This window comes from Hemitrygon akajei, chromosome 3 (genome assembly GCF_048418815.1).
Source record: "Hemitrygon akajei chromosome 3, sHemAka1.3, whole genome shotgun sequence".
NCBI lineage: Eukaryota > Metazoa > Chordata > Chondrichthyes > Myliobatiformes > Dasyatidae > Hemitrygon > Hemitrygon akajei.
In genome coordinates this window covers 33,071,157-33,215,335 of record NC_133126.1, presented here as the reverse complement: position 1 = coordinate 33,215,335, position 144,179 = coordinate 33,071,157, and the positions used below count along the sequence as shown (strand labels likewise).

General features: G+C 40.3%; 2 protein-coding genes across 4 annotated transcripts; one reads left to right on the top strand and one right to left on the bottom strand.

Moving 5' to 3' along the window:
- The first annotated feature begins 27,009 nt into the window (after nucleotides 1-27,009).
- On the top strand, nucleotides 27,010-97,876 carry LOC140724841 (rho-related GTP-binding protein RhoJ-like). Of its 2 annotated transcripts, none has more exons than XM_073039512.1 (5): nucleotides 27,010-27,405; nucleotides 50,988-51,046; nucleotides 73,379-73,543; nucleotides 74,787-74,882; nucleotides 75,677-76,223. In XM_073039512.1, the coding sequence occupies exons 1-5, from the start codon at nucleotides 27,213-27,215 to the stop codon at nucleotides 75,701-75,703; spliced, it is 540 nt and encodes a 179-aa protein (XP_072895613.1). In that variant the 5' UTR covers nucleotides 27,010-27,212; the 3' UTR covers nucleotides 75,704-76,223. The 2 variants fall into 2 exon arrangements, with proteins under 2 accessions (XP_072895613.1, XP_072895612.1); XM_073039511.1 differs by lacking the exon at nucleotides 75,677-76,223 and adding an exon at nucleotides 84,919-97,876 and having other exon boundaries at nucleotides 27,011-27,405.
- An 18,567-nt stretch (nucleotides 97,877-116,443) lies between these two features.
- On the bottom strand, nucleotides 116,444-143,637 carry gphb5 (glycoprotein hormone subunit beta 5). 2 transcript variants are annotated; one of them, XM_073037812.1, is made up of 3 exons: nucleotides 126,769-126,907; nucleotides 121,597-121,801; nucleotides 116,444-117,423 (listed from the first exon to the last, which is right to left on the bottom strand). In XM_073037812.1, exons 1-3 carry the CDS (start codon nucleotides 126,780-126,782, stop codon nucleotides 117,235-117,237), a joined length of 408 nt encoding a protein of 135 aa, XP_072893913.1. In that variant the 5' UTR covers nucleotides 126,783-126,907; the 3' UTR covers nucleotides 116,444-117,234. The 2 variants fall into 2 exon arrangements, 1 of the variants encoding a protein (XP_072893913.1); XR_012097833.1 differs by lacking the exons at nucleotides 116,444-117,423; nucleotides 126,769-126,907 and adding exons at nucleotides 126,995-127,126; nucleotides 142,541-143,637 and having other exon boundaries at nucleotides 121,673-121,801.
- Between the last annotated feature and the right edge of the window lie 542 nt (nucleotides 143,638-144,179).

The following is a 144,179-nucleotide window of genomic DNA, read 5'->3' as shown; positions in this document are numbered from 1 at the left end:
TGTCACCATATTCTGCCTTAAAATTCATTTTCTTGTGAGCATTCACAGCAAGTACAAAGAAACACAACAAACATGGACAAACAGCCAATGCCAAAGGCAACAAACTGTGCAAAAACAAAAAAAAGGGAAAAAAAGAAAATAATAGTAATAAATCTTGATAACATGAGATTGTAGAGTTCTTGAAAGTTAGTCCATTGGTTGTGGAATCAATTCAGTTTTTGGGTGAGTGAAGTTATCCCCTCTGGTTCAAGAGCCTGATGGTTGAGAGGTAATACCTATTCCTGAACCTGGTGATGCAAGTTCTGAGGCTCCTGTACCTCCTTCCATTTGGCAGCAGGAAAAGTAGAATGTGGCTTGGATGGTGGGGGTCCTTGATGATAGATGCTGCTTTCCTGTAACTAAACTCTTTGTAGATGTGCTCAGTGGTGGGGAGGGCTTTACCTGTGATGGACAGCGATAACAGTTAATAGGCATCTAGACAAATACTTGAATGAACAAGGCATAGGGAGATATGTAATCAACACAGGCATGTGGCATTATGGTCTGCATAGACCTAGTGAGCCAACAGGCCTGTTTCTGTGCTGCACAGCTCTATCACTCCGATTCACCCTTCCCTCCCCTTGATCTACTGATCAAGCTTTTCACTGGCTGCACTCTGCATCATCTACAGCCAATCATTGCAAGGAATTCAAAAACACATCATACCCCTTCTCCCACCGCAAGACTTTTAGTAATAATAAGCATTAAGTTGATTCTCATCCTTGTCTTCAAATCTCTCCATGGCCTCATTCCTCTCAATCTCATCCCTACCCATCTCCTCTCTATGTCAGCTATCCTTTCTTCTCCACTTTTATTCTTTACATAGGGCTTCAAACAGAAACATTGACAATTCCTTTCCCCACAGACACTCAACAACCCATTGAGTTCCTCCAGAGTTTGTTTCTTTCCTCCCTATTGTTTGAATTTCCTCACAGGAACATTACGGGACCTAGAGCCTAAAGTTGAGGAGCTGATGTAAATCATTATTAGGAGGAAAACAGTGTAAGGAAAACTGTAGAATCCAACAGGAAGACTGGCAAATCCCCAATGCCCAATACCCAGCTTCCCAGAATACTTAAGGAAGAGGCCCTAGAAATAGCAGATTCAGTTGCAATCATTGTCCAGAATTCGTTGGACTTTGGATCAGTTATTACTGATTAAAGGGCAGCTAATATATGGAGAGAGAGAAAATGGTATAATGGACCAGTTAACCTGGTATCAATAATGAGGAAAATGCCTGTCCATTCTGAAATAATTTGTAAATCAGTGACAAGAACAGTCAAAAACAGCATTGATTAATTAAAAGGAAATAATTTTCATAAATTTACTGTAATTTTTTGAAAATGGAATGAATAAAGTGCAACTAGTGAATAGGGTGTATTTTAGAAAGCTTTCAGTGAGATTTCTTATAAGAGAGAAGAATGCAAAGACGAAAGGGCAATGGATTAGTGGTAAAGTACAGTTAAACACGAAGTTGGCAGCTTGAAACCAAGTGTAGGAGTAAACAGGTCTGTTTCTGATTAACAACAGCAGCCAGCAGCTTACCATAGGGGTCAGCATTTCAACCCCTCTAATCACATTTATATGAATGACTTAAATGAGGGAGAGATATAGTTTGCAGGTAATATAAGACTGGGTGGGAGAGTGACCTGTGAGGGGGATGCAGAGGCCATGGGCAGGTTGAGAGACTCCAGCATCTTGCCAGCCTTACACAAATCGAAGTGCTTCCTTTTAACTGTATGTATTGACATGTAGAAGATTCTGAGCTGGGCCAGGGAATATCTGTGAAGAGAGTTAACGTAATGCTTCCTGGACTTGAGGGCCCAAGTAAACAGGGAAATGTTGGAACAGGTGAGGAATTTATTCACATGAGCACAGGAGAATGAGTGGAGATCTCACATAGTTTTGCAAAATTATGAGAGGTATTGATGAGATGAATTCGTTAGGTAATTTTCCCCTCCATTTGAGTTAAAACTAGAACTAAAGTTCATAGGTTTAGAGTGAAAGTTGAAATATTTAAGGGGAATCTGAGGGAAATTTCATCACTCAGAGTGTGGTGCGAGTGTGGAACAAGCTGCCAGTGGAAATGCATGTTGAATTTTAACATTGAAGGGAAGTTGGATAGGTACATGGAAGACAGAGGTATGGAGGGCTATGGTATTCAGGTATATAGGACTATGCAGAAGACCTAGCTAGCACAGATTAGATGGGCCCAAGGACCCATTAATGTGCTGTAGTGCTCTATAACTCTATAATTGTTGGAACCGTATTCTTGCTTATTTATGGTCCTTGGTGATCTACCTTTCTGGATTTCCCTATCCTCAGAAAAAATTATGCTCTGTCTACTCTATCATTCAGACAGCCAGTGCTAAACACAAAGTACACTGCAGATGCTGTGGTCAAATCAACACGTACAAACAAGCTGGAGGAACTCAGCAGGTCGGGCAGCATCCGTGGAAACGAGCAGTCACCGTTTCGGACCAAGACCCTTCGTCAAGACAGAAGAAGGAGGGGGCAGGGGCCCTATAAAGAAGGTGGGGGGAGGGTGAAAAACCAATCAGAGGAAAGATCAAGGGGTGGGGGAGGGGAATCAGGGAGGGGATAGGCAGGAAAGGTGAAGAAGGAATGTAAGGGGGAAGCACTATGGGTAGTAGAAGAAGGCAGAATCACGAGAGAGGTGATAGGCAGCTGGAAGAGGAGGCAGAGTGAAACTGGGATGGGGGAAGGGAGGGGGGGGGGGGGGGAATTACCAGAAGATGGAGAATTCGATGTTCACGCCATGCTGTAGTGGCATCAGCACTGGACTTTGAGGCAAGCGGTCCTGAATTCAAATCCAGCCGGCTCCTCGCTCACTTTTTATCCATGCTGGTTGAGCGTCAAGCTAGCACTCAACCTCGTAAAAAAACAGACAAATGCTGAAAACACAGCAAGGTTGCCACCCGATGTGTCACAAGGTATGGAGAGGAACGATAACAACTCTATCAATTCCCATTATTATTTACAATTCCTAAATCAAAATGGCTGCTAAACTCACCATGTCCAAAAAATATCATTAAGAGCATGTAACCAAATGATTGCAAACTCCACTATGGACATATTATCCAAAATAAAATAAGAAAATGCAGGAAATACTCAGTGTGGGGAGAGAATTTGACTTAATGTATTAATTCAATTACTGTTTTTCTTTACATTATAAGCCACTGATGAAAAGATTTTTTAAAACACAAGTTCAACTAAAAAATGATTGGATCTAACGAACCAGATATATAAGTACTTGGTTAGACAGAGACTGATTAAGGTTAGTCAACATGGCTGTGTGTGTGGTAGTTCATGTCTAACCAGTCTTTTAGAGTTTTTCAAGGAGGTTACCAGGAAGATTGATGAAGGCAAGGCAGTGGATGTTGTCTATATGGACTTTAGCAAGGCATTTGACAATGTCCCACGTGGGAGGTTTATTCAAGAAGGTTCATTTGCTTGGCATTCAAGATGAGGTAGTAAATTGGATTAGACAATTGGTTCGTGGGAGAAGCCAGAGAGTGGTAGTAGATGGTTGCCTCCCTGACCTGGAGGCCAGTGACTAGTGGTGTACTGTAGGTATTGGTGCTGAGTCCAGTGATGTTTGTCTTCTATATCAACAATCTGGATGATGATGTGGCAAACTGGATCAGCAAATTTGCAGGTGACACCAAGATCTGGGGTGTAGTGTACAGTGATGAAGATTATCAAGCTTGCATCATATTCTGGACCAGCTGGGGAAAATGGGCTGAAAATGGCAGATGCAATTTAAGGCAGGCAAGCATGAGTTTTGCACTTTGGGAGGACAAACCAGGATAGAACTTACACGGTGAACGGTAGGACACTGAGGAGTGTAGTAGAACAGACGGATCTGGGAATACAGATCCATAATACCTTGAAAGTCGCATCACAGGTCGATAGGGTTATAAAGAAAAGCTTCGGCACGTTGGCCTTCATAAATCAAAACAGGAGTTGGGATGTTATGTTGAAGTTGTATAAGATATTGGTGAGACCTACTTTGGAGTACTGTGAACAAAAGAAAATCCACAGTTGCTGGAAATGTTTCGGGCCAAGTCCCTTCAGCAGGACTGGAGAAGAAAAGATGAGGAGTAGAGTTAAAAGGTGGGGTGGAGGGGAGGTTGAAGCACAAAAGGTGATAGGTAAACTGGGAGGGGGAGGGGTGAAGTAAAGAGCTGATAAGTTGAAAGAAATACAGGGCTGAAGAAGGGGGAATCTAATAGCAGAGGACAGAGGCCATGGAGAAAGAAAAAGGGGGAGGAGTACCAGAGGGAGGCGATGGGCAAGTAAGGAGATAAGGTGAGAGAGGGGAAAAGGGGATGATGAATGGTGAAGTGCAGGGACATTCAGGAAATCAATGTTCATGTCATCAGGTTGGAGGCCACCCAGATGGAATATAAGGTGTTGTTCCTCCAGCCATCACAACTGTAGAGGAGGCCATGGACAAACGTGGCGGAATGGGAATGGGAAGTGGAATTAAAATGGGTGGCCACTGGGAAAATCCCACTTTTTCTGGTGGAGTTTTTTTTTTTATTGAGCTTTCAAATGATTACAGAAAGAAAGAAAAAAAAATTATCAACCCTTCCCCCCTCCCCTTAACCCCTCCCCCCTAACATATCCCTATAGAAAGAAAGAAAAAGAAAGAGAAGAAGAAAGAAAGAAAGAAAGAAAGAAAGAAAGAATGCCTGGATATCGGAAGATCCCCACATGCTCCACGGAGTTCATAATAGCTTTAGTATATATATTTCTTTCTTTCCCCAAATAACCAATAATTTTATCTTCAGAGCACCTATATATTTAATCCTGTCTTTTGTAAATAAGGGTGCCAAATTTTCAGAAATGTTTCATATTTATCTCTTACATTATAAGTAATTTTTTCAAGTGGAATACAGCTGAAAATTTCGTTCTTCCAACCATCTATACTTAAGTATGAATCCGATTTCCAAGTAACTGCAATAGCCTTTTTAGCTACTGCCAATGCAATTTTTATGAATTCTTTCTGATATTTATTCAATTTGGGTTTTGGTTTTATCCCTTCAATATCACCTAATAAAAATAATATTGGGTTATGTGGAAGTTGTGTTCCAATAATTTGTTCCAGTAAAACTCTTAAATTTGTCCAAAAAGGTTGAATGTTAGAACAAGACCAAGTAGAATGTAAAAAAGTACCAATTTCTTGATTACATCGGAAACATTGATCAGATAAATTTGGGTTTAATTTATTTATTTTTTGTGGTGTAATATATAATTGATGTAAAAAATTATATTGTACTAATCTTAACCGAACATTTGTTGTATTTGTCATACTGTCAAGACATAGTCTTGAGCAACTTGTTTCTTCAATTTTAATATTCAAGTCAGTTTCCCATTTTTGTCTTGACTTATGAATTCCTTGTTTAATTGCCTGTTTTTGAATCAAACTATACATACAAGAAATAATTTTTTTAATTTTTCCTTTTTGAATTAAAATTTCTATTTCATTAGGTTTCGGCAATAAAGAAAGATGTTATATTTTAAAGCCAAAATGTTAACAATAGACATGAAGAATGTCTTTGTATTGGTTAGTTTGTTCATAGTTCAATGTGTACTATTCCTTGAGCTCTCTATATGTATGAAAATAAATGATAATGTCAGTATGAAGCTGAAAAAGAATTTCAGCATGTATACTGTATACATTTCTCTGACATTAAATGTACCTATTGAACTATTGATTTACAAGCCTCACAAAAGAATGAAAACTTTATTATTCAAATTTCAAAATTACCATATGTAGAGCATAGCAATTACTAATGGCTCAGATAACACTACCTGATGTTAAGCTTAGTGAACAGGTTTAATATCTAATTCTGAGGGTAAATCAGTCAATAAACAGTTCCATTCACCAGAAGGAGGAAAAGCTATTGGTCCACAGTGAGCAACCATGGCAAACAAAGAAGCCAAATTACTTCTTTTAAAGCTAACATGACCGAATCAGAAGTATCGTAAACACAAGAGATTCTGCAGATGCTGTCAGTCCAGAGCACTGTTTGCTTCGTCCAGCATTATTAGTCACCCGATCCAGGAAGAGTTTCAATGAGCAAATTATGGAGTAGCAGCGTCTATCCCCACCAAAAGTCTTCGACCAGAATCTTCCCTGTATGAGTGTGTGGTATGAGTTGCCAAGAGACCGTGTAAAGTGAGGTGAGATAGAACATTGCTGATTCTCCCAAGGTATTACTACTAGGCAAGTCAGGGAGAGCTATACCATGGAGAGGGAGCTACTGAGCAGCTATAAAGAGACCTGAAGACCTCTGTTGGCTGCAGAAAAATGCACACTTACTGAGCATCTTCTGGATGGATTTCACTAAAAGTTTGTTGAGCTTGGGAGGGCACATGCAACCAACAGGCTCATTAAAACATATGGATTCTACAACTTTATATATCCCTTCCTTTGAAGACCAAGGATAACATTAACCTATGACAGACTGACATACTCCCAGTTATTCTAGGCCAAATTCATATCCTGCATATCAGTGGCACTGTAAATAAATAAATGGGATTGCTTCTGTGACATGGCTCTGTTTTAAAGTCTCCACTAATTGGGCTGCATTGTAATTAAATGGACTAACGGGCAGTGTTCTTCTCAAGAATCTTTGAAGACATTCTGAATTCAATGCACTGTTGAGCTTTTTGAAGCTCATGTAACATCATATTGTTTAAGTTCTTTTACTGTTCGAATGAGTTGCCTATTTTAAAATAACTCATTGTTTGAAAGACAATAGATACCAAAAACACAACTTACTCTAATTTACTATCTTCATTGGTCTATGATTTTGTCTCAGTTGTGATCTGACTGATTTGCTGGCTTTATACAAAGATGAAATATCACTACACCACACTCACAATCCAATCCCTTTAGTGAGGTCATCCACTTTGGAAGGAAAAATGAAACCACTTTTATTTAAATGGTAAAAAATTGCAGCATGCTGCTGTGCAGAGGGACTTGGGAGTGCTTGTGCATGAATCACAAAAGGTTGGTTTGCAGGTGCAGCAGGCTATCAAGAAGGCAAATGGGATGTTGGCCATTGCTAGAGGGATTGAATTTAAGAGCAGGGACGTTATGCTGCAACTGTACAGGGTACTGGTGAGGTCACTCCTGGAGTACTGCGTGCAGTTCTGGTCTCCTTGAAGAAGGATATACTGGCTTTGGAGGTGGTGCAGAGTAGGTTCACCAAGTTGATTCCAGGGATGAGGGGGTTAGACCATGAGGAGAGATTGAGTTGTCTGGGACTGCATTCACTGGAATTCAGAAGAATGAGAAGAGATCTTATAGAAACATAAAATTATGGAAGGGATAAATAAGATGGAGGCAGGAAAGTTGTTTCCACCGGTAGGTGAGACTAGAACTGGAGAACATAACCTCAAGATTTGTGGGAGTAGATTTAGGACACAGATGAGGAGGAACTGCTTTTCCCAAAGGGTGGTAAATCTGTGGAATTCTCTGCCCAAGGAAGCAGTGGAGGCTACCTCAGTAAATATATTTAAGACAAGGTTGGATAGACTTTTGCATAGTAGGGGAATTAAGGGTTATGGGGAAAAGGCAAGTAGGTGGAGATGAGTTCATGGTCAGATATGCCATGATCTTACTGAATGGCAGAACAAACTCAATGGGCCAGAAGGCCTATTCCTGCTCCTATCTCTTATGTTCTTATGTGATATATTTGCACTAATTTCTCAGCCATAAGATCCACGTCAACCCAGACTCTAACACCAGCTCAATCTCCAACATTCACAAAAGCAAGAAAAATAACTTGTAATATCATTCAGTGATTGCCCAGCAATAATGATGAGAAGAACAACTGTATTTCACGACTCAGAATAAAGAATCAATACCGTTTTAAAAAATCTGTTTGGCGAGCAGTTCTACCACAAAGTAAACTTATTTCTTTTGCAAATCAAAAGAAGCTTGACTATCACAATCAACAGGCATATCATTTCTTCCCCTCCCCCTCCTTCTTACTCTGACTTCTCATCTTTTTTTCTCCAGTCCTGATGAAGAGTCTCGATCCGAAACGTCGACTGTTTACTCTTTTCCATAGATGCTGCCTGGCCTGCTGAGTTCCTTCAATCTTTTCTTAATCCGGGTTCCTTGAAAACAAAGTTGAATTTTGAAAACAAATTTAAAAATCTTCTAAATATTCCTGGATTATCATCTGTAGTTTATTTTCAAATTTTTTAAAACACTGATGACCAGTCACTAGTTATCAGGTGGTAATGGACATCTATCAAATCCATCTGGTCCTGCAGGGTCACTTGGTAACATATTTGAGGAGGTAGACACGGTTATGACACAACAAAACAAGAACATATCATCAAGGGGTGTGACATTGAAGGAAACTTCCAGATGGTAATATTCCCTTATGTCTGCTGCCTTTCTTCTTAAGTGGTAGAGATTGTAGGTTTTGGGAGATAATGTCAAAGAAGCTTTAGGTGAGTTGATTCAGTACGTTGTGTAGATGACATGCACTACTGCAAAAGGGGGGAGAGCAAGTTTTGAGAGGTGAACAGAGCGTATCCATTGTTAGAAATTACTATTCTAATTGCTAAGAGATTCTATCGCATTAACTGCCCCAACACTGCTTCCGGCATCTGTAACTGAAACCCTTATTCGTGACATTGTATTTCTAGAACAGGTCTTTCCAATGATATCTTCCACCCTCCTACCTCTGTAAATGTCATTTGTGCAGATTAGATTCTGCACTGCAGAATGACTTCAATGCTTTCTGAGCTTCATCACCATCTACTGTAGTTGCTCCAAGTACACCAAATGGAAACTCTCATCCTCATATTTAATTCCCTCGGTGGCTCTATCAGCCTTTGTTTCTGGGACTTCTTTAGCCCTACAACCTCTCCAACTTTATGTGCACTGTACTTTCTCTGTAGCCCTTACACTTTATTTTGCATTCTGTTATTGTTTTATCTTGTTCTAACTCAATGCACCGTGCAATGATATGATCTGTATGAACAGAATGAGAGACAAGTTTTTCACTGTATAGTATCTCCGTACATATAACAACAATGAACCAATTCTAATTCCAGCTTTGACTCTTCAACACAATATTATCAGCCACAGCATCAATTTTCTCTGGAAAACTTGATCAGTTTTCCAATTCTTCTTCCTTTAAACTTACTTTTTGACCCAGAATTTTGTCCTTTCTCCGAAAATATCTATCTTACCTCAGTGTCAACATTTAAATTATTATAACACTCTGATTAAAAAAATTGTATGTCAGCCGACCAGTTACATTTTCATCAAGAAACCTAAATACCCAAAATAAATGTCCTCCTGATCTCAGAGCAGACAACTGTCTAGGACAAAACAGCCTTCCATTCACTTCCTTCTTTGATTTTCATCTCACCTCTGCGCTATTTTACAGCTATTAATGAGGTGGTATTAAAACCAAAATAAAAATTATAAAACTTATAGAGTTTCTTCAGATAGCCATAACAAAGGGTGTCACTTGCTCAGATTAGCTCAATCATTTCACGGATCGATCCTTACTGTTGGCTGATGAAAGGAATCCGCCAGTCATTCAACCCTTTGTTTAGCCTGTCATAATTTGACTAAATCTGTAATTTTACCATTAATAGAGTCATAGAAAACTACAGCACAGAAACAGGCCCTTCAGCCCATCTAGTCCATGCTGAACCATTTAAACTGCCTAGTACCATCAACCTGCATCCGGACCACAGCTCTCCATACCCCTCCATCCACGTACCTATTGAAGCTCCTCTTAAACGTTAAAATCAAAATCACTTCTACCACTTTCACTGGCAGCTCAGCCCACACTCTCACCTCCCTCTGAGTGAAGCAGTTTCCCCTCACATTCCCCTAAACATTTCACCTTTCACCCTTAACCATGACCTCTAGTTCTAGTCTCACCCAACCTCAGTGGAAAAAGCCTGTTTGCATTCACCCTATCTATAGCCCTCATAATTTTGTATACCTCTATCAAATCTCCTCTCAATCTTCTACGTTCTGTAGAACACAGTCCTAACCTATTCAATCTGCCCTTTTAACTCAGTGGATGTAGTGCATATGAATTTCAAAAAGATATTTGTTAAGGTTCCCCACACAAGGCTCATTCAGAAAGTAATGAAGCATGGGATCCAAGGGAACCTTGCTTTGTGGATCCAGAATTGGCTTGCCCACAGAAGGCAAAGGGTGGTTGTGGATGCTTCATATTCTGCATGGAGGTCGGTGACCAGTGGTGTTCCACAGGGATCTGTTCTGGGACCCCTTCTCTTTGTGATTTTTATAAATGACCTGGATGAAGAAGTAGAAGGGTGGGTTAGTAAGTTTGCTGATGACACAAAGGTTGGGGGTGTTGTGGATAGCCTGGAGGATTGTTAGAGCTTACAACAGGATAGGATGCAGAACTGGGCTTAGAAGTGGCAGATGGAGTTCAACACATATAAGTGTGAGGTGGTTCATTTTGGTAGGTCAAATTTAAAGACAGAATATAATATTAATGGTAAGATTCCTGGCAGTGTGGAGGATCAGAGATCTGGGTCCATAGGATATTCAAAGCTGCTGCGTAGATTGACAGTGTTGTTAAGAAGGTGTATGGTGTTTTGGCATTCATCAACCATGGGATTGAGTTCAAGAGCTGTGAGGTAATGTTACAGCTATATAAGACCTTGGTCAGACCCCACTTGGAATACCGTGTTCAGTTCTGGTCACCTCACTACAGGAAGAATGTGGATGCTATAGAGAGAGTGCAGAGGGGATTTACAAGGATGTTGCCTGGATTGGAGAGTGTGGCTTATGAAAATAGGTTGAGTGAACCTGACCTTTTCTCCTTGGAGTGATGGAGGATGAGAGGTGACCTGATAGAGGTCCATAGATGATGAGAGGCATTGATCGTATGGATAGTCAGAGGCTTTTTCCCAGGGTTAAAATGACTAAAATGAGGGGGCATAGTTTTAAGGTGCTTGGAAGCAGGTACAGAGAGGATTTCAGGGTAAGTATTTCACAGAGTGGTGAGTGTGTGGAATGCACTGCCGGCGACGGTGGTGGAGATGGATACTGTAGGATCTTCTAAGAAACTCTTAAATAGGTACATGGAGCTTAGAAAAATAGAGGACTATGTGGTAGGGTGGTAATTCCAGGCAGTTTCGAGAATAGGTTACATGGTCGGCACAACATTGTGGGCCAAAGGGCCTGTAATGTGCTGTAGATTTCTGTGTTCTATGTTCTATGTCCTCCAGTCCCAGCAACACCCTTATAAACTTTCTCTGTACCTTTTCAATCTTATTTACATCTTTCTTATAGGAAGGTGAACAAAACTACACACAATACTCCAAATTAGGCCTCACCAACACCTTATACAACTTCACAAAATGCTGGAGGAACTCAGCAGGCCAGGCAGCATCTATGGAAAAGAGTAAACAGTCAACGTTTCGGCTGTGAGTCCTTGAAGGGTAACTGTTTATTCTTTTCTAGAGATGCTGCCAGAACTGCTGAGTTCCTCCAGAATTTTGTGTGTGTTGCTTTGGATTTCCAGCATCTGCAGACTTTCCTGTGTTTGTCGTCTTATGCAACTTCAGTTGCTTGATGCCAGATCAAACACGGTCATATCTTCTATTTCAGGATATACTGTACATCACAAGTTTGTAAAATGCATAAATTATTACCACTCGTATCTTTGCCAATGATCACTCCCAATTACTATCAAGAAGAAATTCAATCTCCCCCCACACCCCATTATGTCGTATTCATTGGTTGGTTGTCAGTCTTTGTTTATGTATATGTGTCATAATTCTACTATATTTCTTTATTTTGCTGTAATTGCATGAACGAAAATAAATCTTATAGTAGCAAGTAGAAACATATTCATATGTACTTTGATAATAAACTTTGTTTGACTTTGATTTTATTGTGCAGTAATCACTAATTAATCATTGTGAGAATTAAGCCGGGACAATATAATAAATGAATAATGCATATATAAACAAATAAATATTATATTTACACTTTTGAATACAGAAAAAAATCTTTGTTAATCTTCTATCTCCAATGTACCAGCAAAAAAAATACAGAATGTAACTTGGTCAAAACGGAATTTGATTCAATTCATACGAAAAAATCAAGGACCCTGATGTTAATCACAATGGGTGTGAATACACTGGGTAGCGTAACCACCCAGTACTGTTCTTAAACAGCTTTTACAATGGGAATGTAGCACTTGTTTTCATTTACTCATAGAATAACTATCAAAAGACAATACATTTGTGTGGAATCAGAGTCTCAGGTAGATCACACCAGTTAATAGTAACATTTTTCTCTCTGACAGATATAGGTGAAGCAGGTGGGTTTTTATAGCAGCTTTAATGATCATTTATAAAAGCTAAACAATCCCATAACTAACACATCATATCACAGTTCTATAGTCCTGCCACGAGACAAATAATTAGGATCAGAGGAGAAGCTGCAAGGACATCTCATCCTCAAAGATGATAGGGTCCATTATATGTCGGCAACCTCTCTGTAAAATTGGATCTTGCTCCTTTTCATGTTGTATGTTAAGGACCTGGATGATGGAATTGATGGCTTTGTGACCAAGTTTGCTGATAATAGGTGGAGGGGCATGAAATATTGTGGAAGCAGGGAATCTACAGAGGACTTGGACAGATTAACAGAATGGGCAAAGAACTGGCAGATGGAAAACAGTGTAGAGGAGTGTTTATTTAGTCATTGGTAGAAGGAATAAGGGTGTCGGCTATTTTCTAAACAGGGATCAAATTCAGAAATCGGAGGTGCAAAGGGACTTGAGCGTCCTGGTGCAGAATTCCATAAAGGTTAAGTTGCAGGTTGAGTTGGTAATAAGGAAGGAAAATGCAAAGCAATTTCAAGAGGACAGAAATATAAAAGCAACAATGTAATGCTGAGGCTTATAAGGCACTTATAGACAATATTTAGAGTCTAATTGTGAGCAGTTTGGGGGCCTATATCTAAGAAAGGATGTGTTGCCATTGGAGAGAGTCCAGAGGGAATTTACTAGAATGATCCCAGGAATGAAAGGGTTAGTTTTGAGGAGCGCTTGATGGTTCTGGGCCTGTAGTCACTGGAGTTTCGAAGAGTTGGGGGAGGTGCGGGGGGAGGATATCAGTGAAGTCCCTTAGGAACAGAGACAAGGAAGAATGTCTTAAGCCAGATATCTAGAGAATGGACAATCTGTGGAATTAATTGCCACAAACAGCTGTGAAGATCGAGTCATTGAGTTATATTTAAAGTGGAGGTTGATAGGTTTCTGAGTGTCAAAGGTTTTGGGGAGAAGACAGGAAACTGGGAAGGAAAATAAAAGACCATAGACCATTCGGCCCATCGAGTCTGCTCTGCCATTCAATTATGGACTGATCCAATTCTTCCAGTCATCCCCACTCCCCTGCCTTCACCCCATACCCTTTCATGCCGTGGCTAATCAAGAACCTATCTATCTCTGCCTTAAATATATCCAAATACTTGGCCTCCACAGCCACTCATGGCAGAAAATTCCACAGATTTACCACCTTCTGACTAAAGTCATTTCTCCGCATCTCAGTTCTAAATGAACATTCTTCAATCCTGAAGTTGTGCCCTCTTTTCCTAGAATCCCCTACCACGGGAAATAACTTTGCCATATCTAATCTGTTCAGGCCTTTTAACATTCAGAATATTTCTATGAAATCCCCCCTCATTTTCCTGAATTCCAGGTAATACAGCCCAAGAGCTGCCAGATGTTCCTCATATGGTAACTCTCATTCCTGGAATCATTCTTGTGAATCTTCTCTGAACTATTTCCAATGTCAGTATATTCTTTCTAAAATAAGGAGCACAAAACTGCACACAATACTCCAAGTGTGGTCTCATGAATGCCTTATAGAGCCACAACATCACATCCCTGCTCTGATATTCTATACCTCTAGAAATGAATGCCAACACCGCATTTGCCTTCTTCACCACCAACTCAACCTGCAGGATAACCTTTAGGGTATCCTGCACAAGGACTCCCAAGTCTCTTTACATCTCTGCATTTTGAATTCTCTCCCCATCTAAATAATAGTCTGCCTGTTTATTTCTTCCACCAAAGTGCATGACCTTACATTTTCCAACATTGTATTTCATTTGCCAATTCTTTGCCCATTCCCCTAAACTAAGTCTCTCTGCAGGCTCTCTGTTTACTCAACACTACCCGCTCCTCCACCTATCTTTGTATCATCAACAAATTTAGCCACAAATCCATTAATACCAAATCAATGACATACATCATAAAAAGCAGCGGTCCCAACATCGACCCCTGCGGAACTCCACTGGTAACCAGCTACCATCCAGAATAGGATCCTTTTATTCCCACTCTCTGTTTTCTGCCGACCAGCCAATGCTCCACCCATTCTAGTAACTCCCCTGTAATTCCATGGGCTCTTATCTTGCTAAGCAGCCTCATGTGCGGCACCTTGTCAAAGGCCTTCTGAAAATCCAAATACACCACGTCTACTGCGTCTCCTTTGTCTATCCTGCTCATAATTTCCTCAAAGAATTGCAATAGCTTAGTCAGGCAGGATTTTCCTTTCGGGAAACCGTGCTGGCTTTGGCCTATCTTGCCATGTGCCTCCAGGTACTCCATAATCTTATCCCTAACAATCGATTCCAACAACTTCTCAACCACCGATGTCAGGCTAACAGGTCTATAGTTTCCTTTCTGCTGCCTCCCACCCGTCTTAAATAGTAGAGTAACATATACGATGTTCCAGTCATCCGGTACAATGTCAGGTACAATCGATTCTTGAAAGATCATTGTTAATGCCTCCACAGTCTCTCCAGCTACTTCCTTCAGAACCCAAGGGTGCATTCCATCAGGTCCAGGAGATTTATCCACCCTCAGACCATTAAGTTTTCTGAGCACCTTCTCAGTCGTAACTGCACAAACAGCACTTCCCTGATACTCTTGAATGTCCAAAATACTGCAGACGTCTTCCACTGTGAAGACTGATGCAAAATATGCATTCAGTTCCTCTGCCATCTCTACATCTCTCATTACAATATTTCCAGTATCATTTTGTATTGGTCCTATATCTACCCTCAACTCTCTTTTACCCTTCATATACTTAAAAAAGCTTTTAGTATCTTCTTTGATATTAGTCACTAGCTTCCTTTCATAATTCATCTTTTCCTTCCTAATGACCTTCTTAGTTTCCTTCTGCAAGTTTTTAAAAACTTCCCAATCCTCTATCTTCCCACTAGCTCTGGCTTCCTTGTATGCCCTCTCTTATGCTTTTACTCTGGCTCTGACCTCACTTGTCAGCCATGGTAGTGTCCTTCTTCCCTTTGAAAATTTTTTCTTATTTGGAATATATCTGTCTTGTACTTCCCTCATTTTTCACAGAAACTCCAGCCATTGCTGCTCTGCTGTCCTTCCTGTAAATGTCCCTTCCCATTCAACTTCAGCCAGTTCCCCTCTCAAGCCAATGTAATTTCCTTTATTCCACTGAAATACCGACACATTGGATTTTATTTTTTCCCTCTCAAATTTCAATGTGAACTCAATCATATTGTGATCACTGTTCCCCAAGGGTTCCTTAACTTTAAGCTCACTTATCACCTCCGGATCATTGTATAACACCCAATCTAGCACAGTCAATCCCCTAGTGGGCTCAACAAGAAGCAGTTCTAAAAAACTATCCCTTAGACATTCTACAAATTCTCTCTTTTGAGGTCCAATAAAGACCTGGTTTTCCCAGTCCACTTTCATGTAAAAATCAATGATTATCAGACATTGCCTTTCCGACACACCGTTTCTATCTCCTGCTGTAATTTGTAATCCACATCCCGACTGCTGTTTGGAGGCCTGTATACAACTGCCATTAGGGTCCTTTTATCCTTGCCATTTCTTAACTCAACCCATAGAGACTCTACACCTTCCAATCCTATGTCAGCTCTTTCTAATAATTTAATATTATGTTTTATACACAGAGCCACACCACCCGCTCTGCCTACTGACCTATCTTTCCGATATACTGTATATCCTTGGATTTTCAGCTCCCAATGGCAGCCATCCTTTAGCTAAGTTTCAGAGATGGCCACAACGTCATATTTGCCAATCTGTAGCTGAATTTCAAGATCATCCATTTTAATCCTTATGCTGTGTGCATTCAAAAACAACACTCTCAGTCCAGTATTTGTTGTTTTCTGTTTTAACTGCACCACGCCTCTATTACCCTGTAACTCATGCCACTGGCTGTGACATAATTGTCACAAAACAGCCATAATTGAATGTTGGAGCAGATTCAATTGGCTGATTGGCCTAATTCTTTTCCTATATCTTATGGTATTCAGCCAATAATATCAAAAAAAAGAGCTGAAATTATTCAGTGTAATAAATGTGAAGAAACCAAAGAAATCTGTGTTGTAGCATTGAAGACATCTACTCTGGAACTAGCTATGCCTTTAGGCAAGCTGCTCCAGCACAATTACAGCATTGGCATCTTTCTGGTGTTGTAAACTAAATTGCCTAGAGCTGCCATGTTCATTATAACAGGGCAATTACAATACTTAAGTATCTTCCAATCATTAGCAAAGTGATGGAAGAGGTTAATATTCACACTTTAATAAGCTGCTTACCAATGCCCCTTTTAAGTTTTGAGAAACCTCAGAACATCCTTGATATAGATATAAGATAAAGAGCAGGATTCCAGAGCTGAGGTCAGGTGATCGCACTTGACATCAAGGGAGCATTTTACCAAATGTAGCACCGAGGAAGTGAAGTATGTCATTGGGCAACAGTGTAAACACTCCAGGGCATCAGTGTAAACACCTTAAACAAAAAAAAAGACACTTGAGGTTGTTGGAGGGCAATCATCCTTAAAACCAAAGCTTCGCCTCAGGAGCTCCTCAAGTCCATTGCCCCAGCTATTATCCTTAGCTGTTTCATCAATGATCTGAGATTAACTGTGACCAGTCACAATATCAATGACAGAAGACCATGATAACAGTACCATTGTTTAATTGGAAAATGTCATGAGCTGAAAACCAATCATAGAGAATGAACACAGTGCTTGAGCAACCTAATGAATTGTTGGCAATTCTATGAATTAAATGATTGAGAAATAACATCACATAATTTTTGGAACATGGAAAACAAAACAAACAATTCACTAGGTATACATGCTCATGTTTATTATTGTTAACATTTTAACATAGGATTCTCCTAGTGCATTATTCTGTATTTAAAATTGACGAATTCAAAGAATCACTGGTTTATCTTTCAGGTGTAGAAAAATAAATATTTTCTGAAATTGGATGTTCTCAAATGTGCTCTACTTAAATCAATGATAAATGTATAGATAAATTGTCATTGTTTCCAAGGCATTGTTTTAAAAAGTAAACTGTGTGAAAAGTTTTAAAAAATCACTCAGTGGTTACTTTATTAGGTATCTCCCGTACTTATTAAAGTGGCCACAGGGAGTATATTCATTGTTTTCTGCTACTATAGGCTATCCACTTCAAGGTTTGATGTATTGTGCATTCAGAGATGCTCTTCTGCTCATCGCTGTTGTAACATGTGGTCATCTGAGTTACTGTTGCCTTCTTGTCAGTTTGAACCGGTCTGGTAATTCTTCACTGACCTCGCTCATTAACGAGGTATTTTTACCCACAGAACTGCTGCTCACTGAATGTTTTTTGTTGTTCACTCAATTCTCTGTAAACTCTAGAGAATATTGCATGTGAAAATCTCAGGAGCTCAGCAGTTTCTGAGATACTCAAACCACCCCATCTAGCACTGACAATCATTCCACGGTCAAAGTCACTGAGATAACATTTGTTCCCCATTCTGGTGTTTGGCCTGAACAACAAGTGAACCCCTTGGCCATGCTTTTATGCACTGAGTTGCTGCCACATGACTGGCTGACTAGGTATTTACATTATCGAAGAGGTGTACCTAATAAAGTGGCCACTGAGTGTGTATATACTTGTCTGTTGGTTTGAATTTCAAGAATCTGGTTGAATTGGATTCCCTAATCAAGGCAGTAAAATTATAGGTACAGTTTTCTGAATTTTCATAATCTGCCGCCTAGCAGTAGAGAGCTCTGACATTTTGAGGAAAACAGGAACTAATGAAACATGCAGTGGAGTCCATGATTAGCTTGACACCATAGACTACTGGGCTAGTTATCCAGTGGCTTCTGTAAATGGTCTACAGACCTGTGCAAATCTGCCTGATCAGATCTGATTAGATATTAGCACTAACAGGCTGGTGTTCAGGTGCACCAAATAAAGTGGCCACTGAGTGTGCTAAATATATTGTTCCATTTTTAATTGTGGCATTACTATAACTTGAGGGGGCAGCAAAGTAGACAGTAAACTGTGTGTACGATAATTTATTATGTTTCCCAGGAAATGAGGGAGAACTCGTAACAGCTTATCATACTCTTGCTGCTGCAGTTAAAAGATTGACATCTTTAAGAACATAAGAACATTTGAAAAATTAATCTTCATGTACCTAAATCATTATTTCCTATTCTAAATCTTTCTACACCAGTGTAGATTCTATCTAGCTTATTTGAAGAATACCTCCACATAGTAGGTATTCTGTACATTCCAGTACCTGATGACTGTTGTGCTAAAGAACAGCTATGTTCAACATGAGTCATTGATGTAGAATAGCAGTATTTACACAGATTAAACAAGGGAGAAAAATGTAATCAGTTTGATCTTTTTGCCTTTTACCCAGTTTACAATGGTCAGAATTCACACCCAATCAGCAAAATTACGTTGTACAGTGAGAACTATTGCTAGTAGTTTTTTTATGATTCTATTAAGACTATTTTACTAGGTTCTGCTTTTTGACCCACCTGATGGCTCAATGATGAGGTGTGACTTCATCTGGTACATTGCATGGTTTTAATGTGTGTTGTCTTCTATTACGTATCTGAATGTCAGAATCAGAAACAGCTGTAGACCCCACAAGCCTGCAAGAGTGTATTGCCATTCAATGCCATTACTGAGCCACAAGTTTACATCCGATATGCCCCGATTGCTTGAGTTCCCAGCGTTTCATTCCTTGGTAAAGAATTTAGGATTTTGGACCTTCTCAAAGGAAAGAAATTTATCTTCATCCCAGTTCAAACAGGAGACTCTCCTGTTGAAGGAAGTTGCCTCACAATACCCAGACTACCAAGTTTTTAAGAACCTTCTCAATTCTTTTAATACAAAAATAATCTAACTGTAAAGCAACAAACACCAGATGCCAGAAACCTTCGATCAAAAATAAAAACTTTGAAAATATTTAGCTGGTTAGAGAGAGGAACAGGGTGTTTTGTATGTGGCCTATCAGCAGCCTCAACAGAGCTTTACCAAGAGGGATTTCTCACAGGTCAGCAGCAGTTATTTAAAAAGGGAGCCTTGTGACCGTTAGTCCATTGTACGTGGCCTATCAGTGGCTATAACCGGAGCAATCATGAGTTAAGTAGCATGGAAGGTTCAGGCATAAAAGGGAGACACTGCCTAGCGGAGCGGTCACCTAAGGAACGGTCATCGACAGAGTGAACTGAGACAGAGTGGTAGGGCTTTGGCTCATTCGGGCTTCGGCGATAACGGGGCGAGGCGAAGTAAGTTACCTGTGAGGAACAGAAACAGGAAATACGTCTGTGAGGCCGGTGTTCTATGCTGGGGGTCAGATGTGGGATGGCTGGGAGTGTCCCAGTCTCCTGGACGGCCACATCTGCACCAGTCACACCAGAGCCTCAGGAGACAGATAAATGAGTAACAGTCAGGAGAGGGAATGGCAGGAGTCCGAAACTACAGAGTACCCCTGTGGCTGTCCCCCTTACCAATAAGTACACCTCTTTGAGTACTGATGGGGGGGGGTATGACCTACCTGGGGGGAGCAACAGAGTCTGGCCCTGTGGCTCAGAAGGTTAGAGAAAGGAAGAAGGCAGCAGTGATAGGGAACTCTACAGTTAGGGGGTCAGGCACAGGAAAGAAATGCAGATGGTAGTTTGCCTCCCAGGTGCCAGGGTCCAGGACGGTTCTGATCGCGTCCATGACATCCCAAAGTGAGAAGGTGAACAGCCAGAGGTTGTGGTACATATTGGTACCAACGACATAGGTAGGATAAGGGAGGAGGTCCTGAAAACAGACTACAGGGAGTTAGGAAGGAAGTTGAGAAGCAGGACCACAAAGGTAGTAATCTCGGGATTACTGCCTGTGCCACATGACAGTGAATATAGGAATAGAGTGAGGTGGAGGATAAATGCGTGGCTGGGGGAGGGGCAGGGATTCACATTTCTGGATCTTTGGGACCTCTTTTGAGGAAGGCGTGACCTGTACAAAAAGGACGGGTTGCACTTGAATCCGAGGGGGACCAATATCCTGGTGGGGAGGTTTGCTAAGGCTATTGGGGAGAGTTTAAACTAGAATTGCTGGAGGTTGGGAACCAAACTGAAGAGATGGAGGAAGGGGCGGTTGGCTCACATTTAGAGAAAGCTTGGAGACAGTGCAAGAGGGAGGATAGGCAGTTGATAAAGAAGGGATACGCTCAGACTAATGGTTTGAGATGTGTCTATTTTAATGCAAGAAGCATCATCAACAAAGTGGATGAGCTTAGAGCATGGATCAGTACTTGGAACTATGATGTTGTTGCCATTACAGAGACTTGGATGGCTCAGGGGCAGGAATGGCTACTTAGAGTGCCAGGCTTTAGATGTTTCAGAAAGGACAGGGAGGGAGGCAAAAGAGGTGGGGGTGGAGCACGGCTGATCAGAGATAGTGTCATGGCTGCAGAAAAGGAGAAAGTCATGGAGGGATTGTCTACTGAGTCTCTGTGGGTGGAAGTTAGGAACAGGAAGGGGTCAATAACTCTTCTGGGTGTTTTTTATAGACCACCCAATAGTAACAGGGACATCGAGGAGCAGATAGGGAGACAGATTCCGGAAAGGTGTAATAATAACAGGGTTGTCATGGTGGGAGACTTTAATTTCCCAACTGTTGATTGATATCTCTCTAGAGCAAGGGGTTTAGATTGGGTGGAGTTTGTTAGTTGTGTTCAGGAGGGTTTCCTGACAAAATATGTAGATTAGAAGAAGAGAAGCTGCTCTTGATCTGGTTTGGGGAAATGAACCTGGTCAGGTGTCAGGTCTCTGAGTGGGAGAGCAGTTTGGAGATAGTGATCACAATTCTATCCCCTTTACCATAGCATTGGAGAGGGATAGGAACAGAGAAGTTAGGAAAGAGTTTTATTGGAGTAAGGGAAAATATGAAACTATCAGGCAGGAACATGGAAGCATAAATTGGGAACAAATGTTCTCAGCGAAAACAGCAGAAATGTGCCAAATATTCAGGGGATATTTGTGTGGCATTCTGCATAGGTACATTCCAATGAGAGGGAAAATATGACAGGGTACAGGAACCGTGGTGTACAAAGGCTATTGAAAATCTAGTCAAGAAGAAAAGAAAAGCTTATGAAAGGTTCAAAAAACTAGGTTATGATAGAGATCTAGAAGATTCTAAGGCTAGCAGGAAGGAGCTTAAGAACAAAATTAGGAGAGACAGAAGGGGCCATGAGAAGGCCTTGGCAAGAAGGATTAAAGAACACACCAAGGCGTTCTACATGAATGTGAAGAGCAAGAAGATAAGACGTGAGAGAATAGGACCAATCAAGTGTGACAGTGGAAAAATGTGTATGGAACTGGAGGAGGTAGCTGAGGTACTTAATGAATACTTTGCTTCAATGTTCACTATAGAAAAGGATCTTGGCGATTGTAGAGATGACTTACAGTGGATTGAAAAGCTTGAGAATATAGTCATTAAGAAAGAGGATGTGCTGGAGCTTTTGGAAAGCATCAAGTTGGATAAGTCTCCGGACCGGACGAGATGTACCCCAAGCTATTGTGGGAGGCAAGGGAGGAGATTGCTGAGCCTCTGGCAATGATCTTTGCATCATCAATGGGGATAGGGGAGGTTCTGGAGCATTGGAGGGTCACAGATGTTGTTCCCTTATTCAAGAAAGGGAGTAGATATAGCCCAGGAAATTATAGACCAGTGTGTCTTACTTCAGTGGTTGGTAAGTTGATGGAAAAGATACTGAGAGGCAGGATTTATGAACATTTGGAGAGGCATAATATGATTAGGAATAGTCAGCATGGCTTTGTCAAAAGCAGGTCATGCCTTACAAGCCTGATTGAATTCTTGAGGATATGCCTAAACATGTTGATAAAGGTAGAGCAGTAGATGTAGTGTATATGGATTTGAGCAAGCATTTGATAAGGTACCCCATCCAAGGCTTATTGAGAAAGTAAGGAGGCATGGGATCTAGGGGAACCTTGCCTTGTGGATCCAGAATTGGCTTGCCCACAGAAGGCAAAGAGTGGTTGTAGATGGGTCATATTCTGCATGGAGGTTGGTGGCCAGTGGTGTGCCTCAGGGATCTGTTCTGGGACCACTCTCTTCCTGGTTTTTATAAGTGACCTGGATGAGGAAGTGGAGGGCTGGGTTAGTGAATTTGCTGATAACACAACGCTTGAAGGTGTTGTGGATAGTGTGGAGGGCTGTCAGAGGTTACAGCAGGACATCGATAGGATGCAAAACTGGGCTGAGAAGTGGCAGATGGAGTTCAATGCAGATGTGTAAGGTGGTTCATTTTAGTAGGTCAAATATGATGGCAGAATATAGTATTAATGGTAGACTCTTGGCTGTGTGGAGGATCAGAGGGATCTTGGGGTCCAAGTCCATAGGACACTCAAAGCTGCTATGCAGGTTGACTGTGCGGTTAAGAAGGTATATGGTGCATTGGCCTTCATCAACCGTGGGATTGAGTTTAAGAGCCAAGAGGTTATGTTGCAGCTACATAAGACTCCCACTTGGAGAACTGTCCTCAGTTCTGGTCACCTCACTACAGGAAGGATGTGGAAACTATAGGAAGGGTGCAGAGGAGATTTACAAGAAGGTTGCCTGGATTGGGGAGCATGCCTTATGAGAATAGGTTGAGTGAACTTGGCCTTTTCTCCTTGGAGCAACGGAGGATGAGAGATGACCTGATAGAGGTGTATAAGATGATGAGAGGCATCGATGGCATGGATAGTCAGAGGCTTTTTCCCAGGGCTGAAATGGCTAGCACGAGGGGGCACAGTTTTAAGGTGCTTGGAAATAGGTTCAGAGGAGATGTCAGGGTAAGTATCTTACACAGAGAGTGATGAGTGCGTGGAACGGGCTGCTGGTGATGGTGGTGGAGGTGGAAATGATAGGGTCCTTTAAGAGACTCCTGGATAGCTACATAGAGCTTAGAAAAATAGAGGGCAATGGGTAACCCTAGGTAATTTCTAAAATAAGTACATGTTTGGCACAACATTGTGGGCCGAAGGGCCTGTATTATGCTGTAGCTTTTCTACGTTTCTATGTTTCAAGTCTCTGTACAAAGGTGGCTTGACCTGCTGAGTATTTCTAGCAATTCCTGGTTATATATCCAATTGCTCTGAAAATGTCTTTAACTTTGGGGCTTTAAAAACATATTCACTGCTCATGGTTAAAATACAAACTTTAGATTTAAAAAAATCAAACAGTAAAAACACAATTGATTTCAAAATGACAGTATAGATGGAAGACCATCCAGAAAACTATTTTCAAAACAAGTAGTGTTCAAAATACGAAGTTCACTAACTTAGTCATAGATTCATTCAGCACAGAAACAGGCTTTTCAGCCCAACACATCCATGCTATCCATCGTGCACCCATCAATACTAACTGAATTTTCAGTGCCTGGCCTGTACAGTGTCTTTGTAACCAGTCCCTCAGGACTGAGGTCAACTTCCTTCCACTCGTGGATTCTGAGGTGAGTGATGAGGCCAATATACCTCACAGGGCAAGCAGGGGACTGCTATGTCAGCCGAAGTGATCCTTCCTCTGTTTATGCAGGACTTCCATATCCTCCCAATGCTCAGACACAAGGCTGTTGATAGCTCCTAAGTATACCTTCTGTTCTTTGAGTGTGCCTGAACCAGAGATTCTCAGGAGTCAGTGTGGAAGTTGCTTTTTTTTTTCACAGATGCTTTGAGCACATCCTTGACTCTCTTCCTCTACCTGCCTGATAATCTTTTCTTGCCACTGAGCTCAGAATAGAGAGTAGTATAAACTGTGTCTTTCATGTTTGATATTCATATCAAAGTATTCTGAATAGCCCTTTTTCTATAAATATATGAATGCCTATAAACGTTACGCAAAGACATTCACGGTGCTTTTATTTTCCCAGCAAGCTATTTGCAAGTGCAAACATCACAATATATTACACTAGGAAGAACAATTCTCTTAAGTGTTTATTAAGTTTATTTCAGAGACATTGCCACTGTGTTTTTGAGGGATGATTTTCCTTTCCAGTAATATGTTGGATTACTGCCACCTGGAAGGTATTGCGTTGTGACATCATGCTTTCATTGGGTCAACAATTTCATAAACAGAATTGATATTACCTTTCCTATTTTTAGGAATAAATGTTCCTCCAGGAGTTCATATACTTAAAAAAAATGTTGATGTTAGCAGCCTTGTTCTCCATCCCCTTGAATGAAATAGCATTTTGCACTTTTTTTTAAAATCTCAGAATTTTTATTAAATGACCAGAAAGAGAAAGATTTTCTCTATAATTTCATGTCGCACCTTGTGGTAGGTCACTACCATTCACACAGCAGTTGTATCATAGACTCATACAGCAAAGAAACTGTCTCTCTGGCTCACCATATCCCTGCTGGCATCAAGTACTTCTTATACTCAAACCATTTTCCAGCATCTCTGTCCACTGCCTTCTATGCCATGGTGCGTCAGATGCTCACCCTTATAACATGATATAAACCGCCACTTACGGCCACCACTCTAACTGCATCCCAGATTTCAGCTATCCTCTTGGTGAAAGTATTATTCCTCAAGTCCCCCCTGATTCTCTTTCCCCTTAACTTAAACCTAGGCCTCTTGGTAAAAGGAAATGTTTCTTATTATCCACCTTATCTATCCCCATCATAAATTTGTATTCCTTAATCTTGTCCCCATTCAGCCTCCTCCAGTCCAACAAAAACAAATCTTGCCTGTTCAGTCTCTCCTCAGGATTGAAATACTCCAACTCCAGGAACTTCCTGGTGAATCTCCTCCACACTACAAACCTGTATAAGACAGTACGCCAACTCTTTCATCCATTTCTGTTGCAGTACAAACCCCCTGAAAACAAAATTTAATTGCCTGCAAATTTCAGTGAAAAGTTCAGTGCAATTCTGGTTTTGTTATTGGACGAGTAATCCAATGAGATAGAGCCAAATTCCACCAGTCAATTTTGGAATTTAAATTTACCTTATCTTATCAAACAAATTTTGGATCATAAGACTAATAAAAGTAATAATAAATATATACGGCTGAACTTTTGTTTAGAATCTAAAGTTCTTCAGAGGAAGTCTGTCTTTCTTACCTGGTCTATCCACTCTGAGACTCCATACTCAAGGTACTCTGAAATTGTCCAGTGAATCACCCAGTTGGAGAGGACTTAGGGGTGGCAAGTCCTGGACTTGCCAGTGATCACCACATTGAAAAGAGTACCGTTAATTGTGTAACCTGGAAGGTACCCAATGTATATACATTAATCATAACACAGGTGGGAAGGAGTCTCCTCCATTCACAAACTTTGGCTGAAATTCCTTTAGTGATTTAAAGATCCTTAAATGAATTTCCACCAATGGAATATCAGATATTACAATGACAAAAAAAGCAGAAGCTTGGCCAAGCTAAGCTTCGTGTTGGCACCGAAATATATTCTAGGATCCATACAACATAGAGGAGCCTATGTAAACTATTCAAATGCGTAATTACTTTCTACACTCTCTACCGTAGTTCTTCGGGTAGGAAGAAGGGTAATTAATTATCTACAACTTTTAAGGACAGTAGTTTGATTTAAACTCAGGGTAAATATTTACACATCAAGTTCCACTGCCAGTGAATATAGTATCACAGGAAACATCAGTCCGGAAAACAGACACCGGACAATGACAAGGTATTTTTTTAACTGGAAGAGATTAAATCTAACGACCTATGCATCAGATCAGACAGCGAAGCGGCTCGGAGATGGCAACTTGGGAGTTGAATAAAGAATTCGTTTTTAAAAATGATTTAATAACGTATTGTGAGGTAAAGAGAGTGAATCCCATGCATTTCACTGCCTAAAAATAAATGTAAAATAGATTTACAGTCCGTTCTGATTACTGTTTCTATTTATCTGCAATACGTATCGATGTATAGAAATTCCATTGACAATTAATGTTTCGGGATGTACAGCATTCTGTACCTAAAACTGCAATGGTCTCTATTCTATTTTATTAACAAAAGTTCAAAATGTATTATTTTCTAACCATAATGCTTGATATTTGGAGATTATAAGGTCCGCACGAGTAAATGATGTCCTGTCTATTTATAACGAAGTTTGATGCCCTGACGAGCACATTAACAATAATTTTAAAAGTTGGCATAACTTCTCGTACTCCAATTCAGAAATTGCAAGCTAATCTTTCTGATCGAATCAGATCAAAAAATGCCCTTGATTAAGTATTATCCATAATCTCACGGGAATCTAAATTATAAAATTGCAAATAGCTCTACAGTCTTTCCAAACTCTAAACTTTGTTTGCTCTCTCTCTCACACACACACACTCTCTCTGGTGTGCTCACGAACGATCAGATTACACCAGAACTAACTTTAAATAATGCAACGAAACCCGCATTCCGGCGTCAGCGAAGAAAATCTGAATTTAGGTCGCTCCCAAGGTTTAGATTTTTAGTGTTTAAAAAAAGAACAAGAGGCTGGATTGAATGCTGCGTTTGCAGTTTGTATTATATTATTGGGGGGGGGGGGGGAGAAAACATTGCAAGGAAACAGACGCTCTTGGGATTTACTAAAGCTCCTGGCGCAGTTCCGTGACACACACACAGAGCTCCCATTGTATGAGCTGCTGCTTTGCACATCTCCTAATTTGGATTTACCGGGAAACTCATTTCCTGAGGCTCGAGAGAGAGCGCGAGTTGGAGAGAGGCGACGGGATCCGGGCGAGTGGGTGACAGACGGAGGCACCGGCCGGGGTAGTGGTCGCCGGCGCCGACGACGATGCCCGCGGCTGGCAAGGAGCCCCAGCGGTCGCCGCCGCCCCTCCACCACCAGCAGCAACAGCCGCAGAGGGGCATGCTCAAGTGCGTGGTGGTCGGGGACGGAGCGGTGGGCAAGACCTGCCTGCTCATGAGTTACGCCAACGATGCCTTCCCCGAGGAGTATGTACCCACCGTCTTCGACCACTACGCAGGTGAAGGAAGGAAATGAATGTGAGGGAGGGAAGGAATGAGTAAGTGAAGGGAGGGAGGAGAAAGGGAGCGATTGCTTGAGTGAAGGAGGGAGGAAATGAGTGGAGGAAGGATGGAGAAAGGGGGTGAATGACTGGGGAAAGTGGAGAGGGAGTGAATGAAGGAGGGAGGGGAGCTGCCTCTGGCAGGTCGGGAGACCCAGGCTGCAGGGGTGACCCAGGTCTGTTTGTGGAGGGCCCGGCCTGCTGCCACTCTCTAGGCCGGGACCTCCCCTTCCCGGGTCTGAGCTCCTGGCGAGAGCGGGTGGTTTGTGGACTCATCAGGCGAGCGGGGTGCAGGCTTCACTCCGAGGGGCCGTGAGGCGGCCGCGACTGTGCCGAGCACCGCCAGGCTACTCCGATGGAAATGGGTGCAGCTTTTTTTTTGTCCTGTAAATAAAAGTGACCTCAGAGTTAAAGAATCCGAGGATGCAGTAAAACGAAACACTAGTTTCCGCAGCAAGAAGGAAGAAATAGCCCTCCCAAACTTGCTGGTGTGAGTCCTGAGTTGTAAACTGCCCCACTCGCTGAATCACGGCATGGGCTCTTCTCCTCCCTCCTCACCCGAGTTTCAACCCAGGAACTTGCTATAAAACAAGTTCTTCTACCGCAGCCATGCGCTCTGCAACTGCACATCAGCAAGTTTAACAGGACAGGATCCATTCTTAATCATTTGTTTGCCAGTATTTGGGACTGACACTGTACATTTGTATTGCGGAGTCCCGAGCTTTCTCAATGTCAGTTCAAGGCATTAATTAGTGCCTGCTGTTAAATTTGCTAATGAAGTCACCAGCTCATATTTCCTTTACAGATTTTTTAGTCTTTTCTGTTTGATCGGTTCATAGTGTACTAATTAAATCGATCTGATAAATATTTCTGTTACTAATTCTTTTGTCCTGTGCCGTTTAAATTGAAGTATTGGGTAATTAAAGTTAATCATTGCAAAAATACTTCATTCTTAAAATCTTGCAGCATAATTTCCCATGTGTTAAAGTAAATAATGTGTAGCTATTACCTCAATCTATCTGAAGTAGTTGTGAACATGGCTAAAAATTCTACTTATTTTAGCTTTTGTTTTATCCAATTATTTCTCAGTTTCCACTTCCATCCAAAAATAAGTGTACTTTAACCTTTCTTTATACATTGCTGATGCTGACACATCTACTAGATATTTCTAGTATTCCCCTTTTTATGGGGGGGGGAATATAACAATGGGCATAATCTCATATTAAGTTTATTCTCTGGGTAGGTTTTCCATTATCATGTCAACTGTGGTCAGTAATAAATACGACTTCCAAGTCCTACCATTAGTAATGGTAATCCTTAATGCGATTAATACTTGGATACATCTGTTCGTACCTTCAGGTCGCATGCCACAGTTTAAGCACAAACTCTTGGCCAGGGCGCAATTTTCTGAGGGAGTACCGAACCGTCAGAGGTGAACCATTCCAGCGGGAAGTTTGGCTGCCCTCTTAAACAGATGTAAAAATCATGACGCTGTTTGAAGCAGAGCAGGGAGTTTTCCTGCAATAGTGATCCCTCAATCAATGTTGGTTACGAGGATGAATTATTGAGTCTTTATCTCTGCAGTTTGTGGCACGTTGTTTCTCTCTAATTGATGAGTGTTACTTTACATTTTAATAAGTGTTTTGTTGTTAATGAGCAGGGATTTGTTATATCTGTGTAGCTTCCGAGACTAACAGAGGTGCTATAATCTGGTCAAGAATTTAAGGAGGAATACAGGCAACGTGACTTCAAATAACTTTTTTTTAGAAAAGTCAGTTTATAAAATTTCAACCTGTTTTTCTGTGAGCAGAGAGTAATAAGGGGTTCCCTTCCACTCATGTCAGAATGGTATTTCTCGGATTTCAGTTCAACATTCAGATCTTGGTGAACAAACTCCTACTCCTCTGTCCAAATACACCACTGGGCATTGGACTTCCTAACCAGCAGACCTCCAGATAGTCAGGATGCATAACTGCTGCTCAATTCCAGTGCCCCCCAGGGCTGAGTGTTGAGCCTATTGCTGTACACTCTGCTCACACAGCCAAACACCCGAGTAATCACACTGTCAACTTCACCGATGACTCAACGCTGCTGGAGTTCATCGCCAACGATGAGATAGCCTACAGAGAGGAGGTGGAAGAGGCCTTGTGCCGGGAAAATAACCCCTTTCTCAATGTCAACAAGACAAAGAAGATGGTTTTCAACTTCAGGAGAGTCACACCTGGCACTGCAGTGGAAACTGAGAACATTCACAAACTCCTGGGAGTGCACATCTCACACAGCTTCTCATGGTACCAGAACACACCACACACTCAGGGAAGCTCACCAATGCCTCTACGTTCTGAAGAGGCCGAAGGGAGCTGGACTTTGTACATCCATACTCACGTCATTCTCCAGATGATGCGCTGTAGAGAGCATCTTAACGGGCTGCATCACGGCTTGGTACAGTAACTGCACTGTGGCAGACAGGCAAGCTCTACAATGGGTAGTCAAAACTGCCCAAAGTATCACCACCATCAAGGACACAGAAAGGTGCTAGAAATGGGCCAGTAACCTCATGAAAAATCCCACCCGCCCTGCTCATGGACTGTTTGTCCCATTCCCATCAGGGAGGAGGCTACGTAGCATCCATGCCAGGACCACCAGACTCAAAAACTGTTACTTTCCTCAAGCAGTCAGGCTGATCAACACCTCCACCCACTAACCCAGTCCTTCACATCCCCAACCACCACTACTTGATCATTTCCTGTCTGTCTTGTACAGACAGTCCTGTGCCGAGCACCACTTTATAGACATAGAATCAATCTATTTGTATAAACTATCTTATGTATTTATGTTTATTGTGTTTTTATTGTTATTGTGTTTATTATTATCTTGTGCTTTTTTTGTGCTGCACCGTGTCCGGAGTAACAATGATCTTGTTCTCCTTTATACTTGTGTAGAGGAAATACATTAATCAATCTTGAATCCTGACTTTTTTAACATGAGAAAGGAGAATAATTCAGTAGACTGCTTATTCTAGTTGTTTGAGCCCTAATTCCATCACAAAGATCTACTTTCACTGGTTCGAAGGATTTTTTATGTTCTCATGGCATGAGAAATTTAATTTGATTCGCTGATTGACATTTTTGTGTGCCTATTTAATTGAATAGATTTTTAAACTTTGCTTGCAATTGTTTTTTAATGACATACATGAATTTTATTCTAAGCCTTCTCCTGTTAAAATGTTCATATCTTTGCTGGACGACTTCCCCAAAATGAAATACATTCATGTTCTTGAAACTGTATCCAAATGGCTGTTCTTCACGTACGGGTCTCAGTGGGTGTTCCACGGTGGACCATGCCATAGGAAAGCCTGGCATGAGTCTCTCAACATTCAGTTCCGCTTACGGCACTGTGAAAGAGAAGGTTAGAGCACAAACCCTGGGGTACGTAACTGTGAAGCTGTTACTTGAGTGAGACGTTTGCAATTAGTTCAACTAGCTCAGTTAGTTCAAATTTTAGTTTAGCCTCGTGATACAAATATCTAATTTGAGAGAGAGCAAAAGATACAGGATGTGCAGATCAAAAGTTGGGTTCAGAGCCAAACACAATAAGCTTTTGTTCTTAAAATTACATCATGCTTTATTGGGTGGAGTAGCCAATGTTGTAGTTTTTGATTTGACCTTGTTAGTTTTATTTTTAACTAGATTCAGTATAAACAAGTCATAAATCTTAAATGGAAAATAATAGCATAGTTTTTTTTCAACATAGAAAGAGATGAAGTTAGTTATATAATATAAAATTGCCTATATACAAAGGAAAATGGGTAAGATCATTTGTGTAATACTTTACACAAACTAGTAATTACATCAGTGGTTTGTCAGGTTTTATAACATTGTGATGGATTACTTGGAACATCTTAGAGAACATGTCATTTGCTGGTCGAGGTGTTTTGTGTTTTTCCTGATGGGAGTGTTATCAATGTTACCAAACAGCAATTTCCACTGTGTTATGTGATGGGGATGGAATTGGCTGATATTTTACTGATGGGATTCCATGTGAATTGCAAAAGCAGTGTTGCAAGACCTTTAGTCTTTTTGTTCTGTGTTGCATTTTAAAATTTACAAGTTGTAAACACTGAGCTGTGTGATCAAGTGTGTTTCCAACTTTGGTGCAGAAAATCTTTGTTCTTGTGTCTTCATTTTGCTTTACAGATGTTGAGTGTAAAACATATGAGAAATAGCTGGTGCCTTATTTTATTCCCTTTGGACCGTAAGCATTAGATTTGCATTCCATTAGTGTGAACCATGCTATCCATAGTATATTCCCAGTTGGTTAATATCCAACAACCATGATAATTAGCAATTTTACAAAACCTATTTCATTTGCACAATGTGTTTTGTATTTCTTTAGACTAGTGTTTAATATTTCTCATGTCAGTGTGTGAAAGAGCAAAGGAGTTAGTTCTAGTGCCGCTTCAAACGTTTATCCCGTAGTTAACATTAAAGTAATTGAGGCTCTTTTTTTTGTCACCGTGCTCTTTGTGGAATCATGTTATGTACAAATGGACCACTGTATTTCCTGAATTGCATCATTGGTTGTAAAGGGAATTTGGATGACCTGAGGTAATGACTAGAACTGCATTTTTTATCTTAATATTCATTCATGTGATGTGTATATTAATATCAGTATTCCATCCCCGATTAACTATGTGAGCTGCTGCCTTGAGTAGTTCAGTAGTCCATAAGACATAGGAGCAGAATTTGGCCACTCAGTCCATCCAGTCTGGTCTGGTTCATCATCCCTTTCAACTCCATTCTCCTGCTTCCTCCCTGTAGCCCTTCATGCCCTTACTAGTCAAGAACTTATCAACCTCCACTTAAAATAGTGACTTGGCCTCCAGCCTCCACTTAAAATAGTGACTTGGCCTCCAGCCTCCACTTAAAATAGTGACTTGGCCTCCATTCTACATTCCCACAGTAGGGATGTTGCAACCATTCAGATTATAGAAATTCATCTTTGCAGATTTCACAAATCACTACCCAGAAATTTGAGATGCAGAATTAGATTCACCCTCATGGAGTTTGCGTGGGGAGAAGTAAATCATTGCATCAATACAATTTTTGTTCAGGCGCAGTTGCAGATGACGGGGCATCACGTTCTGTAAAACTGATGTACAGACCATACTCTAGAAATGCAGCTGTCCCCACTCCTGCCATTCCCCTACAAAGTGGGCGGGGGGGGGTCACCTGTATTGCAATGCAGGGAGCTGTAGGACCTTAATCCATCAATGCCAAAAGAATAGTGATTAAATTTCCACATCCATCCAGCATGGGATTTGGTTGGGAACATGGAGATAGTACTCCTAGGCAGTTCTCAGGAGCCAGCTTGCTTCCACTTCATTTGGAGATCCCTTAATGTCACATGTAATTTGACTTTTTTTAAAACAGTAACCCACTGTACGGCTATTAAGAAAGTACTATTGTTAAATGTCTTTAGAAAATGGTTAGTCAATCAATTACTCATTCTTCTACTTTTCGAAGTCAAAGTAATAATGTCAAGACAAGGCAGCAGTTCAAATTCAACTGTTAATAAGCGCTAGTTAGTTTTGCACTGCAGCAGAAATACACTAACTCTATTGTGAACTTGCTCAGCTTCAATCGGCAACATGCTAGAAGCTCAGGATCAGCAACTCCATCCATTGCATAACTGAATGGCATGTCCAGATCTATCATCACTGTTCATTTAGCTGCGTATGGTGAAAGTAATAGTGTGTCGTCCCGGAGTAGAGGAAGGGATCTAAAAAGATGGGATTACTGTACTCTGGATTGTACATGCAAATGTCATGCGAGGATAAGATTAGCTTTGGATGTAAAGCTGCCAAAAGTGAGACTGCCTACTGACATTTGCAGTCCAAGCGTACACTTACATAGCTCCCACTGAGCCATGCAATGGAGTTGCCGCTAACTTTTAAGAGACTTATCTGGTGTGCAGAGGAAGGAAAAAAGTTTCCTGCAATATGAGTAATGCGTGTATTATATCACTTCCAGTTGTTTCTGGTTGAATTTATTATAGCTGGGAGTTGAATTTGAGACAAAGCTGCAAAGTTGTTGTGCTGCCATAATATAATTTGTATATGACCACAAGATGATCACGAAATTAATTCACAAACTGGAATTTATTTTCAGCATATGACCCACTGTAGTCAGATTTCTTTTCTGAATTTTCCTTACACAATAGTTTTTTTTTCCCTCCACTGGGAGATTTACTACTAATTATGGAGGAGAATTCTGGAATAATTTAAAAACATGCTTACCATTTCAAAAAAATCGTGCGAAACTTTTAATGTGGATTAAGTTGTTTTGTTGGCATCTTCAAGCTCATTCCAAGAGTTTGGCATATCATCCCAGCCGGGATTTAGTAAATATATATTCAGAGAAATAGTACAGTACATTCAATCTTATTTTTAGGGTGGTCTGCAATTAATTATTTCACAGGTTTACTGAATGTGAAAAGGAAGGGTAGAACCCTAGAATAAGTTGTGAGCACTCACGTGAATCCTTGGGATAACATTTAATTGGCCCCAAGCTAATTGCCGTTCACTGTGATGTATAATTACCGTTTGTAATGAATTACCCAAGCAGTGTGAGCAGAGAAGTTCTGCAGTTCCAGCTGAATAGGTCAGCACAGATGTGATGCTCATTTCAGAATGTCTACAGTAAATCAAGCCAATATTTTTCTTTCAGACTACAGCCTTTTCTGTCCTTTATTGATCAAATCAAGCTATTTGGCTGATGAAGTAAATATGATGATTTGCTTGCTGGAGTGCAAGCTAATTTAATAAACAAAAATGAAGCAAGAAAGATGATTTAAAAGCATACAATTGAACATATCACAGTGAAAATGGTGTTCACATTATGAATATCATTTCAAAGTGTTTAATAGTTACAGGGAAAAATGTTGAACATAGTGTAGTCACCATAGAAAATTTTACTGTCTGCAGTTTACTGAAATTGTGTTAATTTTGGTTATTTATTATCTACCAAAAATATACTACATTCTGTTAGCTGAGAAGGGTTATATTAGGCAGCAGCAGTTAAAAAGATCTATTTGTTCCAACTGAATATTAAACAAGTGGCCATAATTCTATTTTAGTTCAAATTTAAATTTAGTTAACTAGAATCAGCTTATCCTATTATTTGCCTTATAGCATTCACCTGACTTCAGAATGCAGTCATCAGCACATTTCTTAAAATTTAATAACCTGGAATATAATTTAACCAAATCTATAGGATTGACCATTTTCAAAGTTGTTAATATTTTTTGACTGAACTTCAAATTTTGTCAGAGTAATTGTAGGGATTTTAATTGAATTCAAAGACAAAATGAGTATATAGCTGGCAAACACAAGGAAATCTGCAGATGCTGGAAATTCAAGCAACACACAAAATGCTGGTGGAACGCAGCAGGTCAGGCAGCATCTTGAAACGAGGAAATCGGCAGATGCTGCCTGACCTGCTGTGTTCCACCAACATTTTGTATGTGTTGCATGAATATATAGCTGATGTTGGAATCAGTATTGGGCACGATGGTAGCATCGTGGTCTGCATGATGCTATTACATCTCGGCGTTTGGAATTAGGAGTTCAATTCCAGCACTGTTTGCAAGGAGTATGCACGTTCTGGTCTCCCTGTGGCTGCACGGGCTTCATCTGGGTGCTCCACTTTCCTTCCACAGTCCAAATACATACCAGATAGTAGATTGGTTGGTCATTGTAAATTGTCCTGTGCTTAGGCGAGTGTTACATAGGTTGTTGGTGGCTGGTGCTGCTTATAAATAAATATATATAAATAAATCAGACCACTGGCCTTCTGATTCAGGTTGGAGTTTCTTCTGGGGTTTGTTTTTAAAGCAAAAAGCAGGTATTTGCTGATGCTACTTCAGAGCATTAAAGCCAACAGCATATTATGTACATACTCCAGTCAGTTATGTTGTTTAGTATGCATGTTTTCTAGTGCATAATTAGGATAAAATATTTACTCATTGAAATTGCATTTTTATTTTTTCAAAGCAGTAATCTGTTTACTAATCTCGTGATCAGAATGTGATATCTTTTTTGTGCAGAAGTATTGTTATTTTGAGGAAAGTAGCTCTTCCTATCTGATATGCGCATTAAACGCATGTTTTTCCCACAGCTAAATGCTGACAAACGTACTAATATGAAAAGTACAAAAGTATGTTTTATATATCCATAACAGTTGTTAGTTAAAGGAAAAATCTTCAACCTGTGGCCTGCACACAGCAGAACCCAGTGTTCCCAGATCTCATTAGTTAAACCCCAGCGTCCAGATGATGCTTTCACTTCAATGCACTGGAAGGCCAAGCTCCAAGCTATCATTGACTTTCAACGAGGCATATAAGAGGATTGGCCTTGCATTCAATATAGAACCATAGAACATTACAGCACAGAAACAGGCCTTTTGGCCCTTCTTGGCTGTGCCGAACCATTTTTCTGCCTAGTCCCACTGACCTGCACCTGGACCATATCCCCCCCCCATACATCTCTCATCCATGTACCTGTCCAAGTTTTTCTTAAATGTTAATAGTGAGCCCACATTGACCACTTCATCTGGCAGCTCATTCCACACTCCCACCACTCTGTGTGAAGAAGCCCCCCCCCCCATGTTCCCTTTAAACTTTTCCCTCTTCACCCTTAACCCATGTCCTCTGGATTTTTTTCTCCCCTACCCTCAGTGGAAAAAGCCTGCTTGCATTCACTCTATACCCATCATAATTTTATATACAATATCAGAAAGGTTAAAGTTTCTCCCAACCTCTCCCCAATATACAACCTCTAACAATAAAAATACAGTCTACTTTGCAGATCTCTGGCACCATCTCTATTCAAAGACTTCTATTGTTGATGAATTTCACTGTCAGTATTGCCACATGTACCAAGATACACTGAAAGGCTTGTCTTGCATATTGTTCATACGGATCAATTTGTTAAACAGTACGTTGAGCTAGAACAAGGTAAAGCAATCCATGATCAGGGACTCCACCATCCAGACCATCCTGTCTTCTCACTGCTGCCATCCATAAAGAGGTACAGGAGCCACCTAGTTCAGGAACAGTTATTACCCCTCAACCACCCGGCTTTTAAACCCAACACTGAACTGCTCCCAAATTATGGACTCACTTTCAAGGACTTTTCATCTCAATATTTATTTTTTATTTATTGTTATTTGGTTCATATTTTTTTCTTTGTTGTATTTGCACAGTTTTTGTCTTTTGCACAGTAGTTGTTGGTCTGTCTTGTGTGTGGTTTTTCACTGATTCTGTGCGGTTTCTTTGTACTTACTGTGAATGCCCACAAGAAAATGGATCTCAAGGTAGCATATGGTGACATATATGCACTTTGATGATGATGCACCATCAATAACTCTCGGAGATGAGAGGCGAGATATAGGCTTTTATTGGCTGGAAGAAAGTACAAGCAGCAATTGACCACCACACTGCATCCTGGAGACTGAGGCCGGGGCGGTGTCTCCAATCGCCTTTATACTGGGGTCCGTGGGAGGAGCCACAGGAGCAGTCAGCGGGGGGGGGGCGTGTCCAGACAGGTATATGTAGTTCACCACAGATGATAAATTTACTTTGAACTTTGAATACAGAATAAGATGTAACGGCTACAGAGAAAGTGCAGTACAGGTAAATTTTAAAATGGATGGGAGGGAGGGTTCATTGACAGTGCTAATGGCCCTGCGTACGCAGTGCTCATGATAAGTACCTTTTATGGGTGGAATAGAGACCCCGAATGCATCAAGCCATGATGCTGTGGTGCCATCTGGAAAGTTGAACAAATGTACTCATAATGACAGATGCTAAGCTGCATCCAAGCCCAAAGCATTGCTGAGGATCCCTACCACCCATTCCACAATCTCTTTAACCCACTACCATCAGGAGGAGGTACAGGAGCATCAGGACTAAGATTGCCAGACTGGGTAACAGCTTCTACCCTCTGGCTGTGAGACTAACTAGTACCATGCCACCACAGAGATCTTGTCACTGGGACAGTGAGCTGTTTACCTCTGCTGCACTCTTCATATGTATTTTCAATTATATTTTATCATATTTAGATAGATAGATAGATACTTTATTCATCCCCATGGGGAAATTCAACTTTTTTTCCAATGTCCCATACACTTGTTGTAGCAAAACTAATTACATACAATACTTAACTCAGTAAAAAATATGATATGCATCTAAATCACTATCTCAAAAAGCATTAATAATAGCTCTTAAAAAGTTCTTAAGTCCTGGCGGTTGAATTGTAAAGCCTAATGGCATTGGGGAGTATTGACCTCTTCATCCTGTCTGAGGAGCATTGCATCGATAGTAACCTGTCGCTGAAACTGCTTCTCTGTCTCTGGATGGTGCTATGTAGAGGATGTTCAGAGTTTTCCATAATTGACCGTAGCCTACTCAGCGCCCTTCGCTCAGCTACCGATGTTAAACTCTCCAGTACTTTGCCCACGACAGAGCCCGCCTTCCTTACCAGCTTATTAAGACGTGAGGCGTCCCTCTTCTTAATGCTTCCTCCCCAACACGCCACCACAAAGAAGAGGGCGCTCTCCACAACTGACCTATAGAACATCTTCAGCATCTCACTACAGACATTGAATGACGCCAACCTTCTAAGGAAGTACAGTCGACTCTGTGCCTTCCTGCACAAGGCATCTGTGTTGGCAGTCCAGTCTAGCTTCTCGTCTAACTGTACTCCCAGATACTTGTAGGTCTTAACCTGCTCCACACATTCTCCATTAATGATCACTGGCTCCATATGAGGCCTAGATCTCCTAAAGTCCACCACCATCTCCTTGGTCTTGGTGATATTGAGACGCAGGTAGTTTGAGTTGCACCATATCACGAAGTCCTGTATCAGTTTCCTATACTCCTCCTCCTGTCCATTCCTGACACACCCCACTATGGCCGTGTCATCAGCGAACTTCTGCACATGGCAGGACTCCGAGTTATATTGGAAGTCTGATGTGTACAGGGTGAACAGGACCGGAGAGAGTACGGTTCCCTGCGGCGCTCCTGTGCTGCTGACCACCGTGTCAGACCTACAGTCTCCCAACCGCACATACTGAGGTCTATCTGTCAAGTAGTCCACTATCCAATCCACCATGTGAGAGTCTACTCCCATCTCCGTTAGTTTGTGCCTTAAGATCTTGGGCTGGATGGTGTTAAAGGCACTAGAGAAGTCAAGGAATGTAATCCTCACAGCACAACTGACCCCATCTAGGTGAGAGAGTGATTTGTGCAACAAATACGTGATAGCATCCTCCACTCCCACCTTCTCCTTATACGCAAACTGAAGAGGATCCTGGGCGTTCCTGGTTTGTGGCCTCAGATTCTGTATTATCAGCCGCTCCATGGTCTTCATCACGTGCGACGTCAAGGCAACAGGTCTGAAGTCATTCAACTCCTTTGGTTGTGGTTTCTTCGGTACCGGGACAATACAGGATGTTTTCCACTGTCCAGGCTCATGTTGAAGATGCGCTGTAGTGGTTCTCCCAGCTCAGTCGCACAGGCCCTCAGTAATCGTGGGGAAACTCCATCCGGTCCAGCCACCTTGCTGGTACAGATCTTCCTCAGTTGACCTTCCACCTGTGTGTGGGCAAGGGCGTGTAATGTTTTACTGTGCCTGCTGTGTTGTACATGTGTATTGTGAGTGCACATGTACACATGTCCAGATGAATGTTGTTTCGTTGGGCTGTAGATATATACAGTCAGCGGAAAATGAACCTGAAAAATAGGTAGAATTGCATAAAGTTTTTAGGTTGGAATTCAATAGCATCTAGCCTTGGCAGTTTTAGGTAGGGCCATCAATTATATCTGAATGGGACCAGATTGAATGACTGCTGATATGCGGAGAATTATAGAAAGGTGATCACAGAAATGAGAGGTGTGGTGAACTACATATACCAGAGTGGTTTGCTCCCAACAGACCCCTGCTGACTGCTCCTGTGGCTCCTCCCACAAACCCCTGTATAAAGGCGAATGAGGCCTGAGGCCGGCCCTCATTCTCCAGGATGTAGTGTTGTTCATTCTTCCAGTCAATAAAAGCCGATATCTCACTTCTTACGTCTCAGAGTGAGTTATTGATGGTGCATCAAGAGGAAAACAGAATGAAAATTGGTTATTGCCTTCAGTACACCAGTAGTCTTTTGTTGATTGAGGAAAAGGATGTTTGAAACTCAAGACCTCAAACCTTGTACAAAACTAACTATATATGAGGAAGCAGAGGCCCTTGTTCTTTTACAGACTTCTGAAACTCAGATTACCTGCTGTAGATACCTTTGAGGCATTGGGAAAATATGATCAACATTCTGGTGAACAGATCCAGCCCCCTTTCTCTTCACTAACTCCTAATCCTCCTAGGGTGCTGTGCTTTTGTTAGCAGCTACAAGAAAGTCTGCAGATGCTGGGGATTTGCTCTGTGTCTGTTGTGTTATCAACTGTAGAAAAAAAATTGGTACTTTCGTTATCCACTTAAATCACATCTATCATCTGCCTTCCAGGCTAAAAAACTTACCTCAATCCTGAGACGAACTTCCATCGTCTGCATTATCTTCATTGCAAAGACTGCTCCTTATACCAGCTTGGTATCAACAGCTTTTTCACCAAACTCAGTCATCTGCGATCAAAAACCTCAATAATTTTTGTTGATATGCTTGTAATTTTGTGTCTCCCATTCTCCATGTTCCATAAATCCTAGTTGTTTTAAAATTCTGCTTGTACCTTATTCATTTATCAACATTCCATCTTCATTTATGCACTTTGTTTCTTATTTACAAGCTGTTCTCAATTTAATTGATTTCCTGCATCACTGACTATATCCAAAGAACTGCTTATGGCCAGTAGGTAACGATCGTTCAGGGGAGGTTAGGAATTATAGCGGAAGGAATTCAGCCAATGTATTTATAACCAATTTATCTAACAGTTGAAGAAACTGCTTGAGGATAAAGCATTTTAACAATGCTTCTAGTGAAGTCTAGAAATGTATTAACTTGAATGTTATTTAGATTTCGTGGACAACACTTTTATTGGAAGTTCATTTTTTTTCAAGAGGCAGAACATGCAGTTGAAGTGTATATTTTTGTCACTGTTGTATTCAGTGGGAATCAGCAGATTTTTGTTCAGATTTTAGAACATAGAACAGTACAGCACAGGGACAGTTCAAAAGTGTTGTGCAAATCAAAAACACCCAAACACTAATCCCTCCTACCTTCACCGTCCATATCCCTCCATCTTCCTCACATCCATGTGCCTATCCAAACGCCTCTTGAAAGCCTCTAATGTATTTGCCTCTACCACCATACCAGGCAGCACAAACCAGACATCCGCAACTCTGAGTAAAAAAACTTGCCCCTCACATCCCCCTTGAACCTAACTCCTCTCACCTTCAATGCCTGCCCTCTGGTATTAGACATTTCAACCCTGGGAAACAGGTACTCTTACACACTTACTTTTGACAGGCAGTGTCTGGTAGCCTATAGGTTGTTACTAGATCAAACAAAAGGCGAGTTAGCTGACAGGTTGGAACTTGAATGACTATTATTAAATAGATCTACAACAATAATGCTGAACAGACTACTGCTAAAACCCTCTGACTCATGAAAAGGTGTAAATGATAGCAAGCTCAGAGGAAAGATAATGAGGGACAAGTTTAAGTAGAAAGAGGCAGACACTGCAGGCAGAGGGACAGACTGGGGAGACGGGCGAAAGAAGGGAAGGAGGAGATCATAGTGGGGTTGTGTAAGGAATGAGCTATGGAAGATGGGCACAAGACTGTACATGTTTATCTCTCTATGGTCAGCGTGTATGTGTGCACGTGCTTGTTATCTGTGTAGCATTGCCTAGTCTCCAGTTATCTTGGACTTGCCATTGGATCATGATCTTACTCTTGTCTTGCCATTTGAGGTACTTGGTACATTACCTTAAAAGTACTAACACTTGGGCATTTTTGACCTCTCAGAATTGGAGTAGAATCAAGTTAGCCTCAACTACAATGGACTTGGGGCTTGAGTTTGATTGTTAACAATCAGAGGGATTGAATTGGTAAAAGAATTAGCAACATGAATATTAGTAGTATTGATGCAAAGTAGAAATTTAATTATGAACCAAACAAGTTAACATTGTATAAAGGTCTAATGTTGCTTATTCATTATGATGCACGTGTTTATGATTACATTGACTTGTTGACTAATGTAGGACACCTGACATTGCAGTCAGAAGTACTTAAGGTCAAAAGTTAAAAAAGAACTAAATTAGCTTAAGTGGTAAGCTGGTTAACTTGAATCTGTAAACTCCTTCGTGACACAGCTGCCACAAAGAAGGCCTTAACTAGTACGTCAGAAGATACTGATCCAATCTTCAGAATTTTTATAACTAGAGATGTTAAGGGAAGGTTCTTTGTGCATTTCATATCAATAAATCATGCTATGCTTACCCATTTTGTATATATAATATGTCTCTGTACATTTGTGAACATGAAAAGCACAGGGTTAGCTAATAATAAACTCCACTTGGGTTGCACGCCTTTACCGAGATTGTACCCAGGTGGCAGTTTAATGGTACTGTCTGCTGAACGCAAAGAAAACACAGTGACATATTTCTAACTGATGTTGGTTGCACGAACATCTTGCATCAAATAATCATTGATGCCAAACAGCTAGTTGAGCTGTGGCTGGTGGACAGCTCCATTTTCATGGGTTAAATCCTGCATGTTTGACTTTGACCGTTGTGAGTTTCCTCTTTGATGATCCAGTTTCTTCATGCATCTCAAATATAGACAGGTTAGCTGGTCAGTGCAATTTGCTCCCAGTATTTAGGTGATTTATCTAATTTGGGGGTGGAGTACTGGGATGTGTTGATGAGAATAAAACTTGTGATTACTGTGGGATTAATGTAAAGTGATGGGTACTTGATGTTAGTAAAGGGTTGTTCAGTTGGAGGTTCTTTTTCTCTATAGTAAGGTTATGAGTACATAGCATTAAGAATTTTTACTTGTACGGTTATGAGTAAATTGCATTAAGAAATTTTTACTACCTGCAATTTTTAACTAACTTAAAAGTTTTACAAGGAGCATAATAATGTTTGGGGCATTGATCGAGTAGCAAATAAAAAAAAACTGAGGGTGTTGGAAGTCTGAAATAAAAACAGAAAATGGTGGAAACACTTTGCCAGTCAGGCAGCATCTGTGAAAAGACAAACAGGATTAACATCAGAACTGGAAAAGTGAAAAACCAAGTTATTGTACTTGCAAAGAGTTATTGTACTTGGAGAAAGGGTGGATGGAACAAAGGGGATATATTTGATAGAATGATGCCAGCATTGCCAAGGTTTTCCAGTTGTTTATAAAACTCTCTGGTCAACAACTTAACAAAAGCAGTTGGAGAAATAAGAGGATACATTAATGTTGTGCAGTATTGATGTCAAAACCTAAAACCAGAAGTGGAATGCCAGAAATACCCAGCTGATCAGGCAGTGTCCATGGAGAGAGGAAAACTGAGTTATTATCCAGGTGTATGACTTTCCAATAATATGATGCTTGTTTGTGTCAGAACTGGCTTGTTCGTATTAAAGGAGATGTAAAAGAAATTGCCTCATTGATTCTAATGCCAGTGAACCTATATATATTTAAAGGTTTGTTAATTAATATTGTGTTTTAAAGTAATTATGCTTCAGAATGCTTTTGAGTCCTATGAACTTAAAGTTTTTTCAAAATGAAAAAAATTCTAAATTCTTTCTGGCAGTTTTCAGACTTATTTAAAGATTTAAACATCAGAAAGTCCCAGTTAAACCTGCAAGTGTATCTTATCTGACCATCAGATTTCTTTCCTTCACTTCACTTCATGCGAAGTATTTTTTACTTTACATCTGTGTTTCACCTTAACTGTGTTTCTGGGACTGCTAGAGCCTGTGATTTACAGTTTGGAGATCGATTGAGCAATCCAGCGCTTTGCTGTCTCTGAGGAGATTCGGGGAAACGAGCACATACTCAGAACAGCCTCGATGCAAATAAACTTCAAGAAGGGCCGCGAGCCACTGTTAGACTCCATTCACTGATTAAAGTGTCAAGAAAGATTGCGACATCGAGGCAGATGTGGAAGGCGAGTGAAAGTTCGGCGCTGACTACCTGCCTTTTGATCACGGCTGAGACGGAGTCTGTGAGCGGCCAGTCCCTGTGTGCCTCACTGTGGCAGGCGGGTAGGCCTCTGCCTCATGTGGTGTTCCTCTCTTTCAATGAACGTCACTGATATCGGAGGATGGTGTCATTCTGCGTTTATGGATTGTGGACTTTTTTTAGACTTGTGGTTTTTATATTCTGTGTTTTTTATCATCTGTTCCTTTTCCGTTCTGTTGTGTGAGGGGAGAGGGTTTGGCGGGGTTGATGTTCTGTTAGGTTTTTTTTGTACGGGGGTTGTGGGTTTGATGTTTCTCTCTGAATGACTTTCATGTTCTTTGTTTCGTGGCTATCTGGAGAAGGCGGATTTCAGAGTTGAATACGGATACATGCTTTGATAATAAATAAACCTTTAAACCTTTTTGGGCATGGCTAGTGTAGGTTGCCACTCACAGTATCAAATGTTAAATGGGATCCCACAGTGAAGGATCTTCCCAATCTTTCACAAATTCCCAAAGGACTAATTATTGGAAATAGGATGGTACTGTTTTCAACCACTAAGATGGTAATAGGAGTAGACCTTTTAGGAGAGCATCTGGATGTGTTGGGCCCCCTGTTGAAGGATAGAGGCCTTAAATAAGCACGTGGCATTGTCTGGTCCTAAAACAGGAAATGCCAGAAAGGCTGCAAATCAGGCAGCTTCTGATGAAAAACACACACACAAAATGCTGATGGAACTCAGCAGATCAGACAGCATCTATGGAGAGTTGATGTTTCAGGGTGAGACCCTTCATCGGGGCAGGCAGCAAGGTAGTGTAATGGTCAGCACGGTGCTTTACAGTAGAGGTAACCCGGTTTCATTTCCCTCCGCTGCCTGTGAGGAGTTTGTATGTTCACTCCGTGACTGCGTGGGTTTCCTCTGGGTGCTCCGGTTTCCTCCCACAGTCCAAAGATGTACCAGTTGGTAGGTTAGTTGGTCATTGTAAAAAAAAATTGTCCCATGATTAGGCTAGGATTAAATCGGGGGTGACTGAAAGGGCCAGAAGGCCATATTCCATGCTGTATCTCAATAAATACATAAATAAATAAATCCAGACTGGAAAGGAAACAGGAAGAAGCCAGAGTAGGAGGTGATGGGGTACAGGGTGACAGGTGAGACCAGGTGAGGGGGAAGGTTGGTGGGTGGGGCAGGGGAGGATAAAGTGAGAAGCTGAGTGGTGACAGGTGGAAGAGATAAAGGACTGGAAAAAAAAGGATCCTGATAGGAGAGGAGAGCTGACGTGGAGGAAACGGAGGAGGAGGGGTACCAGAGGGCAGTGAAGAGAAGAGCAGGGTAAGAGGGGAGCCAGAATGGGGAATGGAAAAAGGGAGAAAGGAGAGGAGGGGATATTACCAGAAGATTGACTATGAGCCAACTGAATAGATGACCTGCGCCTCGTCACCTTGTTTGTTAGCATCCTCTCCCTGTTGAGATCTACTATTGCAGTTGAAGCCCATACATTTTCTGCAATATGTCAGGTTTGCAGGAGCAATGACAATTGTTATTGTGCACAGCTGGGAGTGTTACAGTGTTGAGTGTACACTGGTGACAGTAAATTAATTTTGTTTTCTGCACTTATCATACTCAAGTGTCAATCGCATTTTGTGATCAAATTTTTCACTTTAGTTCAGTCATGTAGCTTGTATTCTTTCAGAATATTCAGTGGAGTGCACTAAGGCCAAGTTATCGTGTTTTTTTTTCCTTTCTTATTCACTTGGATATCATTGTAATTCCTTCAATCTTGATTCTGGGTAATTTTGTTTTGAATGGTAGTTTTTATTGAGTGGTTTTGTATGGGAGGCCCAGGCAACAGAAGAGACGGCTGCCAATGCTGAGATAAGGTGGGAGGAGGGAAGGGATGGACGACTCCTATTCCAGCATACAAGCTGCTTCTTATCTTTGGTAAATTCATTTTCAATTTATATTCTCTATCTTGTTTTGACTCGAGTTGTTCAATTTTTCGATACCCCTTGACTGGTGTAGTGTGTCCATATAGTGCTACAGTTTTTATTTTAATGGCAAAGGCGTCTTTTCCAGCATTCAGCATGCAGATATACAATCAGTAACCACTTTATTAGATGCCTCCTGTACCTAATAAAGTGGCCACTGTGTGTATGTTGAGGGTCTTCTGCTGCTGTAGCCCACCCACTTCAACATTTGATGTCTTGTGCATTCCGAGACGCTCCTCTGTACACCTGTTGTAATGCGTAGTTACTTGAGTTACTGTTGCCTTCCTGTCAGCTTGAACCAGTCCAGCCATTCTCTTCCGACCTCTCACGTTAGCAAGGTGTTTTTGCCCAGGGAACTGCCGTTCACGGATTTTTTTGGGGTTTTTTTTTGCACATTCTCTGTAAACTCGAGAGACTTGTGCATGAAAATTGCAGGAGATCAGCAGTTTCTGAGATACTGAAGCCAGTGCATTTGGCACCAACAGCCATTCCACCGTTCCCATGTTTGGTCTGAACAGCACCTGATCATCTTGACCATGTCTGTACAATCGGCCCTCCTTATCCGCAAATTCCGCATGCGCAAATTCAACCAATCGCGAAAACCCGGAAGTGCTCTTCCAGCACTTGTTGTTCGAGCATGTACAGACTTTTTTTTCTTGTCATTATTCCCTAAACAATGCAGTATAACAACCACTTTACATAGCATTTACATTGTATTAGGTATTATAAGTAATCTAGAGATGATTTAAAGTATATAGGAGGATGTGTGTGGGTTATCGTGGATCAGGATCGAAAAAAATCGGAAGTACTCTTACTAAGTAAGTCGGAACAGGTACATATGGTATTATTTAGCATCAGTTAATCAAACGTTTGTCTTAATATATAGTATATTTTATCTTTCTATGCATATAAAACACTTAACCACATATGTTTCAGCTCTGGTTCAATCCAGTGACAGACTGCGCCCAAGCGCGCTCTCCACCGTGCCGGGTTGATATGGAGGATCAAAAACCCAAAACCCAATAATTAAACCACTGTGTTGCTTAGTAACAATTGTAGCTTTCATTGGGGCAGAGCCTTTCTCATTTTATCCTTTAAAATTGTTCTGATCGTTGACCAACCTAGCCTAATGCTTTTCCAGTGACCGACAGCATTTCACCTCTTACTGATCTCTTTACTATATCCACTTTATTTTCAATCGTGATCATGATTATTTTCGTGAACAGAAACACTGCGGATTCAGAGTTCTGCCGCCGAGTCCTAATGTCCACTGCACTGCACAGGTTAAATAAAGTCTGGGGTTCCGCTGGGTCCTAAGGTCCACCGCATTGAGACAGATTGAATTATGGACTTGAGCATCCGTGAATTTTGGTATCCATGAGGGGTCCCGGAACCAATCCCTCGTGGATAAGGAAGGCCGACTGTATGTGTTTATGCATTGAGATGCTGCCACATGATTGGCCAATTAGATATTTGCTTTAACAGCCATAACCTTATAACCATATAACAATCACAGCACGGAAACAGGCCATTCCGGCCCTCCCAGTCCGTGCCGAACTCTTAATCTCACCTAGTCCCACCTACCCGCACTCAGCCCATAACCCTCCACTCCTTTCCTGTCCATATACCTATCCAATTTTACCTTAAATGACTCAACTGAACTGACCTCTACTACTTCTACAGGAAGCTCATTCCACACAGCTATCACTCTCTGAGTAAAGAAATACCCCCTCGTGCTTCCATTAAACTTTTGCCCCCTAACTCTCAAATCATGTCCTCTCATTTGAATCTCCCCTACTCTCAATGGAAACAGCCTATTCACATCAACTCTATCTAACCCTCTCAACATTTTAAATACCTCGATCAAATCCCCCCTCAACCTTCTACGCTCCAATGAATAGAGACCTAACTTGTTCAACCTTTCTCTGTAACTTAAGTGCTGAAACCCAGGTAACATCCTAGTAAATCGTCTCTGCACTCTCTAATTTATTGATATCTTTCCTATAATTCGGTGACCAGAACTGTACACAATATTCCAAATTTGGCCTTACCAATGCCTTGTACAATTTTAACATTACATCCCAACTTCTGTAATCAATGCTCTGATTTATAAAGGCCAGCGTTCCAAAAGCCTTCTTCACCACCCTATCTACATGAGACTCCACCTTCAGGGAACTATGCACTGTTATTCCTAGATCTCTCTGTTCCACTGCATTCCTCAATGCCCTACCATTTACCCTATATGTTCTATTTGGATTATTCCTGCCAAAATGTAGAACCTCACACTTCTCAGCATTAAACTCCATCTGCCAACGTTCAGCCCATTCTTCTAACCGGCATAAATCTCCCTGCAAGCTTTGAAAACCCACCTCATTATCCACAACACCTCCTACCTTAGTATCATCAGCATACTTACTAATCCAATTTACCACCCCATCATCCAGATCATTTATGTATATTACAAACAACATTGGGCCCAAAACAGATCCCTGAGGCACCCCGCTAGTCACCGGCCTCCATCCCGATAAACAATTATCCACCACTACTCTCTGGCATCTCCCATCTAGCCACTGTTGAATCCATTTTATTACTCCAGCATTAATACCTAACGACTGAACCTTCTTAACTAACCTTCCATGTGGAACTTTGTCAAAGGCCTTGCTGAAGTCCATATAGACTACATCCACTGCCTTACCCTCGTCAACATTCATCGTAACTACTTCAAAAAATTCAATAAGGTTTGTCAAACATGACCTTCCATGTACAGATGTACCTAATAAAATGGCCACTGATATGCTATCGTTTTAGTCTTTTGGCTTGAATTCCAGGAATCCTCAAATCTCTAGATGGTTTTGAATCTTTTTGCGTAATTAAGACAGCGGAATTGTAGGTCCAATTTTCTGAATGCTCTTCATCTGCTGTTTTGGTACAATGGAACTCTGATATTTTGAGGAAAACATAAAGGTTATGGGCTAATGAAATATGCAGTGGATTTCATAATTAGCTTGATACCATTGACTACTGGGCCAGGTGTCCAGTGGCTTCTGTAAATGGTATATAGACTTATTCAAATTGTCCTCAGCAGTTGAGGATTTTAAATGTGGATTTAAAGACTACATAATTGTAAAAGCACACTTGGTTGATTAGAGGAAGATACTTGTTGTTTCTGCATTGGTGGCCTGTGTATAATTCATGAAAATGGATTCTCTACTGGCCTCTTAAAGCTGACGTGTGTGAACCATTCAACCAGGAATGGAAATAAATGCTCTCGTTGGCAAGGACATGAAGGTGTTTTTACAGCAATGTTGTGTTGGGTACCAGTGCTTCATGTAGTTGGACTTGATTTGTTGATTAAATTAATAAACTTGATAAGTAGTGTAAATGACAGGAACTAGGTTTAACCCCATGGCAATGCAAAAGGAGCTCAAGTCCTCATATCAAGTTTATGCTCCTTTGTTATCTTTTGCACCCTTGTTGAAATATAAGGGAAAACTGAGATCCAATAAGGATGGCTGTCTTTATTATCTTGATTTCTTTCATACTTCATATATTAATTTCTACCATTGTATAAAAGTATGAAAGGACAGATAAGGTCTTTTTTCCCCCAGGGTTGGGAAATAAAGTATTTGAGGGCATAAGTTTAAGTTAGGAAGGGAGAGATTTAATAGGAACCCCAGGGCCAACTTCTTCACCCAGACAATGGTCAGTATTTCAAATGAGCTACAAGAAGAAATGGTTGAGGCAGGTACATTAACAATATTTAAAAGACACTTGGACAGGTACATAGATAGGAAAAGTTTAGAGCAAGGGTTCCTAACTTTATTTATGCTATGGATCAATACCATTAAAGCAAGGGGTCCACAGACGCCAGGTTGGGAGCCCCTGGTTTAGGGGCATGTCAGCCTAATGCAGGCAGGTGGGAAGTTTGTCAGCATAAACCAGTTAGACCGAAGGGCTTGTTTCCATCCTGTATGACACTATGGCTGCGATTCCTGCTGTTTTTGAACATTGCTATATTGTTCTCCACTACACAAGGTGCCCCATCTTTGAAAGGGAATCCAGGAACTTGTCTGTGGCATCCAGTGGCAGGGTATTGCAGCAAAGATACCAGATTAGTATTGTGATGCTTGGATCCTTGATCTGGAGCATTGGAAGCTGAGGGGCGACCTGATAGAAGTACATAAGTTATGGAAAGTATTGTGAGATTCTACAGATGCTGGAAATCCAGGCTGTCGATAGAGTTGATAGTCTTTTTATCTGAGGGCAGTGACGTCAAGTACAAGAGAGCCTAGCTTTAAGGTGAGGGGGAAAGCTTAAATAAGGTATATGAGACAATATTTTTCTTTACATAGACTGTGAAACACTTCCAAAGAAGTGGTGCAAGCAGAGACAATAACAAAGTTGAAGAGGCATTTAGACAGGCACTTGAACGGGCAGAGAATAGAGGGATGTACAGGCAGATGGGATTAAAATAGGCATTTTTATTGGTACAGACAGTTGAAAACAAGGGTTAAAAAAGTATTAGAAACTTTATTGAGGATTGTCTGTCTCAACATACGGTAGTTAATGAAATTTCTGATATGTCTGCAAAGTTGCAAACAATTCTGCCAATCTGTTACTTTTGAAGAAGGGTCTTGGCCCAAAGCATTGAGTGTTTGTTTGTTTCCATGGGTGATGCTTGACATGCTGAATTCCTCCAGCATTTTATGCACGTTGCTGTTGTTTTTGAAGGCCATATTAAAAGATGGGCCTGTCTTCACTTTGTCTAATATCCTCATAGAGTAAGTCAACTTCAGCTATTTTTGAGGGGTTGTCCAATTCTGCCCTTTGGACAATATTCTGATTTAATACATTGTGATCATGTCTTCAAGGAAGTGTACCAGCTGTTCTAGAATGAAGAATTTCTACGAGCTTTTGTTTTCTTTTTGGACAGTATTAATCACATCAGCTTTCTCAGACAGCAAAATTAACTTGATGGATTGATTATTGTTTTTCTGGTATTTGAAAAATATGAAAGAATTATATGTAAGGGGCCTAAATTTTAACTTTTTGAAGTATTAGAATCATATTTGAATGTTATAAAATTATACCTGTATTTATTTCAGAAAATAAAAATGTAATTGGAAAATGATTTGCTTTAAAATGATCAAGTTAAAATCAAATAACTACAGATTAGACATTGTGGAGTCATAGAGAGAGTAAAAGTGAAAAAAACTCCACTTACATAAATGTTTATGTTCCAATAATAAACAATTCCCAGTTTCAAAGCTAATAACTTGTTTACCATTTATATTTCATGCCCCAAGTTATTACTTGCTATCCATGGGAAAATAATCCTGTGAGTAGCAATTAACTTAATTCTTTTACCTTGCAGTAACCATCACCGTCGGAGGAAAGCAGCATTTGCTTGGTCTATATGATACTGCAGGACAGGTATGGACAAAGCTGAACTAAATATTTTACTTTATATTGGGATTCTTGCATCTGTCAATCTTAGATATGTTTCTTATTTGTGGCAAATCCAGTTTTGTAATCAGAATAGAATCACTTAAATGGATGGTAATATTTTGACTGTATATTTATCACCCAGATAACTGAAACAGACAATTTTAGTTTTACAGTGGCAGAATCTTGGGGGTTTAGATGAACTGAAAGTTAAGGATAATCTACTGTAAATGAATTACCAAGTCTGCGTATGCAACAAATTACTTTGTCTTTAGTTCAAAGTCCTATTTTTACAATATCCAAGTAGTCAGACTTAATTCGCTATGTTCCTGTGTGTTTGGGTGTTTGAATATACTATATACCAAGCTATACTGTCAGATTTCAACTTGCCCATTACAGATGCATTTCACTGGTACAGCTGCAGAACATCACAGGGGAGGACTTTGGGCGTTAATGCCTGTTCTGGCTTTTTGGAAGTACTTTCCCACAATCAAGCTTTTTCTCCATGGGTCTCCTATTAAGTCTTCCTCATGTTAAGTTGCTGTATTAAACTTCCTTTGGTCTCTAATTACATCACACTTTCAGAAAGTGAATTGCAAATTTACGCAATCCTAAGAGAAGTCCACATTTTTCTTGGTGCTCCTTTGCCAGTTATCTCAAATACAGGTCCTTTGCTTGGTCTCTCATAACCTTCTGTAGAGGCAGATAAGTCGATAGATGGAGAGAAAAAGGAGAAAAGGGGGAGATAGTAATGGATAAATTTGTCTTTAATTTTCCACTTCGGTTTTCCACTTGCGTTCTCTCTCTATCTCCCCATTACTGTCTCCCTCCATCACGTTCTAAAACGTTCTGTCTGGACTTGACCAAAAGGCCATAGGACATAGGAGCAGAATTAGGCCATTTGGCACATCGAGTCTGCTCCGCCATTCTTTCATGGCTGACTTATTACCCCTCTCAACTCTCAACCCCATTCTCCTGCCTTCTCCCTGTAAACTTTGACACCCTGAATATTCAGTAACCTATCAACCTCCTCCTTAAATACACCCAATGACTCAGTGTGCACAGCCATCTGTGACAATGAATTCCACAAATTAACCATACTCTGGCTAAAGATATCAATGTTCTAAATGGATGTTCCTCTACTGTGAGGCTATGCCCTCTGGTCCTAGACCCCCACCTCCCACCACATCCGCTCTTTCTCGGCCTTTCAATATTTGATAGATTTCAGTGAGATACCCCCTCATTCTTCTAAATTCCAGCGAGTACAGTCCCAGAGCGATCAAGTGCTCCTCATATGTTAACCCTTTCATTCTAGGCACCATTCTCATGAACCTCTTCTGGAATTTCTCCAGAGCCAGCACACCTTTTCTTAGATAAGGGGCCTAAGACTGCTCACAATACTCCGAGTGCAGTCTGACTAAAGTCTCAGCATTACATCCTTGATTTTGTATCTTGGTCCTCTTGAAATGAATGCTAACATTGCATTTGCCTTCCTCACCACTGACTATTCCTGCAGATACTGGAAATTCAAGCAACACACACAAAATGCTGGTGGAACGCAGCAGGCCAGGCAGCATCTATAGGGAGAAGCGCTGTCAACGTTTCGGGCCGAGACCCTTCGTCAGGACTAACTGAAAAGGAAGATAGTAAGAGATTTGAAAGTAGGAGGGGGAGGGGAAAATGCGAAATGATAGGAGAAGACCAGAGGAGGTGGGGTGAAGCTCAGAGCCAGACAGGTGATTGGCAAAAGGGATACAGAGCTAGAGAAGGGAAAGGATCATGGGATGGGAGGTCTAGGGAAAAAGAAAGGGGGGAGGGGAGCACCAGAGGGAGATAGAGAACAGGCAGAGTGATGGGCAAAGAGAGAAAGAAAGAAAAGGGAGGGGGGAAAAAACAAAAAAAACCTAAATATATCAGGGATGGGGTAAGAAGGGGAGGAGGGGCATTAACGGAAGTTAGAGAAGTCAATGTTCATGCCATCAGGTTGGAGGCTACCCAACCGGTATATAAGGTGTTGTTCCTCCAACCTGAGTGTGGCTTCATCTTGACAGTAGAGGAGGCCATGGATAGACATATCAGAATGGGAATGGGACGTGGAATTAAAATGTGTGGCCACTGGGAGACCCTGCTTTCTCTGGTGGACAGAGCATAGGTGTTCAGCGAAACGGTCTCCCAGTCTGCATCGGGTCTCACCAATATATAAAAGATAATAAAATATTATTTATTTAATATCATAAAAGATAAAATATAATATATACAAGTGCTACACCTGCCCTTACACTTCCTCCCTCACCACCATTCAGGGCCCCAGACAGTCCTTCCAGGTGAGGCGACACTTCACCTTTGAGTCGGCTGGTGTGGTATACTGCGTCCGGTGCTCCTGGTGTGGCCTTTTATATATTGGTGAGACCTGATGCAGACTGGGAGACCGTTTCGCTGAACACCTACGCTCGGTCTGCCAGAGAAAGCAGGATCTCCCAGTGGCCACACATTTTAATTCCACGTCCCATTCCCATTCTGATATGTCTATCCATGGCCTCCTCTACTGTCAAGATGAAGCCACACTCAGGTTGGAGGAACAACACCTTATATACCGTCTGGGTAGCCTCCAACTTGATGGCATGATCTTTGACTTCTCCAATTTCTGTTAATGCCCCTCCTCCCCTTCTTACCCCATCCCTGATATATTTAGTTTTATTTTTGTTTTCCCCCCTTCCTTTTTTTCTCTCTCTCTCTGCCTATCATTCGGCCTGTTCTCCATCTCCCTCTAGTGCTCCCCTCCCCCTTTCTTTTTCCCTAGGCTTCCCATCCCATGATCCTTTCCCTTCTCTAGCTCTGTATCCCTTTTGCCAATCACCTTTCCAGCTCTTAGCTTCACCCCACCCCCTCTGGTCTTCTCCTATCATTTCGCATTTTACCCTCCCCCCACTACTTTCAAATCTCTTACTATCTTTCCTTTCAGTTAGTCCTGACGAAGGGTCTCGGCCCAAAACGTCGACAGTGCTTCTCCCTATGAGGACTCACAAATACCTTTGCACCTTTTTTTTAAAAAATTCTCTCCACATTTAGGAAATAAACCACACCTTTATTCCTTCTACCAAACTGCATTACCATGCAGTTCCCTACACTATATTCCATCTGCCACCTCTTTTGCCTATTCTCACAATCTGTCTAAATCCTTTATATTAATAATATTGCTAATAGGATATTAAGTCTTGGTATTATTGTATACAATATCAAGCAGAGACTTGCCATTATGTTTGTGAAGACCATTGCAAAGTTCTAATTGAGTACCTTATTCATGACTCCAGAAGACAACCTTCCATCTTTCTAAATGGTTACAAATTTTTCCGATCCTTTATACAGTTTTTCATTTTTGCAAGATGACTATTTATGCTAGTCACTAATCTTTCGTCATATTCTCTGCTTCCCTTTTGCATATCTGTTTAATTATCTCCTGCGCTCTGTTCTGATTGTTTTTAACCAATCAATTTTTGTGCCAGGTATTTGTTATAAATAGAAGTGTTTTGTAAAACATTGGTTTGTACTTGGAATTCTAATAGCATACTCTTGCTCATTTACCCAGCCAAACCTCTCTATAGGAATCCTAACACTCCATGATTTTTTTTATTTTGATTTTGTATCCATATCAGTATATATTAAAGTTGTTCCAGTCATCTAATTTTAGTTGCTTTATTGTATATCTCTGAGTTTTTAATGTGCTGTAGTAAATGCCCAGAGATATAAAAGTCCCTTTACTCTAACCAAAAATATTCAGCCCTTGGTCTTCTGATACAGCTTTCCCCTGAGAGATGTAATATTATTATCTGTCAACCTTTCTTTGTCACTCCTAAATGGGTTCTAGCCAAGAATGTTTAGTTCACCCTTCTGCCTGTGTTTAACCTGGGTCTCTAGTTTAGCCATGGTGTCAACCTTGTCAGGTCATTGACCATGAACAAATATATATTCCAGTATCATCTGTGCAATTTTTTTCCTCTATCTTATTCATTCTCTTTGTTCCTCATATGTAACCCATTCATTCCTGAAATCATTTTCGTGAACTTCCTTTGAACGCTCTGCAATGTCAGCACATCCTTTCTTCGATAAGTGGCTTAAAGCTGCTCACAGTGCTCCAAGTGAGACCTCACCAGTGCCGTAAGAAGCCTCAACATTACATCCTTGTTTTTGTATTCTAGCCCTCTCGAAATGAATGTCAACATTGCATTTGCCTTCCTCACCGGTGACTCAACCTGCAAGTTAACCTTAGGGAATCCTGCACAAGGACTTCCAAGTCCCTTTGCACCTCTGATTTCTGACAGTGTACACTTTTATTCCTTCTACCAAAGTGCACTGACTTCTCAATACTGTATTCCAGGGATTCCCAACCTTTTAGGACCTGTATTGTGCTGTAGGTTTTCTATGTATCTATACCCTTGGTCTTTTCTAAGGTAAGGACATGTTCGGCACAGATTTGTGGGCCAAAGGGCCTGTATTGTGCTGTATGTTTTCTATGTTTCTATGTTTTTTCATGCCATGGACCCCTACTTTAACCGAGGGGTCCGTGGATCCCAGGGTGGGAACCCCAGCTCTATTCCATTTGCCACTTCTCTGCCCATTCTCCTAAACTGTCTAAAACTTTCTGCAGTCACAACACTACCTGCCCCTCTACCTTTCTTCGTATTGTCCATTATCATGGCCACAAAGCCATCAATTCCGTCATCCATATCATTGATGTGCAACGTAAATAGAGGCGATCCCAACACTGACCCCTGCGGAATGCCACTAGTCACTGGCAGCCAGTCAGAAAAGCCCCCTTTATTCCTACTCTTTGTCTTCTGCCAATCAGCCAATGCTCTATCCATACTAGTATCTTTCCTGGAATACCACGGGCTCTTGCTAAGCAGCCTCGTGTGTGGCACATTGTCAAAAGCCTTTTGAAAATCCAAGTATATAACATCCATCTCCTTTGTCTATCCTGCTTGTTATTTCCTCAAAGAATTCCAACAGATTTGTCAGACAGAACTTTCCCTTAAGAAAACCATGCTGACTTAGGCTGTGTTTATCATGTGCCTTCCAAATAACCCAAAATCTCACCCTTAACAATCAACTCAAACATCTTCCCAACCACTGAGGTCAGTAAAACTTGCCTAAAATTCCCTTTCTTCTGCATCCCTCCCTTCTTGAAGAGTGGAGTGACATTTGCAATTTTCCATTTCTCCAGAACCATTACAGAAACTAGTGATTCTAGAAAGATCATTACTAATGCCTCCACAATCTCTTCAGCTACCTCTTTCAGAACCCTGGGGTGTAGATTATCTGGTCCAGGTGACTTGTCTGCTTTCAGAGCTTTTCAGCTTCCTAAGTAATTTCTCCCTAAAAATGGCAACTGCATTCACTTCTGCCCGCCCCCCCCCCCTCCCAACACTTGCAAACTTTCACCATATTCTGCTAGTGTCTTCCACAGTGAAGACTGGTGCAAAATACTCATTCAGTTTGTCCACCATTTCCTTTTCCCCCTCTCCAGTGTCATTTTACAGCAGTCTGCTGTCTGCTCTTGCCTCTTTAACTGTTTATATATTTGCAAAACGTTTTGGTGTCGCCTTTGATATTGTTGACTAGCTTACTTTCATATTTAATCTTTTCGCGCCTTGTGGCTTTTTTAGTTGCCTTTTTGTTTTGAAAGCTTCTCAGTCCTATGACTTCCCACTAATGTTTGCTCTATTAAATGCCGTTCTTTGACTTTTATGTTGGCTTTGACTTCCCTTGTCAGCCTCAGTTGCTTCATCCTGCGTTTAGGATACTACTTCTTTGGGATGTATCTATCCTGTGCTTTCCAAGTTGCTCCCAGAAACTCCAGCCATTACTGTTGTGCAGTCATCCCTGCTAGTATCCCCTTCCAATCAACCTTGACCAGCTCTTTCTCATGGCTCTGTAATTCCCTTTCCTCCGCTGTAATAATGAACCCTCTGACTTTAGCTTCTCCCTCTCAAATTGAGGGGTGAATTCTATCACATTATGATCATTACTTCCTAAGGCTTCCTTTGCCTTAAGCTTCCTATTCAAATCCAGTTCATTACACAACACCCAATCCAGAATAGCTGATCCCCCTAGTGGACTCAATCACAAGCTGCTCTAAATAGCCATCTCAGAAGCATTCTACAAATTCTCTCTCTTGGGGTCCAAAATCAGCACCAACCTGATTTTTCCAATTACCTGCATATTGAAATTCCCCCCCCCCCCCCCGACTATCGTAGCATTGCCATTTTATGTGCATTTTCTATCTTCCGTAGTAATTTGTAGCCCACATCCTGGCTACTGTTTGGAGGCCTGTATTTAACTCCCATCAGGGTCTTTTAAGGCTCACAGTTCCTTAACTCTACCCACAATGATTCTACATCTTCCAATCCATGTCACCTTTGTCTAATGATTTGATGTCTTTTTTTTTTACCAACAGAGCAATGTCACCCCCTCTGCCTACCTGCCTGTACTTTCAATACAATGTGTATCCTCGGATGCTTAGCTGCCAGCTATAATCTTCTTTCACTTATGACTCCCTGATGCCCAAGCATCATACCTGCCTTCCTCTAACTGTGCTACAAGATCATTTCCCTCATTCCGGATACTGTGTGCATTCAAGTACAACAGCTCCAGTCCTGTTTTCATCAACCTTTTTGATTTTTGTCCCCCATTACACTGAAACTCATTCAACTGACTGCAATTTTGCCCATTATCTTCCTGACGGTCTCACTGCACACTGCCTCTGCTTGTAAAGCAATTGCCCCATCCTCAGCCCTATTGCTTAGTTTCCCATTCCCCTGTCAAATTAGTTTAAACTCCCCCCAGTGGTTCTCGCAAACCTGCCCGCAAGGATATTGGTTCCCCCTCTGGTTCAGGTGTAACCCCTCCCTCTTGTACAAGTCATACCTTCCCCAGAAGAGAACCCAATGATCCAGAAATCTGAAACCCTGCCCCCTGCACCAGTTCCTCAGCCACACATTCATCTGCCAAATCATGCTATTCTTGCCCTCACTGGCGCGCGGTAATCCAGAGATTACTACCCTGGAGATCTTGCTTTTCAGCTTTCTACCGAGCTCCCTAACTTACCTCTTGAGGACCTCCTCCCTTGTCCTACCTATGTCATTGGTGCTGACATGTGCCACGACTTCTGGTTGCTCACCCTCCCCCTTTAGATTACTGTGGACCTGATCGTAGACGTCCCTGACCCTGGCACCTGGGAGGTACTTAACATCCGGGCGTCTCTATCACATTCATAGAATCTCATGTCTACTCCCTGAACTATGGACTCCCTTATCTCTACTGCAGTGCTCTTCGCCCCCCCCCCTCCCCTCCCTTTCTGAGCCACAGCGCCAGATTCAGTGCTAGAGACCCAATTGCTGCTGTTATTCCCTCCCCAACAGTATCCAAAGTGTTGTAGTTATTGGTGAGGGGAACAGCCGCAGGGTTACTCTGCACTGGCTGCCCATTTCCTTTCCTTCTCCTTACAGTCACCCAGGTACCTGCCTCCTGCAACTTAGTGGTGACTCCCTTCCTGTAGCTCCTATCTATCACCCCCTCAGTTTCCTGAATTGTCGAAGGTCATGGAGACACAGCTCCAGTTCCTGAACATGTTCTGTGAGGAGCTGCAGCTTGCTGCGCCTGGTGCAGATGTAGTTACCCAGGAGGCTGGAAAAAAAAACATCTGAATCTGATTTTCAAATTGTTTAGTTTTCCTGAAATATTTTATGTTGCAAGGCAGAAATCATAACTTTACAGAACGGTGAAAGGTTGTGTATTTGTGGATATTATGCTTGTTTTGTAAAAAAGATAGCTGCCAGATAAAATTGTAAACTATGCCAGCAGTAAAATTCTTTGACAATTTTATAATGTTTAGTTTATTTAACTCCATATCCTGCATAAAGTAAAACACAATGTCAGATCTTGAAACAAATGTGTAAGCCGAAAGTGTTGATCCACTGTAATATGTGACAGGTGTGGCTTGTGCAGTATTGCAGACAGTAAGGGTTTTGTTCGTTTGCAGAAGGATAATCTGCAGACACCTGCTTTTATTTTTGACACTTTCTCTGCAGATGGAAGCAATTCTTCAGATTTTGGCCAGTAACAGAATTGTGACAGCTCTTAAAATCACACCTTTATCCTATCTCATCATTATTACTTGTGCCTTTCAAGGGTGCTGTAGCTCAGAACTTTAATGGTTCAATCAAAATTTCCTATCAAAAAAGGTGTTATTAAAATCCTTAGTAGGCTTGAGGATGGTAGAGATCATAGGTTAAGGGTGAAAGGTGAAAAGTTTAAGGGAAATATGAGGGGAAACGTCTTCACTCAGAGGGTTGTGAGAGTGTGGAATGAGCTGCCAGCACAAGTGGTGGATGCAAGCTCAATTTCAACATTTAAGCAAAATTCGGAGAGGTACATGAATGGTAGTGATATGGAGGACTATGGGCCCATTGCAGGTCGATGGGAGTAGGCAGTTTAAAAGGTTTCAGCATGGACTGGATGGGCGAAGGGCCTGTTTCTGTGCTGTACTCTATGGGTACATCGCAGGTTACTATGGTGCCTTGACAGAGTCTAAGATCTTCACTGGCCACGGGTGAGGTGCCAGATACACAGTAGCGTACACCAGGTAAACACGGGCCTGTGAAAGTAACGATAGGAAACTTACTGGAAAAATTCTGAAGGACAAAATTATCATATACAAGAAAGGCAAAGATTAATCAAATGTTGTCAGCATGTCTTTGTTAATACATTTAATTGAGGTAGCAAGGTCTGTTGACTAAGACAGTATGATTGGCGTAATCTGGACATCAGTAAGAACTTTAATAAGCACCACATGGGATCCATGACAAGTTGCAAATTAGATCTAAAATTAGTGAGTAGCAATGGCAAAGAGTATTGGAAGTCTGCTATCTGTGATGTACCATGGAGATCATTGCTGAAGCCCTTACGATTTGTTATATACATTAATTTGCATATTAATTTTAGAGGTATATGATTGGTAAGCTTACAGTGGACATGAAAATTTGGCTTTGTTGATAGTAAGGGAGATTGCCACCAGGTGATATTGATCAGTTGATAAAGTGCATAGAGCAAAGACAGATGGAATTTATTCTTAATGTGCAAATTGGTGCACTTTCACAGAACTAACAGACACAGCAAATGGTAGTACGTACATAGTGGATGATGGGTTTAGAGGGAATATTGAGAAATGGAGGGACTTTAGTTCACAGCTTTAAGATCATTATGGTGTAGAATATTTGCTTGCATTAACTGATTTTAAGAGAAAAAAGATTGGGTGTATTTGCCATATGTACATAGAAATGTACAGTGAAATGCGTCATTTGTGTCACGTCAAACCCATGAGGATTGTGCTGGGTAGCCCGTAGGTGTTGCCTCGCTCCTGACGCCAACAAAGCAGGCTCACAATCTACTAACCCTAATCGCATCTTTGGAATGTGGGAGGAGAGCCATGCAGTCACGGGAGAATATACAAGCTCCTTACAGGCAGCAGCAGGAATTGAACCCCGACTGGGAATTGCCTATGCTGCAAAATAATGTGCTAGCCACTACACTACCGTGCCACCACGAAGGATAGAATACAAGAGCAATTTTATGTTATAATTTTCTAAAACATTGGTTAGGCCACAGCTGGAGTACAGGGTACATTCCTCAACACCACACAGTAGGAAGGATATCATTATACCGGGAAATCGCAGAGGAGATTCACCAGATGTTGCACAGAGTGGTTTAGTAATAAAGACTGAACATGGTATGTTTATTTCCCATTTGGGAAGGATACTAAGGAAGATTTTAAGATATAAAAATTGATGAGGGATGTACAGTATATCAGAGAGCTAGAAAGAAACTTTTCCTCCATTGAAAATGTATCTAATGCAAGAAGACATGGGTTTTAAAATAAAGGGTAAGGAAGTTTAGATGGAATCACAAGAGGATTCATTTACCACTGGGAGGATGATTGGAATCTGGAACAGACTGCCTGAGTAGGTGGTGGAGGCAAAGATTATCACAAGTGTGAGAAGTTTGAAAATAAATTATGGACCCTGTCTAAGATATATGAATCTTTGTTAGCGATGGATGAAGTGCTGGAAGACTGGAGGATGGCTAATGTTATGCCTTTTTTTAAGAAGGACTGCAAAGAAAAACTGGGAACTATAGGCCTCTAAGCCTAACCTCTGTGGTAGGTAAGTTACTCAAAGGATTTTTGAGGAAAAAGATATAGATGCGCTTGGAATGTTGGGGTTCATTAGGGTTAGTCGGGACTGCTTTGTGCATGGGACATCTTGTCTCTTGAATTTGAATTTTTTTGAAGAAGTAACTAACAGGACTGATGAAGATAGACCTACAGACTTCAGTAAGGCCTTTGATAAGATTCCATATCGTGGACTGCTATGGAAAGTTAGATCACATGGGATTCATGGAGAGCTTGTTAATTAGATACAGATTTGGCTTGACGGTAGGAAGCAGAGTGTGATAGTGGAAGGTTTTTTTTTAATCAGACTACACACGTGTAACAGTGCTGTTTTCCAGGGGTCAGGGCTACGCCCATTGCTATTTGTTAACTATATTGATGATTTGGATAAGAATGTAAAAGCTGTAGTTCAGAAGTTCCATTTAATTATCGGACAATGTATACAATATACAACCTGAAATTCTTACTTTCTGCAGTCGTCCTTGAAACAGAAGAAAATCCCCCAAAGAATGACAGTAAAAAACATAAGAAGCCCAAAGTCCCTTGCCTCCCTCTTAAGCACAAGCAGCATCAACCATCCCCTTCCCCCACTTATTCTAGCATAAACATCAGCAGTCCCACCACCCACCATGCAAGCAAAAGCAAAGACCCCAAAGGGAGGCCGTGGTCTACAGTCCATCAAAAACTAACTGTTTACTCCAATATTTTGACATCCAAAAGTCAGTCAGTCCCTCTGCCCCTGTGTGCAGAGCCCTCCAACAGCCACTCCCACTGTCTTCGATGTTCTGGCTCCCACTGTGCTTCAGTACGTGACACCGGTGAGAGTTCTTGTCCTCGGGCCCCAGAGGTGTCCAACTTCAGGCCAAACCCGCACATGCTGAAATATGGCCAGCCAGCAAGCTCCAAGAACGGCAACACGCCATCCTGCAGATCCGCAGTCTTTGATCAGAACACCCAATAGGATCCAGCAACCCTGAATAGGCAAATAGAGACATTAGAATAGGAAGCATTTAATTTTTTCGCTGATAAGCTGGGAGAAGTTGCCCTCTTGCGCCATCTCTTGTTCTGCCCCTTATAGTTGGTAAGTTTGCACATGGCACTGAAAAAGGTGGTGTCGTAGAGAGTAAAGATGGGTATCACGATTTGCAGAGGGGTTTGAGCTGCTGGGTAAGTGGGCTGAGGAATGGCAAATAATTTAGATAAGTGCTAGATGTTGCATTTTGGGAGGGCAAATCGGGGCCTTCACAGTGAATGGTAGAGCTCTGAGGGGAGTTGTAGAACAGAGGGACAAGTACATAGATTCCTGAAAATGGCATCACAGGAGAACAGAGTGGAGAAGAAGGCCTTGTTCGTTTGTTTATTTGTACAGTGCACAATAGGCCCGTGTAGTCTTTGTGCCATGCCACCCCAGAAATCTCACAACCTCGATTAGTCCTAACCTAAGCGGGACGATTTACAATGACCAGTTAACGATCCAGTATGTCTTTGGACTGTGGGGAGAAACTGGGAAAACCCACACATTCCCCTGGGAGGACGTGCAGAGACTCTTTACAGACGGTGCTGGAATTGAACTCTGAACCCCAAGCTGCAATATTGTCGCGCTAACTGCTAGGCTTTGTGGCACCCAAAACTGGAGAACCCACATGGTCACAGGGAGAACATACAAACTCCTTACAGACAGTGTGGGAATTGAACCCAGGTTGCTGGCGCTAACCACTACACTGGCCCTCAGTAAAGGCATTGAGTATAGAAGTTGGGATGTTGTTGCAGTTTTGCAAGAAAATAGCAAGGCCACATTTGCCATTAAGTGGGAAAGAGTGTAAAGGAGATTATTGAGGATGTTCCTAGGGCTTGAAGGACTGAGTTATGGAGGGGGGTTGAGCAGGATTAGGCTTTGTTCATTAGGGTGATATTATACAGGTGTATAAGATCATAAGGGACATGATTTTATGGTCTTTTTTCCCAGGATTGGGGAATTGAGAATGGGAGGGCATAGCTATGGTGTGAGGGGACAGATCTAATAGGAACCTGAGGGGCAACTTTCTCTGGCAGTTCATTCCAAAAGTTAGTTGTAAATGGAATGAGCGGCCAGAGGAAGTGGTTGCAGCAGATGCATTTATAACTTTAAAAAACCATTTGGATAGAAAAATGGTGTGGAGGAATATGTCGGCAAATTTACTCGGTTAGATGGGAATCTTGGTCAGTTGGTCTGAAGGGCCAGTTTCTGTGCTGTGTGACTCTATTTAAGATGAGTCTGAATTTCCCAAGTGCTGGTAATTGGGATAAGCTCTGCACTTGGCATAGATACAGTAGGCTTAAGACCTGTTTTCTGTGCCCTCTGATTCTGACTTTAAATTAGTGTCCATTAATTTCTTGTGCACTGAATGCAATTAACTGATGACTGGTCACATTGTTCTTGGTGGTGCCCAATCATGAATGTAAATAAGCATCTATCTTCTATGACAGCTATTGTGTATTTAATATTTGAGTGATATTGTGAATAAATTGTTTGATTAAGCATTCTTTATTTGTTAACGTAATTCATTATGGGTTATATGTGAAAGTATGTAAATGGCATACATCATGACACTACCACATCATGTGCGCACCTCACTGAAAGTAAAAGCTGAGCATACTCATTTGTCCTAGTCTCCATGTCTTTTTCTTTCGATTAGTTTTATGTTCTGGAGTTACAAAGCATAATAATCTCAAACACAAGGCCCCTCACATCACAGTGACTAATGCAGGGTTGGTTAGTTCAAGCTGTTTCACTTCTTCCTCCGTGGGCAGCAGGCAGCAAAATGAGAGGCATTCAATTTCTTTCAGATGGTGGGATTCACTGTTCCCTCACTGATAGTGCTGTATCAGGCCAGTTAACTTTTCTTTAGCAATCACGAACTGGAAGGGTTCCATTTCACCAATGTGGAACTCGTTTGCGACATTTGACCACAATGATGTAAGTGATTGGTCACTTTCCAGGCTGCCATCATCTTGAAGTAGTCTGCCAGGAATATGCTAACAATCTGCCAGGAATATGTTAATATTTTATTTAAAAGAAGTAAAGAAGATTATAAAGTCTGTGACTTCCTTGGAGAAATCCAATTGTGAATTAATGAGCATTATTTAGAAATAATCTGGAAAAAGTTGCCAAAAATCTAGCTGTTCCTAACATTTTGCATCCTTCCTTTCTAATGGGGAGCCCCCATCCCATTTGCTCCATGAATCACATTGTACTGGGAAGCATTCTTGAGAGAACATACAGCCTTACTCCCACACCTGAAGTCATTTGTCCTGGATCAGCAGGAAATTTGTTAGTTCCCACAATTAATCATCTTACACTAGAAGTCTCGGTTTAGTTGGGGAGAAGGATGATGGTTAATCTGGCTGCAGACTGATTGTTTTTCTATGTTGAGTGTGTCTTTTAATTTTCTCTCCTGTGGTTGCAACTTGCTGCAAATTAATTCCTGTACACTGCTGAGTTTGTGGATGTGCCTGTGACCAGACCAAATGAGCAGAAGAAGCATATGTGTGGCTAAAATTTGTGATGGTGGTTTTTTGTGATGTTTACATGTGAGTGTATAATATGATAGTCCTCAGTTTTAGGAAGATCCATTTCTGCCATGGTTCCTTGTGTTCCCTTGACCGATATTATTCACAGTGCTGCTGGCTGAGGTCTGAACTGAGAATCATCCCTTGCTTTTCCCCTGCACCTTGTTCTCTTAACCTAACTGATACAGATAAATAGATACTTTATTAATCCCAAAGTAAATTACAGTGGCATAGTAGCATTACAAATGCACAAATATACAAATATTAGAAGAGAACTAAGAAAGAATAAAAATAAGTTACCTTAAAAAGGTTTACATGTCAAAGATTTCAAGATCACTTCTCCAGCAATAGGTTGACTCATTATAGAGCCTGATAGCCAAGGGTAAAAATGACCTCATATAAACACTTTTTGGAGCAGCACAGTTGCCTTAGTCTGTTACTGAAAATGTTCCTCTGTTTAGCCAAGGTGGCATGCAGGGGGTGAGAAACATTGTCCAGAATTGCCAGGGTTTTCTGTAGTGGTGAAATAGTGGTGGGATATAAATGTTTGAATAGCTCTCAAAGGAATGACGGGCAAACAGTCACTCTGAATTGTAGTTTGTGTTGTGCACAAATTAAATGTGTGCCACTTAGTTTGATTAGTTGGGGAGTTTGTCTATTTCAAATGTTAAACAAAATGTGTTCCAGCACTTTTAATCATGTTAAACATGTTAATGATGTGCCCTGTACTGGTAGTGGCATCTGAAACAAGCACAAACAGTGCTGGAAGTACTTGGCAAGTCAGCTAGCATCTGTGAAACGAGAAGCAGAGCTATTGGTTCGGGTTGGAAACCCTGCTGAGGAGAAGGGTCTCCTACTTATAAATGTTAACTCTGCTCTCCTTCCACAAATGCTGCCTGACCGGGAGTATTTTTTTTTGCATTCTCTATTTTCGTTTCATTTCTCCAGCATCTAAATTATATTTTCATTGTCAGTAACGTTGTGCTCTGCTACAATGTGGTACCTGTGAAATTTTGCACAAGTGTTCTGTCCAAGTTATTGTGTAGCTCTTGGTGCTCTAGATATTTTGGTTATCCACTTTGTATAGTGTGATGCTGCAGTCTATTTGAAGAAGTCTTCAATTTGTCATCTTATTTACTACCATTTCTCCTGATATTTACGACTGTGTTTTCTTTGATCACCACCTTTGATGGAGTTGAGGTTGGGAACGTGGGAGGGGTTCACACTTGGATGCCTGAGTCTGTAACACACCAGCAAAGCATGTCTTCCAAAGTCTCAATAAATGATGCCACTCGGTGCCATTTTCCTGCTTTTCCTCCTGTTCTGAGCATCATGAACATCCATGTAAATTCTATCTGCAGCCTTGAACAAATTCAGCTCTGGTCAGTGGAGGTAACATGGCCGTTGTGCAGAGGCTGAGTGCAACATGCTGATCTTCCTGAAGTCAATTGCTTAGCAATTTTTATCAGCAGCGTTTTGCAATTAAACATTGATTGAAGCCGGAGTAAGTCGTCTCCACAACCCCTTCTGCATCAGCTCATACTAATGAAGAAATTCAGCCCAAGGCATCGAATTGCCCGTCCGCAATGAACCACTGATATGGTTTGGCTTTGGGGAGGCACAAAGATACTTTTTCTCATTCATCTAGGAAATATTCTCCTGGGGTATTTCCAGGAGGACATGGTCTTATTAGTATAATGTCGATCTAGGAGACCAGCAGGCAAGTTAATAACTTGCCTGAGTTATTAATACTAAATCCCTCCATCACTGCCCCCTTTCTCCTGACTAGATTCTGCTCAGAACTACATGGTGATGCTGCAGTGCAGCACGTACCAGCGCAGAATCTTCTGGAAACGTACGTTCACAGTTCAACCAGGGAGGCCAGTGAAGGAGCAGGATGGAGTTTTACTGAAGGAGGATTTTGCTTATCCAGGACTACATGCAGGGGCAATGGATGGTTTGAAAGTTACACAGATTTCCCAAAAGACTTATCAGGAAAATACTTCACAAACCATGCTCACTCATAAATATGTAATTACTTCATAAAATATCAGTGGGAATATATTATGAATCATAACATATGTTAATTAGTTTAAACCATGCAAGTATTTTCTTGGTAACCCATTAAAGAATAGTATTGCACCATACCTTGCATGGTGCAGTGTTTCTTGCTCTCAGTGATCACCTCCCTAATAAATCCACCCTTCTTGTGACAACTTCTCTCACAGAGTTTGGCTCTGATCTGACTTGTAAACCCCCTACGTGGCGAGGAGCCTCCCACTTGTAAACCCTGTGAAAATGCTCCAAGAGCTGGTAAAACCTGTTAAATTAGAATATCAATGAATGACATATCGACAAGCACTCAGAATCATGAAATCTATCAAAATTGAACATATTAAGAATATGTTGACACACACGGAACAATTGAATTTTTGGTATTTTATCAGAAACTGTAAAGCACCTGGGGTCACTCCTTTTTCTTGGGTGGAAATTCAGTTCTTTTTGGGAGAAAGGGGGAGAATGAGAGGCCAAGGGAATTTTCCACCATTGTCCTGGTGGTGGTGTGCATTCCACCTTTGGCCAACTTCAAGCAGGCAGTGGAGGGGTTGAGCACTGCATTCAGCTATCACAAACAATGCACCCTGTTACCTTCCCTGCAGGGGCTTTCATCCAGGCCAGCTTAAAGAAGAACTACCCAGCAACATATCACCTGTGGAACCAGAGGAGCCAGCACACTTGACAAGATTAATGTCATGTCCTGTACACAGGTGTAAGGAGAACAAAATAATTATTACTCCGCATCCAATGCAGCACAAAAAATAATCAAAAGAACATAATAAAACTTAAAAACACAGGATAAATATTAATACAATAAAATAGCTTATATATATATATATATTGATGTAGGTCCATAAAGTGGCACTCCACTGTACATAAGGCAACTGACAGGAAATAATGTGTTGGTGGAGTTAGTGGGTGGAGGTGTTGATCAGACTTGCTGCCTGGGGGAAAAAACTGTTATTTTTAAGTCTGGTAGTCCTACCGTGTGTGCTATGTATCCTGCTCCCTGATTGGAGCAGGACAAACAGTCCATGAGCAGGGTGTGTGAGATACTTCATGATGTTATTATGCCCTTATTTGGCACCTTTCATGCCATATATTTTATATATGTCATGATAGAGGTTAGGCTGGTCCCAGTGATGGTTTGGGCAGTTTTGACTAGCCATTGTAGGGCCTTCTGTCCGCCGCAGAGAGGTTTCCTTTCTAAGCAGTAATGCAGCTCATTAGAATTCTCTCTACTTGCACATCTGTAGAATGATGTGAGTATGGATGTTATACCATTACACCATCTAAAACACTTACTCTGCCATCCCACACCCATACTTTGGAAGTCTGATCACCTGGCTGCATTTCTACTCTTGCCATATAGGCAAAGACCTTAGCACTAGTGGTGAGGACCAAGAAGGTTTGGTGAATGGAGGCAGAGGAGCACTTACAGGAGACTGCTTTGAGTCAATTGACTAGACAATATTCAAGGATTCATATTTGAATCTGAACGAATATGCCACAGTTGTCACCAATTTCACCGAGACCTATGTGGAAGGTAATGTGACTTTGAGAACATACCCAAACCTAAAGCTGTGGATGAACCAGGAGCTTCATTGGCTGTTGAGGGCTAGAGCTGTGGCATTCGAGACCTTTGATCCAGGACCACACAAGAAGTCCAGGTATGACCTACAGAAGGCTATTTTAAGAGCAAAAAAACAATTCTGACTGAAGTTAGAGATGGAATCAGATGCGCATCAGCTCTGGCAGGGTTTGCAGGCCGTTACTTCTTACAGAGCAAAGCCCAACATCATAAATGGGTGTGAGCTCAATTCCTTTTATCATCCTTTGAGAGGGAGAATAAAGCTATACCTGTGCGAACCCCTGCAGCATCTGGTGACTCTGTAACCTCTGTCTCAGAGGCCAACATCAGAACATCTTTCACCCTCGCAAGGCGTCAGGCCCTGTTGGTGTACCTGGTAAGGCACTGAAAGCCTGTGCCAACCAACCGGAGGCGATGTTCAAGGATACCTTCAACCTGTCATTGCTATAGTCAGAGATTCCCACTTGCTTCAAAAGGGCAACAATCACACCAGTGTCCAAGAAGAGCAGAGTGAGCTGTCGCAAGGATCTCACCCACTTGCACTCTCATCCACTGTGATGAAGTGCTTTGAGAGGTTAGTCATGGCCAGAATTAACTCCTGCCCAATTAGGAACCTGGACGCAGTTTGCCTGTCACCACAGTAGGTCTACTGTGGCTGCAACCACACAGGATCTCCACTCAGCCTTGGATCACAGCAACACCTGCATCAGGCTGTTGTTTATTGATTGCAGCTTAGCATTCAACACAATCATAACCTCAGTTCTAATCAGCAAGCTCCAAAACCTGGGCCTCTGTACCTCCCTCTGCAACTGCATCCTTGACATCCTCGCTGGAAGACCACAGTCAGTGCAGATTGAAAATAACATCTACTTCTCGGTGACAATCAACACTGGCACACCTCAGTGACGTGTACATTGCTCTACTCTCTCTACGCTCATGCTTGTGTGGCTAGGCACAGCTCAAACGCCATCTATAAATTTGCTGATGACACAACTATTGTTGGCAGAATTTCAGATGGTGATGACGAGGTATTCAGGAGTGAGAAAAATCAGTTGGTTGAGTGTTGTTGCAATAATAACCTGGCAATCAACACCAGTAGAACTAAAGAATTGTTTGTGAACTTCAGGAAGGGGAAGTCAAGGGAACACACACCAGGCCTCATCGAGGGGTCAGCAGTGGGAAGAGTGAGCACTTTCAAGTTCCTGGCTGTCAACATTTTTGAAGATCTATCCTAGGCCCAACGTTTTTACATAAATGGCACGACAGCAGCTGTATTTCTTTAGAAGCTTGAAGGGACTTGGTATGTCACCAAGTGATGATGATGACGTCGAATCAGGCCTTACAAGGCGAGGAACGAAAGACTGTGTGGCACGCCACTCCTCACACAGACATTTCGCAGTATTTTTCTTTATTTTACGAGGACAAATTGCGAGCTCAACACTCAACCCGGCACGGATGGAAAGCGTACTTGGGAGCGGCCCGACTGGATTCGAACCCGGGAACCTCCGTTCCGGAGTCAGGTGTTGATGTCACTGCGCCACCAAAGCCTCTAGCAAATTCTACTGATGTACTGTGGAAACCATTCTAATTGGTTGCAGCGTTGCTTGGTATGGAGGGACCGTTGTACAGAAAAAGTTGCAGAAAGTTGTAAACTCAGCCAGTTCTATACTGGGCACTAGACTGCTGAGGAAACCTTCAAAAGGCAATGCTTCAGAAAGGCAGCATCCATCACCAATCTACTTGTTTATTGAGAATAGGCCCTTTGGGCCCTTCAAGTAGTGCCGGTCAGCAATCTACCAGTTTAATCCGAGCCAAATCACGGGACAATTTTCAATAACTAATTAACCTAACAAGCGGTACGTCTTTGGACTGTGGGAGGAAACCCATGTGGTCACAAAAAGAATGGGCAAAGCTCCTTATAGGCAGTGGCGGGACATGCCCTCTTCTCATTGCTACCATCAATGAGGAGGTACAGGAGCATAAGGGGACACACGCAACATTTTAAGAACTATTTCTTCCCCTCCAACATCAGATTTCTGAATAGATAATGAACCCATGAACTCTACCACGATTTTTCATTTTGCAGTACCTGTTTAATTTTTTATGTGTTCTTATTATAACGTATAGTTTTTTTTCTTATGTATTGCAATGTACTGCTGCTGCAAAACAACAAATTTCATGCCAATGATATTAAACCTTATTTTGATTCTGAATTCAGGAAAGTGACTTCAGCTCAGTTTAAGAAATAAAAACAGGAATGTTTTTTATAAATTAAAGTTGATGCTCTTCTAATCTCAGTGTGGCTTCAATCCAATCTATGTTTGATGTTGTTCTAGTGCATTTAGTTTATTTGACTTATTTTGATTCTGAATTCAGGAAAGTGACTTCAGCTCAGTTTAAGAAATAAAAACAGGAATGTTTTTTATAAATTAAAGTTGATGCTCTTCTAATCTCAGTGTGGCTTCAATCCAATCTATGTTTGATGTTGTTCTAGTGCATTTAGTTTATTTGACTTATCAGGGATATCTAGCTTCCCACCTTTCTCTTGGCAGTTGGATGCCAGACGTAGATGATATAATCTTACTAAACTGACTACCTGGTTTCTCATTTAACCCCTGAGCCAAGGAAGCTGTTGCTGACAATTCAGACACATCAACAGATAGTTGGGCCCAGTTAATCGGCATCAAGAGATACTTCTTAAAAAAAATAAACATCGCACAAACACGCATCTCACTTCTTCACCCCAAAGCCTTGAGCAAAATTATCTAAGGCTTGCTCGTGGACCATGGTTGATCACCATGAAGTTGTGGTCTTCTACCACAGTCAGCCTCGCGGTGGTTAGAACAGGGTTGCCTCGTGGTACCTGGGTTTCTGCTAGTCGCTCTGCTTTCCTCCTACGACCAGTTGGTAAGTTAAGTGACAACTGTAAGCTTCCCCTAATGTATGGCTGAGTGGTAGGATCTTGGGGGAAGTTGAGCTGAAGATGGGGAGAACAAGCATAAAGATTATCGTAGGATTAATATAAAATGAATGGTTGAGAGTCAGTTTGGAATTGATAGTCTGAAGGACCTGTTTCCTTGCTGTATCTTCCTGTGACCCTACACCTTATCTCCTAGAGCCAGCTGCACTCCAGACACTGGTAAGTGACTGAAAGAAGAATACATCTTGCTATCATCTTCTCCTTCTTGCCTCCCCGCCTCTATTTGGCATATAATACACAAACTATGTAGTATATATCCAGTTATATTTGTATGACTTTCTGTCAAAGCCATCTTAAACAGTTCACTCTGAATAAGAAACAAAACTCCTTACTTAATAAATAATATGGCAGGAAATATGGTTTATTGAATTGGATGTTGTCTTGTGAAAGCTCTGTAATTTATGAGGAGCTGTTAAATAAAATTGGAACTTGCTCTGCATATTCATTTTTATGTTTATAAAGTTAGGGGTTTGTTTTGGATATTTGGTTATATAAGCATCACATTTTGTAGCCACAGTGTTTTGGAACTCTTTAAATTTGGATCTTTTAAAATCTTAAACATTCTTTTTTTTTAAGTGTATTTAATATCTGTGTCTGTAGACATGTGACTTGTTTGCTTGCAGTATAAAATTAAATCAGTACAAGAGCGACTTTGTAATCTGGAAATTTTCTGTCAAATAGTTCATTTCTTCAGCAAGATTCTCACCGTCTTATTCAGTTTGTCTTCTCGCCAGTAGGTGGAGTATTAGCAGTATTATTCTTCCTATGTCATCAATTGATATAACTGTACTCTTTGTGAATGTGTCTTATTGATAGGCATTATTTTTTAGGCATTTGAGGCAACAGGACTCACAAGAAGACTTAAAGTGCCATGAAGATTCACTTGCTCATTAAAAGGCAGTCTATAAAGCAATCCCATTACAATGACAGCAACATACACAAAATGCTGGAGGAGCTCAGCAGGGCAGTCTCAATGAAGGGTCTCATTCCGAAACATCGACTGTTCATTATCTTCCATGGATGTTGCCCGACCTGCTGAGTTCCTCTGGGATTTTGTGTGTGTTGCTCCAGATTTCCAGCATCTGCAGAATCACTTCTGTCTTCCTCACAATGATGTAGAATGTCAAATAAAAATTGAAAATTCAGGCAATATCTATGGCAAGAGAGGAAAAAAAAAGCTGAATTTAATGGAAGTTCATTGATTGGAACAGTAAACACTGCTTCTGCACACATGCTCCCAAGGTGATGAAAATTTCCAGACCTTGTTTTTATTTGAATCTAAATAAATATACATTGGCAAAGCAAAGTGTTGTTATGGAGAATAATACTTAAATAGTCTGATAAGTAGAATATTGCTTTGCTTGCATTGTATTTTGTGTTTTCTGAGAAAATAAAGGCAAATAAACTGAATACATTCGAAATAGATCATTCAGTGGACATTTCCATTGCAACTTAAGAACAACCTGAGAATAATAAACACAAGAGATTGTGCAGATGCTGGAAATCCAGAGTAGTATGCGCAAAATGCTGGTAAAATCCAGCAGGCCAGGTAGCATCTATGAAAAAGAGTGAGCAGTCGATGTTTATTCCTTTTCATAGATGCTGCCTGACCTCCTGAGTTTCTCCAGCATCTTGTGTGTGGTGCATCCTGAAAATTTTGTTTGCTTCCAGTAATGCAGATGATTAGACAACTGTTCAAAACCAAATATATCTACTGCATTGGATTGATACCATTCAAGTCAACTGCACGACATCACTGAGGGCAGGAAATTGAGCCACTTGTATATTGATTTATGAAATTACACATAGCTGTTCCGATAACAGAAGGAATGCAGGCATAATTAATCTCTTGTGTAACACACAATAGGTTGGAGTTGATGGCTTTTAATTATTCCTTCTCCTCTTAATTTATTACAGGAGGACTATAATCAACTGCGACCCTTCTCCTATCCAAATACTGACGTATTCTTGATTTGTTTCTCTGTCGTAAATCCTGCATCTTACCACAATGTGCAAGAGGAATGGGTGCCTGAGCTTAAAGCATGTATGCCTCACGTGCCTTATGTATTGATTGGAACTCAGGTATGTTAATACTATTACAGCAAAGAGTGGAATTTCCTTCGTCCTAACCTCTCTATTCAGAACAGGAATTGTGCTGTAACAAGGAATGTAATCATGAGACGCTGAGAAGGCAGACACTGGAGTCCGGAGCAACAAGCTATCTGCTAACTCAGTAGTTTGAGCAGCATCTGCGAGGGTGGGGGGCCTAGTGGAGAACTGTTGATTGTGGTCGAAGCCCTGCATCGGGACTGAGAATGGAGATAGCCAGTATAAAGAGGAGAGAGGGGGTGGTAACGCAGGCAATTAGTGATCAGTGGACTGAAGTGGGTCCACTAGGTTTGATTTATTTATTGCGATAGAATGCAGAATAGACCCCTCGAGCTGCGCCGCCCAGCAAACCCCAGCTTAACCCCGGCCTAATCACGGGACAATAGACAATGACCAATTAACTTACCAAATGGTACGTCTTTGGACCGTTGGAGGAAACCGGAGCACCCGGAGGAAACCCACGCGGTCACGGGGAGAGCGTACAAACTGCCGGCGGGCGGCGGCGGGAATTGAATCCAGGTCACTGGTACTGTAAAGTGTGGTGCTAACCACTGTGCTGCCTTGCTGCCCAGCAGATGAGCCGGTTGGGGGACGAGGGGGAGGAGAGGAGTTGAGGGGATGGAGGGTGGTGACGGACAGTGAAAAGGCAAGTGGAGCCACTGGAGGACAAAGTGAACACAGGAGGGGCATAAACAGGATACAAAGGCTACCAATGTTAGAATCTGGTGTAAAGGAGGTGATAAAGCAAACAATTAAATCAGAAGATGGAACCTGTAGAGTAAAATATGTTGGCAGTAGGTGGATGGAACTGGTGGGTGGGGAAGGCAGGGTCAAAAATTGGGGATGGGGAATTAGAGAAGGGTGTTGGAAAGGGGACAAAAAGGGAGGGCCTTTTTGTCCCCTTTCTGAGGTAGATCAGAAGGAGAGTGGGGAGAGAGAATACAGGAGGCGAGAGCTACCTAAAATTGGGAAGTTCACTCTAGATACTGCATAAGATACAGTACTGAACATAAAATAGCAAGAGACTAGTGTAAAGTTATATAAAAATGTTTCCAGCTGTACTGCTGCACTGATTATATATTTCATCCGGTAGTTTAAAAGTTATTCTGTGCAAACTATACTTGTAAATAACTTTTTAACTACTATTGAATGCTTGGCAATGTGTTTAACAATGAATACAAATGCCTTAACATGATCTTATCAAATATATTTTTAGATTGATCTGAGAGATGATCCCAAAACATTGGCCCGATTAATTCATATGAAGGAAAAACCTATCACATATGAACAAGGTGTGAAGCTGGCAAAAGAGGTAATTATTTTTGTAAGTTTTCACAACAATTAAGCAAGTATACATGAGCTGATAAATACATTTATAATCGAGATGCGTTTCATCTAGAAACGTTCAAGCCACAACGACTATTCATCGTAAAGTGAGGAATTTGTGTATTAGCATAGTTGATGGAAATTTGTATTGCTGGCAACTAAATTTTTGTGTAATGTAATCGGTTACAGTTCAGAACGGGCAGGTTCTCGACATGTTAGCATTCAGGTTGATGGTGGTATTGAATTTTGGGGCAGCCCGGTGTCAAAACTACAATGGCAGGACCGGGTTTCACTTCCCACTGCTGTCTACGCGTTTCCCCTTGACCGCAATGGTTTCCTCCGGATGCTCCAGTTTCCTCCCACATGCATTCCAAAGACATTAATTGGTCAGTTGGTCACATAGGGGTAATTGGGCAGTGCAGGCTTGTTGGGCCCAAAGTGCCTGTTTCTGTGCTGTTTCTCTAAATCAAAAAAATTAAGTGAAAATATTTCTACGCATGGTAAAAGTTTATTTAAAGAGGAAGCCTTTTGTTTATGGAGGATAACTGGCAGCATTAACATAACACAGCTTACATTAATGAACTATAGAAAATCAAATGCCATTTCCTTATTAAAATCATACAGCACAGGAGGCCATTCAGCCTAGTAAGTTTGTGTTGACTCAGTGAAAGACTCCTACAATTGTGATTTCCCATTATTTTTGTTTTCACAAATGACATGCTCTTCTGTTAAGTCACTGTCAAACTACTGCTTTTAACAAGAATTCTTCTTTGATATCAGTGCAGGTACCAAATGAGAAGCCCTTGACTGCATTCTAATAATGACACTAATACTCTACTCTTTTAGCGACTGGTGCTGATCTATTCTGCAAAGCACCTAAAGAAGAATTTGTAGTAAAATTATAACTATTGAAAGAGATTTAACAGACCTGTGATCACTGTTTAAATTTAGCTTGACATCTATCCTCTACATGCTATCCATGCAATATACAACAGTGCTGCCTCAAAAGACCATTCAAATTTCACTATTCTGACAATTTCACTTCAAGAATTATTATTAGCATCAACATTGTTTGACCCAGCTTTTCTCGTAAATAAGCCTTTAATTGAAAATAACAGAAAAGAGTGTTGTTTGATATTTTATATTTATTTTTTAATGGATCAAATGACATCAATATACCTCTTTCAAAACAATCACCTATATATTTAATCCCCTTTTGGAACCAATTATGTAAAAGTTTATTATCCATTGTAAAACGAATAAGCCTATTTTGAATTAAAGTTCTTCTTGCTGATAAAGATTTCTTTATCTCATCGTCCATATTTACCTTATTCCATAAATCAATCAAGTGTCTTAATATAGGAGATTCTTTTTTTTCCCAGATCCATTTGGATTCCCATTTATATATAAAATCTTCTGGTATGTTTTCTCCTATTTCTCCTATCTTATCTAATTCTATTCTAATCCATGCCGGTTTTTCTTCATCAAAAAAAGACGCAATAAATCTAAGTTGATTTGCTTTATAATAATTCTTAAAATTTGGAAGTTGTAACCCTCCTAAATCAAATTTACATGTCAATTTTTCCAATGATATTCTTGACAACTTTCCTTTCCAAAGAAATTTCCTTACATATTTATTCAGTTCTTGAAAAAACTTCTGAGGCAATTGTATTGGTAAAGTTTGGAATAAATATTGCAATCTAGGAAATATATTCATTTTTACAGCATTAACTCTACCTATTAATGTTATTGGTAACATCATCCATTTATCAAGATCCTCTTTTATTTTTTTTAATAATGGCAAATAATTTTGTTTATATAAATTTTTTACATCATTATCAACTCTAATACCTAAATATTTTATCCCATTTATTGACCATCAAAATTGAGTTACTAATCGACATTGATTATAATTTCCTTTGGTAAGGGGTAAAATTTCACTTTTATCCCAATTTACTTTATACCCTGATACTTTCCCATATTCTTCCAATCTAAAAGATAGTCTTTGCAAAGATTGCAATGGGTTTGTTAAATAAATCAAAACCTAGTGAAATAGAAATATTAATTCAAAAAGGAAAAATTTAAAAAAATTACATCCTGTATGTACAATTTGATTCAAAAACAGACAATTAAATCAGGAATTTATAAATCAAGACAAAAATGGGAATCTGATTTGAATGTTAAAATTGATGGAAAAAGCTGGTCAAGATTATGTTCTGATAGTATGATAAATACAATAAATGTTTGACTTAGATTAGTCCAATATAATTTTTTACATCAATTATATATAACACCACAGAAAATAAATAGATTAAATTCAAATATGTCTGACCAATGTTTTCGATGTAATCAAGAAATTGATACTTTTTTACATTCTACTTGGTCTTGTTTTAAAATTCAATCATTTTGGATAAATCTAAGACTTTTATTGGAACAAGTTACTGGAGTACAACTCCCACATAGTCCAATATTATTTTTATTAGGAGACATTGAATGGACAATACTGAAACTTAAATAGAATAAGTATCAGAAAAAATTTATAAAAATTGCATTGGCAGTAGCCAAAAAAGTTATCGCAGTTACTTGGAAATCTGATTTATATTTAACTATGGATCATTGGAATAATGAAATATATAGTTGTATTCCACTTGAAAAAATTACATACAATCTAAGAAATAAATATGATATCTTTTTGAAAATTTGGCTCCCATACCTACAAAAGATAGGATTAAATACATAGGTCCTTTGAAGATAAAATTATAAAGTAATTGGGGAAAGTAAAAATAAAAATTAAAATTATTTTGAACTCCATGGAGCATGTGGGGATCCTCTGATATCCAGGCAATCTTTCTCTTCTTTCTTTTTTTTTCTTTCTTTAGATAAGGGTTAAGGGGGGGAGGGTTAAGGGGAGGGGGGAGGGTTAATATTATTTTTTCTCTCTCTTACTATTTTATCATTACATTTATTCTTTGTAATTTTCTAAAAAATTAATAAATAAATAAAAAGAATTATTATTAAACTTACTAAGCCAAGGAGTTTAATGTACACTCAGTGGTCACTTTATTAACACTCGTACACCGGCTTGTTAATGCAAATATCTAATCAGCCAATCATGTGGCAACAAATCAATGTATGAAAGCATGCAGATATAGTCAAGAGGTTTAGATGTTATTCAGACCAAACGTCAGAGTGGGGGAGAAATGTGACCTAAGTGATTTTGACTGTGGAATGATTGTTGGTGCCAGACAGGGTGGTTGGGTATCTCAGAAACTCAAAGTTCAAGGTAAAATTGATAATAAGAATACATGCACGTCACCACGTACAACTCTGAGATTCTTTTTCCTGTGGGAAGTAAATCTATAGAACAGTAACTGTTAACAGGATCAATGAAAGAGCAAGAGCATAGAAGACAACAAACTGTGCAAATGCAAATAGCAATAAAAAACGAGAGCGTGAAATAAAATGAGTCTTTAAAGTGAGATCATTAGTTGTGGGAATGTCTCAATAGATGAGTGTAGTTATCCTCTTTTGTTCAAAAGCCAGATGGTTAAGGGGCAGTAACTGTTCTTCAGCCTGGTGGTGCAAGTCCTGAGGCTCCTGCAAATTCTACCTGATGGCAACAGTGAGAAAAGAGCATGGCCTGGATGGTGGGGATCTTTGATGATGGATGCTGCTTTCCTACAACAGCATTTCATGTACAGTGGCATACAAAAGTTTGGGCACCCCGGTCAAAATTTCTGTTCTGTGAATAGTTAAGTGAGTAGAAGATGAACTGATCTCCAAAAGTCATAAAGTTAAAGATAAAACATTCTTTTCAACATTTTAAGCAAGATTAGTGTATTATTTTTTATTTTGTACAATTTTAGAGTGGGGGAAAAAAGGAAAAGAGCACCATGCAAAAGTTTGGGCACCTCAAGAGATTTGAGCTCTCAGATAACTTTTACCAAGGTCTCAGACCTTAATTAGCTTGTTAGGGCTATGGCCTGTTCAGAGTCATCATTAGGAAAGGCCAGGTGATGCAAATTTCAAAGCTTTATAAATACCCTGACTCCTCAAACCTTGGCCCAACAATCAGCAGCCATGGGCTCCTCCTAGCACTCTGAAAATTAAAATAAATGATGCCCACAAAGCAGGAGAAGGTTATAAAAAGACAGCAAAGCGTTTTCAAGTAGCCATTTCCTCAGTTCATAATGTAATTAAGAAATGGCAGTTAACAGGAATGGTGGAAGTCAAGTTGAGGTCTGGAAGACCAAGAAAACTTCCCGAGAGAATACAAGATTAACTTATTTGCTGATGATGTTCTGCTTTATCTAACAAACCCATTGCAATCGTTGCGTAAATTATCCTATAGATTAGAAGAATATGGGAAAGTATCAGGTTACAAAATAAATTGGGATAAAAGTGAAATTTTACCTCTTACTAAAGGAGACTATAATCAATGTCGATCAATAACCCAATTTAGATGGCCAGCAAATGGTATAAAATATTTAGGTATAAGAGTTGATAATGATATAAAGAACATATACAAATTAAATTATTTACCACTATTGAAAAAAATTCAAGAAGATCTTGATAAATGGATGGTATTACCAATAACATTAGTAGGTAGAGTAAATACCATAAAAATGAATATATTCCCTAGATTACAATACTTATTTCAATCACTACCAATACAATTACCCCAGAAGTTTTTTCAAGAGCTGAATAAATATGTGAGGAAGTTTCTTTGGAAAGGTAAGATGTCAAGAATATCGTTGGAAAAATTGACATGGAAATTTGAGCTAGGAGGGTTACAACTTCCAAATTTTAAGAATTATTATATAGCAAATCAACTTAGATTTATTGCATCTTTTTTTGAGAAAGATAAACCGGCATGGATCAGAATAGAACTAGATAAAATAGGAGAAAACATACCAGAAGACTTTATATATAAATGGGAATCTAAATGGATACGGGAAAAGAAAGAATCTCCTATATTAAAACATTTGATTGATTTATGGAATAAGATAAATGTTGACGATGAGACAAAGAAATCCTTATTAGCAAAGAGATCTTTAATTCAAAATAGACTTATTCCTTTTACAATGGATAATCAACTTTTATATAATTGGTTTCAAAAAGGGATTAGATGTATAGGAGATTGTTTTGAAGGAGGTATATTAATGTCATTTGATCAATTAAAGAATAAATATAAAGTATCAAACAACACTCTTTTTTGTTACTTTCAACTAAGGGCTTATTTAAGAGAAAAGTTAGGTCAAACAATGTTACTACCGAAACCCAATGAAATAGAAACTTTAATTCAAAAAGGAAAGATTAAAAAATTTATCTCTTGTATGTATAATTTGATTCAAAAACAGGCAATTAAACAAGGAGTCCATAAGTCAAGACAAAAATGGGAGTGATTTGAATATCAAAATTGAAGAAAAAAACTGGTCAAGACTATGTCTTGAGAGTATGACAAATACAATAAACGTTCGATTAAGATTAGTGCAATACAATTTTTTACATCAACTATATATTACACCACAAAAAATAAATAAATTAAACCCAAATTTATCTGATCAGTGTTTCCGATGTAACCAAGAAATTGGTACTTTTTTACATTCTACTTGGTCTTGCTCTAAAATTCAACCTTTTTGGACAAATTTAAGAGTTTTACTGGAACAAATTATTGGAATACAACTTCCACACAACCCAATATTACTTTTACTAGGTGATATTGAAGGGATAAAACCGATATCCAAATTGAATAAATATCAGAAAGAATTTATAAAAATTGCATTGGCAGTAGCCAAAAAAGCTATTGCAGTGACTTGGAAATCGGATACATATCTAAGTATAGATCGTTGGAAGAACGAAATTTATGGCTGTATTCCACTTGAAAAAATTACTTATAATTTAAGAGATAAATATGAAACATTTTTGAAAATTTGGCGCCCTTATTTACAAAAGACAGGATTAAATATATAGGTGCTCCGAAGATGAAATAATTGGTTACTTGGGGAAAGAAATAAATATATATACTAAAGTTATTACGAACTCCATGGAGCATGTGGGGATCTTCCAATATCCAGGCATTCCTTTTTTTTTCTTTCTTATTTTTTTAATAGGGATGTTAGGGGGGAGGGGTTAAGGGGAGGGGGGCTGGGTAACATTTTTTTTCATACACATTTATTCTGTAACTATTTGAAAACAATAAAAAAAGTTTAAAAAAAAAGAAAACTTCCCGAGAGAACTGCTCGAAGGATTGCTAGAAAGGCAAATCAAAACCCCCATTTGACTGCAAAAGATCTTCAGGAAGATTTAGCAGACTCTGGAGTGGTGGTGCACTGTTCTACTGTGTAGCGACACCTGCACAAATATGACCTTCATGGAAGAGTCATCAGAAGCAAACCTTTCCTGCGTCCTCACCAGAAAACTCAGCATCAGAAGTTTGCAAAGGAACATCTAAAAAGCCCGACGCATTTTGGAAACAAGTCCTGTGGACTGATGAAGTTAAAATAGAACTTTTTGGCCGCAATGAGCGAAGGAATGTTTGGAGAAAAAAGGGTGCAGAATTTCATGAAAAGAACACCTCTCCGACTGTTAAGCACAGGGGTGGATCGATCATGCTTTGGGCTTGTGTTGCAGCCAGTGGCATGGGGAGCATTTCACTGGTAAAGGGAAGAATGAATTCAATTAAATACCAGCAAATTCTGGAAGCAAACATCACACAGTCTGTAAGAAAGCTGAAGATGAAAAGAGGACGGCTTCTACAACAGGATAATGATCCTAAACACACCTCAAAATCCACAATGAACTACCTCAAGAAGCACAAGCTGAAGCTTTTGCCATGGCCCTCACAGTCCCCTGACCTAAACATCATCGAAAATCTGTGGATAGACCTCAAAAGAGCAGTGTATGCAAGACAGCCCAAGAATCTCACAGAACTAGAAGCCTTTTGCAAGGAAGAATGGGCAAAAATCCCCTAAACAAGAGTTAAAAGACACTTGGCTGGCTACAGAAAGCGTTTACAAGCTTTGATACTTGCCAAAGGGGGTGTTACTAAGTACTGGCCATGCCGAGTGCCCAAACTTTTGCTTCGGGCCCTTTTCCTTTTTTGATATTTTGAAACTCTAAAAGATGGAAATAAAAAAGTAATCTTGCTTAAAATATTAAAGAAATGTGTCATCTTTAACGTTATGCCTTTTGGAAATCAGGTAACCTTTTACTCGTTTAACTATTCACAGTAACCGAAATTTTGACCGGGGTGCCCAAACTTTTGCATGCCAATGTAGATGTGCTCAATGATTGGGAGGGCTTTACCCACGATGTACTAGGCCAAATCCACTACTTTTTGAAGGATTTTCTGCTCAAATCGAGTACCTTTTGTAGGATTTTGTAGAAACTGCTGATCTCCTGGGATTTTCAAGCACAACTGTATCTAGAGTTTGCAGTGAATGGTCCAAGAAACAAAAGGTAATCCAAAGAGCAGCAGTGTTGTGGGCAAAAACACCGTGTTAATCTCTGCCCAATGAAGCACTGGAGGCTACCTCAGTAAATGCATTTAAGACAAGGCTGGATAGATTTTTGCATAGTAAGGGAATTAAGGGTTATGGGGAAAAGGCAGGTAGGTGGAGATGAGTCCATGGCCAGATCAGCCATGAGCTTATTGAATGGTGGAGCAGGCTCGACAGGCCAGATGGCCTACTTCTGCTCCTATCTATATACTACTAAAACTCTCATGCTCTGTTTGTGACCTCCAATTAGCGCAAACAATGAATTACACTGGCACTATTTTTGGCTAAATCGACTTAAAATGTGCTAACTTACAGAATGCTTGCAAAGTTCAGGGTTTATATATTCGTACAAAATTGCCCACTTGCCAAAATCAACAAGTGGGCAATTGTTGTCAATTGAGAGCCGATGTCAACCATGATGGAAACCATGTTGCAACACCACGACGCATGCGCACGGCCAGCCTCAGCAGCGACTCACGATGCTCACAGCAGCAACACCAACTGGAGCAAAAGGGCAGGGCAGCTCTATTTCGAGCGGTCACATTCTGCTAATCACCATCAGAATGTGCAGGATTGGCACAGATCTAACTACCACCCATCAATAAGAGATCATTAAATCTTATTGTAATGACATACTTCGAGACACCCATCAAACCCTTTGCTCCAGTCAAAGGACAGCGGTGACTCTATCACATCCATTTAGGAGAGCGCCAACCACATCATCAAGAATAATCAGCATCTTGGAGGCTTTGCTGTTACTGCTTCGTATCTTCTATCCAGCATTAGGGTAAAAAAAAGGGTCAGCCTAATTATGTCGTGTGGAAAGAGAAAGGGGACATTATAGTCAAGAGATGACGCCAAGCGTCATTGGGAAGCGGCAAGGAGAGGGAGAGAACAAGAATTGGAGGAGGCCAGGGCCGCACAACTCCAGGATCAAAAAATCAGGACAATAAAGATGAGAGACAGAGGAGGAGAGGCATGCACATCTCCAGAATGACAAAGACAGGTACAGGAGGAGGAGAGAGGAAGAGACAAAGGAGTGGAGAAATGCACGTCTCCAGGATCAGAGACAATGAATAAACAGTAGAAGAGATGAAGAGACGACAGATGAAAGGACTGCACGTCTCCAGAATGACATCGAGAGGCACACCCTTGTGCCTTGGTAGATCAACCAGAAATGATGCCGTCAAAAGTGTCCTTCGTTAAACGAGGAGGAGCTATATTTGCCTTGCTATGCGTCGTTCTTCTTTAATAAACTGAGGTTTTCTTCTTCAATTTCCAAAGCAAAGCGATACCAGTAGCATTCAGGAAAATGTAATGTTCATTCTGGCCACATCAGACTGCACTACCTTTCTCTCAAAGGGTGCCCCAACGGGTCACCCCGTTGTCTAGTTTCTTATGTTTTTATAGAGGTCAGAGGAGAGGAACCAGAGTGGTTCAAGCTGACAGGAAGGTGACAATAACTCAAATAACCACACATTGTAACAGTGGTGTGCTGAAGAGCATCATTGAACACAGCACATCAAATCTTGAAGTGGCTGGGCTACAGCAGCAGGTGGCCACACCAGGTTCCATTCCTGTACTTAAGTAAAGGGCTAATTGAGTTGCCCATTTAAAAGAAATGCACATCAACACTGATAGCCGAAAATCCAGGCACAGACAAAATCTTTAAAAGTGAGAAAGACTAACCAGCAACAGTGATCCTCAGTGCCTTTTACATTTTCCAAAAGTGCTCTCGATTCTGCTATTGCTGACAGCGTAACGTTTCAATACAGATGGAATATTCATCAGTGGAGCGGGGAATAAACTCTGAGTAGTGTCATGCATGGAAGCACGTCATCTGTGTGAAGAAACAGAGTAGCTCAGAAGAATTATTTGGCAGACTGTAAACAGACAAAATTTCAGTTGATTAGTTATAGAAATGTTTACTTTGGTTCTTCTCTCCAAAAGAAAAATGTATTTGATCGTAATCACTTTTTCACATTATTTCAGGATGCCGAAAGCCACTGCCTCCAGAGATTGAAAAGTTTACCAAATCTTTTGATAATGATAAACAAGGTTTTATTTCAGGAAATTCAAAGCTTGAGTCAGCTACTGTGCATCTACTGAATGTAAATTCAGATCAACTGATTGTGAATGCATAATGTTGTTGTCTTATCTTTATTTATATTTTGATTGTATTAAAATGTATTTTCTATACCTGTAGTTTTGCTGCTAATATATGGCTTAACACTTGATTTAAAATCATAAACCAGGCAAAGCAGTGAATCGAAGGGAGATGTCTAATTATGTCTGTGTGTGAGGGGGAAGAATTATATTTTTAAACTATAAACACAAGCGATTCTGCAGATCCTGGAAATCCAGGGTAATGTACACAAGATGCTGGAGAAACTCAGCAAGTCAGGCAGTATCTATGAAAAGGAATAAAGAATCACCATTTCGGGCCGAGACCCTTCATCAGTACTTAGAAACTAATCGTTTTTTTAAATTTAAATTTATAATTTTTTTTTGTTCTTTCAGATTGGAGCACAGTGTTATTTGGAATGTTCTGCACTCACACAAAAAGGCTTGAAAACAGTTTTTGATGAAGCAATTTTGACAGTTTTCCACCCCAAAAAGAGGAAAAGAGGTTGTGCAAAATGTCGTGCGTGCTGTGCAATTATCTGATGCAATGCAAGCGAGTAAAAGAACTTCATTTACAAGAAGGCAAGTTCTGGATGACTAACAAGAACGAAGCTGATTGTGCAACCAGAAAGCATTTTACTGAAAGATTTTGGAAAAGGAAAGCACGCGTTTCCTTGTTCCTTGGTATGATGAAGAGATGGAGATCGGGTCCAATAGGAACAGCTGCAATAGTGGACTAACATAAAGTATCAAACCTCACAAAAGTCATATTAGTTTACTGCTAACTACCATTCACTTTTCAAATTGCCAGGTGTGCATCTTTTCTCAAGCCTGGCTGAAAAGTTCTGAGCCATTGTTTCAAAAGAACTGTCTGCTATGGCAAGGATGTGACAAAGGAAGTCTGAGGAGCAGTCCAGGTGAAGATGCTATAGAGAGAGCATAGAAGCACTGCAGTGGAACCCTATTACTTTCAGCTAAGCTTTTCCGTGGCCTTATACTGCTTACTATAAGCACATTCTGCAGTTTGAAGACCTCAGTGGTATTTGTTCATGCAGTACTGCCTTCCTGAAGCTGGGTGAGCACTAACGCGATTTGCAATAGCCATCCGAACTCGTGTAGCCTGCTACGATCAGTGAATACCTTCTAACTGTGTAAGCCATTATTTCAGAAACTCAGTGATAAAGACCGTCTACAGTGATTGTTCGAGGTAGCATGTCAAAGTAATACCAGCACTACATGTTGAATTTAAACCATGATACAAAGTGAGATCATCTTCCCCATGGGTTCTCTAATTTCATGACAAGATTAATTCTCCATGGAACAAGACTTGAAATAATCCATGCTCTAAGCAAGCCAATTTTTTTTTATTTGATTGTTTTCACAGCATCTGATGCTTCGATTTGGATCTGCTATGGTCTTGTTTTAACCCATTAACGGCAGAGATAAGGCTTAGGAATTCCAAAGTAACATGTTACTGTTACCAAGCTTTATTTAAGTATTTTTTTTTCTAAATGTACAGAGTGAGAATGCTTAACGACTGGGCTAGTAGTCCCTTGTAATGGCTGGAGATGCATGGCCCATTGGGTTATGGAATGCTGTCTAGATTCCTTCACAATGAAACTGTTGAACAGAGGCAGTGTCTCTCCATTGCAGGAAGAGTACATTTGGAAAGTTAGATTTTTCACTTTTCAAATGTTGGCAAATAGGGTATAAAGATATTATTATCACACCACTGTTTGCCCATTCATCTACAATGTGAAGCTGACAGATAAAAACCCAGTGAAAACTGACTTCAAATAATCCATTTCCAACATTAGCAAGCATTTTAAGGATTAGCAATTAATTTAGAACCTCCTATGTTTTCCTAACACCTGATCACTTCTTTGCGTTTCTGAGCAGATGATGAGAGTGCAGCCTGGTGAGAACTTTTTTCTCAGCGTGTTCTTCCCATTGAGAAAGTATCTATTATTGGTCTCAAGCATTCACTTGAAATTTTCAATTAGTCAAAAGCACAGTGTTGTACATTCCACCTTGCTTTATTTTCTACAGAATCACTGTAAAAAGTGGAGTTTTCGTTAGTCAAGATTAAAGCAGCAGAACAGAAAGTAAGCTACGTCATTATAATTATGTTTATAGAGCTATACATTCATTAGCACTGGAGAAACCTAATAGAAAGGTTTTCTTTAGCTTAATTGGGATATGCATTTCAAATAACAGTCTGTTTGATTAAATCTCGTTAGCCCCATTTTTCCTGTATTTAGCTTGTCCTGTACATTGCTTGTAGGTGAGCTGTTAATGGTGCTGGGAGGCCACGGGGCCACGATGCATAGTGAGATGTTCACTGGTGTGACTTGAGGGTTGAGGAAGGAATAGCAGATGGAGAAAGTGGAGGTAGAATTTAATGTGAATTAAGATTTAGAGGCTTTAAAAAAAATGGAGAAACGAAATCTGGATGAAGAAAGAGTAAGAAGCGACAGAAAGGTGAGAGGGTTTAACATTTTAACATTAATGGTGTTAGTTGTCTAGCAATTCATGGTAGTTCAAAATCCACAGTGCATCATCTTCTTGCCATGAGCCACCATGCTTTCAGTGAAGTAATAGGAAGCAACACTAAACCACCCTTTAGTTTTGTGCAAGGTGAACGAAAATAGAATGTAGTTTTTATTACAATTATATAGTGCAAACATCTATTACAACTGCAAGTCAGACAGAATGATCACTTGAAATCATGATTGTGCTGACAACCATTAATTTTCATGTACAGTGCACATAAAGCAAACCAGCTTCGTTTAAAAATTAACTTTAGTCATGAAGAACAGTTTCAATTAGTTCTGAGAACTTTATTCAAATGGCAATACTAATTTAGTTAATGGACTTCAGTGGTTAAGCAGCAATGCTGTCTTTGTGGAAAGCTGCCTGTAAAAATCCACTGCTTTCTGTGTTCTGGGCTTTCCTTGTGGTTTTCTCTACGCCAGTTCTGTGGGATCCCTGATGTCCAACAGCAGAAGGTCATCAGGCACGCTGAAGGATAATCAGATCGAAGAAGTCTTACTGGCATCAGACTGGAAAGATTAAAGCACAACTAGTAGTTTAAACATTTTGCAGAGCTTGAAGTAGATTAGAATATATGCATATGATTAAAGTAGTGGCTAAAATATCATTATTTTTAAAATGCATTATATTTTGAAATATTTACCTTAAAGAATTATAATCCAGAAACAAAATTAATTTGTTTCAGGAGAACAGTTTGACAAGTGGTATTTATGGCTTAATATACCATTTAAAACTGACTTGCACATCAAATAACAAAGCAAAACACCTCTTGGGTGTTTTGCAGAAAGACCAGTTCATGAATATCTGAAAATTTGTTTTCAGTTCTTGGGATTACTATGCAAAACTGTGCCCTTGTGCTGAGTCAGAGAATCAGTAGCAACAGCTTCTGGCTCAGTCTTCAGGTGCATTGTCCCGAAATTGCTGATATGTGATGATGTGATGGTAAATGCTGGCAATTTCACCACTAAAATGCCAAAATTTGGGCCAATATTGAAATCTGGTTTGACTTGGTGTCTGAGAGGTTTCTAAACACCTGTCACTGCCCATTCTGTTCCACCAGTGGAACAACACTATGTATTCCTGCTTTATTACATCTTCCAGGTGCTTCCTAAATAATCACATGATTTCTAAGTAATCATAATTGCTAGCTCAGTGTTATGCAATTTAAAAATAGTTCTATACTTTGTATTATAAAATGCATAAATCTGTGTCCATTCATTCGACACAATTTTTCAATGTCCTCAGTCAACTAGGCCCTATTCAGATATTTGCATTAATCATAGGTAAAATACCCCAGAATTTCTAGCTGCACTGATTGTGTCATCTGTCTCTTATTAATTATGCTAGTAGTCAGGAAACTTAATGTTCTAGATGCACTTTTTATAGTTGACCAGTGAAGAGATGGGTGTATTCTGGAGCTTTTCTGCTTATCCATGTTCAGGAATTAGTTTTCTTAATAGCAAAATGTGAATTTAGGAATGCTACAGGTTTCCTTTCCTGTCCTATATCCAACTATTTCTCCTGTGTTATTTCTTGTTCTTAATTCATACTGTTAAACTACAGGTATAAGCTAAACATTATCATTCAATGTGGGTTTGCTGGACTCGTTCAGTAAGCAAGTGGGTAAGCTGTGGAACTAAGCAATGTTTCAAAATAAGCACAAAAATAACAAAGTGAGTCCAAAGAAATCTTTGAGTAAACTAAATCTACATGAATTGGTCAATGGATCATTGAAGTGTTAATATAGATGAAATAAGCAGCATATTTTAACTTTGCATCCGGAAGAACTAGGTTCTTATGCTTTTGGTGTGTGTGATAGACTAAGTGAAGAGGGGGGGTGTTTTTCTAAAAGTAGGGAATACCCGGTAATAAATTGCATTACTAATGAGCTCATATTGCCAAATTGAACAACGCATTACACAAATGCATTATGTTTCGGAATGTGCAGTAGCATTCTAATGATCCATCTTAGAATCCATGATTAGCATGTGGTTTTGTGGTCGTGCTGCACTGTGGCATTTTAGTGCTCTGCCAACCTCAAAAGTCAAACAGGAAACTGCTGGTTACAATTAAAACTGGTTGAGATATATCTTTATGCAACTGGGATTCTGATCAAACCATCCTATTTATACTAGACCTAACCACTTCAAAGCTTGTTACCAGTTTTACGTGATTCAATTTAGCAGAAGTTTTCCATTGAAAATCTGATCAGAGCTATTTTAATTGTTGTATTCATACTGGTCCTGATGTGTAATTGTTACAGTTTAGGGTAAGAATCTAATTTTTTAACTTCATGACCAGAAAGGTTATAAGTACTTAATAGCTAGGCATTTCTTTATCTATCTAAATGAAATAAGACAATTCCACTCTTGATTGCCCATCTCCTGCTCTCATCCACTGTATTTGCATATTGGCTAACAACATTGAAACTAGCAAATACTGTTCACATACATCAAATAATTACAGCAACAATAGAAAACTTCTTTAAAATTAATCTTGCAAACACTTTAACACTGAAATTGTAAATAAACTGCTTTTTCTCAGCATCTGTTAGGTAGTTAATCTTATCTAATTAATTAGTGGATGGAAATTTGAAAGAACTATTTGGTCATTCTCAGCCATACAAAACCACAAGCAGCATGTTTTATACATTGCGGGTAATAAATCAGTCACATAAAAAGGTGAATAATTTGCATACAGTTCTGTTGAAGGAAACTCTAATCTCCCAAAATGGGCGGTAGAAATTTATTCTGTGAAAAACTGGTAGTTTCAGATTAGTCTGCCTTTTATACATATGCGGGCGCTGCTTGCATGTAAATTAGTGACACATTCGATACTGCCCACGTTGTGGTGCCATTTGGGACGAGTATCAACCCTGTTGGTTTTGCTTGCTTTCCCTTTCGTGTAGCCATCGGCATTCTAGCCCTTTAAAACAAATACCCAGCAGATGATTGTTGTAAATATTCCACTGGACCCTTGACGTCCTGCAAGAACATCAAATTAATTAAAATGTCCAATATAAACACTGTAATTTATTTTGTGATTCACTCCACAGCTCAAAATTTATGGCTGAGTTTTAAAAACATAAAAGATGTTGGAATGAGGAACAGATATCAATCCTAAAAGCATAAGCAAATAAAAATTATGTGGTTTGGGTTTAATTATCTTTCAATGTAACATGCCCTTTCCATGAAGAAAACCTATTAACAATGGTAACACGAGTGAATCTGCAGATGCTGGAAATAAATAAAAACATAAAATGCTGGCAGAACTCAGCAGGCCAGACAGCATCTATGGGAGGAGGTAGTGACGACGTTGCAGGCCGAAACCCTTCATCAGGACTCTGAAACGTCGTCACGACCTCCTCCCATAGATGCTGTCTGGCCTGCTGAGTTCTGCCAGCATTTTGTGTTTCTATTACCAATGCTACCTGATTGTATGACTGTTTAACTACCCTGTACTATTCATGGATTCAGTCATCATAGTACAGGTTGTTTGGCCCACTATGTCTATGCTATAGCCAGGGAAGGCAGACATCTCCCGTATGCCTTGTCAAATAAGAGAACTATGGATTGGAAATGAAAAGTTATTCATTATTTGGAAGTTTTGGGTGAAGTGGATTTTGATAGTTTAGTCTCAAAGGAACACATGTTGACCACATTAAATTGGAAATGGCATGAATGGTAATCTAGTAACCCCTTTTTGACGCAAGATGAGCTAATTTTTTCCAGCTGCTCTCGCCAAGCTATGAGCAGCCCACTTGGTTTCTTCCTTCCCACTACTGATTCACCAGGACTGCTTTCTTCCACTTTCAAAACAACTCTGACATCTTCACTTCAATCTTCATATTCCTGCCCTTTGGAAATCTCATCTCCATGTGCCCCTTTGCACCTCACTGTCTCCTTCAAAAGCTTTCATTCCACTGCAGGACTTTAATTCTGCAACTCAGCCACTCCAATCTTCCTCCAAAGCACATTTCCCAAACCACTTGCTTACCATATTCCTTTCCTCCTCATAGTAGAGTAACATCCAAGTCTTAAGCAGAGTCAGGTCGCAATAGTGCTGTGATGAACTGAGCACGACATTTCACTCAGCATGGTGCAAGTAATTTCATTGGGTAAGATGCAATAATCATCTTTGTGGAAAGGAATGGAGTGGAGCAAGTTAAGGTGATGTAGATAAAATGAACATTGTTCTTTATCTGTGGGAATTTAGGAACAGAGATATAGAGATGAAAGGCCATAACTGAAAGATTCATGGAAATGACTGACCCAGCGAAGATATTTATGAACTTTACAATAAATTGGATTTCAGTCACTTTTCTTGCACTAAGTGGGAACTACATTTTTCCTTGGTGCCAAATTTGCCATTACCAAAATAACACATGGGATGCAGCAATATTAAAAAGTTATTGTATTATTGTACAAGCGGTAATAACTGGCTTGTGTATTTAAAGATGGCAGAGCATCATGGAAACGAGGGAGGTAGAGAAGGGTTCAATGGCAAGTTTGTGTCATTTTAGACTCTAGTGATCTTAAAACGGAAGTCTATCAAGGAGCCTTTACATCATAAAATCATAGAAAGTTGCAGCATGGAGTCAGGGTCTTCAGCCCATCTAGTCTGTGCTGACCAACCATTCCATCACACTAATCCTACATTAATTTCACTTATTCTCCCAACATTCTCATCATCCCCCACCCACCCCAGATGGTGTTATTCACCTCAACATCGGTGCTCCCAGAAGAAACCCAAAGGATAATGTGCAAATTCCATGCAGGTGGCACTTCAGGTCAGTGTTGAACGCAGGTCTCACACTTTGAAACGGCAACTATATTAACTATAACATGGTGCTACCCTTTAGTACAGATCATGACTCACCGTGTGGTTTGTTCTTTGTTTAACTGTGGGCAAACATTGAAAGCCATAACCTTTTAGTTCAACCTCTGTCAGTAAGTCAGAAACAAGTGCCGCTTATATTGGTGAAGTTCTGACGTGGCGTAGAAACACCATTTGCTCTAGGATGAATCCATATGGGAATTTCCCAGTTCAGTTTCCACTGGTGCATGATTAGTGTAAGCAAATAAAAATATACTTGTCTAATATATTTTTCAGATTCAAGCTCCAGCCAGTTTTTTTTAATCTACATGCAGAATTGGTTTGAACAGAGATTTCAGAGTTTTCATCAGGCGCAATTAAGTATGTTCTTGAAATTAAGTACTTTTCTAAGGACTTGGATTATGCTAAATATTTTCTGAGCACATCAGGAATGAATGCTGAACACTGAGTCAATGTATATTATCAAGTTATAATAGAAACACACCATTGGCCCAAATGGTAATAGACAGACATGTCAAATAAGTAAAACATTTGGAATTAAGTTAATACTGTGATATCCAGTTGATTAGTTTTAACAATATGCTCAATTGGATCATTGCTTCCTTTCTATATACAAGATGCCATTAAGTTAAACTTGGATTCAGATTTTTTTTTAAAGAAAATAGCAAATGAAATCTCTGCCTCTCAGTTTAATAAAAGAAACTCAGGTGATAAATGGGAACGGCCTCTACTGAAGAAACTCTGTAGTCTAGTTGTTGCTTATTGTGCCGGACAATGAGTCATAAAATTGTAAAAAGGTATTAACAGCATCCTGCACAACCGTGGATAGTATTCAAATAATCTATTGATTGGAATGATGATTCAAGGAGACTGTTTGGAGCACTGCACGGTAATCGAGTCTCGTATGGATTCTGTTAGAAACATAGAAATATAGAAAATAGGTGCAGGAGTAGGCCATTCGGCCCTTCGAGCCTGCACTGCCATTCAGTATGATCATGGCTGATCATCCAACTCAAAACCCTGTACCTGCTTTCTCTCCATACCCCCAATCCCTTTAGCCACAAGGGTCATATCTAACTTCCTCTTAAATATAGCCAATGAACCGGCCTCAACTGTTTCCTGTGGCAGAGAATTCCACAGATTCACCACTCTCTGTGTGAAGAAGTTTTTCCTCATCTCGGTCCTAAAAGGCTTCCCCTTTATCCTTGAACTGTGACCCCTCGTTCTGGACTTCCCCAACATCGGAAACAATCTTCCTGCATCTAGCCTGTCCAATCCCTTTAGAATTTTATACGTTTCAGTAAGATCCCCCCTCAATCTTCTAAATTCTAGTGAGTATAAGCCTAGTCGATCCAATCTTTCTTCATGTGAAAGTCCTGCCATCCCAGGAATCAATCTGGTGAACCTTCTTTGTACTCCCTCTATGGCAAGAATGTCTTTCCTCAGATTAGGGGACCAAAACTGCACACAATACTCTAGGTGTGGTCTCACCAAGGCCTTGTACAACTGCAGTAGAACCTCCCTGCTCCTGTACTCAAATCCTTTTGCTATGAATGCCAACATACCATTTGCCTTTTTCACCGCCTGCTGTACCTGCATCCCCACTTTCAGTGACTGGTGTACAATGACACCCAGGTCTCATTGCACCTCCCCTTTTCCTAATTGACACCATTCAGATAATAATCTGTTTTCCTGTTCTTGCAACCAAAGTGGGTAACCTCACATTTATCCACATTAAATTGCATCTGCCATGAATTTGCCCACTCATCTAACCTATCCAAGTCACCCTGCATCCTCCTCACAGCTAACAACGCCACCCAGCTTCGTGTCACCCGCAAACTTGGAGATGCTGCATTTAATTCTCTCGTCTAAATCATTAATATATATTGTAAACAACTGGGGTCCCAGCACTGAGCCTTGCGGTACCCCACTAGTCACTGCCTGCCATTCTGAAAAGGTCCCATTTACTCCCACTCTTTGCTTCCTGTCTGCCAACCAATTCTCTATCCACATCAATACCATACCCCCAATACCGTGTGCTTTAAGTTTGCACACTAATCTCCTGTGTGGGACCTTGTCAAAAGCCTTTTGAAAATCTAAATATACCACATCCACTGGCTCTCCCCTATCCACTCTACTAGTTACATCTTCAAAAAATTCTATAAGATTCGTCAGACATGATTTTCCTTTCACAAATCCATGCTGACTTTGTCCGATAATTTCACCTCTTTCCAAATGTGCTGTTATCACATCTTTGATAACCGACTCTAGCATTTTCCCCACCACCGATGTCAGACTAACCGGTCTATAATTCCCCAGTTTCTCTCTCCCTCCTTTTTTAAAAAGTGGGGTTACATTAGCCATCCTCCAATCCTCAGGAACTGATCCAGAATCTAAGGAGTTTTGAAAAATTATCACTAATGCATCCACTATTTCTTGGGCTACTTCCTTAAGCACTCTGGGATGCAGACCATCTGGCCCTGGGGATTTATCTGCCTTTAATCCCTTCAATTTACCTAACACCACTTCCCTACTAACATGTATTTCCCTCAGTTCCTCCATCTCACTGGACCCTCGGTCCCTTACTATTTCCAGGAGATTATTTATGTCCTCCTTAGTGAAGACAGAACCAAAGTAGTTATTCAATTGGTCTGCCATGTCTTTGTTCCCTATGATCAATTCACCTGTCTCTGACTGTAAAGGACCTACATTTGTCTTGACCAATCTTTCTTTTCACGTATCTATAAAAGCTTTTACAGTCAGTTTTTATGTTCCCTGCCAGCTTTCTCTCATAATCTTTTTTCCCTTTCCTAATTAAGCCTTTTGTCCTCCTCTGCTGGTCTCTGAATTTCTCCCAGTCCTCAGGTGTGCCGCTTTTTTTTGCTAATTTATATGTTTCTTCTTTGGACTTGATACTATCCCTAATTTCCCTTGTCAGTCACGGGTGCACTACCTTCCCTGGTTTATTCTTTTGCCAAACTGGAATGAACAATTGTAGTTCATCCATGCGATCTTTAAATGCTTGCCATTGCATATCCACCGTCAACCCATTAAGTATCATTTGCCAGTCTATCTTAGCTAATTCACGTCTCATACCTTCAAAGTTACCCTTCTTTAAGTTCAAATCCTTTGTTTCTGAATTAACTATGTCACTCTCCATCTTAATGAAGAATTCCACCATATTATGGTCACTCTTACCCAAGGGGCCTCGCACGACAAGATTGCTAACTAACCCTTCCTCATTGCTCAATACCCAATCTAGAATGGCCTGCTCTCTAGTTGGTTCCTCGACATGTTGGTTCAGAAAACCATCCCCCATACATTCCAAGAAATCCTCTTCCTCAGCACCCTTACCAATTTGGTTCACCCAATCTATATGTAGATTGAAGTCACCCATTATAACTACTGTTCCTTTGTTGCACGCATTTCTAATTTCCTGTTTAATGCCATCCCCAACCTCACTACTCTCCTCCCGCCACAGGGATCCCTCCAACCTACTCCCCTCCCGCCACAGGGATCCCCCCCCACCTACTCCACTCCTGCCACAGGTATCCCCCAACCCCCCACTCCCCTCCCGCCACAGTATTTTGACAGAATAATGACATCAGAGTAGTATTTATAGAAATTCCATCTATTTAAAGTAGTGACTCTTAAGCCTGTTAGTGCTCTTCATTGTTGAAGCATCTATTAGATATGTTGCTGGTTTAGAAACTAGAATCTTAACAAATTCAATGGGTTGTCTGTTCCATCTGTCTCTTAGTGCTTACATTACATAATTATGAGTCTGTAATCTTTTCTAAAGGGCTGTTCATCTTAAATCTCCAAAAACTAGTTTAGTCAGGAGTAGTTGTAGTATTCTCATAACACCTATGCAGATTCTGTGAATATTCAAAGTTTTCTGTTGTTGAAAAGAGTAACATGTCATTCTGTAATAGTTGCCCGCATTTGCTTAGCTTAGAAACCAGTAACTATCTGAAGGTAAGAGCCAATAAATTAATCAGATAAATTGAGAATCTGTTTGGCTCCACTCCAGATTTACAGTGTAATTTCACTCAGGATGCAACTTCAAAGCATGCATGGTATGGTTACTCTAGAATTGCATATCTATGTCTGAATGCTTTGTTGAAAAGCACACTTAATCTTTTTAGTGATCTACTCTCCTGTTGGTAAATGTTGAGACAGCCTGTTACTGGGCAATAAAGCTGTCCAGGTGTGTCAGCATGGTTTGGTATCTGCTGCAGTTTAGAACTGGGCCTGTGCTAATATGAAGGTGTTTTTGAAGGATCTCTTTGCTGGGACTCCTTTGCTGTATCTCTCCATTACTCATTTTTTTTAAAATAAATGACTCCATAAATCAGCTGTAACAGAAAATTAGAGGCACTCTCTTATGATGTCAATTCTCCTCTCAAGTATTAATGACCAATTATGCAGTATATTAATCCTTTTAAACAAATATCAAACAGACGAATGGAAGTTCAATTATAAGTTTTGATTTTTGCTAAAATAAAATTTCTAATAATACTAACCTCAGCTCAGTTTTAACTGACGTTTTATGAAACTGACATTAACATGACACTTCTACGTATTTGATTTATTTTCCAATTTTACTCTACAGTGGATTGTATCTAGAATAATTAAACACTTTTATGTATTAAAGCACACTACTGAGGAGGCTAAAATTTAAAATAAAAAGCTTTGTCTTTGGAACTCCTCGACTGGTCAGACAAAATCTGTGGAGAGGAAGCATCTTGCAAAAGGACTTTGTGGAAACTCTTAACCTGTTTTCTCTCTCCGTAGATGCTGCCTAACTGCTGTGCATTTCCTGTTTTACCTGTTGCAACACACTAGAATTTTGAACTATAGATTTGAAATTGATTTCTGAAAAAATGCACTTTGAGTTATATTCATAGTCACCTGGTTCCACTTTCCTTATACGAATTGTTTTGGTTTCCTGGATGGCCTTTCTTTATAAATAGTACTGATAAATTCCATTTGGTTTAATAGGAATTTTACTTCACGTCTATTATCAAATTGCTGATCCTCACTGGCATTCTTTTAAGTTTCCTAACAAAATTCAGTGTTTTTATTACACAAGCAATTAGAACATTAGTTGTGCTTGCAGAAATTGACCTGGTAAGAGAGTGCGTTTGGCTTTTAAAAGTTTCACGTCACTGCTTAAAAATGCTAGTTTTAGGAGTTCAATTAGTTAGAAATCAGGGTAATCAACAGACAAGCAGGTTTTAAAATATATCGGGTAACTTTTTTTCCACCATGTAAATGGAAGAATTATAGTTAAAATGTGTTGTTAATATAATATCACCTGTGTGCTGTTATTGTATGTTGAAGCAGAATTGTATTGTTAATAAACCTTCATATATTCTTCAAGCTGTTAAATGGGAATGTACCACTGACCTGACATCTAACCAAATGGTTCAGCAATCGTACTGTATATTGCTAAGATCTAAATCTCTGGACTTTCATTTCCACAGTTAGTTTTCAGTCACAATGTAAAAGCAGATGCACTTGATATTACGATAATGTCAATGTAAAGGTCTTGTTTCTCATTATCACAACAAAACACTCCTGAAATCTTGTATGGCGTAAATGTTGGAAAATAGCTACAGTTTAACTGGGTGGAATTTGCGATAGGAATTTCTGGTATAGTTGATCATCTTTGCTTGCAATATCCAATTACATCTTGTTAGTGCCTTAATATTGTTTCCATATATTGGGTAAATGCAGGTATTAAAATTTCAGAAGCAGCAATATCTTGAAACCAGTAGAAGTGCAAATTCCACAGGTTTAATATTATTAAAGTGCAGATTACAACTTGTAAGTAATCCCATATTTCCTTTTAATTTCTATGCAACAAATTCAAGTATTGCTGTATTAATAGCAATTGCTGTATATGTTTAATTTTTGTTTAATTTGTGCATTTTCGATGAAAGTAAAAGTTTATTGGATACATCTGCCTGGCAGTGTTTTGTTCTCAACTTTTGTATCATCCTTTGGCAAAATTATAGAAGCTTTGGCAAGATGAATCTTAACCATTATAGCAAACACAATACAGATAAAAATGGGTTTTCAAATAAATAATTTGCTTACAAATTCATTCTTTATCCTTTCACATGCAGAAAAATTATTTCAACAGTAAAACCACTGATTTGCACTGACTGCACAATGTTAACTTATTTTCCTGGTACAGTTTATATTTTAAAATGCTGATGAACAACAGGGTGATGACCATTCAAATCTTGATTTCCATTAACATGCCTAACTAATTTTAAGTATGGTACAGAGACTGGTAGGTGGTGTTAAAACATCCAGCACTAATCAATGTTGTCTATCTTTGCTTTGGTAAACCTAGCCTAAATAATGTGAAGCTTTATTCCAATTTTTTTTTGATTATGAGGATTGTCAGAATTAAGAATTTCTAATTTTTAAAATAAAAATGGAAACTGGCATTAAGAATAGTAGCATTAGTTGACCATGCAATGCTTAAACTCTCTCTGCCAGTGGCTACATATTGATATCAGCTCCATTTTTAACATTCTGTCCCTAACTCCACTGAATTCTTTAGTACAAAGAAGTTTATCTAGGTACTGCATCCAGATCCATCACCCAAGTTATTGATCTAGATTATAAATAGCTGAGGTCTAAACATTGAACCTTGGAGTACATGACTGATTATACAGTACCCTGAAGATGATGAAAATCCATTTATTTCCCCACCTAGTTTTGTCTATCAAGCAAGCCTAATGTGTAGCAACTTCAATGAATGCATTTGGCAACTGCAGTCCTCTGGGGTAAAGAAACATTCCACATGAAGAGTTCTCTGGAGTAACATATACAAAATGCTGGAGGAACTCAGCAGGTAGGCCAGCATCTATGGAAAAGAATGTTTTGGGCTGAAACCCTTCATCAGGATTGGAAAGGAAGGGGGAAGAAGCCAGAATAAGAAGGGGGGAGGGGAAGGTGAAGTCAGGTGGGGGGGGGAGTAAATGGGGGAAGAAGAATGAAGTGAGAAGCTGGGAAGTGATAGGAGGTCAAGGGCAGTACAGGAAATGATCTGCTAGGAGAGGAGAGTGGACCATCAGAGAAAGAAGAGGAGGGGAACCAGAGGAAGGTGATGGACAGGTGAGAACATGAGAAGAGGCAAGAGGAGAGCCAGAATGGGGAATGGAAGAGAGAGGGCTTTGTCCTGAATGACTAATCTTCATCCTGAAACAATGACTCCAAAGAAATAGGCTTTCAGCTTCAAACCGGACAAGTCTTTTTTCCAACAATATAGGGCCACTGTGAATAACTTCCTGCTTCATCAAACATCCTGGAGTCAAGTGGTGCCAATCTCCAATGTGTTGGTCTAAGGACCAACTACGGAAAGAGTCAGGACACCAGCCTCAGCAGCAGGAGGTAAGTTCAAAAGTATCCAGTGATGTGTTTGAGCTTCTGTGGTTAAGTAAAATAATTTAAACTGTTATTTAACAGCGGGATTCTAGGATAACGGGCACGATTTCAGGATTAAAGGACGTCCTTTTAGAACTGAGATGCAGAGAAATTACTTTAGTCAGAGGGTGGTAAATCCGTGGAATGTGTTGCCACGAGCGGCTCTGGAGGCCAAGTCATTGGGTGTATCTAAGGCAGAGATAGATAGGTTCTTGATCAGCCAGGGCATCAAAGGGTATGGGGTGAAAGCAGGGGAGTGGGGATGACTGGAAGAATGGATCAACCCATGATCGAATAGTGGAGCAGACTCAATGGGCTGAATAGCTTACTTCCATTCCTATATCTTATGGTCTTATAAACTTCATGAAACTATCAGAACTTTTTCAAAAGCCCGTGTCAGCAGGAAGTTTAAAACAAACAATCGCTTCTTACATTGAATTTGCTTTTAATGAGTATTACATTGTACCATACTGTGCAAATGCCTTATATATAGATAGAGAAAGATATAGATAGATATAGATCTGTCTAGGGTGCCTAAGATTTTTGCACAGTACTGTATTTGTCAATGTGGAGCAGAGAGTGAGCCTATAAATCTGGTGGGAGCAAAGTATGCTGGGAATGGCGAGGGTGGAGCGCCCAGGAGGAGTGTGGGATAGGTGGCAAAGAAGGAGTGCCGGGGTAGGTGCAGAGACACCCTGCCCTGAGACACGAGGCAAGGTCATTTGATTCCAAACAATTGCCTTATTGATCATTACAGAATGTCCCTCTGGTCCTTCCCACTGCCTCCCGTCTCCCTTCCCCTTTTCCCAACCAGGATTCCCCTCTCCCTTCGCTCCTTACCACTGTCAGTCCACAGTAGAGACCCATATCAGAATCAGGTTTATCATCACTCACATATGTCGTGAAATTTGCTTTCTTTTGTGACAGCAGTACAGTGCAACACATAAAATTACTGCAGTACTGTGAAAAAGTCTTCAGCACCCTAGCTGTATATATGTGCCGAAGACTATTACACACTTATTTTGATACTTAATGAAATGTTCATGTATTTTTGTGCTATTCGGTGGAAGATTTAATATTAGGTTGAGTAAGTTGGCATTTTCATACCGAATCATTGTTGATTCTCTGCTAATATATTAAAAAGATAATGAAAATTCTCGGCAAGTCGGGCAACCTTTGTGTAGCGAGAAATGAAGTTAATGTTCAAGTTGTAAATGCTAGTCAAATAACAGTGACTCAAAATATGCTCTTTTTGAAGGACCAAAGCTAATAATCTCCAAATTATTTTTTAAAATCTAAAAAATATCTATCAAATTAAACAATATTAGTTCCAATACACTTTCTAATCCTCCTCAAGCTCACCAGTCACAGACATGAATAAGCATGCTAGAAGACATTTCTTTCCATTATGTAATTTAATCATAAACAGTTAATACAACTGCGGGAGTGTTGGGGTAGAGTCCAGCAGAACATTAAAATCAGTTTTTAATATTTTTTTCCAGTCTGCACGTAACCAGGCACATTGACTACCCTGTATGCACTCAGTGGCCACTTTATTAGGTACACATGCAAATACCTAATTAGCCAATCCTTTGGCAACAGCTCAATGCATAAAAGCATGCAGATTTGGTCACGAGGCTCAGATGTTGTTCAGACCAAACATCAGAATGAGGAAGAAATATGATTTAAGTGACTTTGACTGTTGGTGCCAGATGGGGTGGTTTGAGTATCTCAGAAACTGCTGATCTCCTGGGGTTTTCACACACAATAGTCTCTAAAGTTTACAGAAAATGGTGCAATAAACATAAAAAACTTACACTGACCAGCAGATCTGTGAACAAAAAAGCCTTGAGATCAGAAAAGAATGGCAAGACTGTTTCAAGCTGACAGAAAGCTGATGGTAACTCAAATTACCATGTGTTACAGCAGTGTTGTGCAGAAGAGCATCTCTGAACACCACAACGTGGCGACTCTTGAAGTGGACGGGCTACAGCAGCAGAAAGCCATGAACATACACTCAGTGGCCACCTTCTTAGATACAGGAGGTACATAATAAAGTGGCCACTGAGTGTATACCTTCTTGATATTGACACAAGCGTTTTGCTGGGCATCTGCCGTCCTTTTCATTGCAGAAAGCCAAACAGCTATTAAAATACCTTTAAAGGATTTTATAAGCTCTTGCCAGATGAAAAATAATATCATTATGAATGAGTGAATGAAATGATAGAGCAGTTAATCCTGAAATGGCTGTGAAATTAACGACCTCTCCCTCTTCAGGGAATCTCGCAGCTGGCTTAGTTCTCTCTGAGATGCTTCTTCCAAAGTGAAGAGGTCCCATATCCAACATGGGATTATGTCTCTGATTTTGCCTCCCCCTTCCTGGCAGAGAGCTAAAAGAGATAGATGGTGTCTCTGGGCCCATTCATCTGCGAGTTTCTGCACTACAGCTGGATTCAACGAGCAATTTAGTGATAGTGGCTGTTTAAAAATGCAGTATCATCTATCATTCAGTAAAGTTTAGCACTTCTCCACGTTATAACATACACAACGAACTAATTGCCAGATGATCGTTTCAAGCCAGGAAGATCTGCCTAGTTATGTTTCAATGTTGTCACATTTTTCTAAATGCTGGAGGAATTGGGACCAGGTTCATTTGTTTCCCATAGAACAGCTGCTTATTCCAGGAAACAGTCCAGTACACGTGCACCGAACTCTTTCAAGGCATTGAGGTCAATTAGGAGACCAAATCATTAGACTGTGCTCCAGCGATGCTCTCTCAGCAATATCCTAGATACTTAGAACTACATACAACACAGTAACGTGCCCTTTTGGCCCAGTGAGCCTACGCCACCTAGTTACACTCGTGACTAATTGTGGCCCTTCTCACCTGTACATTTTTAGAGTGTGGGAGGAGGTCCACATGGTCACAGAGGGAATGTACAAACTCCTTGCAGTCACTGGTGGAATTGATCCCGGGTGGCTAGCCCTATAACAGTGTTACACTAACTGCTACCCCACCACGCTGGCCCATCCTGTACTGATGCAGTTAGACTTCCATACTCTTACAGGAAGCTCACTCATGCCAGCTGTTTCCGCAATTATTTATTGCACTTGCCTGTTAATTACAGAATCCCAAGTCTCTCTGACCACACCCTCACACATGCATACCAGTATTTCAGTCATTATTTTCAACACTGAATCCTTTTCATTCTTCCTACTGAACTGGATAGTTTTACTCTGTAACTTTCTTGCCTGCATCCCTTTGCAGCCTCTTCATGTACTCTAAAAATTGTTTTCCCGGCTTGTTTTGTAACATAAGCAAACTGTGTGCAAAAGAATTCAAACCATGCAAATAAAAAACAAGATAATTAATAAATAAATATCACCAGAGAAAAGTATGCCCGCAAGAAAATATAAAATCTCAGGGTTGTCTATAGTGACATATACATTATTTGATAATAAATTTACCTTGAAATTTGATAGGTTGTGGAATCAGTTCTGTATTGAGTGAGCAGGTGAGTGTTGAGGTGGTTCAGCAGTCGTAGGGTTGAAGGGTAATAACTATTCGTTCACCTGGCTAAGTGGTACCTCCTTCCGAGCGGCAGCAGCAAGGATGGAACGTGGTATGGGAGGCTGGGTTCCTTGGTGTTGGGTGCTGCTTCCATGTGGCAGTGCTCTTTGTAGATGTGCTCAATTGTGGGGGAGGTCCACCTTACACAGTCCACTAGGACATCACCCATTTAGGCCCACATGAGGTTCACCCTGCCCTCTCCCTTGCAAGTCCGCTTGAAGCCCTCCCTGCCTAGTTAACTATAAAGTTTGAAGAACACTAAAGGGGAAAAAAAAACTACAGATGCTGAAAATATGAAATTAAAATTAAAGCTGGAAGTATTCAGTAAATCAGATGGAGTTAATATTTTAAGTACATTATCTTCTGGAACTGTTTAAAGGTCAACCATCTGTGACATTAACTGGTTCTCTCTCCACTGATGCTGATGTCAAGGATAATGGAAATTGAGAATTTTATTTGTCAACTGCATTGAGTCATAGCAACATACAGCACATAAGCATATGGTCTTCAGCCCATGTCTGTGTTGCCTTTACACACCTAGGCTAATCCTGTATTCCCACATCATTGCTGCGTCTCCCAGCCGTGTTCACGTTCACTTTTCCCGTTCCATTTTCATTCACCTTTCATTCACCTGCGGCCGATTACATGAATAGTTGCGCATTTCTTGACTAATTGCCTCATCGTTCATCCCACACAGTCCACTTGGCCATCACCCTTTCAGATCACTTGTGTTCCACTCTGCAGTATCCGTCTCAGCTCCACAGAGCCTCCACGATGCCAGGTCCCTTTCAGGTCTGTGAATTCCAGCGTGATGGGTCAGTACCCAGTTTGCCAGAACTGCTCTTGATTGTCCTACTGTCTCTCTGCCCTTTCCACCCTCATAGTTCACCCCAGGCCACAAGGACTTCAGTTGATGATAGATCTTTCAAGGGTATGGAGGTTTATTAGGCATATCTGTAACTAAACAGCCATACTTGAGAGTATAAATAAATGGATCAGTCATGTGCGTGATGGTATGGATTGACACATCCCAATGGAAACCTCCAAGAGGACTTGTAGCATAATTTCAAGCTAAATGAAAATGCACTTTGGCACATTTAGGCAAAAGAATGGGCTAATATTACTCCATTAAATTTCCATGGCCAGCTTAAGCACATTAGACCAAACAACTCTTCATGTTGCCTCCGAGTTCAGTAATATTTTACCCAATCCTTTACTTCAGCTTCAATTTCTCCCACCTACTCCAGATCCCTTGTTCTGTTAATGTGCAGAGACCTATTGTTCTCTGTCTTGAACATAAACTTCCTCAGTCCTCTTGGGTAAAGAATTCCAAAAGTTTGTTACCTTTTGGGATGAAGAAATTTCTACTCCTGAATGACCAATCCCTCATTTTGGAACAGTAACCCCTGATTTTAGACATTCTAAAGGGGGAAATTATCTCTGCTTCTACCCAGTGAAGCCCCTTAAGAATTTTTTATGTTTCAATTAGATCATTCATTCTTCTAAGCTCCAGAGAGTAAAGGCCCAGTCTGCTTAATGTTTCCTCATTAGACAGCTCCATCTTCTATCCCAGGAATCAATCCGGTGAACTGTTTCACTCTTCAATTTCACGAAAACCCTTATGGAGTCAAGACCTATATACAATGCTCCAGGTGCACTCTTCACCGGGGTCCTATATAATTGCAGTAAAAATGTCAAAGCTAGAATACAATCTCACTGAGTGATCTTGCACTCAGTTTGAAAAGAAACACGGACTCCAAAACTCAGTCTCTTCATCACAATACAATACATTGGAGAACACAATTGGGAGTTTCCATTTGATTTGAATTCTCTTTTTATTCAAGTTTAGAATTATAACAGAATATATTAAACAAATGTGAAGCAGATGTCCTCTTAACTTTCACATTTTATACTTAGTGCTTTAAAAAGGGTTGTAGTTGACAATGACAAATGGTCAACCTTTTTGTTACCTTCTTATGGAAAAATTGACTGTTTTCTGAGCCCTCTCACCCTTCACCGGACAGATGAAGTGAAATTTGATCCTGTTAATGTGACATGTGGTATGTTTAAGATTCCACATGCATCTTTAATTACAGTTGCAACTGATCCAAGGTTTGGAGATGGGGAAGGGGGTGCCATTCATCTCCAGCTAATGTTTTAAACACTGCTCTCCCCATTAGCATCAACCTCCCTCTTAAATAACTCTTTATCATCTGCAGATGTGGAAGAATATTTGAATATCCACTAAACCTGCTCAGAGAGTACATCAGTCCTGGAAATTGCCTTTCACCATTTGTGTTTCTGCATCCTGAAGTAATAGTAGTGTTAGAAATAGAGCCCCAGATGAAGTTCACCCATTCCAGCTCATTAAGAACCTCACATCTGCTTCGTTTTAAAGCTAAGCTTGCAATTACTTCTAATGTTTATACCTAACTCAGCTCCAGTGATTAGCTGTGAGGTTCTCTACACTGCTTTGAATCTTATGACACGCTTGACCGTTACTGGGCACGAGGTGAAATCTGGCCAAAATATTATACTGCTTGCCAATGAGGTATTAGACTCTCTCAATGAAAGCAGTCAAGCCTGTCCACTTGGGAAGCCTCTTCCTTTATAGACTAGATTGGACTGGACCTGGCTGTTCTGAAGCTGCGTTTGCCGTCAATGGAAATGGGTTATTGTTATGGCTGCATGTTGTGGCACAAGAAAGGTAATGACAAAGTAAATTCTTGAAAATGAGTAAACCCTGCAAATCGAGCCTGTTTGCTGATAGCTGATTTCTATGGCACTAACTTCCGCCTAGCCTTGTACTGATTCCACTATTTAGTGTAGCGGTTAGCACAATCACTTTACAGCACCAGCCTTGTATGATCAGGGTTCGATTCCTGCCACTGTCTGTAAGGAGTTTGTATATTCTTTCCCAGTGACCACATGGTCTCCCCTGGGTGCTCTGCTTTTATCCCACATTCCAAACACGTACAGTGAGGGTGAGTGAGACATGGGTACGTTATGCCAACACTTGCAGGCAGCCCACTGATCTGATTTGAGACAAATGATGCATTTCGCTATGTTTCAATGTACAGGTGACACATTAAAACTAATCTTAATCTTTATCTTGATCATTATATGCTTTAGGTATGTTGCTTACCAGAGTTTGTTGTTCTGCTATGATTCATTTGTGCTGTTCACAAACCATTGGCGAGCGCAATGCTAAGAACTGGTCTTACACTTTTTAGAAAGGTGTTCCATTTATCCAGTCATTGGCCAAGATTATCCTCCCTATCTTTCCTCAAGATCTGCTACCTTAGCTAAATGAAAACCTTCACTGGATTTAACAGAGATTCCCCAGTGTCGAAGCTGAGAGAATATCAGAAGACTCATTTGGATTCCGTGGAGACCTCCTCAGAAAATTCTGTATACAGTTGTCAATGTGTTATTATCAAATTTTAACTCTATTTCTCTCTCTCCACAGATATTGCGTGACCTGCTGAGTGTTTTCAGCATTTTCTGACGTTATTTCAGATTTCCAGATCCATAGTTTTTTATAACCACGCAGAATTCAGCAGCAGGTACAGTACATAGTTATCGAAGGGTTTTATATTCATCCCAGAACGGAAGAACGAACAGTAGTTTCCATCTGAACAAACATTTGGAGGTTGCTACAAATCAGTTACCACAAGGACAATTAATAAGTTTTCTGAGAATGCTAAGAAAATATAAAGGGATTGGTAACAACTTAACTGAAAAAATAAATATTCAGATATTGGATGACTGATGATAGAATTATGAACCAGGAACTGTTTTAGTTCAGTGGCAATTAAGCTGTGAAATAGACATAAATACAGAGAGTTAAAGAAGCATGGATGCAAAGTGACATGCTCTCATTCTCATTCTTCTCATTCGGGGTTGCTAGGCTTTGCTGGGATTCGAGGCCTAAGAAATTGAAAATAACAAGACAATAGCGTCTGTTTGTTGTGCGATGACCAACAATAGATCCTCTCTGAAGTACTTCCCACAGCCTCAACGGTGGACAGAAGAGCCAGTTGTTACTGTAGTCAAAAGAGAGAACTCAAGACCTAGGTTAAGACAGTGAGACTTTGTCACGATATCCATGATGGAGCAATCAGATACATGCTCCAGCAAATAACTACCAGTAACGACACTACATGATAGATGTGGTAAATGAAGGTGGTTGTGTGACAATCAATAGTCCAGCTGTAACCAGATGAAGACGGACAAAATGGGTCAAACTACTCTCTCTTTGGACAAATGCAGAAGGACCAGGGGAGAATTGTGTTTCGGAAACAGGATCTAACTCCTTACTTGGAAGGAGATGAGAACCTGGGATTTCAGTGAGAACCTCTGAAGGAAGAGGAACCCTGGGATTTAGAGAACAAAAGGAAGCCAAAAGCCTGACTGAGACTAATCTCCTCATATCTTGACAGGCAGTATCCTGTGGAAGCAGCAATTAATAGTTTGAATAAAGCTAAATATAACTTTTACCATTTGCTGAATTCAGCACAACAGGCTGCAGCCCGGATTGTTGGTAGGACAACGGAATCCACAGGAGTCCTAAAATATACCAGAGTGTATGTGAAGAAATGCTTCCAGATCCATGCAGATCGGTTATTGGTTACAAAGGTAGGACTTTCAGACCTGTAGGCGTATTGATTTGTCACGCTCTTTTTCCCAAACATAATTGTCACAAAGACTTGTTTCCAGTTCTATAACCATATGAGCAATACTTCAAAAAAAATTGCCCTACCTTCTTGCATATATTGATTTGCCATATATTAGTCAATATATCAAGTATTCATAAGCAAGTAAACCATATCAAAGTGAGCAACTGAATTTTACTCAATTCCCAGTCCCTGTCTGGCTGGCAAAAATCGATCCCCTCTCCAAGTAGAGGAAAATATCCACCCAATGTTGCTCCAGTCTGCAGTCAGAATGAGACTTCCTGGGTGTCACTATCTCAGAGGACCTGTCCTGAACCCATCACATAAATATTATTGCAAAGAAAGCACCACAGCCCCTCTACTTCCTCTGGAGTCTGCGGAGTTTCGGCAAGTCACCGAAAACCTTGGCAAACTTCTATAGACGTGTGGTAGAAAGTGTGCTGACTGGCTGCATTACGGCCTGGTATGGGAACACCAATGCCTTTGAGCAGAAAATCCTATAAAAGTTTGACCCAGTACATCACGGGTAAAACTTCCCCAGCCATTGAGCACATCTGCGTGAAATGTTGCCGTAGAAAAGCAGCATCCATCATCAAATATCCTCACCACTCTGGCCAGGCTCTTTTCACACTGCTGCTATCAGATAGAAGGTACAAGTGCCTTAGGACTGATTTAACATCAGTTATTACCCCTCAACCATCAGGCTCTTGAATTACACTCATTTAAGGACTTTTTAATCGTGTTATTTCATGCTCATTATTTATTGCTATTTATTTATATCTGCATTTGTAGTTTGTTTAAAGTTCTTGATGTTTACAGTTTACAGATCCTGTTTACAGTTACTGTTCTATAGACTTGCTAAGTATTCCTGCAGAAAAAGAATCTCAGAGTTGTGTGTGGTAACACGTATGTACTCTGATGGTAAATTTTACTTTGAACTTTGATAGGGGTAGATACAGAGATGAACAGATAGAAACATTGCCAATATTCCCCTCCAAACTAGAGGCAGTAAGTTGAACAAGAAATGTATTTTAAATTTTTTTTTAAACCTTTAGAGAAAATAGGGCATATAGCTGAAATGAACTATAAAGCCATTTTTAAAAATCAATTAAAGCCCAATCTAGTGTATTAATGATATTAATGATCAACAAAAGGAAATTACTAACAAAAATCCAATAGCAATTTTGGGTGTAAAGAAAATATAACTGAAGTACTTGGCACTTCCCACTTGATTAAAATCGGTATATAATTAGAATAATTAATTACCAAGGCTTACAGTGTTGCTATTACAATGACTGACTGTTAAACACAAGTACTAATTAAATCTAGCGATATAATAAAACATGGCTTATTATTAAAGTCAATTGCAAAGCAAATTGTTTTGAGCAAGAATAACATTTGTTAGTAATTGCAGTTCGCATTAGAGCTAACTCTGCTATTAAGGGCTATATTTACATATTGGTATATCCAATAAAGATGTGTAGTTTTTAACAGTCCTATTTAGTAAATAGGTAAATAACTTGCAAGAAGATTGAATTTAATTTTGCAAACTATCCTACTGTTCCTCAAAGGAAATATTAGAGTTAGGCAATAATAAAAGGTTTAACAGAAAGGATTTTCAAGATAAGGAGAGTAATATTAATCCAGTTGATTTTCTTAGACTTGTCTCAGCTGTGGCATTTCCTCCTCTGAGGTGAAAGATCACCGGTTCAAGTTCCACTCCAGAAACTTGAATATGCAATCTAGACCATTACCGCAATATAGCAATTACCTTAAACCAGGCTGTATTGATTTGTTCAGGTTGCTAGTTATCTTGCTACACTCCCCTCTGTCATCAAAAAACACTAACAAAATTAATGACCTGCTTGTTTAGTTCATTGTTGCTTACGGGATTTTTTGGTGCACGTAACGCTGCCGTAGCAACTTTTATTACTATAGTGATAAGATTTGAAAGGTAATTTAATGGCAGGCTAGCAATTCTGGGTGATCTCCTTTAGAGTTATAAAGAAATACAGCACAGAAACAGGCCCTTCAGCCCATGCAGAAAGCCATTTAAACTGCCTTCACCCATTGGCCTGCATGGGGATCATAGCACTTCATACACCTACTATCCATGTACCTATCCAAAATGCTGAATTTTGCATGGACCACTTGTGCTGGCAGCTCAATTCACACTCTCACGACCCTTAGAGTGAAGAAGTTTTCCCTCACGTTCCCCTTAAAATTCTTAGCTTTCGCTCTTAACCCATGACCTCTGGTTGTAGTCTCACCCAACCTCAGCTGGAAAAGCCTGCTTGCATTTACCCTGTCTATACCCCTCATAATTTTGTATACATTTATCAAATCTCTTTTCAGTCTTTGAAATTCTAAAGAATACAGTCCTAATCTATTCAATCTTTCCTTACAACGCAGGTCCTCTAGACCCAGCAACATCCTTGTAAGTTTTCTCTGTGCTCTTTCAACCTTATTTACATCTTTCCTATAGGTAGATGAACAAAACTGCACACGATATTCCAAATTAGGCATCACCAACGTCTTATACAACTTCAACGTAACATCCCATCTCCTGTACTCAGTACTTTAATTTATGAAGGCCAATATGCCAAGAACTTTCTTTACGACCCTACCTACCTGTGACACCACCTCCAATGAATTATGGAGGTGTATTCCCAAATCCCTTTGTTCTACCACACTCCACAGTAGGTTCACTGTGTAAGACCTACTCTGGTTGGTCCAACTGAAGTGCAGCAGCTCGCACTTGTCTGCATTAAATTCCATCTGCCATTTGTCCACTATGCATATCCCTCTGCAAGCCATGATAGCCTTCCACATCGTCCACTACACCCCCAATCTTGGTGTTGCCACAAGCTTGCAGATCCAGTTAACCACATTATTATCGTGATCATTGCTATAGATGATGAACAACCGACCCAGCACCGATCCCTGAGGCATTCCGATATTCACATGTCTCCAGTCAGTGAGGCAACCATGTGCTACCACCCTCTGGCATCTCCCACAAAGACAATGCCTAATCCAATTTACTACCTCATCCTGAATGCTGAGTGACTGAACCTTCTTGACCAGCCTCCCATGCGGGACCTGGTCAGATGCCTTACTCAAGTCCCTGTAGACAATATCCAGTGCCTTGCCTTCATCCACTTTCCTGGTAACTTCCTCAAAAAGCTCCATAAGATTGGTTAGACATGACCTAACATGCATGAAGCCATACTGAATTTCCTTAATCAGTCCACTTCTATCCAAATCCTCATATATCTGGTCTGCTAGGATACCTTCCAATAACTTTCTCACAACTGATGTCAGCCTCACCAGCCTATAATTTCTCAGTTTTTGTTTAAAACCTCTTTTTAAACAATGGAATAACATTGGCTATCCTCCACTCCACTGGTACCACTCCTGCCAGTAAGGATGATTTAACTATCTCTGCTAGGGCCCCGGTAATTTCTGCACTTGCCTCTCGTAGGGTCCGAGGGAACACCTTGTCAGGCCCTGGGGATTTATCCACACTGATAGGTAGCAAACACCTCCTCTGTAACTGTACAGGATCCATGCAGTTGATACTGCTTTTCCTCACTTCTATTTACACTGTATTCATCTCCCGAGTTAAATACAGATGTATTTAAGTCTCCCTGTCTGTTTTGGCTCCACGCATGGATTACCATTCTGGTCTTCCAGAGGACCAATTTTGTCCCTAGCAATCCTTTTGCTCTTAACATAACTATAGAATCCCTTGGGATTCTCCTTCACCTTGTCTGCTAGAGGAACTTCATGCCTTTTTTAGCCCTCCTGATTTCTTTCTGAAGTGTTCTTTTGCAGTTCATATACTCCATAAGCACCCCATTTGTTCCTACCTGCCTATACCAGTCATACACCTTCTTCCTTCTCTTAACCAGGACCTCAATATCTCTTGAAAACCAAAGTTCCCTATGCTTGTTACCTTTACCTTTTATTCTGACAGGTAGATACAACCTTTGTACTCTCAAAATTTCACTTTTGAAGGACTCTCACTTTCCAAGTACATCTTCGCCAGAAAACTACGTGTCCCAATCCACGCTTGCCAGTTCATTTCTGATACCATCAAAATTGGCCTTTCTCCAATTTAGAATCTCGACCAGCAGACCAGACCCACCTTTTTGCATATGTACTTTGAAACTAATGGCATTGTGGCTACTAGATGCAAAGTATTCCCCTTGACAAACTTCTGTCACCTGCCCTGTCTCATTGTCTAATAGCAGATCCAATATCACACACTTTCTCACTGGGACTTCTATGTACTGTTGAAGGAGATCTTCCTGAACACATTTGATGAATTCTATCCCATCTAATCCTTTTACCGTATGGAATTCCCAGACAATATGTGGAAAATTAAAATCACCTACTATAACAACATTCTGTTTCATGCAACAGTCTGTGATCTCTTTACAAATTTGTTCCTCTAAATCTCACGGACAGTTAGCTGGTCTGTAATATCGCCCCATTAAAGAGGTCATACCTTTCTTATTTCTCAGTTCCACTCATAATGCCTCACTAGTCGAGTTCTCCAGTCTGTCCTGATGGAACTCTGCCGTGGCATTTTCCCTGACTGGTAGCACCACCCCTCCTCCTTTAAGCATATATACTTAAGGGTACCTAATAAAGTGGCCACTGACTGTACATCCGTGTCCATTTCAAGGTTGGAATTGTTGTGCATACAGAGATACTCCTCTGCACACCATTGTTGTAACACGTGGCTATTTGAGTTACTGTCACCTTCTTGAACCAGTCTGTTCATTTTTCTCTGACCACTCTCATTAACAAGGCATCTTTGCCCACAGAACTGCTGCTCAGTGGTGTTTTCCCACCATTCTCTGTCAACTCTAGAGACGGTTATGTGTGAAAACCCCAGGAGATCAGTAATTTCGGAGTTACTCAAACCACACCATCTGACACCAACAATCATTCTACAATCAAAGTCACTTAGATCACATTTCCTCCCCATTCTAATGTTTAATCTGACCTCTTGAGCGTGACTACGTGCTTTTATGCATTGAGTTGCTGCCGCATGATTGGCTGATCAGATGTTTGCTTTAACAAGCAGGTGGTCCTAATAAGGTGGGCACTGAGTGTATTTTCCTCCACAGAAAATTCACCTAAGATGCTCTGCCCAATATTTAATTCTTTTTTGTAACCAACAATGTTAAAATAAACATTATTAGATACTTCCAATGTTACCATTGCTAGTCATCATTTCAAAACTACTTCATGGGCTGCTGTGGGGTAGGAGATAAATTACTAAAAAGCCTCACTTTGCAGGTTGTGCCAACTAAGCACTACAGTGAACATAGAACAATACAGCACAGTACAGGCCCTTCAGCCCACAATGTTGTGCCGACCCAGTTCCAAAGCGTGTAATCTGAGGCTATAAAGGTACAAAAATTGAATGTATTGAAGAAAATAAAAAAACTAGAAGAGTTTAAATTTAGTACAGTTCTTCACAACGAGGTGTGGTGATAACAAGAACAAAGGATGATGAGACTGAACACAGACTGTGATGGAATTTTGGAGTTAATGTAAAGGAGTTCTGTGGTCAGCAAAGAGACCACAGTCTTAGGGAGCAGCAGGAGTGATAAATATTTCATTCAACATTGAGATAAGGAGATCTTTGAGGCAATCATCATTGCAAAGGTAGAAATTTATTGATTTACGGGATTTTAACCTGAAAATTCTGTAACAAAATCTAAATCCTTTTGCAGCTACTTTCAAGATACCTTGATCTGGATTTAATGATAGCAGCGATTGTTAATTCCGTGTAAAACACTGTGTGCCTGGAAGCATTTTCTAGTGTATCCATTGTGCAGAAATCAAGATCTGCTAATAATACGTTCTCCAGTATAATTCTCAGAAATCCATGATCAGAAGAAAATTGTTTAGGAACTGCTTTACTTTAAAAAGCTCTGAAAATTATGTGGTTGGTTACATGAAGAAAGTGAATTTTAATGTAAAACAAAGTCATGTCACTTAAAAAAAAGATACTTAGATTGTCACCCCACCATTTATTTCAAAGTACTTCTTTTAATGTTAAATTATTTCATATGGCTTAATATTGTACACATTCCAATCTTTATTTCACTTTCTATAAAGTTTTAGTTAAAAATACTGCATTTCCCTTCCAAGTTTGCTGCCTGTGACACATCCTCTAAGTGATTGGTTGCTTAGCCTGTGTGATGACCTCCCTATCTCTGGATGTCAAAAATAACCTTGCACTAACGCCTGACAAAATGAGAGATAAAATTCATGCCACAAAGTCTGCTCAATACCTGCGAGCAGATTTTTTTTTTGCTAACCACAAAATGAGAGCCCTTGTGTTGGAGAGAATATTGTAATTTGATTCTATTATATACATAGGGAAATGGATTTCATTGTCAGTATGTAGAGCAAGCTAATTCCCGCTGTGTGTTAATTATCTTGCATGTCATTGAATGAATGAAAGGGAGATCATTACCGAGAGCTGAGAATAGCCATGTGCTTCACTACTAATGATTATAATGAGGCCGCCTCTTTGACATCTGTGATCTGGATGTATGTACTGTTGTTTGTAAGATCACGATGAGCAAGCTGTGTTAGCAATAATTGTTCTGCATTTTCCTTCTTCACAGAAACTTCTATTAAGAATAGTTGTATTCAGTTAAATAGTGAATATGGGAATATAGATGTATTTAATGGAACTCTGCATGAATGTAATTGTAGATCTTGAAGAATTGGTTTTCCTCTGCAAGCTTTGCAAGAAGTAAATAGATGATAATGTAGGGACACTAAGTGCAATGAGAAAAAAATCAGACAGTGAAATATTGCTTGCTTGTACTGTATACACTCAGTTGTCACTTTAGTAAGTACACCTGTACACCTGCTTGTTAATGCAAATATCTGTTCAGCCAATCTCAATACATAAAGGAATTCAAGCATGGTCATGAGGTCCAGTTGTTCTTCAGACAGAACATCAGAATGGGGAAGAAATGTGATCTAAGTGAATTTGCCTGTGGAATGACTGTTGGTGCCAGACGGGGTGATATGAGTACACGTTTCTCAGAAAATGCTGATCTCCTGGGATTTTCAAGCATAACCGTCTCTAGAGTTTGCAGAGAATGGTGTGAGAAGCAAAAAAAAATTAGTGAGCCGCAGTTCTCTGGGTAAAATTGCATTGTCAAAAAGAGTGGTCAGAGGAGAATGGCCTGACTAGTTCAAACTGACAGGAAGATCTTAATAACTCAAATAACCATGCGTTACAACAGTGGTGTGCAGAAGAGAATTTCTGAATTCCCGGCCGCCCCCAGCACATCCTCGGACTGTGTTGGGCATTGACACAAGCGGCACATCCCACTGTGTTTCGATGTGTATGTGATTTTAAAAAAGTATTTAATGGTATTGCAATGGCAGCTGCAGTATTGAAACAAATGGAAAGCCAGCAGTACAAAACTACTTTCAAACCTGCCAGTAAAGGTTAGAGCTGTTGCAGTCGAAACAAAATTTAACCCTCTGAATCTTTCTGGCACTGGAAATTAATTTCAATGGGTGTGGAAACTCATTCCTTCGGATCATGTCTGTATTTGAAAATGCTTTTAAATTAGCAATTTAATTTATTTTACTCTTTTGTCTCTTTCATTGTCCTTCTTTCTCTAATCAAGTCTTTCTTTCCCTCTCTCAATTTTGCTTTCGATTTATGTATTTATTCTTATTTGCATGTCCTGTTTTATAATAGAATAAGGGGATTATTCTATCTGATTGTTTAAACAGATACATGATTGCCAAGCATCCAGAGGATGGAATGTAGGGTTTGTGCGTATTTCCATCCTGATGTTCAAAGACACGTGCAGTTCAAAATCTGGCCAGCAGGTGACACTGCTACATGTGTATATCCTGCAAGTAAAAGGACGTGATTGGAGACTCGGGGTCAGTCGGATTTCTTTCAGAATTGTTAAGACGTGTTCATGCTCAATTAACACAGTTTTCCTCTTCTCACTCAGATCTTTGTCACCAACATCTGCCCAAACACTAAACCAGGAAAAAAAACTCTTACTTTGAGCTTCAGTTATGCTATTAACCCGATGGGACAGAATTTGGATTTCCCGACTCAGAATAAAAAGTGATTAGTGTCAGAGTTTGCAATCCTTGCTCTCCTCCTTCGTCTCCGATCCCGCTTATCTTCCTCCACCCAATCACCTTTCCCACACTCCTCTATATTTTCCTCTTGCTCAGCCTCCTTGTTTCTTTGCCCTTCTCCAGGAAATGGCAGATGGAATATAACCGAGACAGGTCACGACTCAGTGGTGTGGTTAGGGAAGTTAAGCCAGGGCAGAACATAGGTAGAGTCATAGAGCATGCAGCTCAGAAGCAGGCACTTCAGCCCATCTAGTCTATGTCAACCTGATATTCTGCCTATTCTCATTCACCTGAATTTGGACCGTAGCCCTCTAAAGCCCTCTCATCCATCAACCTATCCATATACATTAATTGTTATTGCATCTACCACTTCAGCTGGCTGCTCGCTCCATACTCACAGAGTGAAGAAGATCCCCCTCAGATTCCCTTAAATATTTCACCTTTCACCCTGACTTATTACCTCTAGTTCTAGTCTCACTCAACCTGAGAGGCAAAAGCCTGCAGGCCTTCACCCTGTCTATACCCCTCATCATTTTGTATACCTCTATAAGATATACGTGGATAGAATATTCCCTATGGACAGTGAATGACAGGGCCCTGGGGACTGTTGTTGAACAGGGGGTATGAGTGCATAGTTCCCTGAAAATGACAACACAGACAGAGAGGATGGCGAGGATAACACATGGCATGCTTGCCTTTATTGGCAGAGGCAATGAGTATAAGAGTTACGACATGCTTTGAGTACTGTGAGGTGTTCTGCTCACTACACTCGAGCAAAGATGTAACTAAGCTAAAGAGGGTGCAGAACAGATATTGCCTGGATTGGACAGCATGAGGTACCAGGAAAGGAGGAATAGAATGGGCTTGCTTTCACTGGGACGATGGAAGATGAGCAGTGACGTGATAGAAATGCGTGAAATCAAGTGCGGCATGGATAGGGTGTACAGCCAGTGTCTGTCCCCAATGGTGGGGATGTCTGGAACTGGAGGGCATAGATTTAAGGTGAGGGTGAGGAGGTGGGAGCTGAAAATTTCACACCAAGAGTAGTTGGCATCTGGACTGACCTGCCAGAGACAGGGACAGTCACAAAATTTCATGCAAGTAGGATTGGTATAGATAGATAGGATGACCGGACTAGACCCAGTTAGCTGACGGGCCTGAACAACTCTAATACTGTGTGTGTCACAGAGAAAGGCACGTAATGTTCAAGGATTTGACTACATTTGGCTGATAACTAAACATGTTAAAACTGATTTTTGCATTTCAGTGTTCCATATGCATTATATCACTTCCAAGTATGTTTCTTTTATTTTCAATAAGAACAACGTTGCTTCCTATCCAAGAAAATTAACAATTAAAATGATCAGCATGCAAGGTTTATCACAGAAAGATGTTTCTTTTTGAATCAACAGATCAGACTTCTCTAAGCGTGGGCACATGTACTGCATCTGGTTTTGAAGGGGGTGGGGGAATGCTTTACAAGGTCTCGCACTCGGTGGTTGTGGTTGAGCAGATGCCACAGTCACACCGCACTGCCACCGGGTAGGTGTAGAATGGGTCGACGTCAGCACGGCAGTTGGGTAGTTTCACAGTGACGAACCTGGTTTCGTTGTAGGTACAGACCCGGTGATATGCTTCGACGTAAGGAGGGTCAAGAATCGGTCTCTGGAAGTAGAAGCACAGGAAAAAATCATTCCAGTGTACAATATACATATAAATATTTAAAATACGTTATACTAACATTCAACCTTCTGATTGCTCTCTGTTTTGCTGACAAAGCCTGGCAGTAGACCATGGGTTCATAAAAATCAGGAGAATGTCAATAGCCCCTCGATCTTGCTCCACCATGGCACATTCACTGACCTCATACCTACTTTCATCTTGATCCTCAATTCCTTCACTGATTAAAATTCTATTTCTCAGTTTTGAATAAATTCAGGAAATCAGTTTCCATAGCCTTCAGCAGTAAGGGAATCCAAAATCACTCAGCCCTTCGAGAGGAGAAATTATTTTTAATCTCACTTTAAATGGGTGCCATCTTAATCTTGGGCTATCCTGTGGTCCTAGACTCACTCACAAGAGGAATCATTCTCTCATCATTTACCTTGCCTTAATGTCCTCATCATGAAGAATTAAGTTTCCTGATGTGATGAATGCATTATTCTTTACTTGCTATATTACAGTGAGTTATCAAATATTTCCTTAGCTTATAAACATGTCCAAATTTAGTAAAGCAAGCACATGTTGGTTTCACTCAAGTTGGATAAGCCTTAGGGTTTCAAGGTGAAACGGGCCCTTCAGTCAACTCCCTCAGATAAGGCATCTTGGTTGGTATGGACTGGTTCACATCCCTCTAAACCAGGGCTTCCCAACCTTCTTTATGCCACAGACCCTTATCATTAACTGAGGGGTCTATGGACCCCAGGATAAGAACCCCTTGTCTAAACCATTCCCATTTATGAGACTGACCAAGCGTCTCTTTAAATTCTAATTGTGTCTCCACCATCCAAAATCAGTAAGAGCAAAGAAATGGGGACTTCAGAAAGGGGAAGTTGAGGGAACACATACCAGTCCTCATAGAGGAATCAGAAGTGGAAAGGGTGAGCAATTTCAAGTTCCTGGGTGTTAATATCCCCGAGAATCTTTCCTGGGCCCAACATATCGATGCAGCTACAGTGGCTATATTTCATGAGGAGTTTGAGGAGATTTGGTATGTCAACAAAGACACTTGCATATTTCTAACTGAGAGCATTCTAACTGGCTGTGTCACCATCTGATATGGAAGGATGGTGGTGAGGCTACTACACAGAGTCAAAAGAAGTTGCAGAAAGTTGTGAACTCACTCAGCTCCATCATGGGCACCAGCCTCTGTAGCTTCCAGGAGCAACGCCTCAAAAAGGCAGCATAGAACATTACAGCACAGAAACAGGTCTTTTGGCCCTTCTTGGCTGTGCCAAACCTTTTTTCTGCCTAGTCCCACTGACCTGCACCTGGACTATATTATCCATTCATTGTTAAGGAACCCCATTACCCAAGACATTCACACTAAATGATTCAGGAACAGCTTCATCCCCTCTGCCACTCAATTTCTGAATGAACATTCAACCCATGAATACTAACTCACTACTTTTTGGTTTTTATTTTTTTGCACCACTTATTCCTCGATTTTTTTAAATTATTATGTATTGCATTGTACTGCTGCCACAAAGACAACAAATTTCATGACATTTGCTGGTGATATTAAACCTGATTCTGATATAAAAGGTAGGAAAAGCTGGATCTAAGTGCATTAAAGTATTGATGTCATAGCAGCAAGCAGATTCACTCATGGAAATGGTTATCCAGAAAGACTTGGAAGCAAGGAGGTCCTTTGAATGTGAGGGGTAACTAATTCTGCAAGCAAGCTGAGTGGCACAGTGACAGGCAGATAATCAACTGGTCCTTCTCTGTTCCTGCAAAGCCTTACCTTCTAATTCGTAACAGGTTGAGATCAGATACAGTGTGTCACAATCTTTTGTTGTCTATATAATCATTATTGTTTGATTTGCGTACTTTATGTACATGGTGTGAAATGAACTGGATGTTTAAATAAAACCTGATGTAGAAATAGAAGTAGGTTGTGTTGTTGACCTTGGCTTATGGTCTACTCAAGGTTACTGCTACTTTCCTAGATGTACAAGTTTGGATTTGCTTTGTGCCAAATCAAAAAGTAAGTTGGTCTTAACAAAACATTTGTGATGCTCTAGAAAGAGACTTTCAGATTCCTGAGTCTCTATAGAAAGAAATATCTTCTATCCCAGTATTTATCAGCTAAACCCTGATCCTAAGACCAGTTCTAGATTTTTAGAGTCATAAAGTCATAGAACAGTACAGCACAGAAACAAGCTCTTTGGCCATACCAAACCTCTATTCTGTCTAGTCCCATTGACCTGCTCCAGGACCATAACCCTTTATATCCCTCCCATCCATGTACCTGTCCAAATGTCTCTTAAATGGTGGAATCAAACCCAAATCACAACTTCCGCTGGCAGCTCATTTCACTCTTTCACCAGCTTCTGAGCGAAGAGGTTCCTCCTCATGTTCATCTTAAACATTTCACCTTTCATCCTTAACCCATGACCTCCAGTTCTAGTCTCACACAACTTCAGTGGAAAAAGGCTTGCTTGCATCTATCCCATATTTACACTTCATAATTTTACGGTATATACTTCTATCAGATCTTTCTGCATTCTCATATGCTCCAAGGAATAAAAACCGAGCCTATTCAACCTTTCCCAAAATACAATCAAGTACTGGCAACATCCTAGTAAATTTTCTCTCACTCTTTCAATCTTATTGATATCTTTCCTGTAGGTAGGTAACCAGAACTGCACACAATACTCCAGATTAGGTCTCAGCAACGTCTTCTACAACTTCAGCTAACATCCCAACTCCTGTACTCAGTACTTTGATTTATGAAGGTCTATGTGCCAAAAGCTCTCTTTACGATACTATCTACCTGTATCACCTTTTTCAATTCCTTTCAACAAGAAGAAACAAACCCACTGCTTTCATTATATCTGACTGACTAAGAATTATCTCTGTTTCACTGAGATTGCCAATGCATTTATACTTCTGAGTGATGGCCAATTCTACTAGATTTTTCCTTATAGGACAACTTCGTCATTTTAGAAATTGTTACAACTCCTCTATGGCAGATATATCTTCCTACCAATGAACTGTCTGTATCCAGTAAGACAGCCATCACTGGATAAAGGTGTGGCCTCGCTCAAGTCTCACACAAATGGTAGTTAAATGTGCAAATCAAAACAAAATGGTAGATGTTGGAAATCTGAGATAAAACAAGAAGAGATGCTGAATCCATTCAGCAATTCAGGCAGTGCCTGTGGAATGAGAAACTGAAACAGCAGAGACCAATGGCATAGAAAAGCTTTAAACCACTTTGTAATTAAAAAAAAATATAATTTCTAGTTGCTTGCTGAAATTATAGGTGAACTTTCCTTGCTGTATATACACAAGGAATCAATCAGGTTTATTTTCACTGGCATGTGTTGTGAAATTCATTAACTTTGCAGCAGCAATACAATGCAGTACATGAGAATATGGGGGGGGAAATCAGTGAATTACAGTAAGGTATTTATATTTAATAGTTAAATAAATAGTGCAAAAACAGAAATAAAAAAGTAGTTTGGTAGAGTTCATAGGTTCAGAAATTGGATGGCAAAGGGGAAGAAGCTGTTCCTGAATCATTGAGTGTGTGGATACCCAAATTTTACTACATCTCAACATTTATAGCAATTCATCTTTTAAAAGGTATCTAAAATTTTTGATCTCTTATAAAATTGTTACTTAGAGAGGAAATCTCAGTAGTATCTTCTAATAGACTCAAGTATTTGATCACATTATAATAAAACGGAAGAATTTATTTACCATGATTATGTTGCCAGTAATAAGTATTCAAAATTCAATTACATTTATTATCAGAGAATGCAAAAATTGTACAATCTTGAGATCTGCTTGCTCACAGGTAGCCACAATATATTAAGGTAATCATTGAGCCATGTTGAAAGTAAATACTTGTTGCTTTAATAACATCACAATGATCAGCACTTAACAAAAGGATTCTCATTTCAAGTGTTGTTACAGTATTTAGGTTTCAATGTATTTGTTTATATCTTGGTGGAAATTCTATGTTTTGAATTGAATTCAGTGCTAACAGAAAATTCAAAAAGTATTTTAACATTGTTTTAGATTTAGAAGAATTCTTTACTCATTTGTTAGGAAATTTATTTGGGCTAAAAATTCCATGACATTATTTTGAAACAATGACACATTTACCTCCCAGGTCTCACATCGGCCCCAGCATGCATCTGTAGTTATTCGCAATCCTTTACAACCAGGTTTCCTGGCCAGGAACCTAAACTCTCTCACAGCACAGCCAATGAACGTTTGCAAGCTGATGCTGGAGGCAGGAAGGGCATTTTCATAAAAGACCAGGAACTGGAGAATGATGCTCCCCCATAGTAAATGGTGCAGATTCAGTCTAAGACAAATGCACATTTTTCATTATTAACAATAAATTCTATAAAACAAGGAACTATGCAACACATTACGTGAATAACAAATGACACTCCATGAAAAGTAAAGAATATTAATTTGGTAAATTATTTATTTTCCATTCTTTATGAAATTGTACTAATGCAAAGCATGATTGTTTTGTAAATTAACACAACATTGCTCTCTTAATGAATGCTGGATATGACACTTACCCTTTGCAAAATAATGTTCTATTACAGTAGAGGTGGTGCTGAAAGAATTACAACTTAATATGCAAAATAGATGTACAGTGAGATTTTTATTTGGAAAATTATCTTTATGTGCTATGCAAATTTATACTCTCACCCTATGTGTTTTCAATTTTAAGGATTATCAGACTATTTAAGCTAAAGCACGGTTAGTAATTTATTACAGGAAGTAAATTCACATGAAATGCTATGAAATTAGCATGGTTAAGAAGGCATTTAGGTTACATAGAAACATAGAAACATAAAAAATAGGTGCAGGAGTAAGCCATTCAGCCCTTCGAGCCTGCACCGCCATTCAGTATGATCATGGCTGATCATCCAACTCAGAACCTTGTACCTGCTTTCTCTCCATACCCCCTGATCCCTTTAGCCACAAGGGTCACATCTAACTTCCTCTTAAATATAGCCAATGAACCGGCCTCAACTGTTTCCTGTGGCAGAGAATTCCACAGATTCACCACTCTCTGTGTGAAGAAGTTTTTCCTCATTTCGGTCCTAAAAGGCTTCCCCTTTATCCTTAAACTGTAACCCCTCGGTCTGGACTTCCCCAACATTGGAAACAATCTTCCTGCATCTAGCCTATCCAATCCCTTTAGAATTTTATACGTTTCAATAAGATCCCCCCTCAATTTTCTAAATTCCAGTGAGTATAAGCCTAGTCGATCCAGTCTTTCCTCATATGAAAGTCCTGCCATCCCAGGAATCAATCTGGTGAACCTTCTCTGTACTCCCTCTATGGCAAGAATGTCTTTTCTCAGATTAGGGGACCAAAACTGCACACAATATTCTAGGTGCGGTCTCACCAAGGCCTTGTACAACTGCAGTAGAACCTCTCTGCTCCTGTACTCAAATCCTTTTGCTATGAATGCCAACATACCATTTGCCTTTTTCACCGCCTGCTGTACCCGCATGCCCACCTTGGTACAATGACACCAAGGTCTCGTTGCACCTCCCCTTTTCCTAATTGACACCATTCAGATAATAATCTGTTTTCCTGTTCTTGCAACCAAAGTGGATAACCTCACATTTATCCACATTAAATTGCATCTGCCATGAATTTGCCCACTCATCTAACCTATCCAAGTCACCCTGCATCCTCTTAGCATCCTCCTCACAGCTAACACCACTGCCCAGCTTCGTGTCATCCGCAAACCTGGAGATGCTGCATTTAATTCCCTCGCCTAAATCATTAATATATATTGTAAACAACTGGGGTCCCAGCACTGAGCCTTGCGGTACCCCACTAGTTACTGCCTGCCATTCTGAAAAGGTCCCGTTTACTCCCACTCTTTGCTTCCTGTCTGCCAACCAATTCTCTATCCACATCAATACCATACCCCCAATATCGTGTGCTTTAAGTTTGCACACTAATCTCCTGTGTGGGACCTTGTCAAAAGCCTTTTGAAAATCTAAATATACCACATCCACTGGCTCCCCTATCCACTCTACTAGTTACATTTTCAAAAAATTCTCTAAGATTCGTCAGACATGATTTTCCTTTCACAAATCCATGCTGACTTTGTCCGATGATTTCACCTCTTTCCAAATGTGCTGTTATCACATCTTTGATAACCGACTCTAGCATTTTCCCCACCACCGATGTCAGACTAACCGGTCTATAATTCCCCGGTTTCTCTCTCCCTCCTTTTTTAAAAAGTGGGGTTACATTAGCCACCCTCCATTCCTCAGGAACTAATCCAGAATCTAAGGAGTTTTGAAAAATTATCACTAATGCATCCACTATTTCTTGGGCTACTTCCTTAAGCACTCTGGGATGCAGACCATCTGGCCCTGGGGATTTATCTGCCTTTAATCCCTTCAATTTACCTAACACCACTTCCCTACTAACATGTATTTCCCTCAGTTCCTCCATCTCACTGGACCCTCGGTCCCTTACTATTTCCAGGAGATTATTTATGTCCTCCTTAGTGAAGACAGAACCAAAGTAGTTATTCAATTGGTCTGCCATGTCTTTGTTCCCTGTGATCAATTCACCTGTCTCTGACTGTAAAGGACCTACATTTGTCTTGACCAATCTTTTTCTTTTCACGTATCTATAAAAGCTTTTACAGTCAGTTTTTATGTTCACTGCCAGCTTTCTCTCATAGTCTTTTTTCCCTTTCCTAATTTAGCCCTTTGTCCTCCTCTGCTGGTCTCTGAATTTCTCCCAGTCCTCAGGTGTGCCACTTTTTTTTGCTAATTTATGTTTCTTCTTTGGACTTGATACTATCCCTAATTTCCCTTGTCAGCCACAGGTGCACTACCTTCCCTGGTTTATTCTTTTGCCAAACTGGGATGAACAATTGTTGCAGTTCATCCATGCGATCTTTAAATGCTTGCCATTGCATATCCACCATCAACCCTTTAAGTGTCATTTGCCAGTCTATCTTAGCTAATTCACGTCTCATACCTTCAAAGTTACCCTTCTTTAAGTTCAGAACCTTTGTTTCTGAATTAACTATGTCACTCTCCATCTTAATGAAGAATTCCACCATATTATGGTCACTCTTACCCAAGGGGCCTCGCACGACAAGATTGCTAACTAACCCTTCCTCATTGCTCAATACCCAATCTAGAATGGCCTGCTCTCTAGTTGGTTCCTCGACACGTTGGTTCTGAAAACCATCCCACATACATTCCAAGAAATCCTCTTCCTCAGCACCCTTACCAATTTGGTTCACCCAATCTATATGTAAATTGAAGTCACCCATTATAACTACTGTTCCTTTATTGCACACATTTCTAATTTCCTGTTTAATGCCATCCCCAACCTCACTACTACTGTTAGGTGGCCCGTACACAACTCACAGCAGCGTTTTCTGCCCCTTAGTGTTATGCAGCTCTACCCATGTCGATTCCACATCCTCCAGGCTAATGTCCTTCCTTTCTATAGCGTTAATCTCCTCTCTAACCAGCAATGCTACCCCACCTCCTTTTCTTTCCTGTCTATCCCTCCTGATACTGACAAAATGTCAATGCTTGCTTTATAAAGTTTTATGAAAGCTGGTGATGTTCGATAGTTCAGTTTTATATTGATACTGACCTTCATTAGACAGGGGAGTGAGTACAAGATGAAGGTGGTTTTGCTCCAACTTTATAACTCATTGTTCAGCCCCCAGAACACTGTATGCAGTTCTGTCACCACACTGTGATGGTGCAACAGAGGGTGGAGAGGTTAGGGTCAGTTTTCCCTGGAGATTAGGAGGGAACAGGATTGACGTGAATAAACTAATGGGGAGTATACATGGAGTAGACTGCAGAAAATTCTTCCCCATTTTCAGAGGCAAATGAAACTAAAGGACATGGAATTCAGATAAGGAGTCAAAAGTTTAGAATGACACACACAGATTGCTGGAGGAACTCATCTGGTTAGGCAGCATCCATGGAGGGGGATAAACAGTGGACGCTTTGAGCCAAGACCTTTCACTGGGACTGGCTTTTGAGGTGGAAATGAACCACAGGAGTAAAGAAAATGTTAATTAATGAATGGCCAAGATGAATTCACTCCTAAGGGATGTATTTCATTGTTTTTGCTCACTCTTCCTGTTTCAAAGATGCTGATCCTTTCTGCAGTGTGTGAATCAAAATCCCTCCGCTATCTCATGCCTTTCCCTGGACACAGCTCATCTCATGCCTTTCTGTTGCTTTAGATATTTGTGGATTCTGGTCCCACTCCTGATACCGTGCTGGTATTTCAGTTCAGTGAAGGATTAGGTGCTACTTACTTTGAGATTCAGAATTGGATGTAAACCCACGTGGATATCTTACCATTATGAAAAATACTATATAAATGCAGGCTTTCTTTTGTGACCATCTCCTTAACTGTTAAAAGCCACAATCAAGCTTGATCTTGTTCTGATTCCCACCCATACAAGTTCCAATATGGAGTACAGGTTAGTGAAACTTTTTTTTAATGTCCTTGTTCAGGAGGCAAGCCAGCGTGACCTTACTGATCACAAACCTCCTGATCTATGTGGCTGACGGGCTGGTACAACTGCCTACTAAGTCTTTGGGGAAATTAATGGACAACCTCACAATAGAATTATTTGAAATGTAATTGAACAGAAACTACTATTCTTTGTGTAAAGATGTCTGTATAATTTGCTCATTTTGAAATTCCATGGTAAGTTACAGCACCTTAAAACAAAATTTTGCGTAAGGCAACAATTCAGTTTTGAAAGGTTAACATCAAAATGAGGCATTACCTTATCAGGCAGTAGTTAAAATATACAAGAGGTGAGTTTCATTATTGTATTTAACAGTCACTGATGTCAACTACTCTCTCCAGCAAAAATCCTCACAGCTTTGGTTGCACATCACCTTACAAAATAACTGTAGCCCGCGCCTTTTGAAGCTCAAGCATTAGAAGCAAGCTCAGTGGGCCAAATTCATCCTCTTTAAACTGTAAGCTTGTAATAACAGAGCTAAGTGGCTCTTTTGCAGTATTATAGCTGATGCCTGCAGAGGACAGCTCTCTTTGTGTTAATTTCTCTGCGTTCCCTTAGAGTGTGGCTCAGGTATTTAATATAAATCTATCCATTTTCATCAGTTATAAAATATTATACTTTTAATATAAAACTGAACTATCAAACATCACCAGCTTTCATAAAACTTTATAAAGCAAGCATTGACATCAAAGGATTAAGCAAAGCTGATTTTACCTTGTAAAAGCGAATTATCCCGGACTAGGGGAAATGTTACTTACCTGTGGCTGGACATCTTTTGATCTTTATTTGCTTTTTCTCTGTCTCTTTTGCAATATGTTCTTCAAATTATTGCTCAGATTTCATGAATCACAAAATAATTATTGTCTTCTTTAATGTTTACTCAAATAAATGCCACGTTTCTAACTTCTTACAAAAAAAAGACTACAAAAACCTTTTTATCTACGCATAGATCAGCATCATCACCTCCCTGTTGCTATTGCTCACCTTGCTGGTTCTGAAGCTCTTGCATTTTTGGAATATATGGAGAGAGCAAGTGTCAATCAGTGTCGGCACCCTGCGGTTCCTCCCTCCAATCTGTCATAGGCATCGGGTACCTCCGATCGATGGTATCTTGACCTATGGTATTGCAGTCAAAGTCAGAACTAGGTGGGATACGTTGCGTTCAGATAAATATCATTTAACATGGATTTATTGCACTGCATTGCACTTTTGGAAGTTGATTTGGAGTGAGGGGAGTTTTATAAAGTGCAGTATTATGATGTATAATGTAATTTAAAGCATATGTTTGTATCATGGTAGTTTTGTAATCCACAGTTGGTACTAGCCTTAAGCTGCTAAATATTTAGTCAGACTGTTATGTTAGAGATAGTGTAACAATTTTTTCCATACAATTAAGATCAACATCTCTGTACACGTGTGTATCAATCAATATTCTGTAAAATCAGTGTAGTATTCAAGTCCCTTGTCATCTGTCAGTCACGAATGAGTTTAGCAGTACAGTCAGCTGGAATGAAAGCATTCAATTACAAACCCCATTTCCAGAAAAGTTGGGATATTTTCCAAAATGCAATAAAAACAAAAATCTGTGATACGTTAATTCACGTGAACCTTTATTTAACTGACAGAAGTACAAAGAAAAGATTTTCAATAGTTTTACTGACCAACTTAATTGTATTTTGTAGATATACACAAATTTAGAATTTGATGGCTGCAACACACTCAACAAAAGTTGGGACAGAGGCATGTTTACCATTGTGTTACATCACCTTTCCTTTTAATAACACTTTTTAATCATTTTGGAACTGAGGATACTAATTGTAGTAGATTTGCAATTGGAAATTTTGTCCATTCTTGCTTGATATAAGACTTCAGCTGCTCAACAGTCCGTGGTCTCCATTGTCTGATTCTCCTCTTCATGATGCGCCATAAATTTTCAATAGGAGATAGATCTGGACTGGCAGCAGGCCAGTCATGCACACGCACTCTGTGTCTACAAAGCCATGCTGTTGTAGCCCGTGCAGAATGTGGTCTGGCATTGTCCTGCTGAAATAAGCATGGATGTCCCGGGAAGAGACGTCGCCTTGATGGCAACATATGTCTCTCTAAAATCCTAATATACGCCTCAGAGTCAATGGTACCTTCACATAAATGCAGCTCACCCATGCCGTGGGCACTGATGCACTCCCATACCATCACAGATGCTGGCTTTTGCACCTTTCGCTGATAACAATCAGGATGGTTGTTTTCCTCTTTGGCACGGATAACTCAATACCCGTTTTTTCCTAAAACTAGCTGAAATGTGGACTCATCTGACCACAGCACACGGTTCCACAGTCTTTCGGTCCATCTGAGATGAGCTTGGGCCCAGAGAACTCGCCGGCGTTTCTGCATAGAGTTGATGTATGGCTTCCTCCTTGCATAATACAGTTTCAAGTTGCATTTCTGGTTGCAGCGATGGACTGTGTTAAGTGACAATGGTTTTCCGAAGTACTCCCGAGCCCAGGTGGCTATAATTGTCACAGTAGCATGACGGTTTCTTGTACAGTGCTGCCCGAGGGCTCGAAGATCACGCGCATTCAACAGTGGTTTCTGACCTTGCCCTTTACGCACTGAGATGTCTCTGAATTCTCTGAATCTTTTCACAATATTATGTACTGTAGATGTTGAAAGACGTAAATTCTCTGCAATCTTGCATTGAGAAATGTTCCTTTTGAACTGACCAACAATTCTCTCATGAAATTTGGCACAAAGGGGTGAGCCACGACCCATCCTTGCTTGCAAAGACTGAGCTTTTGATGGACACTACTTTTATACCCAGTCATGATACCTCACCTGCTACCAATTCTCCTGCTTAATGTGGAGTCTTCCAAACTGATGTTACTTGAATATTCTGTGCATTTTTCAATCTTATTTTAACTCTGTCCCAACTTTTGTTGAGTGTGTTGCAGCCATCAAATTCTAAATTTGTGTATATCTACAAAATACAATTAAGTTGGTCAGTGAAACTATTGAAAATTTTTTCTTTGTACTTCTGTCAGTTAAATAAAGGTTCAAGTGAATTAACATATCACAGATTTTTATTTTTATTGCATTTTGGAAAATATCCCAACTTTTCTGGAAATGGGGTTTGTAATTGTAGGTTAAAGCTTGATTTGGGATGCGAGGTTTCAACTTTCCCAGGGTAAGAATGGACAACTTTAAAGTGAGAGTTACTGTCAACGATTAGCCTGTTTTTACCAAACGGAAATTAAAATTGGTTGGTGAGAAAGCAAAGAGCTCTGGTCCATAACACAACGTGTGAGGTCATCATCAACATTATGTGCCGTGTCATACGATGTGGGCGATCATGGTCTTCGATCTATCTTCAAGCTGGTCATGGATAGGGATAAGAACATATGAGGTACGAATAATATAAATGAAGTAAGCCTTGTACTGGAGGGCTGGGTTTAGAACACAGAGATTTTGGTCAGATTCAGATGAGGAAAATCTTTCCAGGCCTCAGTAGAGAGGATATGTGAAACAGACTTCCAGCAAAGGAAATTAATGGAGGATGCCCTTAAGCAGAGATGGATGATGGGGGAACAGGTCCTTTACCGAATAACCATCTGGAAACAGATGTGAATGGAGGTTTTGGATTCATACATGCTGGCTTGTGCAAGATCCACCACAATATTGTGAGTGCATACAGATGCCCCTCCAAATGAGATCAGGTGTGATTCTTGCCCTCCCCCACAACATCCCTGACTACTGTCCAGGTCCCTCAAATTTGCATTGGTAAGCAAGTCAAACAGTGCTGACTTGGATTCATCTGGTGACGTTTAAGATTAGTGGGAGTCCCGTGAGTGCCAGGCAAGCACATTTTCCTCTCTTAGTGGTCTCATTATGAATATGGTAATCCCCTACATGCCCAATCCTTCATGTGTGTTATATTGCATAGAAAGAGGTAATTAAACACTTTATTTTGCACAGTTCAGGCAAGAGTGATCTGTGGAAGGCACTTGTACATGTTTCAGTAATAGAAACGTGTTGGTGTCTTACTCATGAAGAAAATAAATATGTATAAATTTTGCTTGTTCATTAAATTCATCTGCAGTTGATTGATTGCATCTTTATCTGTGGAAGAATGGGTTTTCAGGGGCTAAGTTACTTTGTGAGTTTATTCATCTAATTTTTAAACCAATATTCAATTAACCAATTATTTTTAAGCCAATATTTCTCCTCCCAGGACTAAATCAAGCACAACAGCAACTTAGAGATGCAAGAGAGACAGCAAGCGTGGAAATCTGGAGCTGCACAGAGCTCAATGAGTCAACGGGCATCTGTGAAGGCAAACGGCTAACTGAGATTTTGGATTGAGATCCTGCATCAGGACTGAGTGTAGAGGGGAGATGGCCAATATAAAGTGTTGACTGAGGAGGGGTGAGGTAGGTGGAACCAGGTGAGGAGCAATTTAGATTTATACAGTTCGATGCAGTAGAAATTAAAGTTATAGTTTCTATGGTGTAGAAATTGACTTATTTCTATGCAATCTCAATAACAATGTCTGGCCCCAACTTTACAGCGTTCTGTCTAGAAGTGTCATTTTTTCTGAACTCCACGTGTGAAAATGACGAACATGACATAATTCTGTGCATTTGACTGCTCACAATGAGAAATTAGCTTGAGACTGCCTGTGGTCATTTTGTCTGTCCCATCCAAATCCTTCTCCCCAAACCACATCGCATTCGAAGTGTCAGCAGGTAACTTGTACTGAAGCCTACAGTACTTAATTTATGCACTTTATTTTGTTTATCTATGCATAATTCACTTGTAGATTTAATCCTTAATTTCCTAAGTTGTTGCATATAGTACTGTGCTTTACACCCTCGTCCAGTGTCTCATTTGCCAGTATACATGTAAAAAGATAAATGATAATAAACTTGACTGTGAGCTTCACCGCCCGGCAATCCCACGATTCCACCCTAGCCTAATCACAGGACAACTTACAATGACCAATTAACCTACCAACCGGTACATCTTCGGACTGTGGAAGGAAACTGGAGCACCCGGAGGAAACCCACAGCGTCACAAGGAAAACATATAAAGTCCTTACAGGCAGCAACGGGAATTGAATCTAGATTGCTGGTACTGTAAAGCATTGTGCTAACCACTACACTACTGTGCCACTAACACTTTTAATGCTTTCTTTAACACTTTTCATTTATTCTTATTGTAACCTTTTCTGGACTGAAATAGCACATTCATCTCCCTGTGATCTTGTGGGAAGGCAAGAGTCAGCAAAACCAATGAAGCTTTTAGTAACTGAACTGAACTAAAAAATACAACCAAAGTTTAAAAGGTTTTAAGTTCCAGTCAAATCTTCAGATCAGTACATAATAATTTCTAGTACAAGGATCAGAGGGACTGAACTGTTTATTTTTCTTCAGACCATAAGACATAGGAGCAGAATTAGCCCATTCGGCCCATTGAGTCTGCTCTGCCATTCCATTATAATTGATTTATTATCCCTCTCAAACCCGTTCTCCTGTCTTCTCATTGTAGAATTTTATTGAGAATGCATGTGGAGACACAAGCAATTCATTCTTTGAAGTTTACAGTGTTTAAAGACTAAAGGACGGTCCAAAGATTTCTGCTCTCTGTCAGTTGTCTGAGTACAGACTGCCAAAATCATTCATATAGTTTAGATCTGTTCATGAAGGGTCTGACGGCTCCCCAGCTGAAGGTTTCCGCTCTTAATATTAAAGGAAGTTTCATCACAGCTTCAAGCTTGATTCGTTGTCCCACTCCCATCAGGGAGGAGGCCAGGAGGCATTCATGCCAAGACCACCAAACTCAAAAACTGTTACTTTCCCCAAGCAGTCAGGCTGATCAACACCTCCGCCCAATAACCCACCCCACCACACCTCCAACTACACCTACTTTATCACTTCCTGTCTGCCACCTTATGTACAGACACACCTGAGCCTAGCTTGACTTTATGGACATACAATCAGTTGATGTATATAAGCTAATCTTACATTTTTAAATTTATTGTATGCTTTTTTAATTCTTGAGTTCTTTATTTTATTGTGGTGTTTTTTGTGCTGCATCAAATCCTGAATAACAATTATTTCATTCTCCTTTACATTTGTGTACCAGAAATGACATTAAACAATCTTGAATTGAATTGAATTTTCCAGTCTCTTGAAATCTTGGCAGCTGAAAGCAGGAAATAATGCATAAAGAAGAGCATTTACTTCACCGCCTGTGAGCCAGGTATGTTTTACTCCCAGACTTTTCTAAACACCCTATGATCACTCTTCATACAAAGAGCTTCCTTGCCAGATTGGAAATGGGCTCTAGGGGACATGTAACCAAAACTGTCTGCCTCAGCCCTCCTGCAACCCACCCCACACCAGACTGTGATCCAGTGACTGCTGCAATCCTGGGTTATGGATGCAACCTCCCCAGGATCTGGTCCCAAGTATCTCTTCCTGTTCCTGTAGCCTTCCCTGGAATACTCCAGGCTCAACCAAAATCTAAGAGTTGAATCAGTGTAACTCCTGGATGGAAATCTATACCAAAGAATAAAGCTTGTGTAGTTACAGCTAAATTTCAAAAGCATGTGGAAGGGTAAGTTAGCCTGTCCATCAGCTTCACAGACTTCTCAACACGTGAACTCTCCAGCCCTTCTAAATCCTGCCTCGTGTAAATATTTCTATTAATGTTCGGACCATTTAATCTTTATCTCGCTACAAATGCCTGCCCTTTTCTGGATCTGATTATACGCTAGTTACATCGCACCTGACTGCTTCAGTGAGAGAGTAACACTGACAAGTGCTTCTCTCTCTTTAAGGATCTGTAGAATATTTTGTGTGTGAAGTAACAGCAATTGTGCCTGATCTGGAACTATGTACATTGATCCATAAACTCTAGCATGCATTATAGTGAAAGTGCAGTGAATTGTGTGTTATGTTTTAATTAATCTAGTAAATACTCTGCAGAAGTTGAAATCCTGATTAGAATCATAGAGCACTACAGCACACAAACAGACCCTTTGATCCATCTAGTCCATGCTGACCTGTTCTTCTGCCTAGTTCCATGGATCTGCACTGGGACCATAGCTGTCCAAACCCCTCCCACCATGTACCTATCCAAACTTCTCTTAGCTGAACCTGGATCTACCACTTCTGCTGGCAGCTCATTCCACACTCACACCACCCTCTGAGTGAAGGTTCCCCTTAAATATTTCAAAATCATTTTAGAAACCATGTAGTGTTTCTTGAATGTCACAAATCAAAATATCCTAGTACTGTTTGCAAATACATATCAAATTGCATCCAAAGCACATTGGAGAGATATTTCCACCAGTATTGAATTCTGTTTCTACAATGGCCCAGCCTTTTTTCAGTCTGCTTTTTGAAATTGCGGTCCTTAGAAATATCTGCAAGTAATGTCAGGCCAGTTGTAAGAAATCAAACTATAAGCCATGAAACCGTGTAGTAAGTGCCTAAGCTGACTGACAGTAATCCTAGGGGCTGGTTGGCATTGACGCTGGTGAACTAGAGAGTTCCCAGCCGTGGTTTCAAACTCTCTCCATCTGATGCTTTGGAATCTAATTTGTCGTCACTCCTTCACTTAAGTGCTACATCATTCAGGGCTCTTCTATGAAAACAGAAAGCTTGAATATAATGACCACTCATTGCTGGCAATTTCCTGACTGCCATGAAATTTGACTCCTAATTGAATGTAATGGCCAGATAGGAGCCTGGAGAATTTTGCTAATAGTTACAATGGGGCGTGTGCATTCTGAAACTGCACCAGGCTACATTGTTTAAACAGTGATGTGATCTGTTTTGCATGGAGGGGAATGACGGCTGGGGTCAAGGTAATTAACATTTAAGCAACTTACATATTTTGACTTAGTTACATTTAGTTCAATATTTTTGATTGTTCAAAGTTTTCTTCCTTGAATAATTTTAATGTTTTTTGTTTGATATTTAGTCACTTTTGAAATACTTCTGAATATCAGGCATTGTCAGGGTAGCAATGACTTAATTGGCTATCAAAGTTTACTTCATCTCAAAGTTCACAGTTCATTTATTATTGAAGTATGTATACATTATACAGCCTTGGGATTCATCTCCTTACAGGCAGCCACAAAGCAAGAAACCCAAAAGAGCCCATTAAAAGCCCCAACAAATACCCAAAGTGCTGAGAGAAAGAGAGAGAGAGAAAAAATGTATCGATGTTCTTCTGGACTCCTCCTATGATGGTAAAGATCCTCAATAATTAACTCCTTGTACTATGCTACTTGGGTTGGCTGGTTGTATAGTGGCATGAGCACTGGACTTTGAAGCAGATGGTCTTGAGTGTGAATCTGGCCAGGTCTGGGATCAAGGCCTTCTGACTCTTTTCACCAATCAACTTCCCAGCTCTTTACTTCATCCCTCCCTCTTCAGTTTTCACCTATCACCTTGTGTTTCTCTCTCCCCTCCCCCCCCACCTTTTAAACCTTGGTACTTTTTCTCCAGTCCTGCCGAAGGGTCTTGTCCCGAAACGTTGACTGTACTCTTTTCCTATGTGCTGCCTTGCCTGCTGAGTTCCTCCAGCACTTTGAGTGTGTTGCTCCTACAGTCCTTCCAGGTGAGGCAACACCACCTGCGAGTCTACTGCAGTCATTTACTGTATCTGGTGCTCCCGATACAGCCTCTACACCGGTGAGACACGATGTAGATTAGGGGTCCGCTATGGCGAGCACTTTCCTTCCACCCACAAAGTGCAAGATTTCCCGGTGGCCAACCAATTTAATTCCTATCCCCATTCCATTGCCGACATGTCAGTCCATGGCCTCCTTTTCTGCCATGAAGGAGCTACTCTCTGGTTGCAGGAGCAACACTTGATAATCCATTTGGGTAGCCTCCAAACTGATTGCATGAACATCTATTTTCCAACCTCCTGTAATGTTTCCATTCCCATCTCTCTTCTTCAATTGCCCACACTGCCCCCTTCCCCTTACTTCTTCTCCTCCTCTGGCTATCATCTCCCCTGGTGTCTTCCTCCTTCCCTTTCTCCCTTGGTCCACTCTTCTTTCCATTCAGATTCCTTCTCCTCCAGCCCTTTACATTCTCCACCTATCACCTCCCTATGACTCTCTATTTCAACCCCCCTCCCTCACCCAACTGACTTCACCTATCACCTTCTAGTTTGTACTCCTTCAGCTCCCTCCAAGGGTGACTTCTTCACCCTTGCTTTCCAATCCTGATGAAGGGGCTCACACCGAAACATTGACTGTTTATTCATTTCCATAGACAATGCCTGACTTGCTGAGTTCCTCCACCATTTTATATGGGTTGCTCTGTATTTCCAGCATCTGCAGAATTTCTTGTGTTCATAAATTCAATCTCCATTCATTTTCCAGTGAGGCTTTATCCTTATCAGACAGTGGGTTCATTCAAAATGCTTCCCATTCTTCTCCCTTAAAGTGCTGAGGTCATTTCTAGTGTGGAGTTCTGAATCTGATTACCACCTTCACCTTTTGTGAAAGTGTTGATTCTCTGCTGTGCATTTCTGCTGACATCCCAATTTAAACTGGAAATTATTTAGTGTAGTAAACCCTAGCATAAGTCATGTTCTTTCACTATTATAAACCAGAGCATTGATCAAGCTACTGTGAAGTATAGCCAGCTGCAGCAAACTAAACCCTACCATTCAGCTGAGTACAGTAAAAATCTAGTCACAGATATAAGATTAAACACCTATTTCAGAAATCTATAACTTTCAATGTTACTCAATCTGTCTTTTGAAAAGATTTTAAGTCAGAGTCATAGAGCACTACAACATGGAAACAGGCCCTTTGGCCCATCTAGTCCATGCAGCACTATTATTCTGCTTAGTCCCATTGACCTTTACCTAGACTACAGCCCTCCATACCCCTCCCATCCATGTACCTATCTAAATTTCTCTCAAGTGTTCAAATCGAATCTGCACCCGCCACTTGTGCTGACAGCTCATTCCACACTCTCACCATCCTCTGAGTGAAGACTTTTCCCCTCATGTTCCCTTTAAACATTTTGCCTTCCATCCTTAACCCATGACCTCTAGTTCTCAAGCTCAGTGGAAAAATGCTACTTGCATTTACCCTAGCTCTACTCCTCATAATTTTGTATGCCTCTATCAGATCTCCCCTCATTCTCCTACGCTGCAGGGAATAAAGTCCTAATCTATTCAACCTTTCCCTATAACTCAGGTATTAATAACCTGCAAAGAGCAGTATCATCAATGCTGTTGTTTTGTCAGTAGTACAGATGCAGGCCACAATGTGTTAATGAAAGCTTTAATGTATTCGGTAGCTAAAAAGAGCAAAATATCTTTTGTAGATAGCACTTCTGTGGAATATGAAGATGCAATTTATAATGAACAGGATTTCTGACAACCTTGCCAATCTGTAGCTTATTTCACTGTGCTTTAATGTTGAAGTATTATAAGTCATCTTTAACAGCTGATATTTCAAGTCCAGTACTAAAAGCATTAATATTAAATGCTGCAATGGGAATGAAGAGCTTTTAAATATTGTTTCTCTTTATATAACATTTACTCTTCCAGCCTGATGGCACAAACATCGATTTCTCTAACATCTGGTAAAGAACAAAGAACAATACAGCACAGTACAGGCCATTCGGCCCACAATGTTGTGCTGACCCTTAAACCCTGCCTCCCATATAACCCTCCACCTTAAATTCCTCCATATACCTGTCTAGTAGTTTCTTAAATTTCACTAGTGTATCTGCCTCCACCACTGACTCAGGCAGTGCATTCCACGCACCAACCACTCTCTGATTAAAAAAACCTTCCTCTAATATCCCCCTTGAACTTTCCTCCCCTTACCTTAAAGCCATGTCCTCTTGTACTGAGCAGTGGTGCCCTGGGAAAGAGGCGCTGGCTGTCCACTCTGTCTATTCCTCTTAATATCTTGTACACCTCTATCATGTCTCCTCTCATCCTCCTCTCCAAAGAGTAAAGCCCTAGCTCCCTTAATCTCTGATCATAATCCATACTCTCTAAACCAGGCAGCATCCTGGTAAATCTCCTCTGTACCCTTTCCAATGCTTCCACATCCTTCCTATAGTGAGGCAACCAGAACTAGACACAGTACTCCAAGTGTGACCTAACCAGGGTTTTATAGAGCTGCATCATTACCCCGTGACTCTTAAACTCTATCCCTCGACTTATGAAAGCTAACACCCCATAAGCTTTCTTAACTACCCTATCTACCTGTGAGGCAACTTTCAGGGATCTGTGGACATGTACCCCCAGATCCCTCTGCTCCTTCACACTACCAAGTATCCTGCCATTTACTTTGTACTCTGCCTTAGAGTTTGTCCTTCCAAAGTGTACCACCTCACACTTCTCTGGGTTGAACTCCATCTGCCACTTCTCAGCCCATTTCTGCATCCTATCAATGTCTCTCTGCAACCTTCGACAATCCTCAACACTATCCACAACACCACCAACCTTTGTGTTGTCTGCAAACTTGCCAACCCACCCTTCTACCCCCACATCCAGGTCATTAATAAAAATCAAGAAAAGTAGAGGTCCCAGAACTGATGCTTGTGGGACACCACTAGTCACAACCCTCCAATCTGAATGTACTCCCTCCACCAAGACCCTCTGCTTTCTGCAGGTAAGCCAATTCTGAATCCACCTGTCCAAACTTCCCTGAATCCCATGCCTTCTGCCTTTCTGAATAAGCCTACCATGTGGTACCTTGTCAAATGCCTTACTAAAATCCATGTAGATCTGCACTACCCTCATCTATATGCCTGGTCACCTCCTCAAAGAACTCTATCAGGCTTGTTAGACACAATCTGCCCTTCATAAAGCCATGCTGACTGTCCCTGATCAGACATGATTCTCTAAATGCCCATAGATTCTATCTCTAAGAGTCTTTTCCAACAGCTTTCCCACCACAGACGTAAGGCTCACTGGTCTATAATTACCTGGACTATCCCTACTACCTTATTTGAACAAGGGGACAACATTCGCCTCCCTCCAATCCTCCAGTACCATTCCCATGGATAACGAGGACATAAAGATCCTAGCCAGAGGCACAGCAATCTCTTCCCTCGCCTCATGGAGCAACCTTGGGAATATTCGACCCAAAACGCTGACTGTTTACTCTTTTCCATAGGTGCTGTCTGGCCTGCTGAATTCCTCCAGCATTTTGTGTGTGAAGCTCGGATTTCCAGCATCAACAGATTTTCTCTTCTTTGTGATTGAATAGAACCAATTGATTAGTTAATCAATGACTACCTGATGCATTCTTGGACCTTGTGGGAAGCTGGAGAAGAAATTCTCTTCCAGAGATGTTTGCCTCCTCTCTAGCCACACGTGACGCTCTGGAGGAATGTAGATTGGCTAAAGTGGTACCGTTGTTTTAAAAGGGTAGTAGAAACAAACTGGGAAACTACAGATCAGGAGTCCATCATCGCTGGTGTGAATTCTGAAGAACAGGATCTACCAACATTCGGAGAGATGGAGTCTGATAGTCTGCACAGCTTTGTGTATGGGGGATACATCTGCAGATGACACCAAGACTTGAGGCTTAGTAGACAATGAGGAGGGATATCAAAGCTTGCAGAGGGATCTGGACCAACTGGAAAAATGGCAGAGAGATTTTAATGCATAGGAGTGTGAGGGATTACACTTCAGGAGGACAAACCGGAGTGGGGCTTGCACGGCAAGTGGTAGGAGTGTGGAAGAACAAAGAGATCTGGGAATACAGATTCATAAACGCTTGAAAAGGGCATCACAAACAGAGAGGATTGTAAGGAGCCTTTGGCATGTTGGCCTTCATAAATCAAAGTACTGAGTACAGGATTTGGCATGTTATGTTGAAGTTGTATAAGACATTGGTGAGGCCTAATTTAGAGTAATGTGTGCAGTTCTGCTCACCTACCTACAGGGAAGATATGAATAAGATTGAAAGAATACATAGAAAATTTACTAGAATTTTGCCCGGACTTGAGGACCTGAGTTATAAGGAAAGGTTGAATAAATTTGATTGAGGTATACAAAATTATGAGGGGTATAAATGGGGTAAATGCAAGCAGGCCTTTTCCACATAGTTTGGGTGAAACTAGAAATGAAGGTCATGAGTTAAGGGTGAAAGGTGACACTTTTATGGGGAATGTGAGGGGGAACTTCTTTGCTCAGAGGGTGGTGAGAGTGTGGTACAAGCCATCAGCAGAAGTGGTGTACTGAGGTTCAATTTCAACATTTAACAGAAATTTGGATAGGTACAAGGATGAGAGTGATATGGAGGGGTAAGGTCCTGGTGCAGGTCGATGGACTAGACAAATTAATAGTTTGGCATGGACTACATAGGCTTAAGGGCCTGTTTCTGTGCTGTACTGTTCTATGACTGATAAGTCATGTCTGATAAATCTCTTGGAGTTTTTCAGGAAGATAACAAAATGGATGGATGAGGGGAGGGCAGTGATGTTGTCTACGTGGACATCAGCAAGGTCTTTGACATGATCGCTCATGCCAGGCTAGTCTGGAATGATAGATTATATGGATCCAGTGGGAGATTGTGGATTGAATTCATTGTTGACTCAGAAAGAGACGCAGAGGGTGATGCCTGAGGGTTGTTTACCAGACTAAATAAATGTGAGGTATTGCATTTTGGAAAATCAAACTCATGGAGTGGATGGAAAGTCCTGGGATGTGTTATGAAACAGAGGGACAAAGGAATGCAAGCACATCCTTCACTCAAAGTAGCAAGTAGACAGGGTGGTGAAGGTGGTGTTAGGCATCTAACCTAGTATAGCAGTTAGGAAGTTGTGTTGCAGTTATATAAGACATTGATGAGGCTGCATTTTGAGTATTGTGTACAGTTTTGGTCACCCTAGTGATGTTATTAAACTAGAAAGATTGCAGAAAGGTACAAAGAGAAGTTGCATGAACTAGAGCTTTATTCCTTGGAAGACAGGAGTTTGAGGGGTGACCTGATAGAGATGTGTAAGAACATGAAGACCCTGTAGACAGAGTGAAAACACATTGTCTTTTTCCCATGGAGAGGTTGCTAAATGCAAGAGGGCAGAGGTTCAAGGACAGAGATGAGAGATTTAAAAGGATCTAAAGCCTTGTGGTTCTCCTGTACTGATGGTGATTGTGGAGATGATGTTACCAATCCAAACTTGTTGAGCAGTGGTCAATGAAGAGCACTTCCACTATTGGGCTATAAGCTTGCTGGGGGGGGGGGGCGGATCTGATCCACTCAACAGTCTTTTACCTAAAATATTAACACTGTTATTCTAACTTTCTGAATAGTTCCAGCATTTTATGATTTTATTTCGGATCTCCATCCTGTGTTTTTAAAAAATTGATTCTACTGCATTATTGCAAGGCTATTTCAGTTAGATTGTACTGAACACCAAGAAAACTGTTTGGCCCCCAGTTTACAGCACCCGTCAGTCTTTACCAACCACTCATTCAAGTGTACTCCAAAAGCATTAGTCAAACTATGAATGAATTTTGAATTCTACTTTTCCTGTTTCAGTAACTCCTTTTAGATGTGTATTATTTTAACCCTGCTGGTCCTGGGGAGCTCCTCTATTGGAACCACGATAGATACGTTCAAAATCTTGAAGTTAAACTTGCCTGGCATTATTAAATCTAACTCAATTCAAACTTCGCAGTTCGCTAAGTAGACTAATGATGGTTAACACCAATCTAATTCCGTCCCCATTCCAATTTATCTTCTTATTCTTTCATAATCACTGCAGGCTTTGCATTATAAAAAAAAACAGGCAAGCTTCCAGTGGTCATAATGAAAAGGGTCTTTCTCAGCTGGGAAGACAGAGAGAGGAGGTTGTGAACTCAACCTTGCTTGTACTGACCCTGTACCTGCCAAACCACCCTTGCAGAACCCTCCTATCCCTCCCCACCAATACCCTCTTCCACACTCTAAGATTTATTTGTATCTAACGATGTCATGCTATATCTGGTATCCAGGTTGAGAAGTGGCAAATGCACAGCTACAAATGAACAGTAATTTGAAGTTTTAGCTGGGCTGACCTTTATCAAAAATATAATGTTCTATTTGGAATGATATTAACTATTACTTTTATAATGTATGGTTGAGTAAATAACTATTTGTTAGTTATAAGTATACTATTTATACCACATAATGATGGTACTATATGTCAGAGATCACACAGCAAGCATATGGTATGGAGTTACATTGAGAACCACAGATCTAATGTGGAAATCTAGAGCAGTGGGCCCCAACCACTGGGCCGCAGTGCAGCTGACTCATATCGTTTCATACCACCAAATCATATCGTTTCCTCGTGGCCCAGTGGTTGGGGACCACCGATATAGAGGACTAGAATATGAAAGCAAGGATATAATGCTGAGGCTTTATAAGGCATTGGTCAGACTGCACGTGGAGTATTGTGAGCAGCTTTGGGCCCTTTATCTAAGAAAGGATGTGCTGACGTTGGAAAGGGTCCAGAGGAGTTTCATGAGAATGAACCCGTGAATGAAAAGGTTAACGTACGAGGAGCATTTGGTAGCTTTGGGCCTGTGCTCACTGAAATTTAAAGGAATGAGGTGGTGGGGATCTCACTGAAAAGCCTGGAAACAGTGGACATGGAGAGGGTGTTCCCTACAGTGGGGAAGATTAGGATCAAAGGGCACAGCCTCAGAGTACAGGGAAGTCCCTTTAGAACAGAGACTTCCAATTTCTTTAACTGGAACTTCTTTAGCCAGTGGATGTTGAATACATGGAATTCATTGCTACAAATGTCTGTGGAAGCCTAGTCGTTGGATATATTTAAAGCAGAGGTTGATAGGTTCTTGATCAGTAAGGACGTCAAAGGTTGTGGAGAGAAGACAGGTGAATGGGGTTGAGAGGGATAATAAATCAGTGACTTGATAGAATAGCAGAGCAGACGTGATGGACTGAATGGTTTAGTTCTGCTCCTTTGTCTTTTGACCTATGAGCTGATGAACTAACCATGCTCTGGATGTAGCAAGACATTAGGGAGATGCATCGCCATTTCTTTAAACTTAAGATCATTATGGATTTTCCCTGTTTGTATATGCAATGATGAGGTCTGTAGACAGACTGATGGGTGCCTACTTGACAATAATAACATGCTCAGCTGTCCAAACTGCTTTTAGCTAATGGAAAACTGATAAAAGGAGATGCCTTCATGACAGTTATGATCAGCTTTGAGATAACCCCATAATCCCCTCCTTAAGGCAGTGTAGTTACTGATAGAACTTGATAATTAGGCTGCATAAATATGTGGAGAAAATTCGCTTAATTGTGTTAACGTGTTTCGCGGTCAGAGCTGTGGAACATTTTTTTGCGATACATCAGCTTTGTTTATATGGTGATATTTTCCAATTACCTAGGTGACATGGAAAATCGACGTTGGGTTATGGCGAACCATGATTGAGGTGTTTCAGGATTTTTGAGTCATTGCAAACATTTGCACAGTAGAGCATAATTATGTAACAGCTTTTGTTAGAACTCACCGCTTTCCTTTGTAGTCCAGTCGGTTACATGAAAACCAAGTTGAACTTGGATGCAGAGCAATTTTTCACCGTGACATCTTAAGAGCTAGTGCTTCATCTCAGTAAATAGTTCCATTACTCATAAATAGCGACACAAGTTAAAACTCTTAAAGAAGCCGACTCTACAGAGATCACATCAGGGGGAGGCTGTTCAGTGTATTTCTTTCATCTGAAGGATTTCAGCTGAAGCCAGCCTGCTAAGTTTGTTGCAAGTATCCATCTCTTACATTTGGCGCTATGTGGGTCCAGTTCATGTCAACCTTGCTTTAACTGTCTTTTCTATTCTACTGCTGCTCGGAAAATTCCCAATGACCATATTTGTTCTCGTTTCTCCCGCATGAATATTCCTACTTTGGTAAGGCAGTAAAACTTCCAAATTGTTTGCCTAACTTAGTAATTGGCTATTCCAAACAAAATATGATTCACATCCTTATAAGTTGTATTTTTGATTCCAAGGCCAAAGTCATTTAAAACGTCATGACCAAAAGAGACCTCAGCTCTAATTCTTGTGGGGCCCCTATTCCAGAGTCTAGTCATTCTCAATAACCTTCTACTGCAACTCTCTGCTTCATGTTTGACAGCTAGCTATATGAATTAACTACACGCTCTTTATTCTGTAATGCGGAAATAAGTCTAAAGCTACTGGAAGCTAATATATAAAGTGGCTGTTAGAAGATAACTTTAGCAATTGCATTGTAAGTAAAATTAACATTTATCTGATTTCCATCTTCTGAAATGTAATAACACTTGTGGTATATCTAAATCCGCAATATAACAAAGTGAATTTGACTGAGGTTACACTGAATTACATTTATGTATACAGTAATCTATTCAAAAATGTTAAAGTAGCTTAATTTTGTATCATTATGATTGACATCAATTTGATTCTTGCCAACCATCTATACCTCGAGATTTTCTAGCAAGTATGTTATTGATAGAAAGTGGATAAGTACTCTCCGTCCAGCAGCACCGAGAACAGCTTAAAATCCTCACTGTCACCATGAGACCAGTTAATTCAACACAAAGAAATATTTCTTATATAAAAATAACTTAAAAGGTATTGTACATGAAATAAAACTTTTTCCTGGAAATTCCACACAGCGTATCACTGCTCTAATCTCCAGTCTTTAAGACAAAGAACTTACTCCTGCATATTATTTTTCTTGGAAGTTAAGAAGGATATGCGAGGAAGGTTGAACAAATAAGAATACAACCTTTCCAAAGTCAATATCAAAGTCAAGTTTATTGTCATATACACGAGTACATGTGATAAACTTATCTTAGCATCACAGGCACAAAGCATCCACAAGAAAAACAAACTAAACATAAATCATACTTGATTTTTACAAGCAGCATACATACTGAAATACACTCTGGCCCCTTTATTAAGTACGTCCGTACGCCTGCTCATGAATGCAAATATCTAATCAGCCAATCATGTGGTAGGAACTCAATTCATCAAAGCATACAGATATGGCCAAGAGGTTCAGTTGTTGTTCAAACCAAACATCAGAATGGGGAAGAAATGTGATCTAAGTGACTTTGCCAGACTGAATGGTTTGAGTATTTCAGGACCTGCTGATCTCCTGGGATTTTCACA

What these genes read in the sequence shown, in the direction of transcription:
- LOC140724841 (XM_073039511.1), top strand. Translation starts at nt 27,213, where the DNA reads ATGCCCGCGGCTGGCAAGGAGCCCCAGCGGTCGCCGCCGCCCCTCCAC. An exon ending in CGTCTTCGACCACTACGCAG is followed by an intron (nt 27,406 to 50,987) that starts GTGAAGGAAGGA and finishes TTTACCTTGCAG; the next exon opens with TAACCATCACCGTCGGAGGA. An exon ending in ATGTATTGATTGGAACTCAG is followed by an intron (nt 73,544 to 74,786) that starts GTATGTTAATAC and finishes ATATATTTTTAG; the next exon opens with ATTGATCTGAGAGATGATCC.
- gphb5 (XM_073037812.1), bottom strand. An exon ending in GCCGATGTGAGACCTGGGAG is followed by an intron (nt 117,424 to 121,596) that starts GTAAATGTGTCA and finishes TTCTACTTCCAG; the next exon opens with AGACCGATTCTTGACCCTCC.